Below are 124,468 nucleotides of genomic sequence, written 5' to 3'. Positions count from 1 at the left end.
GTGTGTCTCTCTCTCTCTTTGCGTGTGTCTCTCTCTCTCTTTGCGTGTGTCTCTCTCTCTCTTTGCGTGTGTCTCTCTCTCTCTTTGCGTGTGTCTCTCTCTCTCTTTGCGTGTGTCTCTCTCTCTCTTTGCGTGTGTCTCTCTCTCTCTTTGCGTGTGTCTCTCTCTCTCTTTGCGTGTGTCTCTCTCTCTCTTTGCGTGTGTCTCTCTCTCTCTTTGCGTGTGTCTCTCTCTCTCCTTGCCTGTGTGTCTCTCTCCTTGCCTGTGTGTCTCTCTCCTTGCCTGTGTGTCTCTCTCCTTGCCTGTGTGTCTCTCTCCTTGCCTGTGTGTCTCTCTCCTTGCCTGTGTGTCTCTCTCCTTGCCTGTGTGTCTCTCTCCTTGCCTGTGTGTCTCTCTCCTTGCCTGTGTGTCTCTCTCCTTGCCTGTGTGTCTCTCTCCTTGCCTGTGTGTCTCTCTCCTTGCCTGTGTGTCTCTCTCCTTGCCTGTGTGTCTCTCTCCTTGCCTGTGTGTCTCTCTCCTTGCGTGTGTGTCTCTCTCTTTGCGTGTGTCTCTCTCTCTCTTTGCGTGTGTCTCTCTCTCTTGCGTGTGTCTCTCTCTCTTTGCGTGTGTCTCTCTCTCTCTTTGCGTGTGTCTCTCTCTCTCTTTGCGTGTGTCTCTCTCTCTCTTTGCGTGTGTCTCTCTCTCTCTTTGCGTGTGTCTCTCTCTCTCTTTGCGTGTGTCTCTCTCTCTCTTGCGTGTGTCTCTCTCTCTTGCGTGTGTCTCTCTCTCTCTTTGCGTGTGTCTCTCTCTCTCTTTGCGTGTGTCTCTCTCTCTTTGCGTGTGTCTCTCTCTCTCTTGCGTGTGTCTCTCTCTCTTGCGTGTGTCTCTCTCTCTTGCGTGTGTCTCTCTCTCTCTTTGCGTGTGTCTCTCTCTCTCTTTGCGTGTGTCTCTCTCTCTCTTTGCGTGTGTCTCTCTCTTTGCGTGTGTCTCTCTCTCTCTTTGCGTGTGTCTCTCTCTCTCTTTGCGTGTGTCTCTCTCTCTCTTTGCGTGTGTCTCTCTCTCTCTTTGCGTGTGTCTCTCTCTCTCTTTGCGTGTGTCTCTCTCTCTCTTTGCGTGTGTCTCTCTTTGCGTGTCTCTCTTTGCGTGTGTCTCTCTCTCTCTTTGCGTGTCTCTCTTTGCGTGTCTCTCTCTTTGCGTGTGTCTCTCTCTCTCTTTGCCGTGTCTCTCTTTGCCCGTGTCTCTCTTTGCCCGTGTCTCTCTTTGCCCGTGTCTCTCTTTGCCCGTGTCTCTCTTTGCCCGTGTCTCTCTTTGCCCGTGTCTCTCTTTGCCCGTGTCTCTCTTTGCCCGTGTCTCTCTTTGCCCGTGTCTCTCTTTGCCCGTGTCTCTCTTTGCCCGTGTCTCTCTTTGCCCGTGTCTCTCTTTGCCCGTGTCTCTCTTTGCCCGTGTCTCTCTTTGCCCGTGTCTCTCTTTGCCCGTGTCTCTCTTTGCCCGTGTCTCTCTTTGCCCGTGTCTCTCTTTGCCCGTGTCTCTCTTTGCCCGTGTCTCTCTTTGCCCGTGTCTCTCTTTGCCCGTGTCTCTCTTTGCCCGTGTCTCTCTTTGCCCGTGTCTCTCTTTGCCCGTGTCTCTCTTTGCCCGTGTCTCTCTTTGCCCGTGTCTCTCTTTGCCCGTGTCTCTCTTTGCCCGTGTCTCTCTTTGCCCGTGTCTCTCTTTGCCCGTGTCTCTCTTTGCCCGTGTCTCTCTTTGCCCGTGTCTCTCTTTGCCCGTGTCTCTCTTTGCCCGTGTCTCTCTTTGCCCGTGTCTCTCTTTGCCCGTGTCTCTCTTTGCCCGTGTCTCTCTTTGCCCGTGTCTCTCTTTGCCCGTGTCTCTCTTTGCCCGTGTCTCTCTTTGCCCGTGTCTCTCTTTGCCCGTGTCTCTCTTTGCCCGTGTCTCTCTTTGCCCGTGTCTCTCTTTGCCCGTGTCTCTCTTTGCCCGTGTCTCTCTTTGCCCGTGTCTCTCTTTGCCCGTGTCTCTCTTTGCCCGTGTCTCTCTTTGCCCGTGTCTCTCTTTGCCCGTGTCTCTCTTTGCCCGTGTCTCTCTTTGCCCGTGTCTCTCTTTGCCCGTGTCTCTCTTTGCCCGTGTCTCTCTTTGCCCGTGTCTCTCTTTGCCCGTGTCTCTCTTTGCCCGTGTCTCTCTTTGCCCGTGTCTCTCTTTGCCCGTGTCTCTCTTTGCCCGTGTCTCGCTTTGCCCGTGTCTCGCTTTGCCCGTGTCTCGCTTTGCCCGTGTCTCGCTTTGCCCGTGTCTCGCTTTGCCCGTGTCTCTCTTTGCCCGTGTCTCTCTTTGCCCGTGTCTCTCTTTGCCCGTGTCTCTCTTTGCCCGTGTCTCTCTTTGCCCGTGTCTCTCTTTGCCCGTGTCTCTCTTTGCCCGTGTCTCTCTTTGCCCGTGTCTCTCTTTGCCCGTGTCTCTCTTTGCCCGTGTCTCTCTTTGCCCGTGTCTCTCTTTGCCCGTGTCTCTCTTTGCCCGTGTCTCTCTTTGCCCGTGTCTCTCTTTGCCCGTGTCTCTCTTTGCCCGTGTCTCTCTTTGCCCGTGTCTCTCTTTGCCCGTGTCTCTCTTTGCCCGTGTCTCTCTTTGCCCGTGTCTCTCTTTGCCCGTGTCTCTCTTTGCCCGTGTCTCTCTTTGCCCGTGTCTCTCTTTGCCCGTGTCTCTCTTTGCCCGTGTCTCTCTTTGCCCGTGTCTCTCTTTGCCCGTGTCTCTCTTTGCCCGTGTCTCTCTTTGCCCGTGTCTCTCTTTGCCCGTGTCTCTCTTTGCCCGTGTCTCTCTTTGCCCGTGTCTCTCTTTGCCCGTGTCTCTCTTTGCCCGTGTCTCTCTTTGCCCGTGTCTCTCTTTGCCCGTGTCTCTCTTTGCCCGTGTCTCTCTTTGCCCGTGTCTCTCTTTGCCCGTGTCTCTCTTTGCCCGTGTCTCTCTTTGCCCGTGTCTCTCTTTGCCCGTGTCTCTCTTTGCCCGTGTCTCTCTTTGCCCGTGTCTCTCTTTGCCCGTGTCTCTCTTTGCCCGTGTCTCTCTTTGCCCGTGTCTCTCTTTGCCCGTGTCTCTCTTTGCCCGTGTCTCTCTTTGCCCGTGTCTCTCTTTGCCCGTGTCTCTCTTTGCCCGTGTCTCTCTTTGCCCGTGTCTCTCTTTGCCCGTGTCTCTCTTTGCCCGTGTCTCTCTTTGCCCGTGTCTCTCTTTGCCCGTGTCTCTCTTTGCCCGTGTCTCTCTTTGCCCGTGTCTCTCTTTGCCCGTGTCTCTCTTTGCCCGTGTCTCTCTTTGCCCGTGTCTCTCTTTGCCCGTGTCTCTCTTTGCCCGTGTCTCTCTTTGCCCGTGTCTCTCTTTGCCCGTGTCTCTCTTTGCCCGTGTCTCTCTTTGCCCGTGTCTCTCTTTGCCCGTGTCTCTCTTTGCCCGTGTCTCTCTTTGCCCGTGTCTCTCTTTGCCCGTGTCTCTCTTTGCCCGTGTCTCTCTTTGCCCGTGTCTCTCTTTGCCCGTGTCTCTCTTCGCCCGTGTCTCTCTTCGCCCGTGTCTCTCTTCGCCCGTGTCTCTCTTCGCCCGTGTCTCTCTTCGCCCGTGTCTCTCTTCGCCCGTGTCTCTCTTCGCCCGTGTCTCTCTTCGCCCGTGTCTCTCTTCGCCCGTGTCTCTCTTCGCCCGTGTCTCTCTTCGCCCGTGTCTCTCTTCGCCCGTGTCTCTCTTCGCCCGTGTCTCTCTTCGCCCGTGTCTCTCTCGCGGCTAGGGTGCCAGCTTAGGATCCAAGGATCCTGGGTTCGAATCCCGGTCGATCGCTGAATTAACGCCAGGGGGGTTGACTCAGCCTGTCATCCTTCCGAGGTCGGCTAATTGAGTACCAGTTCACTGGTAATTCCCTGTGTGTCGTAAAAAGGCGACAAACAGGGTTGGCGGCAGGAAGGGCATCCGGCCGTAAAACATTGCTTCAAAAAGGGGACCAAAAAACAACAACAACCACGGTCCCCGAAAAAGGCCAACCCCCGCTTTGCGGGGAAAAATGGCCTCTAAACGGTGGTTTTTTCTCTTTGCCTGTGTCTCTCTTTGCCTGTGTCTCTCTTTGCCTGTGTCTCTCTTTGCCTGTGTCTCTCTTTGCCTGTGTCTCTCTTTGCCTGTGTCTCTCTTTGCCTGTGTGCCTCTCTTTGCCTGTGTGCCTGTCACCAACTCTATAAGGTGGTGATTGGGCAGAGTATGATTCAAGATGAAAGAATGTGGACCAAGTCTATGGATGAGCATGTCAAATGAGAATATACCTCATTGCACCATCTCACTAATAAAAGTATTATCTAAACATACCTCCACTTTGGCTCTACCTCAGATCACCAATTACCTTTGAGAGGTTTGTGACATCAGCAAAGTATCATGGTGATGCTATGCAATAATGAGGGGTCTTTTTGTCTTGGCTCAGAGAGTTGGGCCAGATCACGAATGGAGGTGGACAGATAAGATTGCACAACAATTATATCCTCAATTGATACGTTTGTCCATTTTGACTCCGTCCGCAAGGTTTCATGTCAAATCGAGCTCTTGCCCCCTTCTTGACCTCATAGGATTGGTTCCTTCTTCCTTATGTCGTCCACTTAACGTGGTGACGTGTTTTCATGTTTTCAACTGGCTGTAACTGCGGAGCATCACCACTGATAACGAGGATGAATTTGATTTGTAGTCGTCGGTTACTCAGAGAATTAGCATCCAGAGCCTGATGAGCTTCTCCAGCCCATTGGTGTTACATCAGAGTTTTCCTTCTTCTAGTCCTGTTCCCACCATGGATAACCCACAAGACGGTGGCACCCGGGACTCGCTGGGTAATGATTGCATTATCGGGTATTTTAAAGCACTTTGTAAGGATAACGATTGCACCGGTTAACCCACTTCACCCTCAACCAACAATCATCACCATATTGCCCCCAACTGTTTACAAAGCTAACCTTCATATCTGAGGGTCGTTTCACCATCTGCGATCTGCGATCTGTGGACAGGGGTCATTGGGGATGGTTGCCCCAGGTTTTTTCACATGCAAACACTACTTCCACCACCAGGATTGGTTGGTATCCGATAAAAACGTATCTATGCATCATTTTTACATTTGCCAACTGTTCAGTGAGAAAATGTCAGTGCGTCGTCAGTACCGGTCAATGGAAGGAAACCAAATATGGTGGGCATAAAGTTCCATCGTAGAATTCCATGCGGTAAATACCATGTGATATATAATTTTCCTTGGAGTCCATGTTTCCCTGTTGGATATTTAATATTGCTTGTTTATCTCTATCTTGTATTTTACCTCTCGTTCAATCGATGACACTTTTCCCGTTTTTCCTTCCGTACATCTCTCGCCCATTCCTTTTATCCACGTGTTCCTTTCCACCGACTTGTACCAGCGAATGGGACCAACTGACTGGCTATCTACAGAAATACACAAACCTCGTCACAGGATGGCAGTTCCGGTACGTTTGATCTGGTAAAGCTTGTTATTTGGAAATGTCCTTGCTTCGTTTGTTTTACACATGTTGTGTTTGTTAAACATTATTTATTTTCTTAAACTTTGACCTCTGCTATGCAGAATTCAATGACAAATTGGCCTTTGGTACCAGTTTTGCCATTTTTATTTAATCACATCTTACTGGGGAGCAATGAAGGATGTGTACAGTGTCTTCAGAAAGTATCCACACCCCTTGACGTTTTTCACATTTTGTTGTGTTACAGCCTAAATTTAAAATGGATTAAATTGGGATTTTCTTTTTGTCACAGATTTACACACAATACCCCGTAATGTCAAAGTAGAATTATTTTTTCAGAAATTAAAAAATGAAATACCGAAATATATAATTTACATACGTATTCAACCCCGAGTCAATATTTCATAGAAGCGCCTTTGGCAGCGATTACAGCTTCAAGTCTTCTTGGGTACGTCTGTATCGGCTTTGCACATCTGGAGTTGGGGAGCTTCTCCCATTCTTCCTTGCATACTTGCTCAAGCTCTGCCAATTTGGATGGGGAGCGTCGGTGAAAAACAATCTTCAAGTCTTTCCACAGATTCTCAATGGGAATCAAGTCTGGGCTTTGGCTGGGCCACTCAAGTACTTTCACGTTCTTGTTCTGAAGACATTCCAGTGTTACTTTGGCTGTACGCTTGGGGTCGTTGTCCTGTTGGAACGTAAAAATATTCACCGCAGTCTGAGGTATTTTGCATTCTGAAGCAGGTTCTCCTCAAGGATTTGCCTGTATTTGGCTCCATTCATTGTTCCTCCATTCTTACAAGTCTTCCAGTCTCCGCCACTGAAAAGCATCCCCATAGCATGATGCTGCCACCACCATGCTTCATGGTAGGAATGATGTTAGATGGGTGATGTGCACATTTTCTATAGATGTAGTGCTTGGATGATCAAAGGAAATTGGATGCACCTGAGCTCAAGTTGAGGTGTCATATCAAAGGTGTTATTGACTCGTCATTTCAGGTTTTCATTTTTAATGAATTTGCGAAAATGTATAAAAACAAAATTCCATTTTGACATTATGACATCCATTTTAAATTCAGGCTGTAACACAACAAATGGTGAAAAAAAATAATCGAGGGGTGTGAATACTTTCTGAAGGCCTTGTACATGAGATATTTGGAAGAGGAGGTGTTGGAAGGGTGGGGAATGGGATGTTGGGTCTGCAGGACATCTTGGGAGTATAAAATGTATTTGCCTACTCCACACAAAATTAGCAGTCTGAGTTTGTGGTACAATGAAGGAGCTGGGGCTCCCACGTCGATCGGAAGAATGGACGCGACAAAAAGCTGGAATTCATCCGAGTTGCTTTAATCAAACCAAACACTCAGGCACTCTGAAAAGCCCGTTTATCGGGCAGCAATATATATATAAATTATCCCGGAGCGTTTGCCCAGGAAAGGCGAGAGGGGGCGTGGCCCAGCGTCCTGGCTGCGGCCTGGCAAGTTGAGGGCGAGCCTGCCCGGGCATGCCTGGGCGTCCCGACCGAGGCCTGGCAAGTTGAGCGCGGGCCTGCCCGGGCGTCCTGGACGAGCCCGGCATGGTGATCGCTCCGCGTCCTTGATAGGTGCAAGGCGATTGTGAAAACCCAGCGGTAGCCGCTACACACGTCCCCCCAGAATCGACTTGCACCGGCAGGGTCAATTTGAGGGGGGTCCTGATGACCCGGCCGAAGAGACCCCTGGCGGGTCGTGGGAGGGGGTCCGGTGTGGTGGTGGGCGGTCGAGTGGGGGGCACCGTGGACGGGGGGCGGCCTCGCCGCGGCGGAAGGGCCACCCGTGGTGGGTGGTCGACGTCCACGTGCGCCGGCTTGAGGCGGTCCACCGCAATCCGGTCCGACCTGCCGCCGATGTCGATGACGAACGACTTGTCGTCCCGTCGCAGCACCCGGAAGGGCCCGTCGTACGGCGGCCGGAGTGGTCCCCGATGTGCGTCGTGACGCACAAAAACATACTCCGCTGTGCGAAGTGCTGGGGGGACGTAGGACTGGGGGTCACCGTGGTGGGATGTTGGCACGGGGGCAAACCGTCGGGCGGCCTCCTGGAGGTCCGAGCGCTGGTGAGCTGCGGACCAGGGACTGGTAGCGTCGGGCACGAATTCGCCCGGGACGCGTAGCGCCTGGCCATAGACCAGCTCAGCGGTGGATGCCTGGAGGTCCTCCTTGGGGGCCGTGCGGAGGCCCAAAAGGACCCACGGCAGCCGGTCGGCCCAACCGCCGTCTTGAAGGCCGGCCATGAGCGCGGCCTTCATGGAGCGGTGGAATCGCTCGCACAACCCGTTTGCTTGGGGGTGGTAGGCCGTAGTACGGTGGAGCTTGACCCCCAGGTTGCGGGCGACCGCGCCCCACAGCTCGGAGGTGAACTGTGGTCCACGGTCTGACGAGATGTCCGCCGGTGCGCCGAAGCGGGCGACCCAGGTGGCGATGAAAGCCTGCGCCACGTCGGCGGTGGTGGTGGAGACGAGGGGAACGGCCTCCGGCCACCTGGTGGTCCTGTCCACCATGGTGAGCAGGTGTGTGAACCCCCGTGACGGGGGGAGGGGGCCCACCAGATCCACGTTGACGTGGTCGAAACGTCGTTCGGGCACGGTGAAAGGTGCCATCGGGGCCTGGGTGTGTCGGTGGACCTTGGCCCGTTGGCAGGCCGTGCAGGTGCTGGTCCAATCGCGGACGTCCCGACGAAGGCCGTGCCAGACGAATCGCGCCGACACCAGCTTCTGGGAAGCTTTCCGGCCCGGGTGGGAAAGGCCGTGGAGGGAGGCGAAGATGCGGCGTTGCCAGGTGACGGGCACGATGGGGCGAGGCTGGCCTTGGGAGACGTCGCAGAGCAGGACAGTGTCCGCGAAGGGGATGTCGGCTAGGCGGAGGCCCGTGTCCGCCGCCCGGAGGGCTTGCACCGTGGTGTCGGTGGTTTGGTCCGCCGCCATAAGCGCAAAGTCCACGCCCAGGTGGACCGCGTTCGCGCTGGCCCGGGAAAGACAGTCGGCCACGGCGTTGTTTTTGCCGGCGACGTGCCGGATGTCCGTGGTAAACTCCGACACGGCGGAGAGGTGGCGCTGTTGGCGGGCCGACCACGGCTCCGTGACCTTGGCCATGGCGTAAACCAACGGCTTGTGGTCGACGAACGCCGTGAAAGGTCGGCCCTCCAGGAGGTGGCGGAAATGGCGGACGGCCAGGTGTAGACCGAGGAGCTCCCGGTCAAACGTGCTGTATTTGAGCTCGTTCGGCCGGAGCTGCCGGCTGAAAAAAGCGAGTGGCTGCCAAACCCCGTTCACCCATTGCTCATGTACGGCGCCCACCGCGTAGTCGGAGGCATCCGTGGTGAGGGCGATGGGAGCGTTGAGCACCGGGTGAGCGAGCAGTGTTGCGTCGGCGAGGGCCCGCTTTGAGCTTTGGAAGGCCGCATCCATTGCTGCGGACCAGGCGATGTCGTGCTTGGCCGGCTTGCCCCGGAGGGCTTCGTAGAGGGGCCGCATGAGTTGAGCAGCGCGGGGCACGAAGCGGTGATAAAAATTCACCATTCCCAGGAATTCCTGCAGGGCCTTTATGGTGCGGGGACGCGGGAACGTGGTGATGGCCTCGACCTTGGTTGGCAGTGGCACGGCCCCGTTCTTGGTGATGTGGTGGCCCAAAAAATCAACGGCCGTCGTGCCGAAGTGGCATTTGGCCGGGTTGACGATGAGGCCGTGCTCGCTGAGGCGCCCGAACAGTGTTCGGAGGTGGAGGAGGTGCTCGGCCCGGGACGTGCTGGCGACGAGGATGTCGTCCAGGTAAACGAAAAGGAACGGCAGGTCACGCAGCACGCCGTCCATCAAGCGCTGGAACGCCTGAGCCGCGTTCTTGAGACCAAACGGCATCCGCAAGAATTCGAATAAGCCGAACGGCGTGATGACTGCCGTTTTAGGGACGTCGGCCGCCCTGACAGGTACCTGGTGATATCCCCGTATGAGATCAATTTTCGAAAAAATGACCCGTCCCGCCAGACGGGCGGAGAAGTCTTGGATATGCGGGATCGGGTACCTGTCGGGGGTGGTAGCGTCATTGAGACGGCGGTAGTCGCCACACGGGCGCCATCCACCCTCCGGCTTTGGCACGATGTGCAGTGGCGAGGCCCACGCGCTATCGGAGCGCCGCACGATGCCGAGGTGCTCCAACACGTCGAATTCGGCCTTCGCCATGGCGAGCTTGGCTGGGTCGAGGCGGCGGGCCCTGGCGTAGACCGGCGGGCCCGTGGTTGGTATGTGGTGCTCGATCCCATGCCATACTGCGACGGCCGAAAACGTCGGCTGCGTGAGGGCCGGGAACTCCGTGAGCAGGCGAGCAAACTAGTTCGCCGCCGGGACGGCGCATGCCAGCTCGGTCGGCGCGGAGCTGCTCAATGTGCATACCAGGGAGCTGAAGGTTTCGGCGTTGATTAAACGACGCCGTTGGATGTCCACCAGCAGTCCGTGTGCGCAGAGGAAGTCGGCGCCTAGCAGAGCCATGGGCACGTTTGCGGTTACAAACGTCCAAGCAAAGCGTTGGCCGCCGAAGCAGAGGGTGACGTTGCGCGGGCCGAAGGTGCGGATGGTCGATCCGTTGGCCGCAACCAAGGAGGGGCCGCAAACCGCGGACTGCCTGTCCTGGTCAGAGGCGGGTATGACGCTCAGTTGGGCGCCGGTGTCGCACAGGAAGCGCCGTCCGGACGCTTTATCCGTGATGAACAGTAAGTTGCCCGTGTGGCCGGCGCTCATGGCTGGTAATGAACGCCGGCCCGGCTGTTTCCCGGCCTGCCGAAGGTGCACGGGGGTCGGCATGTCCGGGCCTTCTGTCCGAACCTGGCATGATAGTAACACCACGCTTGGTCAGGTGGAGGCCCCGGTCGTCGTGCTGGAGGTGGTCGGCTCGGTGTAGCGGCCGCCAATTGCGTCGGCAGTTCGGTCGTCGACCGTGCCGGGTGCTCGGGCGCCATGGGTGTTGCGTCGGACGGCGGTGGGTCCCATGTCGCTGCTGCGATGCGCTGACCTGCGGCGGAGATCTTGTCGGCTTCTCTGGCAAGGGCCCGGGGATCTGTGATCGTCGTGCTTGCCAGGGCGAGGCGTACCGGGTTAGGCAGCTGACGGAGGAACAGCTCCCGGAACAGGAATGCCGGAGAGTGCTCGCCGAGCAGTGAAAGCATGTAGTCCATTCGCTCGGAAGGGCGCGTGTCGCCGAGCTCGGGCAGGTCGAGCAGGCGCCGTGCGCGTTCCGCCGATGGGAGGGCGAAAGCGTCAAGGAGAAGCTTCTTAATCGCGCCGTATTTGTCAGCGGCTGGCGGGCTCTCGAGGAGGCTCAGGGCGCGGGCCGCGGTGGCCGAACCGAGCGCTGCTACCACATGGTGGAAGCGGGTGTCGTCGGCCGTGATGCCTCGCAGGGCGAACAGGGAATCCGCCTGTGTGAACCAAACCGCCGCGTGAGCCTCCCAGAAGGTAGGCAGTTTAAGGGCGACTGCCGTGTCCATGTCGGTAGGTCACCAATGAAGGAGCTGGGGCTCCCACGTCGATCGGAAGAATGGACGCGACAAAGAGCTGGAATTCATCCGAGTTGCTTTAATCAAACCAAACACTCAGGCACTCTGAAAAGCCCGTTTATCGGGCAGCAATATATATATAAATTATCCCGGAGCGTTTGCCCAGGAAAGGCGAGAGGGGGCGTGGCCCAGCGTCCTGGCTGCGGCCTGGCAAGTTGAGGGCGAGCCTGCCCGGGCGTCCTGGACGAGCCCGGCATGGTGATCGCTCCGCGTCCTTGATAGGTGCAAGGCGATTGTGAAAACCCAGCGGTAGCCGCTACAACAACATAATAAAAACATAATGATACTAGAACGCCACTTGGTAGAGCACGTACCCCCGCCAGGCTGAACAGTTTACATCGTTTTGTATCCCACTGACAGGCCGTATCTGCAGCCATACCTGAACCAAAGTCTATTCGGCTTGTTATTGTCACACACCCAACCTGTTCACCAAGTTTAGTCTGAATTCGTCCATAACTTTTTGAGATATTCTGCTCAAAGACAGACAGGCAAATAGACATCTTCAGTGACAGAGGTAAAAACCTTTGTTGTTGTCCACCGACGTGAAGGATCACAAGGTGCTGACGTTTTGGGCTTTACCCTTTGCAGGAGCAAAAAAAAAAGAAGAAGCCTTTTTAAAAAAGTTTACATTTCTTTTTGTGGTACTTTATTTTTTGGACCTAAAAATATGTCATGCCCATGTACTAAAGTGTAAATCTGGGCTCTTAAACTATTTTGTCTTTGAGGATCGACGAGCAACTCCATGGCCTAATATATAATGGTACAATAAGGGTAAGTGTTCGCTTTTAGTTATTTATAGGACTTTGTAGAAATTGTTGTGTTAATACTGTTTTACTGTTTTTGTATACAATGCCTAGGCTCATGGAGGAACCAGAACATCATAGACTGGATCAGGACATAAGAGAGTGAAAGGAACAGTTGAAAGAGGGGGGGGAAATGTTCCAACAGCAGGGCTGAGGGACAAAGTAGAGGGAGACTTGGAGAAATAGGAGACATGGGGGAGAATGAGGGCTAGGAGAAGACTCAGTGGGTGGATAAAATGGATACAAAAGGAAAAGCTGGAAACTTGGAAGGAGGTGGGCATTGGGGATGTGGGGGTGGGTCACACCCATGAAAACCCACTCGCCCTTGGGGGTCACACGCATCGTTTGAGAAACACTGCCCTCGGGCTTCAAGATACCTGTATCACCACAATCTCAAATCGTCCCCAATGCAAAACCATGATATTTTCTACCCTCATTAACCTCCCCTCAGCTCCCCCCCCCTCAGCTCCCTCTCGCTCAAGGGCGAGATCGGAGGGATGAAGAATGGAGCGACAGAGAGTAGAGTCATCAGCAAAGAGATAGAGAGGATTTTCAAGAGAGTCAGAGAGATCATTGATGAAGACCAGAAAAAGCACAGGGCCCAGAACACTGCCTTGGGGAACTCCAGCCTGAACAGGAAGAGGAGATGAGAGAAACCCATTCAGGGCCACACGTTGACTACGTCTAGAGAGCAAGTCCGCCAACCATGCGTGGAGATTTCCATGGATACCAAAAGAGGAGAGTTTGGTGAGCAGAGCGGGGTGCCAGACCGTATCGAAGGCATGTGATATGTCAAGGGAGACAGCTCTAATTTCCTCTTTGGCATTGAGGACCTCCATCCATTGTTGAGAAAGCAGAAGCAGCATGTCCAGAGTAGAGTGACCAGGTCTGAAACCAAATTGATGATCAGAGATCAAGCCATTGGAGAAGAGGAAAGATTTCATATCTGAAGCAATGATGGATTCCATGACTTTGCTGATAATTGGGAGAAGGCTGATTGGTCTGTAGTTGCTGGGATCTGTTTTTGCACCTTTTTTGTGCAAAGCGGTGATGTTGGCTGATTTCCAAGCAGATGGCAGATGACCTTGAGCAAAAGAGAGGGTGAAGAGAACAGAGAGAGGGAGTGAAAGAGCAGAAGAACAGGATTTTAGGACCCGTGGGCTGATGCCATCAGGTCCAGTTGCAGAATCAGAGTCGAGGGTTGACAAAGTGCAAATGTGTGCAAAACATGTGTGCAAAACATGTTCTACATGTGTGCAAAAAGGAAACGGCACAGATTCCAGCCTTTTCGTCACTCTTGTAGTCCAGTTTGGCACTAATTGGCCCAGCCCAGTTTTCCCCACCTGGGTTAAAAAGAACCTCACTTGAACAAACCCAGTATTTTCCGAGTAAAGTGATTTTTAACTCGACTGTACTATGTCCAGCTGAGTTTTTGGCGACACCCAGTGTCCGTCATCTGTCGTCTGTCTGTCTGTTTGTCGTCTGTAAACAATTCGACATCTATGCTCTAAAAGTCACAAATATTGATTAAATTTGATGAAAATTGTTATGCAGCATCTTTAAGACATAAACTAGTTTGGGATTGCATTTGTCAGCATTTTGGGATCCAGCAACCCTCAGGACAAGACATAAACTAGTTTGGTTTTGGGATTGCACAGAGACAGATCTATTGTATATGACAGCCATACTACAAGGAGGTGTAGGAGGTGGCCAAAATGTGGCATTCAGTAGAGATTGAAATGCTTTAATTTAAGGATTTCAGTAAGGTGTGGCTCAACGATGTAGTGCATATACTTAGGGGGCCAAAAGGGGTCCACCTTGCATGGTGTGCTATTTTTGGTTTGATCGTGTAAGTATGTTCTATGGGACCATAGTTAAAGAATACCAGTTCAATCCCTCGGAGTTCCCTTAGTATACATGCAAAGTTTGGGGCTGCTAGTTTTCATGGTTTTGGAGTTGTGCAGGAGACTAATGCACACACTCACACTCACACCCTTTTAATATTATAGATAATAATACATTATATTATGAACAAGCTTGGATAAATAGTTCGGAATGTAGTTCCCTATGAGATTTGTTACGAATAAGGAGCTCCCTCGTTTTAAGTGCAAGAGTAGATTTACTTTGCACATGTTAGGATAAGAAGACGGATTACCATTGATGATGAGAGCATAGGAAAATTACATTAGACATACATTACATTCGGTGTCCAGAGAGAATGAGGACAGGCTGTGAGGAGCAGACAGAGGAGAAGTAATATCAGAGCAGGATTTGAGAATATCAGCGTTGATATCATACCACCATGACTTTGAGGAAGGAGACAGTTTTGAGAGTTTGGTCTTGAGATTTCAAGATGGTGTTTTGTGGCCTCCCTCGGGATGGACACACATTTGTTGCGAGCCTCAATCGGGTTTTCTTTCCATGTTAAAAATGAAAGCTGCTTGTCTGCAACTGTCTGCACAGAATTTGGTGTACCAGGGACCAGAGGATGGATGGGTTATCCACAGGTGGTATGGGATAAATCACGGCATCAGAAAAAGTAGGCTTTTATGAAAGTAATTTCACATGGGGATAACTACCAGATGCTGCAGAGAATGTAACCCAATTGTTTTGTGAGAGGGCAAATTGCAGTTCCTACCAGTTGTTTTATGTGAACAGCCATATTCCATGGTGTTGATGTGACTTCCTCATATTAGTCAGAGATATAGGCTATAGTGCAGCAGATAAACACAAAAATTGTGCATTTTATGAGAAAAGCATGACATTTTTAACATAGTTAGTGCATATCATAAGGTTTATTTTCAGATGTGGAGGGAAGTCAGATTTGACCTCTGAGAACCGTGAGAGGTCAAATCCAAAATGGCCACCAGTCCACCGAGTCTAATGTTCAAACGCGCTTAATTTTGGAACCAAATAGTGTAGAAAAACATTATAGGTGTCATTTCCAACTAAATTGGGGATGCCCAAAGGTGAATGATGCTTTTAATGAACTCCTAGGCATGCCAAGTGAGGTCAGTGAAGGCTCAATGTTACTGCTAGAGCGATTTGTGGTGCTGATGTACGACCGAACCAGTGAGAGCACGGAAGTGAATGATGCCAGGAAACAGCTCTTCACACAGAAGTGTAGAACTTTAGAGAACATTCCTCCAACACAGGCAACACTCAAGCAGCACATCAAGCGCACTTGCTACCAGGCCAACTGTTGGAACCAGGCATTGGTCATGGATCCAGAGATGCCAGACCCACCTGACTGGGGCTGGACAAAGGAGACAACTGGGTGGCAGCCTCTTTGGACCACTCTTCCTGAAGCATTAAAATCGTGCCATGAATTGATCGACTGTGGCTGCAAGAAAGGGTGCACTGGACGCTGCAAGTGTGCCAAAGCTGCACTCAAGTGCACTGCACTGTGCTTCTGTTCTGGAGACTGTTAGATTTAGATCATTACCAATTTTCGTCATTGCACTTGATTTAATGTAAGCTTTGGTGGACATACTTGGTTAACTACAGTTATTTTTTCAGAGGTTATTGCATCATTCCTTGCAGTGTAAACACTTTTTTTTTCATCGTTTCTGGTCTTTGGGTGTTCTGTACCTATCCCTGTACCTGAAAAAATAAAGTTTTAAAAGTTCAAATGAACTTTTTCCAATAGCAGTTCCAACTGCAGTATCATAAAAATAGATATTTAACGTAATTTGACCTTGACCGTGACCTAAATGCATGTCCTTGAGTTCTGGCGATCTCAAAAGTATCACCAAATGAATGGGCATCCCCAATTTAGTTGGAAATGACACCTATAAGCGCGTTTGAACATTAGACCCGGTGGACTGGCGGCCATTTTGGATTTGACCTCTCTCGGTCCTCAGAGGTCAAATCTGACTTCCCTCCACATCTGAAAATAAATCTTATGGTATATACTAACTATGCTAGAAATTTCATGCTTTTCTCAAAAAAGCACAATTTGTTAAAATATGAGAGCTTATCCGCTGTACTACTACGACATTGTCAGGTGCAGAGTAGGAACAGGAGCATTTGACAAAGATCGTTTTTCCCAGGTCCTGTGGAGGGTATACACCAGTTGCAGAAATCTGAGTTGGTAGTTTACATATTGGGTTAGAGTCGCAGAAGACCTTGGCTGCAATAGAATGGCTGGTTGTTGCAGAACTGGCATCCAGCCAGACAGCGTGGTGGCAGTTGAAATCTCTTGCAAACGAGGAACAGGAAGTTGGGATGGCTACTGCAGTTATGAGTTGATCTATGTTTGAGAAAATGGATTATTATTCTTCCGGTGGATGATACACCACAGAGCCAAATGTTAGGTGGTTGTGGAAAGTATCCACAGCCAGGGAAAGTAAAGAGGTGGATGCACCCTTCGTCCATTTGGCTTTTAATCCCTCTGCTACTAAGAGAGACCTCCTGCAGCACAAACACGAGACTATGAGTGACAGTTCGATCCTTCACAAATTCCACAACCCTCCCCACACCACATCCACTTGGAGCCCCTGAGTAAGCCTGCCGAGGTTGATCGATGTCAGCCAAAAGCCGGAGGAGACGTCCTTTTCTTAACTCACATTCCATTAATTGTACCATGAAAGTATCTGAATGCCCCCTCGTGGGACAATGAATCTCCATGGTGTGGTATAGCACTAACTCGGAGAACAGTTCCCAGAGTGAAATGAAATGCCGCTTGTGTCGTTATTTTTTCAGTTGCTGAATTGATTGCCTTGCATCAAAAAGGTTTATAGGTTTATAGGCTGCATATCTGTCTGGCTGTTAATGAAATTTTGCAATAACATTTAACCTTGAGATATGAGAAATTTTGATGACCTCGGTTTTGTATATTTTTCAATAAAGATCGAGCAATCAACCTGATTGTCAGACAAAAACGTATTTTCCAATTCCAGCACAAAACCAGCAGTCTGCGTTGGCGGCACGTGGAAATGAAAACCTAATAATAAAATGGTTAAATTTATCCACCGTGAAGGATCACAAGGTGCTGACGTTTTGGGCTTTGTCCTTTGCCAGAGGGTCGGAGCTCTTTTGCTCATTTTTCTCTGACCTTCGTATTCCGAGGTTTTGTTGCTGTGAGACGAAATTTTATACTTTGAGTGAGATATTGTTTTTGATTCAACAATCACATGGAATTGTTGAGCATTGATTGTTCAAGCTGATGTTTGTATACACTGTTTGCTTGTTACTCCACACGTGCGAAGCAAAAAGCACGAGTTAAGCAATTGGTTCACTCTCTGTCCATCTGTCTGTGTCTACAAATGTCAGGTTTATGATCCAGGAAGAACTTGATTTCAACTTGATGTTATATTTTGAACATGAAATGGAAAATGAACCTGCAGACAGAAGTGATAATTTGTATGTCTTCGCCGACGATGTCGCATTATGTTTTCGGGCTCTCCATCCGTACAGCCGTCCATCCGTCCATATGTGATTGATATTCATTACCGCGATTACCTGAGACTGGCTGAAAGGATCGAAGTCAAACTTGGTATAGGTATGTATAATGATGTAAAGATGAACTGATTCGATTTTGGGGTCAAGGTCAAATGCCAGACGTGCTGTTGGGTAACAATTCTGTTACCGAGCTAACTTGTGAACCAGTCATGGGATTTTCATCAAACTTGGTATAATTATATATTACTAGCAGAGTTACCCGGCGTTGCCCAGAAAATAAAGTCAGTCACGTGTGTGTAGTGGGCTTTTTATAGTCAGAGGAAGCCACGCACCTTCGGCTTGCCCCCTAGTCTAAATCTGATGTGCCCATGTTTCTTGTCGTGAAAAGTTGCTCCCCATTGACCACCTCTTCCCTCTAAGTCCACACCTCTTAAGTCCACTCTAAGTCCTCTTTCCTCACACCCAGCTCGGCTTCACGCTGTTGAAACCAAAGCTTTCAGAATCATTGGAATCTCCGCGATGAAGCTAACTCCGAGGGCCTTTCACTCACTCACCGCAGGCAGGTTGGTGGTCTTTCTGTCTTCTACCGACTCCTCTCTGGCCTAGCTCCCCCAGCCCTGTCTGTGCTCTGCCCCCCAAATATTCTTGCAGGATGCACAAGAACTGCCAGCAAACCTCTCCAGCAACCCTCAAGACCAACTACTGCACACTTCTTATGCTCTGCCCCCCAAATATTCCCTTCCTCGATAAGTGTCCATAAATCCACCTTTTTCTAACTCCGTTTTTCTTTCCTCGAACTCCAAGTAGTGTCCATTTGTTATACCGTCCCACCTTCCCCTCCCCCCCAGCCCTTTCCCTTCCACAGATCTACTGATGTCCATTCTCTACTGTTGATGTGCTTCCCTCTCTCTCTCCCTTCTGTCTCCTGCTCCCTTTATTATATGTTTTATGTGTTTGCTGTTTGTGTCTTTGTATTTTATATGTTGCTCTTACACGAGCCTCGACTTTGTATTAAAAAAAAAAAAAACTTATAAAAATGGCTGAAGGGATTTCAATCAAACTTGGTACAAGTATGTATAATGATGTAATAATGTGGGCAGAGGCATCTGGGTTGACGCCGCGATGTCGAAGAGTGCCGTTCTAGTTTTATTTACTCTGCCTATCTGGCAGTGAAATCAAATTGAAAATCATTCCAAACAGGAAAGTTAGTTTTTAAGGACATTTTAAAGGACATGCACATCAGGGAGGAATAAGTAATGTAACATGTAACATGATATGTAACATGTAACATGTAATGTAACATGATAAATGTAGGGGTGTACTTACTTTTTCCACATGCGAAATTTGCATTTATTTTTATTTAAATTATACAATGGACTACAAAATGTAAATGTTTCATGATATTTGTTATATTATATCACCTTTATCTATCAATATTGTTGAAATGAAGATCAAATAGCAAAATGTTGAAAAAGTCAAAACTTTACATGGGGTGTGTTGTGGAAATCAACCAGATTTACAACGTGTTCCATATGTATGGTTTAATCTCAATCAGATCTGTACATCATTCTGTAAAGTACATCAAGCAACATACATGTCAGGATCTAGGCATCATATGAGAAAGATTGAATATCTATCTATAATTCCAGTAATCTCTGTGTGTATGTTTGTATGTTTGTATGTTTGTATGTATGTATGTATGTATGTTTGTCTGTGACCGCTGTTTCGCGACAACTACCGGTCCGATATACTTGCAACTTGCCAGGTATATTGCTGGGGACCCGAGGATGTGCCTTTTCAAGGTTTCATATTAATCGGACAAGTAGTTAGCGAGCTATGGCGATTTCTTTACCAAACTCCGCAAGCCGTTCGCTTTGGACCAAACCATTGCATGTAAATAGAGGGGGGGGATTGTCACCGTACTCGCAAGCCGTTCGCTTTGGACCAAACCATTTCATGTAAATAGAGGGGGGGGATTGTCACCGTACTCGCAAGCCGTTCGCTTTGGACCAAACCATTTCATGTAAATAGAGGGGGGGGGGGGGGGGGGATTGTCACCGTACTCGCAAGCCGTTCGCTTTGGACCAAACCATTTCATGTAAATAGAGGGGGGGGATATAATTTTAGATATAGATATAGTACGGGCATGCCCTAGTATCAATCAATGCAAGCAAACCTAGAATATAGGCGGGTACGTACCATTCAATTCTACATGGCATTGTATAATGATGTCGCAGGAGTGGCCTCGAGTCGCGGACGTCCGAGGTCTTATAGACACCGCCCAGCGGTTTAAGGGAGCACCAAACCTGGGTTCAACTTTGGTACAATTTCATCACATTCTCCCCACCGTTAGAACTATACTGCCGCTAGGCAGGAAGCGAGTGCGCGTCAGCATTAATGGATTGAGGAAGTCATCATTTTATTATTGGGGTGTTAAAGACATATTTCCCTATAAAGTCAGTCGGTCCTTCCATAGCGGTCAGGGTGGCGAAATTACCCTGCCAACACAGGGTCGGAAACTACCGGGTACGACATCCCCAAGCCCGGAGTCCCCCCTGCTTCGGAGTAGCCGCTGGAGGCAGGTGTCGGAGGGGCACCTCAGTGCCTTCACTGCTTCAGGCGGGGGTGTATCAGGCGAAGGGAGGGACGGTCACGTGGGTCACAATAGTCTAGTCTTACAGCGGGGTCGTCGGCACAGTAGCTAGATAGGATACGTTGTACCTTGGCGAAGAGCGAATGTCCATTCGTCGCAATGCAACACATGTGTAAATCAGTAAGCCTCTTTACAGTAAGCTGTAACCGTAAGTAAGGTTACATGACAGGAGGCCATTACAGTAAGTCCATTGCAGTCGGTACCTGCCTAGGCTCCCAAGGGTACATGATCGATCCATGTTAGGTCCATGTCATGGAATTACAGTAAGCAAGTACAGTAAAAAATTACAGTAAGCTGTAACAGTAAGTAAGATGACATGACAGGAGGCCATTACAGTAAGTCCATTGCAGTCGGTACCTGCCTAGGCTCCCAAGGGTACATGATCGATCCATGTTAGGTCCATGTCATGGAATTGCCGAGGGAGAGAATCGATGAGAGCCATAACGAGAGTTACTCGACACCGGCAGCGGCCCTGTTGAATCACGAGACTCGAGCGTCCTCTGACGGCAGCTCATACGCATTACAAACTCTTGTTTCGGCACGTGAATCTACCGTTGGCAGCGATCCTTCGCACGAGACACGAGCGGCCCCTGAAGGCTGCCTGGACGACCGGCATGGCTGATTACGACGACGCACAAAACGACTGGAACGCGCCTCCCCAGCGGAGCGTGCAGAACCTCTGCGATGCATACGGCAATCCCGTCCTGCAGTACAGCGCTCGGAGGATCGGAGAAGACCGGCTTTACCGGCTGCCGAGAGAACGTCCCGGATGGACGACAAAAACGACCGAAACGCGCCTCTCCAGCGAAGCGCGCAGAACCTCCGGGATGCATATGGCAATCCTGTCCTGCTGTACAGCGCGCGGAGGATCGGAGAAGATCGGCTATACCGGCTACCGAGAGGATGCCCCGGATGGAAGGATTGTCCCATTCAAAGCGAATTGAATTGTCCCATTCACAAACCGAGAGAGAGTCCCGGCTGGACAAACCTTGTTTGTCCCAGCGTTGTCCCGGATGGATTGTCTAGATGTCGAGATGATTGTCATGCTAGATGTCCCGGATGGATTGGCCATCCACGGATGTCCGACCGATCCATCCATTCAACGCCTTCATTGCATGGCACGGATCCAGCCGGACCGCGGATGGATCGACCATCCACGGACGCAAAGACTCAGAGACCCAAAGACAGCCATCGCCCCGGATGGACTGTCCATCCATGCTAGATGTCCCGGATGGATTGACCATCCACGAATGTCCGACCAATCCATCCATTCAACGCCTTCATTGAATTGACCATCCACGGATGTCCGACCAATCCATCCATTCAACGCCTTCATTGAATGGCTTGGATCGACCATCCATGGACTCAAAGACTCACTCAAAGACACAAAGACTCACTCAAAGACACAAAGACATCCATGGACGTCATCCTGGGTCCCCACAAGGGGTGAGGTTGGAGTCGTTATACCGGACGGCATCCGGGCGAGCAACAATAACCTCCTGGGATCCCACCCCCCCCACCGAGGTTGCAGCAGCGCGCTGCATACCGAAGTCAGACGACCTTCACAGTCTGGGTCAGTCTGAGTCACAGTCAGTCTGGGGCAGAGGGAAAATGGAATCAGACGAGGCGTCTCGCAGTCTCGAAATGTGCGTGGATACGAGCCAAGAGCTCTGTCCGATAAACAACAAGCCCAGAGTCAAGGGCGAGCAGGCAGTACGGTGCCCCCGTTACTTGCGCAGGTGACAAGGGAGTCGGGCACGACGCTCAATGTCACCATTTCACGAGGTCACCGTGTACTCCCTAAACGGCGCGGGCGCGCGACCTTGAGGTAGCGCCGCGTTACGTAGTTTACGTCGTTTACGTAAAGGACATTTGGTACGTAGTTTACCAAGGTACATGGAAATGTAAACGAATCCCCGATGAGATCGCGTGAAGCACGCAATTACGTTAATGACGCCGTAGAGCAAACGCGTGATTAGTCGGTGACGTCATCAATTGGTTCGGGCACGTGCGGTTCGTTGGCGAAACCGAAAGTCGTCCTCGGCCTGTCGAGCCAGCGTGGCACGCTGAGACGAGACGCACGCACGAGACGCACGAGAGGCCTGAAGTAGCGTCTTGTTCGATGGCTTTCGGGCAGGGTTTGTCCGGGGTTGAAGCGGGGGAATAGCGGCAGCAGTGCGGTAGTTATCAACGGTATCTAGCATGATACGATACATCACGCCAACACAAATCACATTTCACAAATCACATTTCACAAATCCCCGAGTGCCGTGAACCCCTTAGAACCCTTTAAGATTGTTTATTAAGGTTATGACAGCGGAAGAAGATGAAAGTTTAGGAAGACCATGCTCGGCGAGTCCCCGAGTGGAGCCAAACGAGCCTCACGCGTTGAGGCGAGTCCAGGCAGCGGTGTTCGCCGGCCTCGCTGAGAAGCCATGCGTAGGTGGGATTCCGACCAGCAGCAACGGGGCCACAGAGTAGTGCCAGCAAGGGGAATCGCATGCGCTTCGTGTGAAGAAGGGGTCCATCCAGCGAAGATGCGGCGCGCGCGACTGGCGCGTCGTGCCTAGTGTGGATGCCATCCAGCGATGGTGCAGCGCGTGATTTGTGCGTGAGGAGGTGATTCCGGCGAGCAGCGATAGGAATCGCCGGCCTCGCCGAGTAGGGCCCGCGAAGGGAGCAACGTGCGGCTTCGCGGCGAGGAGGTGATTCCGAGCAGCGATCGGAATCGTGGGCCTCCCAGAGTATTAGCACGCGATGGGTGCAGTGCACGATGATTCGCGCGGAGGAGGTGATTCCACCAAGCAGCCGGAGTGAGCCGGCCGTGTGAGGCACAGCGTGATTCCGACGAGCAGTGCGTGATTCGCGCGGAGGAGGTGGTTCCACCGAGCAGCGAGGGGATTCGCGTGGAGGAGGTGATTCCACCGAGCAGCCGGAGTGAGCCGGCCGTGTGAGGCACGGCGTGATTCCGACGAGCAGTGCGCGATTCGCGCGGAGGAGGTGGTTCCACCGAGAAGCGAGTGGTCAGGGTGAGCCGGCCGTGTGAGGCACGGCGTGATTCCGACGAGCAGTGCGCGATTCGCGCGGAGGAGATGGTTCCACCGAGAAGCGAGTGGTCAGGGTGAGCCGGCCGTGTGAGGCACGGCGTGATTCCGACGAGCAGTGCGCGATTCGCGTGGAGGAGGTGGTTCCACCGAGAAGCGAGTGGTCAGGGTGAGCCGGCCGTGTGAGGCACGGCGTGATCCCGACGAGCAGTGCGCGATCCGCGCGGAGGAGGCGATTCCACCGAGCAGCGAGTGGTCGGAGTGTGCCGGCCCGCGCGGAGGAGGCGATTCCACCGAGCAGCGAGTGGTCGGAGTGTCCGGCCCGTGCGGAGGAGGCGATTCCACCGAGTAGCGAGTGGTCGGAGTGTGCCGGCCGTGTGGAGGCATGGCCGACATGGGAGTCGTGATCACTCGCGTGGGAATCTCAGCTCGGGCCGAGGCACGCAAATCTAGGATGATTCTCTCGGACGGAGCCGTTAGCGTTTCGAGCAACCGAGGCTAGACTCGTACCTTCGGCGCCAAGCGGGTCCGTCGTTCCGACGGGGTTGCGGCCCAGGACATTTCCCAGTGGCCTCCTTCAGCAGGCGCCTTGCCGGAGTCCGTCATGCCTGCTCCGGCGTCCGGGCCCCAGGAGAGCAGTTCGCGCTTTGACGGCGCGGTTCCGCAAAATGCTTGCGCTTCCGGTCCCGTCGAGGTAGACCGGCAGCGAGAGTCGTCGGAGCTCCGTGGCTGGAGCTGGCTCGATGGGCTCTCAGCTGGTCATTCTTTTCCGAGGTGGGCCGCGCAGGAGCACGGAGAATGTCGGGAAATGCTCGTCTGAGATCAGCGTTCATCCGGCCATCGCCAGACTCGTGTCCCACCATTCCCGAAGATCATGATTGAGATTAAGTGTTGTGGAAATCAACCAGATTTACAGCGTGTTCCATATGTATGGTTTAATCTCAATCAGATCTGTACATCATTCTGTAAAGTACATCAAGCAACATACATGTCAGGATCTAGGCATCATATGAGAAAGATTGAATATATCAGTCAATGCAAGCAAACCTAGAATATAGGCGGGTACGTACCATTCAATTCTACATGGCATTGTATAATGATGTCGCAGGAGTGGCCTCGAGTCGCGGACGTCCGAGGTCTTATAGACACCGCCCAGCGGTTTAAGGGAGCACCAAACCTGGGTTCAACTTTGGTACAATTTCATCACAGGGTGTACTTACTTTTTCACGTGACTGTATATATATATATATACAGTGAAACCTTGACTTACGAGTTTAATTCGTTCTGTGACCGAGCTCGTAACTCAATTTGCTCGTTTCTCAAATTAAATTTCCCCATTAAAATGAATTGAAATGCTATTAATCCGTTCCAGCCCCCCAAAAACCACACCAATTTTTTTTGAAATATATATATAAAAATATCTCGCGCTTTATATTTCACCTGTATGCAGCATACAAGTTGGCAGGATGTCCTGGACTGGAGGTACGCACACTTGACTCTAAACTGTCCAGCCTGGGTTTGAATCCCGACCCAGCTATAACCTGTCATGTCGGTGTTTCACAGGCAGGGTGATTCATCAATGTGTGTACCGCTAAACTGGGCGCCCCGTTTGCGTCCCATTAGTTGTTGGATGTTAAGGATCTCACCGTGTCTTCCACAAAGAGAAGGCGAGCTATCGCCGGCACTCTGAACAAGTTGTGGCCTGGCATGCTCTTCTCCTCTGCCGTTATATACGTCCTCCTCGGCATCTTTTTCCAGAAGAGCCCTGTCTCGTCACAGTTGAAGATTTGCTGGGGGATGTATCCTTCGGCTTCTATCAGTTCGGCAAAAGTTATAATAAAATCTTCAGCTGCCTTCACATCCGAGCTTGCTGCCTCACCATGCCTGACGACGGAGTGAATGCCGGTCCTCTTCTGAAAATTATCAAACCATCCCCGACTGGCTTTGAATGACTCTTCCGATGCCTCGTCCGTTGATGTTCCCGCCGTCTGCTGAACCAAATCCCCGTAAATGTCTCGTGCCTTCTCACAGATGATGCTCTCGGTCACGGTATCTCCTGCGAGCTGCTTCTCCATCAACCACACAAACAACTTCTCCATCTCTTCATGGACAGAGGTCCGGAGCTTTGAAATAATCTTAACGCCCTTGGCTGGCGTTATAGCCTTTATCGACTCCTTCTGCTTCAAAATCGTACATATCGTAGAAGTACTACGATCGTACTGCCTCGCCAAGTCGACAACACGCACACCTCGCTCATGTTTTTCGAAGATTACGTGTTTTATATCCAAGCTCGCTCGCTCGTAACTCAGATCTCGACTCGCATCACAAAGCAAAAAATCGACTGAGCGACGGCTCGTATCTCGGAAAACTCGTAAGGTGGTGCACTCGTAAGTCAAGGTTTCACTGTATATATATATATATATATATATATATATATATATATATATATATATATATATATATATATATATATATATATATATATATATTGTTGCGGATATGAGGACTGTATATTTTTTTGATTGTGTGAATTATTATTATTGGTTATTCTGCGCCTCCTGCCTCCGGAGCTGTGTAAAGGTCAAAGGGCATCCCATAATTAGTCCATAAAGCATCCACACCACAGCCAATCATAGAATACCCCTGTTCAATAGTTATATCTTATTCTGTGTTTTAGGGTAAGGCTGTGTCTCCCATTAATAGAAGTACTCCATTGCACCAAGTGAAAGAGATAGATTCCCTTCATTCCCATTCCCGAAACCTCCATTCCCCCTTTTCGTCGATTAGAAACTACCTCCGCTCCAATTACCGCCATTGACCACGAGGCAGGGTCGGAGAAGAAAGGCGTGTCTCCACCTCGTCATAGAGGGGAGGAGTGAGCCAGCCCCACTCGACCAACCATGAGCCAGGGGTTTGGCTAGAGAGGGCGGAGGAAGAGCGATCGGGGAGGTTCGCAAAGGTTGAGGGGCGGGGCCTATATAACCCAAGGCAGGGCGTGTCCAAAGAGAGAGGAGCTTTTACCGGCAGACGAAAGGGAGCCCAAGCCGTTGAGACGAGAGGAGGTCCAAGGCAGATGAGCTTTTACAGAGGAGAGACGAGTACAAAGGAAAGAGCTGGGTCGTCAGAGCAAGAGCGCGTGTAGAGGTCCATGACAAGAGCTGAGTTGGTCGTCAGGGGTGGTCAGTGGTTGCGTTCAGTGGTTGCGTTCAGTGGTTGCGTTCAGTGGTTGCGTTGAGTGGTTGCGTTGGAGAAAGAGTGGTTGGACAAACAAAAGAGAGAGGAGAGAACCCGTCACGCCAGACCCCCCACCAGCGCGTCGGCTCTGACCGTGATCCGACCCGTGATCCGACCCGTGATCCCGCGCACACGACAGGATCGGTGGCATCAGCGGCCGTCGAGGTCCAGCCCGACGTCCCGTGCGGGATCAAGCTCCAGCCAGCTCCGTGCCGTCCTCCCCCTCCAGCCACACACCTCCTTCCAGCCAATCCACTCTGCAATTCCCCGTGTGAGTCGTCTTTGTTTGTTCTGTCCTGGGTAGGTAATTAAGCTTGTATAAGGAATTCACTGTGTCACCTGCGTCGCTTGTCCCTGTACATAATCGTGACTGCTCCTTCTTGATTATATGTGTAAATAATAAATCCCATTACTCTTCTGTCCGTCTTCTCGTCTTATTCCTTTTCCTCTTTGCATTCGGTCGTTTTAGAGTTTTCCAGATTGGGCAGCTGCGGTGCGATACGGCCAAAGTTTGGAGTGAATCGGGTGAGTTGGGGAAGAATCGGGGGAACTGTTAGGTCGCGGTCATACCAACCGCTCGGTCAAAAATAACATCTTAACCACGACAGTAACAATTGGTGTCGAGGAGTGAGATTCGAGGCCCGAACCAAAAAAAAAAAAAAAAAACATCTAGGAAAAAATTTGGTCAAAATTATAAAGTACCGAAATTTGATTTTGTTTTAAAGAAAAACCCGAATTTTGAAATCGCGCCATGGCTGGTCAAGGCGATCGAATGCCGGTGGGTGAGCTAGAGGAGGGGTTAGGAGTAACCCAGGATCAGAGGGACGAAGTAGAGGAGAACATTGGCAATATGGTTGAGGGAGTATCAGACGCACAAAATGGCGCTCTCGCGCACGTGGTATCAGACGCACAAAGTGGCAGCTCGCACGAGCGCGGGGTAGCCGCGCCCGCTGCGCAAATAGCGGGAATTGATGTGCGGGACCTCATGGCGCAGATTAATGCAACCATACTAATGGCAAATATGGGGCTAGAAGCAAAAATGGATGCTCAGGGTGAGCGAATGGGACAAATGGGGAACCGGATGGATGCTCAGGGTGAGCGATTGGAGGGCCAAATGGGGGTAATGAGGGACGAAGCGAGGGCTCAGAGTGAGCAATTGGGGGTAATGGGGGGCAAAATGGGGGGCAAAATTGGAGAAATGGGGGGCAAAATGGGAGAAATGGGGGAACGGCTAGAAGCTAAATTTGAGGGATTAGACAAGAAATTTGAGGGATTAGACAATGGGTTAGAGGGGGTGAAAAATGGGTTAATGGGGTTAGAAAATAGGATGGAAGACAAATTGCGGGAAATAGGGGAACAATCTGCCAGGGAAATCAAACGAATGGGGAACCAGATAGAGGAGGTGCAAATCGGGTTAGAAAGTAAACTGGATGCTCAGAGGGATGAATTGGGACAGATGAGGGTGGCATCTACAAAAGAGATGGAGGAGATGAAAGAGGGGATACGACGAGGTGTAAGTGAGGAGGTTTCAGGGCTACGCGAGGAGGTAAAGCGAGGTGAGAAGCGTATGGAGAAAGAGGTGAGAAATGGTACGGCAAAGTTACAAGGGGGAATAGAAGATCTGACGGAGGGAGTAGAACAGCTGACAGTAGGACAAAGGGAATTAGCGGACCAAGTGGAAAAGAACACGGCAATAATCGGGGGGTTAAAAGCGACACAAAAAGCCATTAAGAACGAATTAATAGCGACACAGAGGCAATGTCAGATGGTACGTGAGGGACTGACAATGAGGGTGGACGAGGTGACAGAGGTAATGGAAACGAACGACCGGCAGGTAAGGACGCACATAGAAACGGTCACGGTAGCCTTAGAGGACGAACTTGAGGAGACGCACCGGGAAATAAAAGAGGTGAAGCAAAAATTAGAGGAAGTGGAAGAAGAGGTGAGTGAAATTAAGAAGGGACAGACAGAAACTAAGAGGGAGATAAAGGAGGAAGTAATGGAATTGGTACAAGGTCTGTGCTCGAATCGTGATGTGCTGCTCACTAACCAAATAAAGAGTTTGCAGGTGGCAAAGGAGGTGCGGAGACGAGGTGCCAAGGTGAGTGGCGATATAATCGGAAATGTACATGATGTGAGGAAAGCTTCAGTCGGCTTGGGGATTGGTTTGGATCCGGGTGTTCATGAAAGGCCGTTGGTGAAGTGTGTGACAGGTCAGGTGTGTGAAAAAAGAGGTGTGCGAGAATGTCCGACCATGGGGTGTGTGAGGAAAAAGTGCGCGCCGACCAGCGAGTGTGCTGTCGAGAGTGAGTCGGTCGTAGCGCGTGTGCGAGGGGGTACATGGAAGCGCGGTGTGGTAAGTGTTACGGAGGAAGTAACGAAAGAGTGTGCGCAAGAGGATGCGTGAGAAAGGTGTGTAACGGACAGGTGCATGGGGAAAGAGTGCGCTGTCAAGACTAAGGGGGAATGCACGCCTGTGGTGAGTGTTACAGAGGATGTAACGAGAAAGTGTACGCCTGTGGTGAGTGTTACAGAGGATGTAACGGGAGAGTGTGCGCAAGAGTGTGCGCGAGAAAGGTGTGTAACGGACGGGTGCATGAGGAAAGAGTGTGCTGTCGAGAGTAAGGGTGAGTGCGCTGTCAAGAATGGAGGTGAGAGTAGTGAGAGTGACATGGAGCGTGAGTTGGTTGTGACAGGTGAGCGAGGATGTACACCTGGAATGGAAGGATGCACACCTGGAATGGTAGAGCGTGTGTGGGAATGCACACTTGAGTTGGTCGTGAGGCACGTGGTTGGGTGTGCGAGTGAAAGCACACCTGTGATTGTCACAGAGGAGGTGACCGAGGAAGGGGCGCGAAGAGGTGTGTTGGTGAGGTGTGCGAACAACGAATGTGTGCCAAGGTGTTCGGTGGTCAGGTGTGTGACCAGGTCTGTGAGCGGAATGAGTGTACCGAGGTGTGTAAGGAAAGGTACGAGGAGCATGGGAACAGCTGGAGGTATGAGCAAGAAAGGGGTAGCGTATGCGTGTAAGCATGCAGGTGAGGCATCGACGGTAACCGGGTTAGCGGTTAGAGCGACTTTTAGCCGAATCGGGCCCTCGGTGCGTGCCAGGCTTCGCGTGCCGCGAGAACCAGCGGGGATCCGAGCCACGGCGGGTTCGAAAGGACCGCCGTACGCGATCCACGCTGGGCCTCGCTTGGAACGGCTGCGTCCGTGCTCCACTAGGCGGAGCGGGCAGCTCGATAGGAAGGGTCGTCATGGCGACCACTTTTTGTTGAGACGAGCCGGCAGGTCGAGATCGGGACATTGGATGGCTCCACGCCGAGGTGGTGCGTGGGATCTCGGCCCGGGTAAGCCCCCGTCCCTGCCCCGAATGCGGGACGTATCCAGCCGCTGGCACAAAACAACCCGCATTCATTGCTCGGCTGTACGAAGCCGAGCTTTAGAAGGGAATTGGCACACCGAGAGGATCTAATAAGTAGACGAGTGATGAGGTTAGTGTTTTGGACCCAAAATTAGAAAAAGGCAAAATTTGATGATGGTAGAGTGATTGGCAAATTTTTGATTTATTGAATTTGGACGAACAAAATTTATAGTGAGAGACCCCCGATGTGGTGGGATGGCAAATCCACCATCCCTCATGGAAAGGGGGGCAAAGGAGCACTATATTATGGGGTGTATGGCAGTGAAAACTAGCCCGGGTGGGTTAGGATATTGTGTGTAGGGATCTAGCGGAGATGACATTAGGTAACGTTAAGGTTAGTTAGTGACAAGGATACCTGTAGAGGGGACGCAGGTAGATTAGAGTGGATGATAATGACGAGGGAGCGCAATAGTTTAAAGGGACGACTGGGAAGCGCAAGTTTCAGAGGGGAGTAGTTAGATGAGATGATGCCATGTGTTTGAGGATTGAACAGGTGTGATTGCACAGGTGTGCAACTGAACAGGTGGATGGAGCAGTGTATGAGTGAGTGAAGGTGATTGTGTATTGTGCTGACCAAATGGTCTAGGAAGAGGAGGAGGGTGCAGGTGGCACCAGGTATGATTGCACAGGTGTGCAACAACAGGTATGGAGAATGGTAGTGTGGAATAAATGGAGTATTGGAATGGATGGTCGTGGAGTGAGTATGGTGGAAATTGTGGAGTGGAGTGGATGGTGCGAAGGTGTGAATGGGGGAAGAGTGGACCCCCATCACGGATACCCGGGGCGGGTAGTGTAAGTGTTAGGTAGAGGGTATAGGTAAATTGTGGTTGGATATTGGCAGCTGTGGTGCGGGTGGAAGAATGGTGATTGGATGGGTGCATTAGTGTTGTGGAAATGGCTGGGCGTGTAGCCTGTTAGTGTGTGTAGTTGGTTTGGGCACTCCACCACTGTGAGGATGTCGGCCAGGTGAGGCCGCAGGTGGGCTCTGGGAGCCGGTAGTAGTTGTTGTGGATGGGGCCCGAGGATCCGGAGGACGGACCCGGGTAGCCCAGTGCCAGAGGGCACCGAGTGGGGTGACAGAGCCAGGAGGGGCCTTCCCCAGTTAGTTAGGTTAGGGTGAGGAGCAAGGTAAGCTCGGGTGGCAACTGCAGTGGTGGAGGTGTGCAGGTGGGTAGACCTGCTGGGAGAGCTACACGTCGCAGCCCAGAAATTGTGCGAGGGCACCGGGAGATGAATCGGGGGAGTGAGACCCCAAATTGAGAAGCACCACAGTTTGGTCAATGGGAATTGGTTTTTAGAACCCATAGTGTAAGTTGGCCAATGGATTGGCAGGGAGAGACCCCGGGTAGTGTAAAGTGTGTTAAGGTCATTTAGAGGATAGTTAGGATTGGAGTCTCCTCGCACCATCTGCATCCACTCACCTGAGGTGACAGGTACTCCACACCATGCCATGTTTTGATTATTTTTTACTGTGCAAATGTTTGGATTGTGAGACGCATCATGACGTGGGTGTGACATTGTGCTTTGTTGTTCCATCTCTTCCTCCTTATGAGGATTGATGATGAATTGGGTGATGGCAAATTTTGGTTAGAGGGATTGTGGTGACGAATTTGGTATTGGAGAAATATGGGGAGACGAGACATTAGCGACGAATTTGTAAATGTGTAGATTTTGTACATATGGGGTAAGGGCAAGGGTAGTGTAGGTGACAGGGGGGTGACATACGGTAGGGACGAGCTTTCTCACTTCGCTCTCCGTACGCATTTCGCCTTGCATTGCCTTATTGACGTGTACCCTTGTGACCTTACCCCTCGCTCATTTCTCTTGTCCCCCTTTTGTCTCCCACATGACCTGTGCGCCATTGGGCGCCGAGGGGAGCGTGCGTGAGTCGGCCATTGTGCGCCCGGAACTCTCAGAACCAGCTGTCTGCATCGATGCACCACATTATGGACCACATGTCTGTGGCCGAGCACCACTTATGGACCCCATGGGTTGGGGCATGGCCCCTCTGCTGGAACCGGCCATGAGGGCCCGAAATCTTGCTGGCGGACCTTGGCCACAGGGCACCGATGCCCCACAGGTGAACCACACGTAGTCGGCCCTGTGGGCCATAAATAAAATGGACACGTTTGGGCAAGCTTTATTGCAAATAGGCCGCCAGTAAGAAAATGAAAGAACGACAACAACTGGAAGACAATAATAATAACCAGCAGAGGCAGCCGAAGAGCAAGAGATCACCTGCAGGGTTAGGGGTTGTTGATTTATTTTTTATTCTTGAACAGTGATGACTGCACCGATTGGTGCTTGGGTGTGTATTGGTGCGTTTTTGGGTGCTTTCATGGTGCATTGATGCAGAGCAGACTGTCTCCCCCCCAGAAAGAACAATTACAGGTCCTGGGTTAGTTTTGTAAATAAAAATAGCGTCATTGTAAATAATGCTCCCCACCGTCAGTGTGTAGTTTGAAGACCATTCCGCAATTCGGTTAACTGTGGGCGTAAGTCTGTTAGGCAGGGTGCAATGGAGCAGCGGGACACATTTAGTTATGTTTTAAAACTGTCGCACTCAGGGTCAGGTTAAAAGTAGAGGGAACTACACCTACGTGTCACACTAAATAAAAGTTGTAGGCCCGGGCCGTGCCTAAGAGGAGGAGGGTGCAGTGTTGTGGATATGAGGACTGTATATTTTTTTGATTGTGTGAATTATTATTATTGGTTATTCTGCGCCTCCTGCCTCCGGAGCTGTGTAAAGGTCAAAGGGCATCCCATAATTAGTCCATAAAGCATCCACACCACAGCCAATCATAGAATACCCCTGTTCAATAGTTATATCTTATTCTGTGTTTTAGGGTAAGGCTGTGTCTCCCATTAATAGAAGTACTCCATTGCACCAAGTGAAAGAGATAGATTCCCTTCATTCCCATTCCCGAAACCTCCATTCCCCCTTTTCGTCGATTAGAAACTACCTCCGCTCCAATTACCGCCATTGACCACGAGGCAGGGTCGGAGAAGAAAGGCGTGTCTCCACCTCGTCATAGAGGGGAGGAGTGAGCCAGCCCCACTCGACCAACCATGAGCCAGGGGTTTGGCTAGAGAGGGCGGAGGAAGAGCGATCGGGGAGGTTCGCAAAGGTTGAGGGGCGGGGCCTATATAACCCAAGGCAGGGCGTGTCCAAAGAGAGAGGAGCTTTTACCAGCAGACGAAAGGGAGCCCAAGCCGTTGAGACGAGAGGAGGTCCAAGGCAGATGAGCTTTTACAGAGGAGAGACGAGTACAAAGGAAAGAGCTGGGTCGTCAGAGCAAGAGCGCGTGTAGAGGTCCATGACAAGAGCTGAGTTGGTCGTCGGGGTGGTCAGTGGTTGCATTCAGTGGTTGCGCTCAGTGGTTGCGTTCAGTGGTTGCGTTGAGTGGTTGCATTGGAGAAAGAGTGGTTGGACAAACAAAAGAGAGAGGAGAGAACCCGTCATGCCAGACCCCCCACCAGCGCGTCGGCTCTGACCGTGATCCGACCCGTGATCCGACCCGTGATCCGACCCGTGATCCCGCGCACACGACAGGATCGGTGGCATCAGCGGCTGTCGAGGTCCAGCCCGACGTCCCGTGCGGGATCAAGCTCCAGCCAGCTCCGTGCCGTCCTCCCCCTCCAGCCACACACCTCCTTCCAGCCAATCCACTCTGCAATTCCCCGTGTGAGTCGTCTTTGTTTGTTCTGTCCTGGGTAGGTAATTACCTTCGCAAAAGCGGAAGGTTATGTTTTGATCGCTGTGTATTTATTTGTATGTCTGTGTGTGTGTATGTTAATCGCATAACTCAAAAAGTATTCAACCGAATTGCATGAAATTTGGTGGGATGATTGGTTATTATACGGGACACATTTGATTAGATTTTGGGAAACAGATTTGCTCAAATTCTGACTATTTTTAACTCGATCGTATTTCACTCAAAGTTATGAGCGACTGAAGAAGAAGATGTCCATCCAGGACGTCATCACTATAACGCGATCTCCCGCGATCATTTCAACCTCAAAAAAAATTATAATTGCAGATTTGTCAAGAGATGAGGCATATTAACAAACGAATGAAACAGATTTGCTCAAATTCTGACTATTTTTAACTCGATCGTATTTCACTCAAAGTTATGAGCGACTGAAGAAGAGGATGTCCATCCAAGACGTCATCACTATAACGCGATCTCCCGCAATCATTTCAACCTCAAATGAAATTCAAATTGCAGATTTGTCAATCGGGGAGGCATATTAACAGACGAATGAAACAGATTTGCTCAAATTCTGATTTTTAAAAATCGATCGCATTTCACATAAAGTTTCACATCGCATACACTCCCATGCCAAGTACAGAACAGTAGCTGCGGCGAAGGTATGCGCTCTACCGAGTGCCCGGATTCTAGTTAAGCTTGTATAAGGAATTCACTGTCACCTGCGTCTCGTGTCCCTGTACATAATCGTGACTGCTCCTTCTTGATTATATGTGTAAATAATAAATCCCATTACTCTTCTGTCCGTCTTCTCGTTTTATTCCTTTTCCTCTTTGCATTCGGTCGTTTTAGAGTTTTCCAGATTGGGCAGCTGCGGTGCGATACGGCCAAAGTTTGGGGTGAATCGGGTGAGTTGGGGAAGAATCGGGGGAACTGTTAGGTCGCGGTCATACCAACCGCTCGGTCAAAAATAACATCTTAACCGCGACAGTAACAATATATATATATATATATATATATATATATATATATATATATATATATATATATATATATATATATATATATATATATATATATATATATATATATATATATATATATATATATATATATATATATATATACAGTGGTACCTCGGCTTACGAGTTTAATCCGTTCCGTGACGGAGCTCGTAAGCCAAATCGCTCGTAAGTCAAAGCAAATTTTCCCATTCAAATGCATTGAAATGCTATTAATCCGTTCCAGCCTCAAAAAAAAAACACCAATTTTTTTTGTTAGGTGCTTTTAAATAACAAAAATGTACTTTATAAATAACAAATAATGTATAAACAAGCACGACCTCGTATATACTGTACATAATACAAGAGAATGTAAAGAAATAAACTGGTTTTATTAAGCAGAGGAGAAGAGCATGCCAGGTGAGGTGTGCGTGTTGTCGACTTGGCGAGGCAGTACGATCGTACTCCTTCTACGATATGTACGATTTTGAAGCAGAAGGAGTCCATAAAGGCTATAACGCCAGCCAAGGGCGTTACGATTATTTCAAAGCTCCGGACCTCTATCCATGAAGATATGGAGAAGTTGTTGTTTGTGTGGTTGAAGGAGAAGCAGCTCGCAGGAGATACCGTGACCGAGAACATCATGTGTTTGAAAAGATTGAAACTCGGATATCGAGCACGGACCACGAGGTGTTTTTTCTTTTTTCTTAATCTCGGTTTCAGTGAACTTTTGCTCTGTGCTCACGTGTACTGTACCTGTACCTGTAATGGTACGTCAGAGGATGGCACCTGTTGTCATATTAAGTGCAAGATGTTCTGCATCGTAAGTTGGTACACCGTGGTCTTTCGGCGGTGTTTAAGCCGGCCGTCTTGGCTTCTGTCACCATTGGCATTGAGTCTTTCGATGTAGGTAGGTCGTTGTGTGCCGGTGCCTTGGCCGAATTCCTTCATTGCTGCATTGTTAGCTCACCTGGTTTTTTATACCACATCTTTGGTTATCGGACCAGCGAATGACGTCATCTCCTCCAAAGTATGGCTTATTCTCACTTGTCTTGGACGATCTTCTACTTCTAGCCTTCCACCGTGCATTTGGTGTCCACTGTACTTACTGTACAGTGCCTGGTAAAATTGATGTAATGGGTTTTTGACCGTCAACGCCATGAACCGTCATGAACCGTCATGAACCGTCAACCGCCATGAACCGCCATGAACCGTCAACGCCATGAACCGCTAACACTCAAAAGCCCTTTTATCGCGCCTTATAAAGCAAAACGCAAACCGAAAGCCATGCCTCTCAAGCGAGGCGTGCTTCCGTGGTCACGTGATCCACAGGTGTAGCTCATTATACCCGCACGCGCGACACGCTTTGGCGGTCACGTGACCAGCCACTCTGGAGGCGGGGATCCCCGCCGATGACGTCACCGGCTGGAGCAAGGAGATTCCTCGCTCATGTATTTCGACGATTGCGTGTTTTATATCCAAGCAGAGATGCTTTCACGGCAAGATAACCGCGTGACCGGAACCGGAAGCCACAACCGGAAAATTCAAAAAAATAAATTTTTTGAGCTCGTACATCGGATCTCGGCTCGTATCCCAAAGCAACAAACCGCCCGAGCGACGGCTCGTATCCCGAAAAACTCGTACGTTGGGGCACTCGTAAGCCGAGGTACCACTGTATATATATATATATATATATATATATATATATATATATATATGTGTGTGTGTGTGTGTGGAAAGGTTCTGAGGAGATTGCAGCTGGCTCAATAGCGCAGTGGGCTGTTGACGCGTAATCAACGGAGGTCCGTGGTTCGAGCCCCGCATTGTCAGAATTTTTTCACACTTAGCCCCTCACAGGAATTTGATTCCTGTTTATAAAGTATATAATATATATATATATATATATATTGTATACAAGATCGAGGCTCGTGAAAGAGCTAACATTAATCACACAAAAAGTCAAACCGACACATAAAACACAAAAAATAAGGGGAGCGGTAGACAAGATGGGGAGAGAGGGGGAAGGACACAAACACAAATTTTGAGAGCAGGGACATCGGGAGAAATGTGGGAGGGGGAGGGCTTGGGGGGAGGTGGGAGAGGTATAAAACATATGAACACTGCAAGGACTTCCAGGAAAGAAGTTGGAATTTCAATTTTAAAAAAAAGAAAAAAAAGAAAGTGTATCTGTGGTGAATTAGCGGGGGTAGAAAAGATCAAGGTTTTGGATGGGGGAAGAGAAGAGATGGTGGTGGACAGCTGTTTTAAAGACCTGGTGGGAGGAGTGTGATTGAAGGGAGTGGGGGAGTTTGTTCCAGAGGTGGGAGAAAAGGGGAATGAAAGAGTGAAGGTGAGCAGAGAGCCTAGATTTTGGCAGTTTAACCATAAGAGGGTTGCAGGCAGATCTTGTGCGACCTGAAGGAATATTGGGGGGACAGAGCACAGAGAGCTGGGGGAGCAAGGCCGGAGAGGAGTCGGTAGAAGACAGAAAGACCACCAACCTGCCTGCGGTAAGTTAGTGAAAGGCCCTCGGAGTTAACTTAATCGCAGGAGATTCCAATGATTCGGAAAGCTTTGGTTTCAACAGCATGAAGCCGAGCTAGGTGTGAGGCAGGAGCACCAGCCCAGAGGGGGGAACAGGATTCCATTGAGCTGCGGATGAAAGCCTTGTATGTGGTGAGGAGCTCAGGTGTGCCAAGGAAGGACTTCACACGACGGAGGATGCCCAGTCGGCGACTGGCTTTGGAGGCCAGCTTGGAAATGTGGTTTTCCCAAGAAAGATCATGGCAGATAGTGAGACCCAAAAGCTTGAGCGACAGAACTTCTTGGAGAGGATGGTTGAGAAAGTAGATGGGAGGGTTTTCCAGTCAGTCCTTTCGGAGAGACATTGTAAGAGTGTGAGATTTGTCAGGATTGAAAGACATGTTCTACTTGTTTGACCAGTCTCTGATTTTGTCCAGGTCTGCAGAGAGTGAGGAGGCTGCAGACTGCCGATCTGAGGGATGAGGAATAGAGCGGCAGAGAGTGGAGTCATCAGCAAAGAGATAGAGAGGATTTTCCAGAGAGTCGGAGAGATCATTGATGAAGACCAGAAATAGCACAGGGCCCAGAACACTACCTTGGGGAACTCCAGCCAGAACAGGAAGGGGAAATGAGAGAAATCCATTCAGGGCCACACGTTGCCTACGACCAGAGAGGAAGTCCGCAAGCCATGAGTGGAGATTTCCATGGATGCCATAGGAGGAGAGTTGGTGAGCAGAGCTCGGTGCCAGACCGTATCGAAGGCACGTGATATGTCAAGTGAGACGGCTCTGATTTCCTGTTTGGCATTGAGGACCTCCATCCATTGTTGAGACAGCAGAAGCAACATGTCCAGAGTAGAATGACCTTGTCTGAATCCAAATTGATGATCAGAGATTAAGCCATTGGAGAAGAGGAAGGATTTGATATCCGAAGCAATGATGGATTCCATGACTTTGCTGACAATTGGAAGCAGGCTGATTGGTCTGTAGTTGCAAGGATCTGTTTTTGCACCTTTTTGTGTAAAGCGGAAATGTTTGCTGATTTACAAGATGCTGGCAGATGATCTTGAGTAAAAGAGAGGTTGAAAAGAACAGAGAGAGGGTGAGATAGAGCGGGAGAGCAGGATTTTAGGACCCTTGGGCTGATGCCGTCTGGTCCAGTTGCAGAATTAGAGTCGAGGTTTGACAAAAACTTCTCCACCTTGTCAGGAGAGAAGGACACAGAGTCCAGGAGCAGTTGGGTTCGACTGGGAAAGGTGGAAACAGAGAGAGATGGGTTTGGGACACAAGATTTTGAGGCAAACACAGAGTTGAGGCATTTGGCTTTGTCATGTGCAGTGTCAACTGTGTCGCCATTTGAGGTAAGGGAGGGGATGGAGGGGGAACAAACACCAGAAACGGATTTGACCAGATGCCACCAGGATTTGGAGGAAGGAGACAGGTTTAAGAGTTCAATCTTGAGTGTGGAGAGATGGTGCTTCCTGGCACTCCTGAGGGAAGATGCACACTTGTTCCGAGCTTGATGGAAGGAACTGAGATTGCCTTCAGTTGGATTTGCCTTCCAAGAGGCAAAGGCAAGTTGTTTCAGGGCAACTGCCTCACCACATGATTCAGTGTACCATGGACGGGAGGAAGGGTAAGACAACTGAAGACGAGATGGGATAAATCTGTTCATGAGAGAGAGCAGTTTGCTTTGGAAGAATTCCCAGGAAGAATTGAGGTCAGAGGCAGTAGAGATGGGAGACCAGGCCAGGTGATTGATGGCTGCTTGCAGCCCGTGCCAGTTGGCCTGAGTGAAATGCCAGACTTGTCGGCACTGAGGAGGCTCTCTGAGAATGGCCAGAGAGATGTGCACTTTAACAAGCACATGATCAGAAGAACCGATTGGAGCAGAAGAAGAGCAGCAGACATTTGCAGGGAAGATAGTCATATCCAAGTCCAGAAGAGAAGATACTCCATTGACTGAGATCCGGGTCGGGAAATTGACAGATTGTGTCAGTCCCAATGAGTCGCAGAAGTCCTTTGCTGAGGTGCCATCTCTCTGGTGAGAGATGAACCCACACCCAGCCAGCTGGCATGATGACAGTTGAAGTCACCACATATGAGGAAGAGAGAGTTTGGATGAGTTGATAGAAGTTGGTCCATGTTGTCCGACAGCGAAATGTAAATGGAGTCATCACTGTTTGGAGGACGGTACAGAACACATATGAACAAAAGGTGGGAGCGGAGAGGAAGCCGTAGCCAGAGGTACTCCTGGGGGTGGGGTGGAGAGAGGGCAGTGCAAGGAGAGTGAGGAAGAGAGTTTTTGATAAAGATAGCTACCCCACCACCAGGACGAGGCTCAGGTCTATCATACCGGAGGAGGGAGTAACCAGGAAGCGATATTAAGGAATCAGAGATATCTTGAAAGAGGAAAGTTTCTGTTAAGCAGATCAAATCTGGATTGTCAGAAGCAACCTGAGTGGAGAGATCAATCAGGTTTGAGCGAAGGCCCCGGATGTTTGAGGTCCATACCATTAATGAGGAGAGAGGAGGAGCATCGGGTGCAGGACAGGGGAGGGGAGGGGTAGGGTCAGATGAAGGATGAGATGGGGAGGTAGGAAGAGCAGTTGATAGTGTGTCAGAGATTACAGAAGAGTTGCAAGAAAGGGAAGGATGAGGAGGACGAAAGGTTTGGTGGTGATGGGATGAGGCACAGTGAGGGGTTGTTTTAGGGGGGGCAGAGGAAAGTAGAAGGTTTGGGGAGGTGGAGGTATGAGATAGAAGGGAGACGAAGTGGGGAGGAGGCAGCTTTGAGAAGGAGGTGGGAGGAGAGAGAATTTGGGAGGGATGGTTGGGGGGGGGAGATTTGAAGGGGAGGGCTTGGGGGGGAGATTTGAAGGGGAGGGGTTTGGGGGGAGTTTTGAATGGGAGGGGCAAGGGGGGAGTTTAGGAGGGTAGGGGCAAGGGGGGAGTTTAGGAGGGTAGGGGCAAGGGGGGAGTTTAGGAGGGGAGGGGCAAGGGGGGAGTTTAGGAGGGGAGGGGCAAGGGGGGAGGTTTGGAGGGGAGGGGCAAGGGGGGAGTTTAGGAGCAGAGGGGCAAGGGGAGAGTTTAGGAGGGGGGAGATTTGGAGGGGAGGGGCAAGGGGGGAGTTTAGAAAGTGGATGATTAATGAAAGATGAACATTTTTGAGAAATTGGGTTTGTTGTGATTTTCAAGTTAGCGATCCGTTTAAGAACGATGGAGGAGGGGTGGAATGAATGAGAATTTGGAGCATGTCGTGAGAAAGAATTATAAGAGATTGAGTATTATTTTGAAATGGAATGAGTTGAAGAGGAAATTGAATGGAGCCTTTTAAATAGGAAGAAAAACAGCGTGTTGTAATATACGACTGAATAAAACACTCCAGGGGAAAGTTTAAACATATTTAAACAGAACCATGAAGAACAATCTTATATTCACAAACATACCAATGGGGAGAGGGAGCCTCGAGGGACAACCATGAGTCACTTGAACAGGGCAAAAGGTGGAAGGCAAGGGGATAATGGGGGCGGGGCGGGACAGCGCACGTGGACAGAGGCAAAAGCACACGAGGAGAAAGGGAAATAAAACTTTTTTTTTTCTTTTTTTTCTTTTGGGGGGGGGGGGGGCGGGGGTGGGGGTGGTGGGGGTTACAACGTTAGACAAAGAGTAGATGTTCGGTGAAGTTTGGGGGAGAAGGGAAAATCAAAATACCTTGCAAAACCACTGAAGGAAGGAACAAACTTCGACGGGGGAAGCCTGAGGCTGCAAGGCCTCACGCCGCGTGGCAAACAAACGATTAATTTATGAAAGATAAACACCGATAAACTTCCAAGGGACACACTATAGGTTCACACACTGAAAGATAAATACAGTTTCGCCAAAATACAATTGTGAACGGACTTAACTTTGAAAACGTGGAGACCGTGTGGAGCTTCGAAAATCCGTGATGTCGTCTCCGAGATCTCGCGAGATATTGTTATGAATTTGGGTAGAGGAATATCTAGAGCCAGTTAGATCTGTATCGGTAGGTATCCGACTGTCGCAATAGGGAATCTACCCTGTAATTTCTATGTTAGATCGGGTTGTCGGTGTAAGCTGTATTGATATCCCCGCTATGAGGGAGCGGGGCATGCTAAATAGTACTGGGATTATGGATAAGATTCCTTTGTTCGTCGTTTCCCCCTGTCGCCAAACCTTTGTCCCTTATGGCAACGCATACTCATATAAACACTTAGATAGGCCCTTTAGTGCAACATTAAATAATTCCCCTTCCCTTACAATGACCTTGGAAGAAGACCGGCAGGAAGCCAGATCGGGGCACCGCTGGATGGCCGCCGCCAGCCGCACCACCAGCTGCCCTAGCAACATTGTGTGAGACGAGCTGTAACCACGCCCAGGAGGACTGTGATTGTTTGGCGCGGAAGGCGCGAACCTGGAGCGAATCAGCGCGGAAGGCGCGAGGAGGTTCGGCAAACGGCGGGAAGCTACGATGCTCTGGTTGGTAACGCGCCAGAACTGACGTCACATGCCAGGTTTCAAAAGGACTCGCTGGCGGGATTCAAAAAGCTTCGTTCTGGGGGATTGAGTCGTGCTGACGGTTCGCACTTGGATTGCGTCGTGCTGAGGCTTCGCTCTTGGTATTGAGTTGTGCTGGCCCTTCGCTGGTCATTGTTCGTCCTTGGCTCTTGGCTCTTCGTCTTGAGAGGTCCTGGTGGTCGTTGGTTCACCATCTTCGTGGTGCTTGGAGCAGTGCTCGGTGCTTTTGGTGCTGTGAGCGAACGGACCTCGTGGGCTGTCGACGAAGAGCCTGGAGTGGGGCGTTGGCTCGGGCCTGGCGGAGCACGTGGGCGAAGTGGACGGAGGGTTTCCTCGCGCCGGAGCTTGGAGCCGCGTTTGACGGTGGACAAGACTGCAGACAGTTAAGACGCACCACATTTTACACGTACACGACGGGCAATTATTTTTGCAATTCATTCCCCTGTCTCGTATTTGGTAGTCGGTGTGCGGGATCCCGATTTAGGACATTTTATTACCGGCGCGTATTTCCCTGTCCCGCGATTCCCTGTAAATAATCCCTTGCATTATTTTCCCTTTCCATTCAAAATCTTGTGTTCGTTGAGTTAATTCCCCTGCAGGATCTGAGCTGTGGTTGGATCGCTATCGGTAACCGCTTCCGCCTCTTCTTCTTCACTTCTTCCTCCCTCGTTTTATAACCGAATCCGAGTTGGTCGTCGCCTCAATTAAATCCGTTTGGTCATTCCCGAGCCCTGGTATTAACCGGAGGGTATTCGCACAACAATATCAACAAATAAATAGACCTTCCATCTTGCAGTACTTGAACAAAATATTATGGCATTGTACATTATCTCAACCAATCAAATTTACTGCTGGCAGACCTCACCCATGTTGTTTCTGAAGAATTTTAAATAGATCAGTTGGTGTACTTGAAGCCAGTAAGGTGTTTGAGCGTTTGAGTGATATCTACAAGCCTAACAGCCATATTCTGAATAAGTTAAAGGCTTGAGAGTAGAAACCGACAAGCCTGGTGATAGCGAGTTGCAGAAATTCAAACGTGACCTTATGAGGACTGACCCAGAGTTTCAATAGTCCTTCGATTTATGAACGAACGCATTTTGAAAACATGTCACAAATGAAAGAAAACCAGATTTATATATTTTGGCAATGTGTTGAATATTGCAAAAAGTTGTATTTTAAAGTTGTAATTAATTAAAATTATCAGTTACCCTCGGTAGCCTTAGAGGACGAACTTGAGGAGACGCACCGGGAAATAAAAGAGGTGAAGCAAAAATTAGAGGAAGTGGAAGAAGAGGTGAGTGAAATTAAGAAAAGACGGACAGAAACTAAAAGAGAAACCCAGGAGGAGGTGATGGAATTGGTACAAGGTCGGTGCTCAACTCATAATGTGATGCTCACTAAGCCTGGTAGATGGGTAATTCTAAAGGGTATTTCGAAAGGGTAATTCTGAAGGGTATTTGTCAAAGCTATTTCTAAAGGGTAACTGATACCGAGATTTAAAACTGCATAAGCAGAGATTTAAAACTAAAAGCAAGTTAAGTTGGTCATTAATCATAAACTGACGTTTACAGACATGCAGACAGACAAAGTAAGCCAATTGCTTAACCCTACATTGTGATTCACATGTTTGGGGTACTGAAAGACCAAATACTGCATTGGAGTCATCAGAAGGATCCCGAATAAGTAAAGAGCAAAGATGGAGTCATCAGGAGGAACTGGATAGGATTCGGGTTCCAGCTGCTACTCTACCCTCATGCCCATCCAGAATTAGCCAAGTGAAGCTTACAGAAACTCAAGTTGGTTCCTGCGTACATTTCTGAGATAAGCACACTCTCAAAGAATGAGTAGTGAACTATCCAATGTACAAGTTTGGTCTGGACAAACATGGCATGGGAGAACAGAACAGAACATAGCATGACTATGATGATATGAATGGTAAAACTGAGGGAAGCATATTTCCTTTTTGACTGCACTACACCTGCCCCTTCCACCTATTTCATTTCCTCGTTAGATTGTTTTTTTGTTCTTGGTTTGGAGGTCTGGAGATGTAAATAGCAATGAAAACATTTGTACTGTTCTGTGTCGATGGTGCTTTTATGTGATCAGGAAGATGTTAACTTCTTAAAAAAAAAAAAAAAGAGTGATTTAAGTATGAATTAATTTATTTAAGTTTATTTTAAATTTATTTAAGTATTAATATTTATATGAAGTGTTATTTAAGTCGAGCCTCTGAGCACTTTAGTTAGCACATCTTTTTGTTTTTGTCTGTATGTGACAGGTACTTTGTTCTGAATTGGGGAAATGGGGAGCTGGAGTACTTTGTGACTGAGCCGCAAGGACGTGGTCAGAAGCCTCGTGGAGTCATACAACTTACTGGTGCCATGATCTCCCCGAGTGAAGATGACTCATACGCCTTCTCTGTCATGGCTGTGAATGGGGAGCAGTTTCGCCTGCGAGGTGTATATTTGATATTCTAACACTGCTTCCACTTTTAAACGCATCCTCCAAATTTGGAGTTTTTCTTGCAGCAATTTTTAGCAATATATCCTTTGTTTATGCAGATTTCATGAGTTAAATCGTTATTCTTATTGAGTGTCGACCTGAATTTCATCGAGTAATGTAAGCCAGTTCATCTGCTAAACAAGATGGTGAAAGTTTGCAGTGAAAATGGCTTCATTGGTGTCCACATAACATGCAAGTTATTTTATATTGATTAGTTGTCCAACACAGATGAATCAGTTTTCAGATCAAATAAATATAGAACAAGTTCAGATACATTCAAAGTACACCTCCCCCATGCCAAAGAAAGAAACAACATATCCTCCAGCACATGGATATGGTAATCGGAGGGACAGGTGTACAATAATTGCTTGATTCATTGCGGAAAAAAAAAAAAAAAAAAATCGTAAAATAATCAATTTCTTACCTGACTAATAGCATACCTAAATCACCAGTGTTTCATCCGAATCTAACTTTTTGAGAGCAATTAATTAAAAAATAATTCATGGATTAATCAGTAAATAGTTAAAAGATTCATTCATAAATCAAAATGCCCTTTACAGCTAAATCACTTGATCACTGTTGTCCAAATATCAACTTCCTAGCTCAAAAGGTGCCTGAGATATTACCCAGATAAGAAAGAAAATAAATAATTACTGAATAAATGGATAATAATTAAGTAATTAATCAATTAATTGATGAATCAAAAAATAAACTAGATGGTATTCATAGAATACTTACCCTTTTTTTTTCTTCTTTAATCCAATATGGCTGCTAGACCACGTGAGCGATGACATCATAAATTTATATTTTCTAATACATTGTTGAGATCACGCTCCAGAAATTTCAAACTGATCAGACCAAGCGCTGTCCCTGTAGAATTATGGCGTCATAATTAAGGCACCAATGACGCCATCGTTAACAACACTTATTCCCCATGCGGAGTTCTTTAGAATGAGTTACGTTTCAATCTTTCCATGGAGTGGTTTTGGAGATATGGAGGTTCAACATTTTTCGGTTTTTCCAAGATGGAGGCTGTACGATGTGGCCCATGACGTCATAAGTATCATTAAAATATCCCACAGGAGGAAGCGCTCCTATAGTCAAAATTTTATGTCCAACTGACCAACGGTTGCAGAGAAAAAAAATTCATACTGATCGGATGAAGTGTGTATTATTATTATTTGATACTTGTTGAATAACAAGGCACTGATGACATAATGAAGGCACTGATGACATCATTAATTTATCTTATTCCCTATGGGGAGTACTTGACAATGAGCCTTGTTTCAATTATTTTCATTAAGCGGTTTCAGAGATATAGAGGTGTAACGTTTTTCCAAGATGGTGTCCATACCATGTGACATATGATGTCATAATTATGAATAAAACAATTCCACAGTTGGAGGCACACATATGGTAAAATTTCGTGTCAATTGGACCAACAGCATTCAAACCAACAACAGCCGAGAAAATGAATTTGAAAAATGCAGACGCACGCACGTACGCCACACATACACACTACATAACCGAATGCCTAACCCTGATTTTCGCTTTTCGAGCGCAGTGTAAACATATCGTTTTTGCCAAAGCGCTTGCTCACTATTGTGCCCAAATTTCAGCTTCCCAGCTCAAAGGATGGTTGAGATATCGTCCAGACAAAAACAAACAAACTAACAAACAAAGAAAACAAACGGAGTGAAGACTAATTACTCGCTTGCGGTGCGCGTCATCGCCGGGCCCCCTTCTTTGCCCGGCAATGACGTCATGCAGCATCTGGAGATTGAATAGGAAAGTAGCTGAGCAGTGTCCAATACTGTCCTCCTTAGGTCAATGTAGCTAGCGTACCGGTAGCTTACTCTATAATTCTAGGCTCGTAGGCTCCAGTTTTAACCAATATTTCAGTCTGCTGGTACGCTTCAAAAATGCGTATTCTGTTATTTCATCTTCATTTTCATCTTCATCTTCATCGTCATCTCCATCTCCATCTCCATCTATTCCCTTCGCACAATCTTCCCATCTCAACCGCGGTCTATCTCTTTTCCTCCTGCCTTGCTCCCTCAACTTATCCCCTCTCTGCCATTCTCTCTTTCGCCATCTGCACCAAGTGTCCAGCCCACTTCAGCCGGCGTTTTACCAATCTCCCCATCAAGCTCATCTGCACACTTGTTTCTTCAATAATTGGAAAGATATATTTTTCGATTATTGGCTTTGCTGCACCATTTGGAATTGAAACTTCCAGGTTTATTATATTGTGTGGAATAGCCCCAAACAATAATCTGTGTAAACTACATACAATACACCAATTACACCATTCTTGCCTGTGTTATGTATGTGGGCATCTTGCTTGCTGTATGATTATTCGTTACTAGCGAGGTACCCGTGCTATGCACGGGTGGGACCCGGAAGCAAGCAAACAATGCGGAAATGGTGAATGCTAAACCACAGAAGGAATACATTCCAAATTCCTGTGCCACCTTCAGTCGCACGTCAGACATGGACAGCAGGTTCGAGAAAGGCTTAGGTTAAAAAAACGGCAAATGAGAAACCATGAACCAATAAATTCCACATTCCTGTGCCACCTGTAGTCGAACATCAAGCATGGAGAGCAGGTTCGTGAAGGACTTGCATGAAAAACAGATCAGTTTGAATGGTTCTATACCCAGTCAATGGCGAATCTGCATATAGCAACCCGCGAATGTCACGGTTAGAAAGTAGAAACCCTCATGTCATTTCCTCATTCATTTGAACTCGATATCTCTATTTTCGTTCCAAACAGCAGAACTCCAATCACAAATTAAATAGCATTAATATAAAAAATAAACTAACGAACACTCGTGATATTAACAAATATTTAAATCCGTGCTGATGTTACATCCAGATATGGAGCAGTTCCGTACGGTTGGAAATTCAAAATCATAATTGTATTCTCAATTCCAAACGGCATCATTCAAATCGCATATTGATACTATAACAAAATACTGTGTTAAATGATGATTGTTTTGAGATATTATCAAACTAGCTCATTATTGTCATGTGTTCGTCGTCGTCATGTGTTCACCCGGATACGGGGCAGGTTCGCATCGAGTCAATTTCAAAATCATAATTTTATTGAGGAATTCATGAAACGTCCTACCTACCTTACATCATCCGCTGGGACCCCAAAATGTTCCAAAGAAGGTTTGGTGGGGCTAGCCCCAAAATTGAGGAAGTCGTTTGGTGACAGACAGACAGATAGACAGACAAACACTCCTTTATTTTTTTTTTTTTTTTTTTTTTTTTTTGTATACAATATCGAGGCTCGTGAAAGAGCGAACATTAATCACACAGAAAGACAAACCGACACATAAAACATATAACATAGGGAGCGGTAGACAAGATGGGGAGAGAGGGGGAAGGACACAAACACAACATTTGAGAGCAGGGACCGAGAGACATGGAGACATGGAGAGATCTGAGAGAGGGCGAGGGCTTTGGGGGGGGGGGGGGCGTGGGAAGGGGGCAGTGGGAGAGGTATAAAACATATGGACACTGCCAGGACTTCCAGGAAAGAAGTTGGAATATACAGATAAAGAGTCAGACTTGGTACGCAAGCCTCCGCAACCGCAACCTCCTGTTTTACACAACCTCCTGTTTTACGCAACCTCCTGTTTTATAATACAGATAAAACTTGGTACGCATTTCCTCGGTCTTTGGCATTGCCCATACTCAGCATCATTGGATCAAATTCCCTGATCATTCCATGATTGGAAGAATTTTGCCGTATGCTGATTGGCCATTCCCTCTGTCTTTCGTTTTGTGCATAATATTTTCAAACTTAATTTTCCTGTGGGTTCCAAACAATGGCCCAGCAGGTGAAAATAAGTGACTTGCAAATGCCAACTAATCAAGAACGAAGTGCTACCTAAAAAATACACTGTGATAAAACATGAAGATAGCATGAAAGGTTTCCATCAGTACGGAGTGGAATCTCCTCGGGAGACGAGCTTGGAGGCCGTTTCGTGAGGTACATGGTTCAGAGATGCTAGTTGTATATACTCCATCACTTTATGGCCTGACATCTCATCTGCTGGGGCAAATGCATTCTATGCGAATTATGGCGAGAGAGCCACTTCCATGGATTAATTCTTTTCCCCAGGGAGTAGGTGGACAGTCCTGTGCAAAATGGCTTTTAAAGCCATGTTGGCTGACTGATGCTACAGTAAGTATTGTAGTGGACGACACTGCTTTACGCAGAAAGAAGTTCTGTGTTGTCACAGACTGCAATTGTGTCGGAAAGTATATTCATACACTGTGTGTATATATATATATATATATATATATATATATATATATATATATATATATATATATATATATATATATATATATATATATATATATATATATACATTAAATAATTCCCTTCCCTGGCAATGACTTCGGAAGGAACAGGCAAAGAAACCAGGCCAGGACACCGCCGATGATGGCCGCCGCCGCTACACCTCCGGCCGAGGAACACCGAGTAGCACGAGCTATTACCAATTTGCTACGGGCCTGTGATTGGTCAGCGTGCTCGGCGCAAACCCTCCAGCCAACAAGTGCGGGAGGCACGAAGCTGGAAGGTTCGGTGGAAGTCGCTGGTTGGTAGCATGCCAAGGCTGACGTCACTGGCCAGGTTATATCAGGGCGGGCCGAACGACATTTTAGAGAGAGCACATCCGGTTCTTGTTTGCGCAGCACGTCCTCTTGCACGTCCAGCTCTTGCTCGAGTTTTTGGGTTCGTCGCTAGCCTGCGTTGGACGCGTGGTGCTTTTGGTGCGTTGGACGCGTGGTGCTTGGAACGGTGCTTGGCGCTTCTGGAGCCTGAATTGGTGCAGGGACCTCTTGGGCAGTCGACGGGGGGCCTGGAGTGGGCGTTGGCTGGGGCCTTCGCGGTGCTGTAGTGCGGGAGCGAGGGACCTCGTGGTGTGCGGCGGAGCGTGGAGCCAAGTGGGGACAGGACGATGGGACAGATAAGCTCACACCACAATTCACAATTACACGACGTGTTCTTTTCGTTAATTCATCCCTTGTCCTGTTGTTGAGTCTGGTGTGCGGGATCCCGATTAGGATATTTATTATCGGCGCGCATTTTCCTGTCTTACCTTTTTTTCATTTGAATAAATCCTTATATTATTTTTGTACATATCTGAACGCAGTTTACCGGGTGTTTGGTTTTAATAGATAAGGCTGCGGTGCTCTTGCCGTTTCCCTCCATTCAGCGCGCTTAGATTTTGGAATCCGCTATTGAGCTTCCGCCTCGGGAGTTAAAGCCTTCGCAATCGGCATCCGCAACTCTGGTGTTAATCGGAGTTGCGTGACATTTGGTGTCAGGAGTGTAGGATTCGAACCCGTCGGACAAATTTTTTTTTCCGCGGCGAGACATCGACAAGGTCGGGCATACATTGCACCCGACGTTAGAACGCAAAATTTTTATTTGGCCTGGCGGAGAAATTTAATAGTCGATTGGACATACGGAGCGTGATATCGCGTCTTCGTCAAATTTAAATTGGGTTTTTTTGGAATTGGAATAAATACGCGTGCGGGCAACGACCTTCCGAAAAGCGGATGTCGGAGGTCGACAAAATGGAGGTGCGTAGCGAGGCTTCCGTCAGTGTAGGGAGTGAGCCGGAAATGGGGGAAATGGAGGATAGCGTTGGAACTTCCCCCGCCGGAAGGACGGCCTCCAGAGACTACTAGGCCTTAATTAAATTTATGAGGGATTTAATAAATGAGAGCAGTGAGCGAACCAGTAAGGAATTGAAGGGCGAAATGCGGGAAATGAAAAGTGGGTTGGAAAATAAAATGGATGCTCAGAGTAATAAAATTGAAGGGATGGGAAATCAAATTGGGGGATTGAGTGACGAAATGGATGTCCATCGTGAAGAAATGAGGGTGATAATGAGAGGGGGTAGTAAACGAAAGAAGGCCCAGATTAAAGAAACAGAAACCCCATGTGAACAAACAAACGAATGAAATAATGAAAGAACAAAAGAATGATTCACGCAGGGCACAGGAGAAGCCAAAAGTGGTCGGGTTTGAATCTGAACGGGGGGGGGGGGGGGGGGGGTGGCAAATTGGGAATTGCACCGGGAATGGCAAATGAAGGAAATGAGGAAGGGAGGGTAGGAAATTTACAGGTAGATGGGGAGACCGAATGTGAGAATTGTAATAGGGAATGTTTCCCACCTGGCCTGGAGGTTTGTTGGGACCGGGTGGATGCCACAACACCCCAACCGGGGGATGAATTTGAAATGGTGCAGCACCAGGGCGGTGGTGCGGAGCAAGAGGGGGTAGAGTTATTGGGGGTCCGTGCAAGGGAGCCGGACCGGGTATTTATTGGGGATATTGATCAAAGCCTGGCGGGTCCAGAAATGATTTGTGGGAATGATGATGAGGATGAGGATGATGTGATTCAGCGGCTGGGGACCTGGGACAGTCCCATGGAGGTAGGGTTTGACCAGGCCCAAAGGAGATTGGGGGAAGAGGTGAGACGGTCCGAGGAGGTGGTTGTGCTGACCTTGGGGACCCTCACCGTGCACAACAATTGGGAACAGGAGGCTCCAAAATTGGATGCCCAGCTGGGGGAGTGTTTTGACTCCGGGCTGGATTTGGACCTTGGAGGATCGGGAGATAGAGCCTCCGAAGATTTGGTCCCCGTAGGGAATTTGGACCAGCTGCAGGGAGGGGCAGAACAACCGGTAGTAGAGGTTGTTACCTGCAGCTGCGGTTTGGGATGGCGAATAAAAATTTGTAAAAGGAAATTTAAAATTAAATTAAAATGGGAATGTGATTTGGAGCAGCCTTGGTTGGGGTTGGTCCCCAGGCTGCGTGATTTGGACATGGCGAGGTCATGGGTGATGGCCTCGGGGAAAAGTTGCCCCTTTCAAAATTTGGGTATTCCAGCCAGCTGGGGGGCTGTGCTGGCGACATTAGGACGTGGGGTCCAGCCTTGGGTGTCGAGGTACGACCTGGGCCCCACGGGGGGTCTGGTGGAGTGTGGCGTCCCTTGTCCGTTGGGGCACCGTCCGAGCTGGTGGCTCGGGCCGACAGGGTCACCGGACCATGGTGGGGGTTAAGACCTCCAGGAGGTTCGAGGTGGTCTCAAGCCTGGGATGGCAGATATTGAGGACCACTAGGGGGAGGTGTTGTGGGTCGCGCTTTGGTGGTGGCACCGCGGACGGCCAGCTTGGGCCTGATGTAGTGACCACCCGGGCATGCGGCCTGGCACCCTCCTCCTGAGATTCTGAGACAGCCAGCATGTGGTGACCTGACATGTTGTGCTGGGCTATGGATACAGGTCGAACCGAATGGACAGGAATGAGATAGCTTGCCGGACAACCATTGGGGCATCTGTGGAACGTGATGGTGTGAGAGTGACCTTCCACAGATGCTCCGTTATGATTTATGGACTCTCGGTTTGGGAAGAGAGCCATGGGGTTGTTGCATTTGGAATGTGTAACGAGCCGAGCATATGGGCCATGCTCGGCTGGCAGGTGTATGGCAAAGCATCTTTCTTTGGTGAGGTTAGTGAAATGTGGAAAAATGTTTGGCATGGGTAATCTGGGGTTAGATGTAAATTAAGGGGTGAATTTTGTGAAGAGAAATTGTGGACACTGTACAGTGACGCCATTATTGATCAAAGTGTTGGAGGCTGTGATAAAATTAATAGGGTAGCAGGACACAGCCTTCAACTGGTTGCGGGGGCAACTGTGCTGATATATGGGATGCGGGATCATGGGGATGCAGTTGTGTAGTTGAGGGTCAACGTGGTGCTTTGGGTGTCCGAGGGGTGTGGACCATGTCTTTTTGGTGGGTCTCCTGGTGGAGCATGGCTGTTGACTGGACCTTGGTGTGGTCAAGTGTGGGTAAACACTTTGGGGGGCTGTGGTTCTGTGGACTGGGGGACGAGAGGGCGGCGTAGGTGACGTGAGGGGAATGCCACGCACTGCGACCGTCTCCCCCAGGGCCGAGGTTGTGTGTGCGGTAGTGTGTGTTGTGGCAGCATATGCTCACCACATTGACCAGCTGGGGCTGGTGCAGCTGTGTTCCTCGCAGGGGGGCTGAAGGATGGATGGTGGGTCGCACCCTTATGGACACTCATGGGCCATGTTGGCGTTTTGACTGCTCACCTTGTCCCGATGACCCTTGCACGGTAGAGCTGCAGAGCTGTCTTGGCCACTGGTAGTTGTGTAGTGATGAGCACTGTTTAATGCGGATCCACATACCTGCCAGTGTAGTGGGGACAAAAGAGAAATTTGGTGAAATTTGGTAGGCCCAATGATAAATTTTGGGATTGTGAAGGGTGGATTCCACTTTGGACCTGACCAACCGGAAGTTACCTGTACATCAAGGTAGAGGTAAGGCCTTGATGGTTACTGTCCCAGGCTGCAGGACTTGCTTAGGGAAATTTTGGGGACATGTAATTTGGAGTTGGGAGGCGGGTGAGAGTGATGACATGGCCGGTGAGGGGATGGAATGGGGGCCACACAGTGTCTTGTGGGTGGCGTATGTTTTTGTGTAATGGTTATGTGTTTTCATGTGGTCATGAGTTTGGAAATGAAACTGGAGAGTGAGTGATGATTATTGAGTTTTGAAATGTGGTTGTGGAAATGTGCAATGGCAAATGTGAATAGGGGATTTCACATGTAGCAGGCCATGGCAAACCTTGTGAAACATCTTTTGTACCACCATCATCTTTGGAATTGTGCTGAGTTGTGTTGAGAATTGAATGGCAGTGGGGGAGGAAGTGTGTTTTGGGGTCTTGTGGGTGGGGAAGGTGTGTGTGTCCACAGGTACGGATCAAGCTCTGAGGAGCGATGCCTGCGGCCCCCCTCTGCGGCAATTACCCCTGGCAGCCGGTGGTACCTGGAAATTGGAGCTCATCGGTGGAGGGTCTGGTTGGGCGCCGCGGGGTGAGGATGTCCCCCGGTGACCCGTGTTGCTGCGCTGAAGCAGGAGGCCGCGGAGGAGCCTGGTGTGTGTGGAGACCCTCACCGGCGAGGTAACGGCGGAAAGGGGCTGTTGGGCTGTCATGGGGCCAAGAGGTAAATGGGGGGGAGGGGGGCAATGAACTTGTAAGTCGGTTGACTTGTTTTGGGACTGCGGGCACCACAGCCTGAAGCGCCCCCACCATCTTTTTGTGCGATACCTCCCCGTTGCCTAGTTGAGGAATGCACACACATGTATATGACATCGATGCCATGGTCCTGCAGGGGGGTGTATTGAGTAAGTGCTTTGTTGATTTTTGAAATGCAGTAACGAGTTATGGAATGTGTATGAGTGGTTAAGGGGTTTGTGTTGAATGAATGTGGGTGAAATCCACCGAGCCATGTCACTCACCTGTAACACCTGGACAGGGCCTTGGAAATTTTAGGGGGGTGCATTGGGGATGGCCCCGCAGGTAAGGTTGTGTATTGTGGCATCCAGCGGGGGACGCGGTCTGTAGACCGGCGTATGTAAAAATGTTTATAGAGTTTTGGAATTTTCTGAGTAAGTGGCTAAGTTTGTGGTTAAGTTAGTGTTGCATGTTGTTTGTTTCCTCCCTCCGCAGGAGCAATGAAGACCATTGTAAATATTTGATTGCATGATGGTTAAGGGGTTTAGCATGTTAAGGAAGTGTAGGTAGGTATTCCGACTCACTTCCCACAGCCCTCCTGATTTATTTCATAGGCTAAGTAAGTGTGAGACAGTAAGTGTTAAGGCTGGAATGGTAGCGCCTGCAGTGAACCTCGCAGGAGCTACGGTTCCAGGTGGGGGCTGTGTTATATCTGGGGGTAGAGCAAAATGTAGAGCGGAGTAGATCTGAGTAGGTAACATGCTTCGAGATGTCGCGATAAGGAACACTTCCTGTAATAAGTCCATGTTTAGGTGTTTTGTCAGTTAAGGTGTATAATTGTGAATCTACCAGGTGATTCGAGTGTTAAGTAGTTAGGGATTAAAGATAACGCCCCTGTGAGTCCAACCTGGTCATCAAGCCTTTGTCCATTATGGCACTGCAGACCACATAGACACTTAATTAGGTCCCTAGCGCAACAGTAAATAATTCCCTTCCCTGACAATGACTTCGAAAGGAACAGGCAAAGAAACCATGCCAGGACACCGCCGATGATGGCCGCCACCACTACACCTCCGGCGGCCTAGGAACATCGAGTAGCACGAGCTATTACCATGCTATGGGCCTGTGATTGGTCAGCGTGCTAGGCGTGAACCTCCAGCCAACGAGTGCGGGAGGCGCGAAGCTGGAAGGTTTGGTGGAAGTTGCTGGTTGGTAGCGTGCCAAGGCTGACGTCACCGGCCAGGTTATATCAGGGCGGGCCGAACGACATCTTCGAGAGAGCACATCCGGTTCGTGTTTGCGCAGCACGTCCTCTTGCACATCCAGCTCTTGCTCGAGTTTTGGGGTTCTTTGCTAGCCTGCGTTGGACGCGTGGTGCTTTTGGTGCATTGGACGCATGGTGCTTGGAGCAGTGCTCGGTGCTTCTGGAGCCTGAAGTGGTGCAGGGACCTCGTGGGTGGTCGACGAGGGGCCTGGAGTGGGCGTTGGCTTGGGCCTTCGCGGTGCTGTAGTGCGGGAGCGAGGGACCTCGTGGTGTGCGGCGGAGCTTGGAGCCAAGTGGGGACAAGACGACGGGACAGATAAGCTCACACCACAATTCACAATTACACGACGTGTTCTTTTCGTTAATTCATCCCTTGTCCTGTTGAGTCTGGTGTGCGGGATCCCGATTAGGATATTTATTATCGGCGCGCATTTTCCTGTATTGCCTTTTTTTCATTTGAATAAATCCTTATATTATTTTTGTACATATCTGAACGCAGTTTACCGGGTGTTTGGTTTTAATAAATAACGCTGCGGTGCTCTTGCCGTTTCCCTCCATTCCGCGCGCTTAGATTTTGGAATCCGCTATTGAGCTTCCGCCTCGGGAGTTAAAGCCTTCGTAATCGGCATCCGCAACTCTGGTGTTAATCGGAGTTGCGTGACAATATATATATAACTTATTAACTGTAGTGGATGTGTGGCATGTGTCCCCTTGTTGCTCAGGGCCTATTGGCAAATGTTTGTGTGATTGTAAGGGTTCATGGTCAACATTTCAGTTGTGGTGTGTGTACTAGTGTCGGCGTGCTTCTCAAAATATCGACCCTGGTCGATGGGCAGCTCTTCAGGGATCACATGCCAGGAACAAGCTTTCATACATATGATTCCTGAAAAACTGCACAACGACCAGGGTAAAAATTTTGAGTATTAACAAAATGTGTGCTCATCTGATTAATGAGGAAAACTGAAATGACCCCACTGAAGCATAACTGATGGGAAGGTAGAAAGATTCAATACAACTTTATTAGAACACCTGGCCATATTTACCACCACTGATGAGACCTTTAGAATGCTGGAACCTTTAGACTGCTGAGACCTCTTAGACCTTTGAAGACCCTTTAAGTCTCCCACGACTCTTCAGACAACCAAGACCCCAAATACCCAAAAGACCCAAAATATCCTGAAGATCAAAATATCTTTCCACTGGTAAGACCCTTTAGACCCATTAAACTCCCAGATTCTGCAGACCCCCAAGACCCTTAAGACCACTTACCTTTAAGACCCTTTCAATACTTTTAATGAACATTGATTTAATTATTCGTTACAACAAAAGGAAATACACAGTGCCTTCAGAAAGTATTCACACCCCTGGACTTTTTCACATTTTTTGTGTTACAGCCTGAATTTAAAATTGATTAAAATGAGATAGTTTGACCCTGATCTACACATAATACCCCATAATGTCAAAGTGGATTTAAAAAAATAGAAATTCTTACAAAATAATTGAAAATGAAATTCAGAAATATCTAGTTTACACAAGTATTCAACCGCTTGAGTTAATATTTCGTAGAAGCGCCTCAGGCAGTGACTACAGCTTCGAGTCTTCTTGTGTATGTCTGTGTCATCTTTGCACATCTGGATTTGGGGAGTTTCTCCCATTCTTCCTTGCAGATTTACTCAAGCTCTGTCAAGTTGGATGGGGGATGTCGGTGAACAGCAATCTTCAAGTCTTTCCATAGATTTTCAGTGGGATTAAAGTCTGGGCCACTAAAGGACTTTCATGTTCTTGTTCTGAAGCCATTCCAATGTTGCTTTGGCTGTATGCTTGGGGTCATTGTCCTGTTGGAGCGTAAATCTTCGCAACAGTCTATTGTTTTTTGCACCCTGAAGCATGATCTCTTCAAGGATTTGCCTGTGTTTGGCTCTCTGCCACTCCATATCTCAACCCTCAGATCGGCAGGCAGCAGCCTATTCACTCTGCAGATCTGGACAATATCACAGACAAGTCAAACAAATGGAACATGTCTTTCACCTCACACCTAGCAATCCTGACAAATCTCAAACTCTTACTTTGTCTCTCCGTAAAGACCGGACAACCCGGTCTTTGTCTGGACAATCCTCCCATCTACTTTTTGAACAATCCTCTTGAAGAAGTTCTGTCACTCAATCTTTTGGGTCTCACTATCTGCCATGATCTTTCCTGGGAAAACCACATTTCCAAGCTGGCCTCCAAAGCCAGTCTGGGCATCCTCCTTCGTGTGAAGTCCTTTCTGGGCACTTCTAAGCTCCCCACCACATGCAAGGCTTTCATCTGTAGCTCAATGGAATACTGGTGTACCCTCTGGGCTGGTGCTCCTGCCTCACACCTAGCTCGGCTTCACGCTGTTGAAACCAAAGCTTTCAGAATCATTGGAATCTCCTGTGATGAAGCTGATTCTAAGGGCCTTTCTTTCACTCTCTCACCACAGGTAGGTTGGTGGTCTTTCTGTCTTCTACCGACTCCTCTCCGGCCTAGCTCACCCTGCTCTGTCTGTGCTCTGTCCCCCAAATTTTCCTGCAGCACACACAAGATCTGCCAGCAACCCTCTTCTGGTGAAACCACCAAAATCGAGACTCTCTGCCCACCTTCACTCTTTCATCCCTCTTTTCTCAATTTTATAGTCTCGAACACGACCGATTATCTCATCATCAAGGCCACAGCAGATGCAATGTTTGAATAATGCCGCAGTAGACCAAAGGTTGTGTCATGCACAAGCGATAGGGATTGCAGACACCTTGGAGCCCAGGGAATCTTGACCTTTGTATGGACATTCATATATTTAGTTTCAAGACCATTTTATTTATCACAATACAATTAACTAATTTGCGAACATTTGAATTCTAATTTACAACCATGTAAAATGTTATACTATTTCGTTTAACATTTAAGATGTTAAATCCTGGTGTTGTTGGCTTGGCCTGTTAAATGTTAAAGCCTGGTGTTGGCTTAGCGGTTAGGGTGCCGGCTTGGGATCCGAGGATCCTGGGTTTGAATCCCGGTCGATCGTTAAATTAACACCAGGGGGGTTGACTCAGCCTGTCATCCTTCCTAGGTCGGCAAATTGAGTACCAGCTTGCTGAGATGAATGATCCCGGTGTGTTCCCGATTTAGAATAGGTACACCGTATCCCTGCGCATCGTAAGAGTGTGACCAAGGGTTGGTGTCAGGAAGGGCATCCGGCCATAAAACATTGCCTCAAACAGGGAACCATGATTGTCATGGGGCCCGCAAGGCTAACCCCCGCTCTAGCGGGGAAAATGGCCTTCAAACGATCATTCATTCATTCATTCATTTAAGATGTAACATATAGATTTCATATGAATAGGGCAAATGTTTCCTTTTGCGAGATTTGAGTACAAAGGTGTTTACATTCATCAATTCAAAAGACATTGGGGCCCTGGGCCAACCCCACGTGTCTGGACAGGGTGAGAGCTGGTCTTGAGGCTTCCCCCTTCGTCTTGCCGTCAGCACGGCTGTGATACCGCTGCTCAATACAGAAACACTCAGTGATTATTCTCATTAACCACATTTTACACTGTACCACTCTCGTACCCAGTAAACATATCAGTGTGTGTGTCTGCCAGTACATGTGGATTAAAAATCTTCGACACACGGTAGGGATGGTGTTCAGATGGGTGATTGGCCTGAATAAAAAGCATTACGTCTGGTGGAAATTGAGCACAGCTGGAGTTAAATTTTCGTCTCATCAGACCGCAAAATCGTTTGCCTCATGCTCTCAGTATTCCATGTGACTTTTTGCAAATTCCAGGTGTGCTGTCCTGTGCCTTTTTTATCAGGAGTGTCTTCTATCTCGCCACTCTCCCACGAAGCCTATATTTGTGAAGTTCTGCAGAAACTGTTGTCCTTCCGGCGGGTTGTCTCATTTCAGCCAAGGAACTCTGTAGGTCTGTCTGTGGTCATTGGGTTCTTGGTCACCTCCCTGACTAAGGTCCTTCTTGCCAAGTTGCTCAGTTTGGTCTGACAATCCTGAAAAGAGCCCTCGGAACAAATTTTGAGAACAAGAAAACTTCACAGCTTGGTCCATGAATCATGATCCCTTACTGAAATGGAGGTGAATACTTCGAGACCTGGGAGGACTCTGTTCCATCTTCTGAAATCTGCATGGGGAAATAACCATACACATACACACGCACGCACGCACACACACTTATTTGAGTTGGGGATTTATGTATACTTGCCTGTTTTGCAAAAGCATTTTTGCTTACTTTTCTTGAATTTGTGTGCCAAGTATATAAGGTGTTTTCAAATTGTCATTCCAAGTTCAAATCCAATTGTAAAATAATGAGCTTGTTCCCCCCGAACCGAAATGAGCAATTCGGTTTCCTGCATGTGAACCACCTTTAGAAGCCATTTTCCCCCACAGAGTAGGGGTTGGGCTTTTTCGGGCACCGTGGTCCCCTTTTTGAAGCAATGTTTTATGGCCGGATGCTCTTCATGCCGCCAACCCTGTTAGTTGCCTCTTGCGACAACCAGGGAATTACCAGTGAACTGGTGCTCAATTTGCCGACCTCGGAAGGATGACAGGCTGAGTCAACCCTACTGGTGTTAATTCAGCGATCGACCAGGATTCACACCCGTGATCCTCGGATCCCAAGCCAGCACCCTAACCGCTAAGCCCACACCAGGCCTTGGTTTCCTGCATGTGAAAGAGCATTTCTCAAAGTTTTGTCACGATCATCATTTGACATCATCAGTCCACTTAGGGCAAAATGGAGAAGATTGTCATGGGGACCGCAAGGCTAACCCCCGCTCTAGCAGGGAAAATGGCCTTAAAATGCATGTTGTTGTTGTTGTAGTCCACTTGTACTGTATGTGAGCACTCCTTGTCAAACATAAAACGTCAAGGTGATACTCTATCTCCATCCAGGTTTGGTTAGGATTTCTGCATTTACTGTATCAAGTGTAGCCTTGATACTCTTCCTCAGATCTGCAATATCGGTAACCTTCGTTTGGTGCACCATGTCCTTCACATAACCCCACATCCTTCACATAAGCCCACATAAACAAAATCCAAAGTGTTTATGTCTGGTGAACATGTTGGCTACAGAATCCGACTGTCATGCCCAATGCATCCATCATTGAAGTGTTCATTGAGAAAATTTCACGCGATCAGATTCCAGTTTTTGGGAGCTCCGTCCTATTGATAAATGAACGCTGGCCCCAGTCTGCCATTTGCAGGAGCACAACGTTCTCCAACATATCCATGTAATTGTCAGATCTGATAGTGGCTTCAGCAAAGAAGAATGGCCCAATGACTTGGTCATGTAATAGGCCACACCACATGTTAACGCTTGGGCTGTCACTTAATTTATTGGACCTCATGGTGAGGCTCAAAACCCCAAATCCTGACATTACATCTGTGTCCAATATGTCCATGCATCACGTGCAGTCTGGCTTTAGTGCCTCAACCAGGTGAACCTTGTACGTGTACAGCCGCAGTTGTATGTGCAGCACTTTATGTACCGTTGTGTGGGGTAGCTGCAGCTCCCTGGCTGCAGTCCCAATGGACTTGTGGGGCCTGCGCTCGAGCGACTCACAAACGTGTTCAGCATTCTCTCCATTTGTGCTTGGCAGAGCTGCCCACTTCCTCTGCCGGATGCTATCAGTCGTCACATAATTTTTGTGACACTCGCGGATCATATTTCTCGATGGTGGTTGCCTATCACAAGTTGTCCTGAAGCTTCTTTCAACCTGTGTCGATTATTTGTTTTCTATTAACCAGGCAACTCACTGCGTCTATCCTTGCGGGGACGTCACGTTTCACAGTATACACCTGGAAACGAGAAAAAGTCAAGAAAACTTTGAGAAACATCATTCACATGGAGCAAACCGCATTGTTGTGTCCCATTTCATTATTTTTAATTACATTTTGAATTTGGTAAATTGTGGACAATTTAACGATCATCATTATGATCATTATTCCATATACCTACAAATCCACGTATCTGGTGAGTGAAACGGAGTCAAAACCTCCACTGTTTTTTTAAGCCAAATAAGTGGATGTCCCCTTTGTTCATAGTCTTGTATTCAAATTGTCTTTCTAGAGTGGTGCTTTATGAAGCTTAGAGAAATGTTTATTTTGCACAACTCTGGTGGATACCATATGTTGTGTATTAAAGATGGGTTTAATGTTGTGTTTTCTTTTTGCATCGGTGTGTTTTTCTGATGCACTAAATTTTCCTGCATTTGCAACCCTTTCCAGCCAAGGATGCAAAGGAGCGGCAGCATTGGGTGAGCCGATTACAAGGCTGTGCTCAGCACTACACTGACGCTATTGGCTTGGTAAGCAAATGAAAACGTATGTTCTTGTGTATCACTCACTACACGGGCATTTGCATGAGCACTTGCAAAACTTTTACACTTGCATGGCATATTCCTTTAGGAAAACGAGAAGAAAAAGACGTAAAATGTCCCAGCCCCCGTGGTTTTAGTAATTTTGCTGTACGGAGTTAAAGGCCATCTTTTGTCGGATTACAAAACAAAAACTTCTGCATATGTATGATGTCATTTATTGTCTTTGTACCAAGTTTGAACAAAATCGGTCCATACATGTCGAGAAATTGTTGGAGACATGTTTAACTAACAAAATGGCCACCAGTCGGCCATATTGGATCTGATCTAAAAAAAAATAAAAAACGACGTGCATATGTAAGCCCTCATTCATTATCTGTGTGCCAAGTTTCAACAAGATCGGTAAATGCATGTCCGAGAAATTGATGAGGATGTTGTCAATATTGTGTTTTTTCACAACTAAAATGGCCGTGAGTCTACCAGTCGACCATCTTCAGTCAGATTACAAAATAAAGTGAGGTGCACGAATATGCTGTCATGTACTGTGTTTGTGCCACATTTGCACAAATTTGGACCATGCATGTTCAATAAATGGTTGGGGACATGTTTAAGTAACAAAATGGCCACGAGTCAGCCATCTTGGACCTGATCTTGAAAAAATGGCATGCATATGCAAGCCATCATTCATAATCTGTGTGCTAGGTATGAACAACATTGGTAAGTGCATGTGCGAGAAATGGTTGAGGACGTGTTCAACATCGGGTTTTTTACAACTAAAATGGCCACGAGTCGGCCATCTTGGACCTGATCTTGAAAAAAATGACATGCGTATGTAAGCCATCATTCGTTATCGGTGTGCCAAGTTCGAACAAGATCGTTAAATGCATGTTCAAGGAATGGTTGAGGACGTGTTCAACATCGGGTTTTTTTTCAACTAAAATGGCCGCCAGTTGGCTATCCTTGATCGCATCGCAAAACAAAATGTTGTGCATATGTGTATACCATCATGTATTGTCTTCGTGCCAAGTATTAACAAAATTGGTCCACACATCTCCGAGATATGGTTGCGTACGCACAGACGGACAGCAGGAAGGAAGGAAGGAAGGAAGGACGGTCGGACGGACGGATGGACAAGACCAAATCCATAAGCCCCCGTTTTGGACCAAGTCTAAAATAATACAGAGACTTGTTTATAAACAACAGATTGACAGTTATATTTGGCAAAGTGCAGTTTTTTGTGGTTAGAGAAACTACATTGGAGTGAAAATTAAAATGGCTGCATTAAGGGCCCACTGCCTCCCCTGCCCTGCCGTTTCCCCCGTCATACTCCGCACCACCTTCGCCACCATGTGACCCGCCATTATTGTAAGGGAATAGTCTCAACGACACAGAATATGGCTATTTTCACATGCCAGCTGACAAGGATTGCAATCTGCCCTCTCAAAAGTATTGGGCTACCATCTAAACCTTATCTGATATGGAATCCACCTGAGAATACTTTCACTAAAGATTATGTCGTCTTATGCACTAGTTTATTCCAACTTGCCTGCAGCTATACATTTCATGCTCAAGGACCAATACACACAATATTATGGAGAGGCTGGTGCAGTCAAGCAGTTTGCCTTCTCAACGTGGAAAAGTAACTGACTGAGGGTAACTTTAGTTCATTCCGTCGGGCTTACAACAAGTTCGAGTCCATCCTGAGAAATGCCAGAAATCACCACCTGCAAATCTCAAGGCAAAACTTTCCAGTCTCAGGATGGACTCCAGTCTCCTTCCTCAAATTGGTGTCTTTTCATGTCCATCTCTTGTGCATGCTCCCCCTGCATCCCTTCCCTCACCTCAATTGGCATTGCTGGAGACTCTGTCCAAGGAAAAGCAGAATGTTAAAACTTTTTGTTTGCCTTCAAATATTGTTTACCCAACCTATATCACTCCGTCCCCATCGTACGATTTCGTGTATCCCTCTCCCCCAAAAGGTGGAGAAAATATTTCCAGACTTGACCTTGCTTTGACAATGGGCCCTGATGGCAACAGTCTTCAAGTTTTCAAATCCTTCCTTGCCATTATTGCTTCCCTTTTGGTTGCTGTCTTTAGTCTGTCCTTTTCCTTTGCATGCCTCCTATCTGCCTGGAAGTCAGGAAACATCACTCTGGTCTACAAGAATGATGCCAAAACAGATACTATTGACTACAGACCAGTGAACTTCCTTCCATTTACAAGCAAAGACATGGAATTCATCATTGCTGCTGATATCAAGTCTTCCTGGTTTTCAAACAGTCCGATCCCTGACTATCAGTCTGGACACACTGTAGTTCCTCTCTCAACAATGGTTGGAAGTCCATAATCTCAATCAACAGCTCAGGACTGTCTCCTTGGATGTACCGCAGGCATTTAACATTCTGGCTTCCTGCTTTGCTTGCCAAACTCTCTGCATGTAGCCTTAAAAGCCACCTTCATCCCTGGATTTGTGACTTATTCCACTCATGCTGTCATTGTGCTATCATTGGAACCCTCTCCTCCTCCTCCTCTCTCTCTCTCTCTCTCTCTCTCTCTCTCTCTCTCTCGCTCTCTCTCCCTCTCTCTCCCCCCCCCCCCCTCTCCCCTCTCTCAGTGGAGGCTGGAGTTCCCTGTGGCATTGTGTTCGGCCCACTCTTGTTCCTGACATCTATAAATAAATGACCTCTCCAATGCTCTGGAAAACCCTCTTCTCTCTGTGATGTTAGAAAACACCATCGCCCTGCTATGCAGAGTACAGCAGTGCAGCTGCATCACTATTTGTTTGTCTGGAATTGATTTATATGTGCTGATCTAGTAAACAGAACATGTCCTTCAGTCCTGGAAAATATCAGTTGCATCCAGTTACTCCGGAAGGATCGTCAAATAAACTCACCTTTCTATTTCCATGGTCAACCACTGGAAGAGATTAAGTTTCTTGAACTTCTCAGCATCAGCCATGGCCTCTTGGACCAACCACATAGCAAGGCTGACCTCCAAAGCCAGTCACAGACTTTGCATCCTCTGTTGATCAAAGTCTTTCTTTGGAAAATCAGAGCTATTCACAGTCTACAAGGCCTTTGCCAATATCTCGATGGAGTGCTGTTCTTTCCTATTGGCTAAATCCCCAGCATCACCGAGGTTTCTCCTGGATTCTTTGGAATCTAAAGCTTTCAACATCATTTGAATCTCTCTTGACAAGGCCTTTTGACAAGGCCTTTGACAAGGCCTCTTGACAAGGCCTTCTCTCTTGACAAATCTAAAGCTTTCAACATCATTTGAATCTCTCTTGACAAGGCCAAAGCACAAGGTCTGTTGCTTTCACACCACATGTAGTTCAGTTGTCTCCCTGGTTTTTTTTAAAACCACCTTTTCTCCAATATTGCTCCCTGCGCTGTCTGTCTTCCGACCCCATCTCTCCCACCGCCCCCTCACCCAACATGTCCAGGATGCATGCATTCTTCGAATAACCCCCTTCTGGTTAAACTTGCAAAATCTAGGTTGACAACACACCTCAACTCCTCTGTTCCTCGCTTCCACCATATTTGAACTGCCTGCCAGAGACTGTTCTTTCCCACTATTCCCTCATGCAGGTTGTGCACCCCTTATGTCATCCCCCATTCTGATCCATGTTATGTCATGGGGATGTACTGGCAGTGAGGCAGTGTGGCAGTAGTTGGACACAAGCAGGTGAATGAATGAACAGGACATTGAGGAGAGGATTGGTGGAAACAGCAACCTGCAAGGATGGTTGAATTAGGTGCGATCAATGGGGATATAATGAATGTGGAAAAGGATTTGTTGGTAATGAGATGAAATGCAAGCCCTGGACAGAAGAGTGGGATAAAACAGCCCCATGAAGGTGGTTCCACAGATGTAGGAATTGAGGTGTGCAGTCAGCCAGGAATTTAGAAGTTTAGCCAGAAGGGGTTTAAACTGAAAAAAGTTGTGCATCCAGAAGTTGTTGGAGAAGGTTGGAGGCTGTGAGAGTAGACCTAGGCCGGAGGAGAAGCAGTAATAGGCTGATAGGTGACCAACCCGCCTGCAATGTGACAGCAACATACCTTTTGCTTTGATTTCAACATGGGGGAAGTCAATAATGTTGAGCCCTTTAGATTCCAGAAAATCCAGGAGGGACAGATGTGAAACACGGATGCGAGTCCAGAGGCAGGAGCAGTTCTCCTCTGAGCTATGGACAAAGGCCTTGTCAGATTTTGTTTTTGTTTCAAGGAAATACTTGGAATTATGCAGCTTTCAGGGAAAGATTTAGAACTGGATACCCGTTCTGCCCTTGGCTTTGGAAACTAGCTTAGCTCTAGTGGGTCAGCTCAACAGAGATGTCATGGTTGATTTGTATAACCCCACAAAGCAATCATCGCTGACTTTAAGTGGTTCTCCAACAATAAATGTCTGCATTTTAACAAGTGTTGACATTTTAGATTATTTTTTAGTTGTTTATGCATCCCCTTCTCTTGCAGTGATATGCCATAGGGCATGTTCATTGCTGCTAGTGTTGTCATAGCAAGAATTCTGTCATTTGCCATTTGCCTTCCCAGCGATTATCAGGGCAAGAATTTGGAACTTGACCATGGTGCCGATGATAACTTGCCTTAATGCCTATTCTTATTCAAAAGACCCCATGAGATCTTTAATGTCCACCAGCTCATGTTATAGCAGATGTCATGTTCTGCTGCTTATGTCATTCCCAGCCTAATTTGAAATATCTTCCCAGGGGTCATAATGTGCAGTTGACCAAACAAATCTTTTAACTTGAAAGCATCTGAAAATGAAAAGCCCGTCCGCGTCTATTTGCATTCAGATGTCTTCTTCTTCCGTATACTCAAAATAACGAAAACAGTAAAAAAAAAGAAAAAGTTGATTTTATGCAACCTTGACCTTTGAGCTTTAGATTAAAAATTTTTTTTATCAGCTTGTAGCTTTTAATTGATGAACCAATTCTGTGACCCAATATGCAATTCTTTTTAAATTTCAGGTCAATTGGATGAAAATTGATGTTTTTATGCAACCTTGACCATTGATCTTTTGATCTAAAAAAAACAATTGACTTCTACCTTTTGATTAGTGAACCAATTCAGTGACCTGATATGCAAATTCTTTAAATTTCAGGTCAAACGGGTGAAAATTGGCGATGTTACACCACCTTGACCTTTTGATCTAAAAAAACAAAACAATTGGTTTGTAGCTTTTGATTGGTGAACCAATTCAATGACCCAATATGCAATTTCCTTAAATTTAACGTCAATTGGGTGAAAATTGGCGATTTTATGCAAATTTCGCCTTTGACCTTTTGATCTAATTTTTTTTAGCTTCTATCTTTTGATTGGTGAACCAATTTAGTGATCGAATATGCAAATTCTTAAAATTTCAGGTCAATCGGATGAAAATTGACAATTTCATGTGTTGCTGACCTTTGACCTTCTGATTAAATTATTAATTTGTCTTCTCCGTATTCTCATAATAAAGCTTTGTTAAAAATTTGATGACAAATCTCAAATGGTAAATTGAAATTTCAGGTCAATTGGATGAAAATTGATGATTTTAATGATGCTGACCTTTGACCATTTGACAAAATTATTAATTTGCCTTCTCCGTATTATCATAACTAGGGCATGCCCGTACTATATATATATCTAAAATTATATCCCCCCCCTCTATTTACATGAAATGGTTTGGTCCAAAGCGAACGGCTTGCGAGTACGGTGACAATCCCCCCCCTCTATTTACATGAAATGGTTTGGTCCAAAGCGAACGGCTTGCGAGTACGGTGTTTTTTATCGGACCCGTGGAATTATAGATAGTAGTTTTAATTAGTTTAAAAACATAGTTTAACGGCAACATAGTTTTCCAACGTGAAATAAATGAATACGCTCTCAAATGTGCCGTCCGAGGCAGAGTCTGTTCGCCACGTTCGGCACACGTGATAGCTCGCTGCTCTCTGATTGGTTGAATCGTTTTTTGGACATAGCTCGGTAACTACTTGTCCGATTAATATGAAACCTTGAAAAGGCACATCCTCGGGTCCCCAGCAATATACCTGGCAAGTTTAAAGTATATCGGACCCGTGGTTGTCGAGAAACAGCGGTCACAGACATACAAACATACAAACATACAAACATACAAACATACACACAGAGATTACTGGAATTATAGATAGATAAAGCTTTGGTGAAAATTTAATGACAAAACTCAAATGGTAAATTGAAATTTCAGGTCAATTGGATGAAAATTGATGATTTTAATGATGCTGACCTTTGACCTTTTGACCAAATTATTTATTTTCCTTCTCCGTATTATCATAATAAAGCTTTGGTGAAAATTTAATGACAAAACTGAAATGGTAAATTGAAATTTCAGGAACTGAAATGGTAAATTGAAATTTCAGGTCAATTGGATGAAAATTGATTTTAATTATGCGGACCTTTGACCTTTTGACCTTTTGACAAAATTATGAATTTTCCTTCTCTGTATTATCATAATAAAGCTTTGGTGAAAAGTTGATGACAATAGCTCAAATGGTAAAAAAAATTATGGCCTCCAGAAATTGTATACATGCAGGCATCCAGAAAAGTACAAAAGTTTGTTCCCTTCTTTCACTAGTGTTGGGCCACTTGTCATTGAAACCCATTTCTCTTTATTTCCTCTCCATTTGTGTTGTTATTTTCTGGCAGTTTTGGCTTCTTCATGGAGCAGCCCCGGTTTGGCTGTGGTTTGCCAGTAACGTATTTCCACATACTGCTCCATTGTTTGTATACCCAAAGGGAAAAGGAATTTCACAAAAATTGATTATCGAAATTGCAGAAATAAGGCCGAAGAAATGGCCTATCGTTGTTCAGGAGAATGCCCACACTAATGCTGCGGTTTCCAATGCAACTGATTGTAAAGATTATGCATATGCCAAAGTCGGCCAACTTGGGTATGAAATTCAATAACCAATCAGCTTGCAATAAAGTGACTGCAAGAATGACTTTGGCTGAGCATGATATAGTTATTTGGATTAAAGTTCATGGTGACTCATCAGACCTCAAACCTGGATGACGAGTAAAATATCATGAAGCCAATAATCCAAAATTATATTCAATAAAATAACTTGAATAACAGAATACCTATATATAAAAATAACTTGAATAACAGCAAAGCCAGTGAGGGTAGTCAGTTTAGTCGCAGACTACCCGACAATGTGGCATGTAGCACTGGGTTACATGTTACCAGTTGCAGTCAAGAGACTGACATGACTGAAAACGTGACAGGGTGGACGTGTCTTTAGCTCGTACTACCTTTTCACATTTACTTTTGTGTTTACTGTTTAAAAACGATCATCTTGGATCATACACTTACTCGTACATGGTGGATTTTGAAATTTTTGGTTAGAGGCGCAACCTCCTGGTACTAATTTCCAGCCAGTATTATTGGTTTACAGATTATGCACAAATATAAAGGTTAAAAAAAAAGTTTCGAAGTAAATTGTAAAGGTATTCATTTTTATTTTATTTTATTTTATTATTCAATTAACAGTATGTCGCAGAGCAGAGCAGGAATTCCTCAATAACAGGGCCATTTGTGTGGCCTGTCTGGTCGTTATTAGTTTGGAAAAATGAAAATACAGGGAATCTGGCTGACAAAACGGTATGTATGTCAGGTATTTTTTTTTTTTTTCCAGGAACAACCTCTAATACAAGCCTTTTTCTTCTGAACACCACCATTGAAGGAGATTCTGTATTTCATAATTTTCATGTCTAGTACAAAGAAAAGATTTACACAAAGTTGACACTGTTCAGGCACAGTGAAGCACTATTCCAAAGTCTGCCACGAGGAGGAAGCGCTATCCCACTTCTGATACCAAATGTCACGCGATTGGTTGAGACCGCCCCTCCGGTGTGCTGAAGGCCAAGCTGTACTCCTAAGGGGAGAAACACAATAAATCCAAGTCCCAAGGAGGAAACTTACTTCCTGTCACAGGCAATATTTATGAGCCTGTACAGCCAAGCAATATTCATATGGCCAATTAAACTGTTACCAAGGAAATAATAATTGTCTTACAATATTGCTGACATCAATAATAAACCGTTTATTTTCAAAATTGTACAATAAATATCACCAATCTTAAATTTGATCCTCGTCACTCAACCCTTATCCTTAACACATGCAATTTCTCAATGGTCCTGTCATTCTGACAATGTTCAAAATCCAATGAGGGACAGTATAGCCAAATGTCCATTGCTAATTTAAGGATTTGCAGCTTATGCGCAACAGTTGAAAAACATGGATTGCAGGACATGCAGGACATGGATGATTAAACAAGGACTGACAATGAGATGCACAGAATGAGGACTAGTTAGATTGATTGACCAAGAGATGCAATGAAGGAATGTTACGAATGATGTAGCAGCAGGAGTGCTGGGTTTAGGTCACTCAATGGTGCTGTTCGCAAACCATGTGTGTCCCTGCTGAGAGTTAGACGATTATTGGGGGAAATGCTAAGGGCATAGAAAAGGCCCTTTCATAGGGTATATGGTGAACCAATGTGGCAAGTTCTAGAAAGGAAGGGACATTCCATAGCTTGTAGAAAATGGCAAACAATAGAAAATAAGGGACATTCAAAAAATCTCATGTGCATGCTGGACTACCGTTGTGTTCTTAGGAGGAACCAAGTAATGCTCCAGAAATGTTCATGTAAGGGGTGCCCTACATACAGTCACGTGAAAAAGTAAGTACACCCCATGTAAAGTTTTGACTTTTTCAACATATTTCAACATACAGCTATTTGATCTTCATTTCAACAATATTGATAGATAAAGGTGATATAATATAACAAATATCATGAAACATTTACATTTTGTAGTCCATTGTATAATTTAAAGAAACATAAATGCAAATTTTGCATGTGGAAAAAGTAAGTACACCCCTACATTTATCACTACTTCAAATACCTAAAATTAGAATCAGGTGCACCAGCTCAGGTGCAAATGATTAGAACATCGTGAGAGAGGATCTTGGAGGAACCTGTCTTGTTTAAACCTCAGACATTTAGTTTAGTTTGCTCTTTGTTGTTGAAGTGTGTGGCGTCACCATGCCGAGATCAAAAGAGCTCTCTGAGGCCTTCCGGAAGAAGGTTATAGATGCCTACGAGTCTGGGAAGGGATTTAAAAAGATCTCCAAACAATTTGAAATCAATCATTCCACTGTCCGGAAGATCATCTACAAGTGGAGAAGATTCCAAACAACTGCCAACTTGTTCAGGCCAGGCCGCCCCAGCAAGTTCAGCCCGAGAGCAGACCGCAAGATGCTGAAAGAAGTCTCTAAGAACCCCAGAATGTCATCACGGGACTGACAGGTAGCTCTTGCCACTGTTGATGTCAAAGTGCACGAGTCTACCATTAGAAAGAGGCTGCACAAATTTGATCTACATGGGAGGTGTGCCAGGAGGAAACCTTTGCTGTCCAGAAAGAACATCAGGACAAGACTAAAGTTTGCCAATGAACACTGAGGCAAAGACCAGCACTTCTGGAACAATGTGCTCTGGACAGATGAGTCAAAGGTAGAGCTATTTGTCCACAGTACCAGAAGATATGTTTGGTGAAAACCAAAGACAGCATTTGACCACAAGAACCTGATACCAACTGTAAAGCATGGTGGTGGGAATATTATGGTTTGGGGCAGCTTTGCTGCATCAGGGCCTGGGCATCTCACCATCATAGAATCCACTATGAATTCTTCATTGTACCAGAGGGTGCTTGAGGATAATGTGAGGCCATCTGTCAGAAAGTTTGAGCTCAACCGAAGGTCGACTTTGCAACATGACAATGACCCTAAACATACCAGTAAATCCACCAAGGAATGGCTGAAAAGAAAGAAATGGAGGGTTCTGGAATGGCCAAGTCAAAGCCCGGATCTAAATCCCATCGAGATGTTGTGGGGGGATTTGAAACGAGCTGTGCATGCAAGAAACCCCTCAAACATCGCACAGCTGAAAGAATTCTGCATGTAGTGGGAAAAATTTCTCAATGAAGAATGAAGAGTTTAAATGAAGATGAAATATTGATATGGGTGTCCTAAGGTGGGTGGGAGGTTTCAGAAATTCCTCAATACAATTATGATTTTGAGTTTCAATCCAGATGAAGTGTTTCTTATCTGCCCATTCTCGCTGGCAGATTAATCTATCGGTTATCATGTGAGAATGGCATCTATATTCATTTACCTTATGAGTGTTTGTTTTATTGTATTTTGTTATATTAATGGTATGGTATTAATTTGTGATTGGAATGATGCTGTTTGGAATGAAAATATCAAGAGATCAAGTTTAAAGGAGAATGAGGAAATGATGTGCGGGTTTCCACTCGTGACATTCGCGTATTCAGCATTTGCAGTTTCACCATTGAGCCAGCCCCACCAACTTTTCTGTGCAGTTTTTGGAGTTTCTGCACCTGTTCTAAAGTGGGTAGGAGTTTTCATAAAATTTCCCAACTTTTGTTTTTCTGAGTTTCTGGCCTTCCTCCCATGCATGGCATGGGTACCTTGGCAGTAATTCTATATTCCTTTCATGTATGTAACATTCATGGTTTGACCTATCAAACTTAGCATTTGAATAATCCATTTCATATCTGACAGGTTTTATTTTTTATTTTAAGCATATTTTTAAACTTAACTTCTCTTTTAAACTTATTTTAAACAAACAACAACAACAAAATATTGTTACTTTGAATTGCCTTGTTGGGTGCTGCTCCTCTCCTCCTGACTGTGAAATATATTTGTGTGATTAAAGATTGTTCAAGCTGAAAAGACACAGGGCTGATAAGAATGTTCGATGGTGAAATCGTTTGATGTGGAACTTTTCTGTTTTAAAGTTGGCACTGCACATTTTTCTTTCCTCATTTCCTAAAGTTGAATCCTCCACCGGTCACCCACGACACTTCCCTGGTGCCTTCACCTATGCGAAGACGCAGAAGACTCCCTGTTGAGGGCCATGGTAGTATACCCGACACCAAGCCACAAACTCTGCCATGTTCTATCCCTGGATTAGTTAGTAACAGTCATTTTGAGCAACTGGAAACGTTACGACAGGTGGGATGTGGTTTCTGCAAATATGATGTAATATGCTGAAATTTTGAAACTTCGTTATTGCTAAGTTTGTTTTTAATGCCCATGTTTGGTTAAAATACACTTGTTGTACTATATAATCCACATGCAAGGTCAATACATTATTTTGCAGTTGCATTTGTTGTGGACAGGTTACACGTATGTTAATCCACGTTGGCAAACGTCAGCGTGATCTTGCCAGAGCCTTGAGTGAGTTACCATCTTCTCGGAGCCCTGTGATATGTCTAGATTCTGATCTGCTGATTCTGAAAGCCTCGGCGGCCGCCACTCTCGCCTGCTTGCATGACTGCCTCGGAGCCCTGAGGACTGGCTCAGCTTGGAACTCCAGCCCGTTAACCACGCGTTTTCCCGGTAGGTGATGCAATGGCGGGCAGACGCAATTATTTGTTCATGATTACAAATCTATTTTGGAAAGTAAATCAAGTGCTACACTTGAAAGTACGAGTAATTTGCACACCGGTTAGCCCTGCAGTTTCATTGTGGGAGCGGCTAGGGTGCCAGCTTAGGATCCTAGGATCCTGGGTTCGAATCCCGGTCGATCGCTGCATTAACGCCAGGGGGGTTGACTCAGCCTGTCATCCTTCCGAGGTCGGCTAATTGAGTACCAGTTCACTGGTAATTCCCTGCTTGTCGTAAAAGGCGACAAAAAGGGTTGGCGGCAGGAAGGGCATCCGACCGTAAAACATTGCTTCAAAAAGGGGACCAAAAAAACAACAACAACCACGGTCCCCGAAAAAGGCCAACCCCCGCTTGCGGGGGAAAATGGCCTCTAAAGGTGTTTTTTTTTTTTTACTCGACTATGTTTAAATTTGCGAAATGTTGCACAAACATTGCCTTTATTTCTGAATATTCCTGTGTCGAGAGATCTCTTGTTTTGGGCACAGCTGAGCAGGTGCACCGTGAGGTTCGAGAAAGGGATCACAGGGCAGTGCAAGTTGGCCACCGGGTTTGGTGGATCAATTTGATCGGATTGGTGTCTGGCTGTCTGGCTGTCTGGTTGTCTGTGGGAGAGGAGGGAAATCGAAATCTTTCACTTTAAATCTGTCACTGATCTACTTTTATTTTTATCATTTTTGTATCTTTGGTTAGACATCTATTCTGGGTTGTTTGTAGTCCCCTACAGTTTCCACCGGAGGGGACTATAGGTTTGCTCTCCGTCTGTCCGTTTCACCTGTGGATTTTCAGACTTTTTTCCACATACCCTTTAACATACAACAACAACAACAGCCTTTAACATATTCAACTGAAACGTGCTACATGTGTTTATTATGATAAGTTACAGAACATGTTTGAGTTGCGGGGCGATTCACCAAATTTTCACCGACTTATGCCCTTTTTGGACTTAGAAAATATCACATTATGCATGGATCAGTTTTCCAGACATTTTCCCCTTACCCTTTAATGTATTGAAATGAAACTTGGTACATGGCTTTATTATGTTAAGTTACAGACACTGCAAAAGCTTTATTCTGTAGCTTTGCATACCTAAAACAATTTGTCCTTCTGTATGTGGCTCACAATTGCTGAGTGCTTGGAAGAAGAACATTCATTGGGACCAGCACGGACATGTCTTGCAAAGCAATTCTTTCCCTCTTTTCTTTTTTTTGTGTATATACGTAGTATACATGCATAATATATTTATATTTATATTTCATGAGCCAAAAGTGAAAGTGAGTGACAACCACACTTTTATAATTAACAGATAGCATCTTGGGACAAAGCGGAACTAAGTGGTTGTGTAATTAATGTTTCGTGTCTTTACTTCACTAGTGTGGGTGCCATTTCCATGGCATTTAGTGTGGAGTTTTTCTCGTGCTGGGGGATGTTAAACATATTGTGGCGATATATAAAAAGAGTTGCCTTTTCAAATATGCTGTTACGTTCATGGGTAATGAGGCGCAGGAGGAGGCGCAGGAGGCATGTAGGAAAATGTTCGGAGAACGCTTGGATTCGGAAGAGGGTCAGAAAGCAGTATTCAGGATTGCAAAGCAGATAGCGAAAGAGAGGTGTGATGTGATGGGGGTGAGTTGCTTGAAGGATGAAGTGGGACAAATCGTTGTCGACCCAGATGGAATTAAAGGAAGATGGAAAAGATATATGGAAATGCTGTTGAATACAGAGAATGAATGGGATGGCAACATAGAGAGTAACCCAGTTTTAGGACCGGCAGAGAAGATAACTGAGAAGGAAGTTGAGGAAGCGATAAAGGCAATGAAGGGTATAAAAGCGGGAGGGCCGACGGGAGTTGTGGGAGATATGTTGAAGGCAGCAGGAAGTTGGGGTGTGAAGACAATGACAGAGATCTGTAATCTGGTGGTGAAAGAAGGCCGCATTCCAGTGGATTGGGAACTGAGTACCCTCGTCCCTCTATACAAGGGGAAAGATGACCCTCTGGAGTGTGGCTCGTACCGAGCGATAAAGTTATTGGAGCATGGAATGAAGGTATTGGAAAGGGTGTTGGAGAGGAGGATAAGGAAGAAAGTGAAGATCGACGAAATGCAGTTTGGATTCATGCCCTCTCCCTCTCCTCAGTGAAAGACACATGAAAGCCCGCTTGGAGTTTGCAAAAAAGCACGGAAAGGACTCACAGACTGTGAGAAACAAGATTCTGTGGTCTAATGAAACCAAGATTGAACTGTTTGGCTTCTGTCTGGCCACTCTACCATAAAGCCCAGATCGGTGGAGTGTTGCAATGATGGTTGTCCTTCTGGAAGTTTCTCCCATCTCCACACAGGATCTCTGGAGCTCAGCCAGTGACCATCGGGTTCTTGGTCACCTCTCTTACCAAGGCCCTTCTCCCCCGATTGCTCAGTTTGGCCGGGCGGCCAGCTCTAGGAAGAGTCCTGGTTGTTCCAAACTTCTTCCGTTTAAGAATTATGGAGGCCACTGTGCTCGTGGGAACCTTCAATGCAGCAGAGATTTTTTTTGTCGGCTTCGCCAGATCTGAGCCTCGACACAATCCTGTCTCTGAGCTCTGCAGGCAGTTCCTTCGACCTCATGGCTTGGTTTTTGCTCTGATATGCATTGTCAGCTGTGCGACCTTATATAGACAGGTGTGTGCCTTTCCAAATCATGTCCAATCAATTGAATTTACCACAGGTGGACTCCAATCAAGGTGTAGAAACATCTCAAAGATGATCAAGAGAAATGGGAGGCACCTGAGCTAAATTTCAAGTGTCATAGCAAAGGGTCTGAATACTTATGTAAATGTAATATTTCAGTTTTTTCTTTTTCATAAATTTGCAAAACTTTCTAAAATCCTGTTTTCTCCTTGTCATTTTGGGGTATTTAGTGTAGATTGATGAGGGAAAAAATGAATTTAAACGATTTCAGCAAAAGGCTGCAACATAACAAAATGTGAAACAGGTGAAGGGGTCTGAATACTTTCTGAATGAACTGTATATTCCAGTTTCACTGAAGTACAACTGAATCCATAGCATTTATTGTCTAATTTAATTGGGTCGTCCTTAGTGTGTATCACAAGGCTGTGAGGTAGCATCATTTGCTGAGGGCGTGGCTGTGCCACCAATGCAATGCCCTCTGGAGTGAGGACAGAAATTTGTAATTTGTAGTTGTTGAATGAGATAGCTCGACTACTTTTCACGAAGGACACCATGGGGTCTTTATCCTTCACCAACTAATCCTGGCTGACAGGACGCCCCTTTAAACGCAAGCTGGACAGCTTAAAAGTGAGTGTGCATACCTCTCGGCCATCCTTCCTGTCAATTTCATTGGGTGGACAAAAACATCTTTGCATTATGACAAAATTTGATTTGCGCAGATCTCACTTTGTTAAATTGCAACCAACTTGTTACCAAAGAGGTTGAATTTTTGTTGTCTGACATTTTGTGGAGGGCAAGATAGCATGAGTGTCGTGGGCCAAATTGTCCTTTTTGTGACTTGTTTTCTTCGACGTCCTAATACCAACCAAAACGTGTTGACAGGTTTTAACAGTCGGGTGTGATTGACTGGTGTCGTTAAATCTGCTGTATTGAGCCTCTGGGTTGTATTTTTTTCTTTCGCATTATTATGTGCAACGGTTTGGAACGACCTTTAACGAACTGTTGCACAGTGACAAACATGCTTTTAAAATGTATAGGCGCTCAGATGTGAGCCATTTTTTGGGGAAAACTTGGAATAAGAGGCATTTTATTTGGTTCAATGTGTTGTTTAATTGTTATCTCATGGCAGTCACGTGCTGTAGAGCTGATCAGACCTTCATGAGATTGAATTTTGGACTAAACCAAGACGATGTGTTTGATGACAATTCTGAGCCTTTGGTTATTTTATACTTTGTTATATCCAAATTGGAAACTAATAGTCAGTACATACTTGCTCTGATTCCCATATTTCCTGCCAGTGATGCCTGCGAGGGAGCATCCATTACCAACCGGTGAGCATGGGAATGAGCAGGCCCTGGCGGAAACACCCCCGTTGCGGCCGACCCATCTCAATACGTCACCATATCCCATGGAAATATTGGAGCCACCTCCGACTCCTCTTCAAGATGTAGGTTCACAATCACCAACATGACCTCTTGTTGTGAGAGCTCTGTTTTATTTTGTTTATATCATTGGCATCACGTGATCGTTTGTATTCCCCATGTGCTTGCATTTTGATAGGGTCAAGAACTGTGTGCGTGTATGACTGCTATATGGAATGAGTTGAGATTTGGTGGTCGTACCTCGGTTGTGCCCTGGAAGGTTTTAAGCATTAAACAGATGACGTAAATTCTCTATGTAAATTGATGTGTACAGTGTAGTGCTGCTCCAAGAGTATATCACAAGTCCCAGTGGTTTACAGGATTATAATAGTATCTCTGTATGAAAAACCTATAGAATCAAAAACTAGATGGCCTATTTACATTCGTGCTCTGTATTTTATGCACTCCTAAACCGCTGGACATTACAAGTTTGAAAGTTGCGGTTGTATGCTGCACATGCATGGGAACATTCTACTTTGTTGGGATGACAACCTCCAATTTGGGTTTTTTCTTTCATATTAAAATGGAGAATTGTCAGAAGAAGTTGGTGAGTTATTATCATACCTGATGATGTGCTCCTGCACTGCCGGACAAAACAACTTGAAAACTGGATCACTATGAAATCGAACTCCTGAAAGTTGTACAACACAAAATAAATTCCCACCCTCCTCAACCACTTGACGCTCCCATAGGGAGTGGGGGTTTCACGTCTATATAATTGTATTTCTAATTCATTGACATACGTGGGGAAATTACATGCCCAGACCAGGAATCAAACCCAGGTGTTCTGGCAAACCGTACCTGTGCTCTGCCATCTGGGCGACCCTGACCAAGCATGCAATTTTCTCGCACATATGATTGCCACTCTCTTTCCATCACTGCGTCCGGGCACTTGCTGCCAACCATAGGAGCAAGGTCCTAATTAGGGTAAGACTTTCGATATAATCACTTGGTCAGGATTGCGATAGTGACCTGGGTTTGAGTCTTACACCAGGGATTCAAACCCACACCTATGACATGTCTTTGCATTGATGTTCAGGAGTGAAGATCTTCCCCAGATAAATTGATAATTTGATTTGGTTGTCATTAAAATTTCAATCTGGGTTTATGGCAGCGTCTTGGGACCAATCCTACTCATCTTCATCAATGACCTTTTTGACTCCTTGGAAAATCCTGTTTATCTCTTTGCTGATGACTCCACCCTCTGCTGTATCATTCCTTATCAGGCAGGCAGTACATCAGATAGGCAGACAGCAGCCTTTTCCCTCTTTGCAGCCCTTGATAGAATCAGGAGCTGGTCCAACACTTGGAATATGTCTTTCAACCCCAACAAATCCCACACACTCACCCTGTCTCTTTGAAAGGACTGTTTGGGACCCCCACCCCCTCCCATCTGCTTCCTGAACAATCCTCTTCAATAAGTTCATTCACTCAGACATTTGAACCTCACCGTCATCTTTCTTGGACAAACCATGTACAGTACCTAAGTTGACCTCCAAAGCTAGCTGCTGACTGGGCTTTCCTGCATCGTGCAAAGTCTTTTGGAAAATCTAAAATTTTCTTTACTCGCTGGACCTTCATGGACTACTGTTCTCCCCCTTGGGCAAGTGCCCTGCCTCACAACCTTGTTCAGCTTAATGCTCTGGAGACGAAGGCCCTCAAAATCATTGGAATCTCCCTTGAGGAAGCTGAAGCTTTGGCTCTGTCCTACCTGTACTACAGACTGGTCGGTTGCCTCCCAATCTTCTACCGCCTCCTTTTTGGTTTTGTACAGTGCCTTCAGAAAGTATTCACACTCCTTGACTTTTTTTCACATTTTGTTGTGTTACAGCCTGAATTTAAGATTGTTTAAATTGAGATTTTTTGTCATTGATCCACACATAATACCCCATATGTCAGTGGAATTTTGTTTTTCGAAATTTTTACAAAACAATAAAAAATAAAAAGCTGAAATGTCGAGTCAATAAGGATTGAACCCCTTTGCTACAACCATCCAAATTGAGCTCAGGTGTATCCATTTTCCTTTGATCATCCTTGAGATGTCTCTCCAACTTGATTGGAGTCCACCTGTGGCCAATTCAATTGATTGGGCATGATTTAGAAAGAAACACACCTTTCTATATAAGGTTCCACAGTTGCAGTTCATGTCAGAGCAGAAGAAGTCCAAGGAACTGTCCGTAGAACTCCGAGATAGAATTGTGAGGAGGCATATATCTGGGGAAGGGTATAAAACAATTTCTAGAGTGGTGAAAGTTCCCAAGAGCACAATGAGCTCCATCATTAGGAAATGGAAATAATATGGAACTACCCAGACGACTCCTAGAGCTGGCCGTCTGACCAAACTGAGCAACCGGGCAAGAAGGACCTTGATCAGGGAGGTGACCAAGAACCCAATGACTACTCAGACAGAACTACAGAGTTCCTTAGCTGAGATTGGAGAACCTGCTGGAAGGACAACAGTCTCTACAGAGCACTTTACAAATCTAAGCTTTATGGGAGAGTGGCCAGACGGAAGCCACCCAGGGAAAAATGCACAGCATAACTGGAGTTTGCAAAAAGGTACGTCAAAGACTTTGAGATCATGAGGCAAAATATTATGTGGTCTGATTAGACGAAAATTGATCTCTTTGGCCTGAAAGCAACGCAATCCGTCTGGCGAAAACCGAGTACAACTCATCACCAATGTAACACCATCACTGTGAAGCATGGTGGTGGCAACATCATGCTATGGGGATGCTTTTCAGTGGCAGGGACTGGGAGATTTGTAAGGATAAAGGGAACAATGAATGGAGATAAATACAGGCAAATCCTTGAGGAGAACCTGCTTTAGAGTGTAAAAGACTTCAGACTGCGGTGAAGATTTACGTTCCAACAGGACAATGACACAAAGCATACAGCCAAAGCAACACTGGAATGGCTTTAGAACAAGAACGTGAAAGCCCTCGAGTGTCCCAGCCAAAGCTCAGACTTGAATCCCATTGAGAATCTGTGCAAAGATTTGATGATCGCTGTTCACCGACGCTCCCCATCCTACTTGACAGAGGCTGAGCAAATCTGCAAGGACGAATGGGAGAAAGTCCCCAAATTCAAATGTGCCAAGCTGATAGACATACCCAAGAAGTCTCGAAGCTGTAATTGCTGCCAAAGGTGAGTCCGTCCTTCTACGAGGTATTGACTCGGGGTTGAATATTTATGTAAATTAGATATTTTAGTATTTCATTTTTTATTGCTTTATTAAAATTTCTGAAATAAAAAATAATAATTTCAGTTTGACGTTATGCGGTATTATGTGTACATCAATGACAAAATATCTAAATTTATTCCATTTTATATTCTGGCTGTAACACAACAAAATGTGAAAAATTCAAGGGCTGTGAATACTTGCTGATGGCACTATACCCTCCACCCTTTCCATGCTCTGTACCCGACCCCTCCCCCATGCCTAGTTTTCTTCAGGGTGCCGCCATCTGTTAGTGCACACGGATTCTGTTGAAACTCCCAAATCCCAGGCTCACGGCTCACCTCCACTCAATGTTCCTCTTTCCCCTTACTTGTGGAGCAAACCTCTTCAATTTATACAATCTCATTCTTACCTCCAAGGCTTCATGACTCTTTACACCATCGCTCATCCATATTCATAAATCTATACCCCCTCTTGCTCTCATTCTTCCCCTTGCCTATTCTTACTCCGTGCCTCTATGTTCTGGCACTGGACACTGCTGCTGTTGTTCTCCTCCCCTCCCCCACCCTTTCCCACTGTATTCTTTATTTTCTCTTCTTCTCTGTTCTGTATCATTGCTCTTCCACAAGCCGTAACTTTGTTTACAAATATTTTTTTTCTATGAGCGAACTTTGTCTGAGCTCCTGTGTATGTCTCTTTTTTATTGTTTGAATTTTTAAGTTTCTGCCAGCGAAGTTGCCGGAGGCGTTATGTTTTTGGGTTGTCCGTCCGTGCTTCCGTCCGTCCCTGATAGGTTTTTGTTTCTGTGATAACTTTAGAACGGCTGAAGGGATCCAAGTCAAAGTTGGTAAAAGTATGTATAATGCATAGATGAACTGGTTAGATTTCTGCACCAAAGGGCAAAGGTCATTTCAGGTAAATATGTGATATTTGAAAAGAGCTGTAGAGGTTTAAATCGAACTTTGTTGCAAGTATGTATGATGTAATAATGTGGAAGGATGCATGTCGGTCGATTTTGCGACGTTGAAGAGTGCCGTACTAATTTTTCATCCCTCAGCCCAAATTGGGCTATGGGGTATTGTCGTCCGGGTGTCTGGGCGTCCATCAACTTTTGGTTTCCGTCAATTTCAAGGAGAACGGCTTGTCCGATTAAATCCATTTTTGCTGTGTGTTTTGGGGTTCACTAGAGGAAGGTTCCTTTCGAAAATGGGTGCGCTGCGATTTTCTATATGGCTGCCACGGCAGCCATCTTGAAATTGGTTTCCATCAATTTCGAGCAGAACGGCTTGTCCGATTAAATCCATTTTTGCAGTGTGTTGGGGTTGAGTGGAGGAAGGTTCATGGGCTCGCTGCGATTTTCAATATGGCCGCCACGGCAGCCATCTTGAAATTGGTTTCCGTCAATTTCAAGCAGAACGGCTTGTCCGATTAAATCCATTTTTCCAGTGTGTGTTGGGGTTGAGTAGAGGAAGGTTCCTTTCGAAAATGGGTGTGCTGCGATTTTCAATATGGCCGCCACGGCAGCCATCTTGAAATTGGTTTCCACCATGCATGGGCTGAGGGGTTACGCCTGCTTTGCGGTGCTATTTTTAAAAATTATCATCTAACTTCTCCATACATATCAATGGCATTGAAACCACCAAGACATCTGACTGATCTTGTAGGAGGAAAAGGGTGATGTTGGGATGGGGTTTGGGTGATGGGACAGTGAAGGTGGATCCAGCACTAGTGGAAGTTTTTAATTGAGCACCTGTGTTGCTCAACAAACGCCCATAAAATGCAATTTTATCTCGCCATAAATCAGCTTGGTCAGTTTTGGTCACGTTTGCTGGAAACCGTAATGATGACTCTGTGCAGTGGCATTGATTTTGAATGTAGAGGATAAAATTTGAGGCAATCCTTTCAACCTGTGTGATTATGAGGCATAGTGCCGTGGATTATTAACTCTAGCACCCGAGGCTGGAATGGCATTGCAGGAAATGCACCAGTGGGTTTTTGTTTGACAGTTTGTTCTGGTTACATGCATTGAAAGGACTCCATTTCTGGCAAAAGTGAAAGCAATTTGTCATTTTCCACTGGAAAACAGGAAAATCTTAACCAGGAGTATAGGAAAGCCAAATATTTTGGTGGATTCAGAGATCCAATACCTACTTTGCATGAAATACTTTTTTAATTTTGCCACCAAAGATGGATGGAGGTTGTGTTTCCACCTCTGTTTGTTTGTTTGTTTGTTTGTCTGTTTGGCTATGAGTAGGATATTTCAAAAAGTTATAGGTGGATGCGTATGAGACTTGTTGGGCAAGTTTGGTGTGTGACAAGGACGAATTGATTAGATTTTGGTGTGAAGATTCGGGAGTATACGATAACTTTTTAATTTTTACAAGTGATTATCTTCACCATAGAGAGATGTGGCCAACACAATATATATATATTGCCGTGTCATGGGGTTAACACTTCAAGAGGATGAATGACCGAAACGAGCTTTAACTCCGAGGCGTATTTCGACCTTGGCGGGATTATCTTTTTGCGCATGCGGGAAGGTTCAAAGTCTTACCTGATCGGGTGGCCGACACTGGGTTAATCCGAACCCACAAACCAAGAAACGAAACAAGACAATAAATTGAAATTCAACAACTATTGATTTAATGAAAATAATGTAAACATTAAAAATGGTGAGGTAAAAGCTAATAGTAATAGGTTAAGGTGAGGGACCCTTCATGCGGACTCAATTACAGACACAGGGAAGACAAATCAAAAAAATGTGATTGTGTGGTGCGTTGGCCGGCACTCAGCCTGGCGTCGCCAATCGGCCCTCGAAAGCCTGGTGGTCGTCCAACGGGTCCCATAGGTCGGCAAATGTCACGAGCGTCGATGGGATCAAGATGGTGCCGAGTTGCTCCTTCGCTGCGCCACGAACGTGGGGCAATCCGTGCAGATGGTCTCCTTTCGCTCTCCACTCCGCCGGAGATGCCACAAGCTCCCTGAACCGCCGCTTTATTACTCCTCTTCGACGGCCGCGCCATTCTCCTCCAGAATAGTGCCAACAGTTTACCAAGGCTCCAAAATCACCCCACTAGCGCACACGGGCACGAAACCCCAGCCGTTCCCTCACGCGAATCCAGGACCAGGACAGAGTGCGACCGCCTTCAACGAACGCCAGGACAAAGAGAGAGCAAAAGGCAAATGCAGCCATCCTCATTGAAAGCCAGCACGAAAGAGAGAGAGAGATGGCGAGATGGTGTCTTTTTTTTCCCTCCAGCTCTCGAATGTTAGTCCGCTGACGTCACCCACTGTCCAATCACTGAGCGCTACTCAATCATCCCATCGCACCTCCACCAATCACGAAGGCCTGGGCGTGGCGTCCTCGTTATGAGTCGTTGAGGGGCGGAGTCTAGTCGTCCGAGAATGTTCGGATGACGTTGGGGTTTACTTGCGATTGGTAAATGCTGTTTGTGTCGGCTCTGGCGCCATTGTAAGCGCATGAGTCCCATTACAGCGCTATCGTTGCTTTACTGAGATCTCAATTTCCTGGCTAGCCGAATGTAATAAAACCGAAGGGAAGATTACAGGAGGCAAATTACATACTGGGGAATTAATCTTTAAGGGCTAGAATTAATTAGGACAATGCCACGTCCCTTATGGCGACATGCAAACGCTGTTACCCGGACAGACGGCCTACTTACTACATCGAGATTCTCCGCGGCATACGGAGCATTGTAATCTACACATTTCTAACTTTCCAAATGTATTTCCTTGTTTACCCCCACAAACGTGACAATATAATGACGTCTCAAAGAGTTGTGGATGGATTGTGCCAAAATCTGGTGGATGAGTTGGTTATATGATGAGAACAAGCCCATTCGGTTTTGGTTCAGGTCAGCAGATCCTGACTATTAGTGGGATACAAAGCGAAAACTGTTCAGGCTGGCGGAGGTATGCGTTCTACCGAGTGCTGTTCTTGTTTACCATTGATTTCCACAAAGTACAACCAAATGCAAATTGATCATGGGAACATAAGGTTTGACTACAATATTTAAGGAACAGCATTGCCTTCATCATAGGACTGTTGACAACTTAGTGTCAAAAAACCATAAACTAGTGAAACTATAATAATAAAATTAATGCCTCATCCTGTTTTTTTTCCTTGCACAAGGATCTGGAAAACGATGATCTGGAGGTTGTTGCTGGAGAGGAGGAGGTATCTGATACCGAGGAAGATGTGCAACAGGAGCTGGGTGGACTTGATGAGCAGCGAAGTGTTATCCTCCACGTGCTGTCCCACCTCAAATTAGGGATGGACCTTACCAGGGTATTTGCTATTAAATATGTGAGAGGTTAGCAAAAGGGAAGCCGACAGGAATGTTTAGATTCTTTGGGAGCAAAAAAAAGGAATAATGGATGAATCTTAACTTGAAACTTGAGTGTAACTTGTATTTGAACATTAACTTGATAAAATTTTTTAAATGGAGAACACATCCTTTTTAGCAGTATTTCCAAAATCGGTGACTTCCAGTATTTTCTTTCAAAGCCGTGATGTCTTGTCCATGATCATCGATGAAACATGCATGTGACACTTTACATAAGGATTTAATGGGATCTAAAATAAGAACTTCGATTATGATATGATGTAGTCATTTTCAGTTTTTGAGATTTGATTTTTGTAGAGAGGCCTACTGCTATTGATTGTCCGTAACAGCTTCAGAATTCCAACTTGTGCTTTTAAAGCTTCTGATCCAAATCCATACTGCAGATTAATATTTGAGCGCTATCGAGTTTATCGAGGGTTTTCCACTCCCAAAGGCTCGGGGTCCCTTTCTCTGACCTGGAAGAAAAAAAGAAAGAAAGCTGACAGTCTTGATGGCAATATTGCATTTCTCTCTGCTTGGCGACACGCAGATTTATGTTTAACACCCGCAATTATGACTTATTAGCACATCCGCTGAGCAGTGTGCTCACCAATTTAGATTGTCAGCTTCTCTTAAAACGAGCACCAAGTGACGCAAAGGAAGATGACGTGGTGTAATTAAATAATTTATTGATACCTTTTACATGTAACGCAAAAACACACGATGACTTATTAAAACACTTCATTACATCTATCACTAAACCTTACCTACACTATGGAGCAGTAAAGGGGGGAAAAAATGGAAGGGGGAGCGGTACCGTATCCAAAATAATGGATTAACCAAAGATACATGGAAAAAAACACAATTTTTGTAACACTCATGTATCATTGTCTCTACATGGTTTAATCTATTCAGCTTCTTGGTTTGATCTTTTTATTTTATTTCTGAGGCATTACAAGTCAAGCCAGTGCTTTTAAGCGTAATCCACCATTTTGTTTCAAACAATACCTCTGCAAGTGCAAACTTGAGCGAAGTTGACGGCACACCATCACAAATCCATACTCTTCCCACCTAAAGCAAAGATGAAAGATGGCAAAAGGTTCCACCAGGATTGACCCAATATCAAATTTTGAGTTAAAAATGTTTTTTCCGTTGTGACCCTCTAAGTCCCCACTCCCTGGGCGCATGACCCCCGCGGGTTAAATCCAAAAAAGAATTTACACATGTCATGTGACCTCCCCATTGTTGATTGCTCTTACAAAGTTTCACCAAAAAATGTTTAAAATGTGCCCGCAATTGCATTGTTTGGTATTTGACCCTTTGACCCCACCCCAGGGGCAGGGCCAAAATGATACTGAGCTATTTGCCATCACACTTTCTTGCCATGTGTCGATCATAACTAAGTTTGGTGAATTTCTGCACAACTGTTTACTTTAGGAGGATATAGGGTTACAATAAAAGACAACAGTAAAGACAGACTATTACAATAATGAAATTAAATTAATTAAACAATTAAAAAGTAAAAAGAAATTAAATTAATTAAAAAACGATTGCAATGAAAAGTTGGGTTTTCAAAAAGTGTTTTCAAAAGAAAAAAGCGTTTTTCACTAGTTATGCTTTGCGGCTTGAGTTTTAACTTAGGATATTGTTGGAGAGTACCACGCCGACCTATTGAGCTGTGTTAGGTTCTGGATAATCAAGTCTTTGGCTTTCTCTCCATCACCTGTTAGATCAGGTGTACAAAATGCTGGGAGACTTGGCCCAGATATTCTTGACACCGATGTTGACTGGGTCATGAGCTCTCTCTCCGAACTTGATCCTTAAACCAAGCTGAATCTTCCTTTTCTAAATTTTTATTTTCTCTATTTAGCACACACACCTCTCCCATAGCCCTCCCACTCCCAGTTTAGCACACCCACCTCTCCCTTAGCTCTCTCACTCCCAGTTTAGCACATCCACCTCTCCCATAGCCCTCCCACTCCCAGTTTAGCACACCCACCTCTCCCATAGCCCTCGCACTACCAGTTTAGCACACCCACCTCTCCCATAGCCCTCCCACTCCCAGTTTAGCACATCCACCTCTCCCATAGCCCTCCCACTCCCAGTTTAGCACACCCACCTCTCCCATAGCCCTCCCACTCCCAGTTTAGCACACCCCCCCTCTCCCACAGCCCTCCCATTCCCAAATTAACACAGCCACCTCTCATAGCACCCTGCTCCCAGTTTAGCGTGTGTGTGTGTGTGTGTGTGTGTGTGTGTGTGTGTGTGTGTGTGTGTGTGTGTGTGTGTGTGTGTGTGTGTGTGTGTGCGTGTGCGCGTGTGCGCAAACTGAATACTTGTTTCTCATTTATAAAGATCACTCGACTGGAAATCTTATATTGGTACAACAACAACATGCATTTTAAAGGCCATTTTCCCTGCTAGAGCGGGGGTTAGCCTTGCGGTCCTCATGACAATCTTCTCCATTTTGCCCTATTTTCTGCATCTCTCCTTGTTAACCCCCTTGCCCGCATTTCTTCTTCCACCATCTTTAGCCAAGTCTTTCTCGGTCTTCCCCGTCTTCTACTTCCTTCTACATTCATTTCCATCACTCTTCTCAACCAGTCACTTTCATCCTTCCTCAACACATGACCAAACCATCTCAACCTGTTCCTCTTCACAGCATCAATCACAGGCTCTATTCCCATCATCTTTCGCAATTTATCATTTGTCTTCCTCTCTCTCAACGATACTCCGCACATCCGTCGAACCATTCGCATTTCCACCCTTTCCAACCTTCGTTGCTGCTCTACGTTCATTACCCATGTCTCGCTCCCATAAATCATAACACTTCTCACACATGCAGCATACACCTTTCCCTTCAGCTTCAACGACAATCCCCTCATCATCAGCACGCCACTCAATTCCCGAAACTTCTTCCATGCACATCTCACTCGAGCAACCGTTGCCGAGTCTGATCCACCTTCTCCATTCAGCATGTCTCCGAGGTAGCAAAATGTTTTCACACCTTCCAGCTTCACTCCGTCTCCAAGATCCAACTCAACATTTCCTCCATCTGCAGCTCCCTCTGTGCACACCTTACATTTGAATGTAGCTGCCACACTGGTTAATGACCCTCTCAGACCACTACATTTTTGATGAACCCACTCAGCGCACATTGTACACTGAATGGAGTTCACTCCGACACCCTTCCTACACACAGCACAGGGCCACTTCCCAGTTCTTTCCACCTCACCACATGCTTTACCACTTGCCATCACCTTCGTCTTTCCGATATTCACCTTCAGACCTTTTGTCTCCATACATTCCTTCCACGTGTTCATCTTTTCCTTCAGTCCATCCATACTTTCCGCAATCAACACCAGATCATCTGCATACAACAACTCCCACGGTAAACCCTCCTTTACGTTCTGAGCCAGCACCTCCATCACAGCTACAAATAGTAGTGGACTTAGTACCGACCCCTGATGCACTCCCACCTTCACCTCAAACTCACCACTGTTCCCGTCCTTCGTCCTTACAGCTGTGCGTGCTCTTTTGTACATTGCCATCACTACTCTGATCAACCATTCCTCCACTCCTAACTTCCTCAATGCCCATGTCAATACTTTGCGTGGAACCCGATCGAATGCTTTCTCCAGATCAACAAACCCAAGAAACAACTTCTTCCTCTTCTCCATGTACTTCTCCTGCAACTGCCTCACAATGAAAAGCGCGTCTGTCGTTCCTCTTCCTGGCATAAATCCAAACTGCATTTCGTCGATCTTCACTTTCTTCCTTATCCTCCTCTCCAACCCTTTCCAATACCTTCATTCCATGCTCCAATAACTTTATCGCTCGGTACGAGCCACACTCCAGAGGGTCACCTTTCCCCTTGTATAGAGGGACGAGGGTACTCAGTTCCCAAACCACTGGAATGCGGCCTTCTTTCACCACCAGATTACAGATCTCTGTCATTCTCTTCGCACCCCAACTTCCTGCTGCCTTCAACATATCTCCCACAACTCCCGTCGGCCCTCCCGCTTTTCTACCCTTCATTGCTTTTATCGCTTCCTCAACTTCCTTCTCAGTTATCTTCTCTGCCGGTCCTAAAACTGGGTTACTCTCTATGTTGCCATCCCATTCATTCTCTGTATTCAACAGCATTTCCATATATCTTTTCCATCTTCCTTTAATTCCATCTGGGTCGACAACGATTTGTCCCACTTCATCCTTCAAGCAGCTCACCCCCATCACATCACACCTCTCTTTCGCTATCTGCTTTGCAATCCTGAATACCGCTCTCTGACCCTCTTCCGAATCCAAGAGTTCTCCGAACATTTTCCTACATGCCTCCTGCGCTTTTGCTACCTCTTTCTTTGCAGCCTTCCTGGCTGCCTTACAACTTTCATGCTCTGCTGTTTCTGCTCCCGTACCCTTCGCCTTCTGCCACTCCTTGAACTTCTTCCTCTTCTCGTCAATCGTCTTTCCAACTTCATCATCCCACCACCATGTTTCCGAGTGCCTCGGTGGTCCTTTTGTCCATCCACATACCTCACCAACGGCTCCCAACAGACTAGCTTTCATTGACATCCAACCACTTTCAAGCTCAACCACATCATCCTCGACCCTACTCAGCCTCTCTTTTAATGCCTCCCTTACTGTCACCTCTTTCAACCTCCACACCTTCATTCTCGGTTGGTACTTCACCCGCCGAGCTCTCCTCGCACCTTTCACCCTTACGTCGCAGACAACCAAGTGGTGCTGTGAAACAGCCTCCTCCCCCAGGATCACCTTTGTGTCTCGGAGGTGCCCCCTATCTCGCCTACGCACCATCAGGTAGTCAACGGTTGTCGTTGACCCACCTGACGTGTATGTAACAAGCTTATTATCCTCTTTCTGGAACTGAGTATTACAAATCAACAAATCAGCTCCATCAGCAAACTCCAAAATCCTTTCACCTTCTCCATTTCTCACACCATATCCGTAACCCCCATGAACTCCTTCAAAACCATCCATACTCCTTCCCACATGTCCATTTAGGTCTCCTCCTACCACAACAACTTCCTCATCTTTCACGTTTTCCATCAGCTTCTCTATCGCACACCAGAACTTGTCCTTCTCTTCATCGCTCCGACCAACCTGCGGAGCATATCCCGAGATGACGTTCACCAAGAGCTTTCCAATCATCATTTTCACCATCATCAACCTATCACTCACTCTAGTCACACTCACCACACTGTCTACAAACTCCTCAGAAAACAGGACACCAACACCATTCACGCCCTCCAGGCACCCTTGCCACACAAACTTGTATTTCTGTCCCTGCCTACCCTTCACCATTCTCACACCACTTCCCTTCCATCTCGTCTCTTGCACACAACATATGTCCACTCTTCTTCTGACCAATACTTCCACCACTTCTCCTGATCTCCCTGTCATTGTCCCTACATTCCATGTCCCAAACCTCAGAAACCGATCTCCACTTCGGGCTGTACCCTGCCCATATGTAGTTGTAATTGTCATGGTTCTCTTTTTGAGGCAATGTTTTTTATGGCCGGATGCCCTTCCTGACGCCAACCCTCTTAGTCGCCTCCTACGACACGCAGGGATACGACGTACCTATTCTTATCCAGGGTACACACTGGGAAACGTTTAAAACATGGAAATCCTGGGGGGGGATCACCGCTGCGGTTTAAACATATTTAAAGAAATATTTCAACAAAACCATGAAAACAATCTGGGAAAAGTCTCTAAGTGAGAACGTGGATTTGAGAAAGCAGGAGCAGAGGTGAAAGAACAAACAAGAATATAGGGGGCGTGGCACAAGTCGAGACGAGGAGGCCGCACGAGACACCAGGCCGCACGAGGCGTGGACAAAGAAACGACTAATTACGCACAAATTTGCAACAACTACAAAACCAAAACCAAATAGAAACACACAATAACACACAATAACACATACACAACAAAATACGCAGCGGAAATTTGACAAAGAAACGAACGGGAAAACACTCAAACTTTGATGCCGTGGAGAGATCAAAGCAAGCCCCGTCGCTCGAGGGACCGGAAGCGGAACTCGAAAGTAATACTCCAGCGGAAGCGGAAGCGGAAATCTTATATTGGTAAAAATCAGCAAAATCGTAGGGTTGCTTTGAGCAGAGATAAGAGGTATGGATATCTACTTTCCTTTTTAGGTCATGTCAAGATAACGTGATGGCCAATGATTTCTGTGAGTTATTGATGTATACATTTGAAATTGCCTCCAAAAAACGATTACATTTCCACACAACTTTACTTCCCACAATGCCTGTGCAGGTCGTTCTCCCAACGTTTATCCTGGAGTGCCGGTCACTGCTGGAGATGTTTGCAGACTTCCTCTCGCACCCGGATCTCTTCCTGGCCATTGCGGATGCTCCCACAGCGGAAGCACGTATGATCCGCTTTGTGGAGTATTACCTGACCTCATTCCGTGAAGGTCGCAAGGGTGCTGTTGCCAAGAAACCATACAACCCCATCATTGGGGAAGCTTTCCGCTGCTCATGGTTCACTCCAAGCAAGAGTGCAGGAAATGCAACACCGACAGAGAGCACACAAACTGCAAGAGACTTGAACTTAGGGGCTGATGAAAAGATACCAGATCAACCGGTGAATATAGGAAGTGCGGAGAGTGGTTCAGAAGATGCTGGAAAGGCCACTTCACAATGCTGCATGTGGTACATTGCTGAGCAAGTGTCACATCATCCTCCCATATCTGCATTCTACGTAGAATGCCCCGACAAGGGCATGTGCCTCAACATGCATGTCTGGACCAAGAGCAAGTTCCTGGGCATGTCTATTGGGGTGGCCATGGTTGGCGAAGGTGAGTTTTGCTCGGTGATATGTTAGAGCCGTTGTTTGCTCTGAAAAGTTGTACGTTATTTGTTGTATTTGACTTTCTTTCACTTTTGGTGAGCAGATTCTTTATTGACAAAAAGGAAATTCTGCAATAGAATGCATTATTAGTCAGCTCAGGAGACAGGGTTTTGCACAATTGTGTGTGTGTGTGTGTGTGTGTGTGTGTGTGTGTGTGTGTGTGTGTGTGTGTGTGTGTGTGTGTGTGTGTGTGTGTGCGTGCACGTATGTGCACGTATGTGCGTGCTTGCACACGTACGATCCACTTTGAGGAATACTACCTGACCTTATTCAGTAAAGGTCGAGCGGGTGCTGCTGCCACTAAACTATAAAAACCACCGTTTAGAGGCCATTTTTCACTTTTTCACTTTTCACCATTTTTCACTTTTCACTTTTCACTTTTCACTTTCATTTTTTCACTTTTAGAGGCCATTTTCACTGCCACTAAACTATACAACCCCATAATTGGTGAAGCTTTCCGCTGCTCTTCATTCATGGCAGGCAAGAGTGTAGGTTTGCGTTCACGGCTGTCCGTCCAGGTCATAACCTTTTTTTTTACCGTTTGACGTTTTGTCATCAATTTTTCAACAAACCTTTACACACAAGGATAGACAAGGTAACAAGACGCAGGAACTCTACACGCAAACTAGCTGGAGGTGTCATACATCACGTATTGCAGCGTTTTTACCAAAAAGCTGGAGGTGCTCCGTTTCCGGTCTTGCTGGCGACGGTTCGTTTTTTCGCAGGTCTCCACGCTCTCCATCGAAATCGAAGTTAAGTCATTGTTCCAATTTGTATTTTCGTTATAACTGTATTTCTTTTATGGTGTATGTACGTATATTGTCCCGTCAAAGATTTTCGGTGCAAATCTTTCATACCTGTATTGAAAATCGCGTTAATTCGTGTCGTCTCGAGGCCCTGTACAGTGTACACTGTACAACCTTGAGGCTTTGTTTTTCTCTCAGCGCCTGTCGTTTGTGATCAAATAACTTTCGTTCTCTGTTTTCGCAGTCTTTCCACCCCAAAGCCTACTTCCTTATGTAAATCTCAACTCAAAAAAACAAAAAAAAAAGACATTACCTTCTCTGTGCTCATTCGTTTATTCTTTCTTATTAGTTCGTTCGTTCTTCGACCACGTGTTTCTCCCCCATTTCCCCAGATAGATTGTCAAATTTCAATTCGTTATTTTATCGTCCATGTGATATTGTTTGATTATAGTTAGTTTTGGTTTGAATTTCCTGTAACTCGTATTTAATTAATCGTGTTCTGCTCCTCGTGTGTGGCCTTGTACTGTAGTTGTACCCCCGTCGGTGTTTTGTTAACTTAAGTGTGTTTTGCTTGGCTCTTGGTTTTTTCCCTTCTACCCCGAACATAATACTGTCTAACGTTCTAAATCCCCACCCCCCCCCCCCCCCCCCCAAAAAAAAAAAAAAAAAAACCAAAAACATTTATTTTCTTTTCTCCACGTGTACTGTTGTCTCATCCTGTATTTTCTGTCCAGGTGTGCTGTTCGCCCCACCCCCATTATCTCCTTGCCATCCACCGTTTGCCCTGTTCACGTGACTCGTGGTGGTCCCTCTCGGCTCTCCCCCCGTTGGTATTTTTGTGCATATAAGATTGTTCATAGTTCTGTTTAAATATTTTTAAATATGTTTAACCTTTCCCCTTCTGTTTTTTATTCAGTGGTATATTACAACACGCTGTTTTTCTTCCTATTTAAAAGGCTTTTCTCAATTTCCTCTCCAACTCATTCCACTTCAAAAAAAAGAAATTCAATATCTTATACGTCTCCCTCACTACATGGTCTAAATTCACATTCATTCCATCCCTCCTCCATCATCCTGAACCGGATTGCTAACTTGAAAATCACAACAAACCCAATTTGTTATCAATGTTCGTCTTTCATTAATCATCCACTTTCTAAACTCCCCTCTTGCCCCTCCCATCCAAATCCCCCCCCTTGCACCTACACTCCGAAACTTCCCCCTTGCCCCTCCACTCTTAAACTCCCCCCTTGCCCTTCCACTCCTGAACTCCCCCCTTGCCCTTCCCCTCCTAAACTTCCCCTTTGCCCCTCCCCTCCTAATCCCCCCCCTTGCCCCTCCACTCCTGATCTCCCCCCTTTCCCCTTCCCTCCAAAACTCCCCCCTTGCCCCTCCCCTCCTAAACTCCCCCCTCACTCCTGCCCTTCAAAACTCCCCCCCAATCCCTCCCATTCAATTCTCCCCACATACCATTCCTCTCCAATTCTCTCTCCTCCCCCCTCCTCCTCCAAGCTGCCTCCTCCCCACTTGGTCTCCCTTCTATCTCATACCTCCACCCCCCCAAACCTTCTACTTTCCTCTGCCCCCCCTCAAACAACCCCTCACTGTGCCGCATCCCTTCACCAGCAAACCTTTCATCCTCCTCATCCTTCCCTTTCTTGGAACTCTTCTGCAACATCTGAAACACTATCAACTGCTCTCCCTACCTCCCCCTCTCATCCTTCATCTTACCCTACTCCTCCCCTCCCCTGTCCTGTACCCGATGCTCCCCCTCTCTCTTCATTAACGGTATGGACCTCAAACATCCGGGGCCTTCGCTCAAACCTGACTGATCTCTCCATACAGGTTGCTTCTGACAATCCAGACTTGATCTGCTTAACAGAGACTTTCCTCCTTCAAGATGTCTCTGATTCCTTAATATCTCTTCCTGGTTACTCCCTCCTCCGGTATGATAGACCTGAGCCTCGGCCTGGTGGTGGGGTGGCTATCTTTGTCAAAAACTCTCTTCCTCACTCTCCTTGCACTGCTCTCTTTCCTCCTCACCCGCAGGAGTACCTCTGGTTACGGCTTCCTCTCCGCTCCCACCTTTTGTTCATATGTGTTCTGTACCGTCCCCCAAACAGTGATGACTCCATCTACATTTCAATGTCTGACAACATGGACCAACTTCTATCCACTCATCCCAACTCTCTCTTCCTCATATGTGGTGACTTCAACTGTCATCATGCCACCTGGTTGGGTGTGGGTTCCTCTCTCACTAGTCATGGCACCTCAGCAAAGGACTTCTGTGACTCACTGGGATTGACACAATCTGTCAATTTCCCGACCCGGATCTCAGCCAATGGAGTATCTTCTCTTCTAGACTTGGTTATGACAAACTTCCCTGCTAATGTCTGCTGCTCTTCTTCTGCTCCAATCGGTTCTTCTGATCATGTGCTTGTCAAAGTGGACATCTCTCTGGCCATTCTCAGAGAGCCTCCTCAGCGTCGACGAGTCTGGCATTTCACTCAGGCCGACTGGGACGGTCTTCAAGCAGCCATCAATCGTCTGGATTGGTCTCCCATCTCCACTGCCTCTGACATCAATTCTTCCTGGGAATTCTTCCAAAGCAAACTGATCTCTCTCATGCACAGATTTATCCCATCTCGCCTTCAATTGTCTTACCCTTCCTCCCGTCCATGGTACACTGAATCTTGTGGTGAGGCAGTTGCCCTGAAACAACTTGCCTTTGCCTCTTGGAAGGCTAATCCAACTGAAGGAAATCTCAGTTCCTTCCACCAAGCTCGGAACAAGTGTGTGTCTACCCTCAGGAGTGCCAGGAAGCACTATCTCTCCTCACTCAAGAATGAACTCTCAAACCTGTCTCCTTCCTCCAAATCCTGGTGGCGTCTGGTCAAATCCGTTTCTGGTGTTTGTTCCCCCTCCATCCCCTCCCTTACCTCAAATGGCCACACAGTTGACATCGCACGTGACAAAGCCGAATGCCTCAACTCTGTGTTCGCCTCGAAATCCTTAGTCCCAAACCCATCTCTCTCTGTTCCCACCTTTCCCAGTCGAACCCAACTGCTCCTGGACTCTGTGTCCTTCTCTCCTGACAAGGTGGAGGAGTTTTTGTCAAACCTCGACTCTGATTCTGCAACTGGACCAGACGGCATCAGCCCACGGGTCTTAAAATCCTGCTCTGCCGCTCTATCTCACCCTCTTCTCTGTTCTTTTCACCCTATCTTTTGCTCAAGGTCATCTGCCAGCATCCTGGAAATCAGCTAACATTACCGCTTTACACAAAAAAGGTGCAAAAACAGATCCTTGCAACTACAGACCAATCAGCCTGCTCCCAATTATCAGCAAAGTCATGGAATCCATCATTGCTTCGGATATGAAATCTTTCCTCTTCTCCAATGGCTTGATCTCTGATCATCAATTTGGTTTCAGACCAGGTCACTCTACTCTGGACATGCTGCTTCTGCTGTCTCAACAATGGATGGAGGTCCTCAATGCCAAACAGGAAATCAGAGCTGTCTCCCTTGACATATCAAGGGCCTTTGATACGGTCTGGCACCCAGCTCTGCTCACCAAACTCTCCTCCTATGGTATCCATGGAAATCTCCATGCATGGCTTGCGGACTTCCTCTCTGGTCGTAGTCAACGTGTGGCCCTGAATGGATTTCTCTCATCTCCCCTTCCTGTTCAGGCTGGAGTTCCCCAAGGAAGTGTGCTGGGCCCTGTGCTTTTTCTGGTCTTTATCAATGATCTCTCTGACTCTCTGGAAAATCCTCTCTATCTCTTTGCTGATGACTCCACTCTCTGCCGCTCCATTCCTCTTCCCTCAGATCGGCAGTCTGCAGCCTCCTCACTCTCTGAAGACCTGGACAAAATCACAGACTGGTCAAACAAGTGGAACATGTCTTTCAATCCTGCCAAATCTCACTCTCTTACTATGTCTCTCCGAAAAGATCGACTGGACAACCCTCCCATCTACTTTCTCAACAATCCTCTCCAAGAAGTTCTGTCACTCAAGCTTTTGGGTCTCACTATCTGCCATGATCTTTCTTGGGAAAACCACATTTCCAAGCTGGCCTCCAAAGCCAGTCGCCGACTGGGCATCCTCCGTCGTGCGAAGTCCTTCCTCGGCACACCTGAGCTCCTCACCACTTACAAGGCTTTCATCCGCAGCTCAATGGAATACTGTTCTCCCCTATGGGCTGGTGCTCCTGCCTCACACCTGGCTCGGCTTCACGCTGTTGAATCCAAAGCTTTCAAAATCATTGGAATCTCCCGCGATGAAGCTATCTCTGAGGGCCTTTCACTCACTCACCGCAGGCAGGTAGGTGGTCTTTCTGTCTTCTACCGACTCCTCTCCGGCCTTGCTCCCCCAGCTCTCTCTGTGCTCTGTCCCCCAAATATTCCTACAGGTCGCACAAGATCTGCCAGCAACCCTCTGATGGTTAAACTGCCGAAATCTCGGCTCTCTGCTCACCTTCACTCTTTCATTCCTCTTTTCTCCCGCCTGTGGAACAAACTCCCACACTCCCTTCAATCCCTCTCCTCCCTCCAGGTCTTTAAAACAGCTGTTCACCACCATCTCTTATCTTCCCCCATCCATAACCTTGATCTTTTCTACCCCCACTAATTCACCCCAGATCCACCTTGTTTGAAATTCCAACTTATTTCCTGGAAATCCTGGCAGTGTCCATATGTTTATACCTCTCCCACCCCCCCCCCCCTTCACATGCCTCCCCCCCTTCACATGCCTCCCCCCCTTCACATGCCTCCCCCCCAAAGCCCTGTCCCTCCCACAGATCTCTCGATGTCTCCATGTCTCTCGGTCCCTGCTCTCAAATGTTGTGTTTGTGTCCTTCCCCCTCTCTCCCCATCTTGTCTACCGCTCCCGATGTTATTTGTTTTATGTGTCTGTTTGTCTTTCTGTGTGATTAATGTTCGCTCTTTCACGAGCCTCGATCTTGAATACAAAAAAAAAAAAAAAAAAAAAAAAAAAAAAAACCCTCGCTTGTGGTGCAAAACAGAGCATTCACTGTCACTACCCTCTTTTCACTCACGTGTCACATACTGGAGGGGTTTCCTGGAATCATTGAGTCGAGAGCCTGATGGATTCATTTTATGTGGTCGTGGTGCATCACAGGCATGACGGGCAAAATGGCCTCCTCCAGCATCAAAGTTCCTTGTTAAGATTTATTGGTCTCATCGAATTGGTCACAAACTTCACCGGGACCAACAGACATTATCAGGTTTTGTATTTGTGCGCAGCAGAATTGCGTCTTTACTTCATGCAATGTAAAGACAACATGGAAGGGTACAGCAATGGGAAAAATCCACAAGATATGCTATTTCATTATTTTTTATTATTATTATTATTTTTTTTTTTGTATACAAGATCGAGGCTCGTGAAAGAGCGAACATTAATCACACAGAAAGACAAACCGACACATAAAACATACAACATCGGGAGCGGTAGACAAGATGGGGAGGGAGGGGGAAGGACACAAACACAATATTTGAGAGCAGGGACCGAGGAATATTTGAGAGAGACATGGAGACCGAGAGATCTGTGAGGGGGAGAGGGCTTTGGGGGGCGGGGCATGGGAAGGGGGGGGGGGTGTGGGAGAGGTATAAAACATATGGACACTGCCAGGACTTCCAGGAAAGAAGTTGGAATTTCAAACAAGGTGGATCTGGGGTGAATTAGCGGGGGTAGAAAAGATCAAGGTTTTGGATGGGGGAAGATAAGAGATGGTGGTGAACAGCTGTTTTAAAGACCTGGAGGGAGGAGTGGGATTGAAGGGAGTGAGGGAGTTTGTTCCAGAGGCGGGAGAAAAGAGGAATGAAAGAGTGAAGGTGAGCAGAGAGCCGAGATTTCGGCAGTTTAACCATCAGAGGGTTGCTGGCAGATCTTGTGCGACCTGTAGGAATATTTGGGGGACAGAGCACAGAGAGAGCTGGGGGAGCAAGGCCGGAGAGGAGTCGGTAGAAGACAGAAAGACCACCAACCTGCCTGCGGTGAGTGAGTGAAAGGCCCTCAGAGATAGCTTCATCGCGGGAGATTCCAATAATTCTGAAAGCTTTGGTTTCAACAGCGTGAAGCCGACCTAGGTGTGAGGCAGGAGCACCGGCCCATAGGGGAGAACAGTATTCCATTGAGCTGCGGATGAAAGCCTTGTATGCGGTGAGGAGCTCAGGTGTGCCGAGGAAGGACTTCGCACGACGGAGGATGCCCAGTCGGCGACTGGCTTTGGAGGCCAGCTTGGAAATGTGGTTTTCCCAAGAAAGATCATGGCAGATAGTGAGACACAAGCTTGAGCGACAGAACTTCTTGGAGAGGATTGCTGAGAAAGTAGATGGGAGGGTTGTCCAGTCGATCTTTTCGGAGAGACACAGTAAGAGTGTGAGATTTGTCAGCATTGAAAGACATGTTCCACTTGTTTGACCAGTCTGTGATTTTGTCCAAGTCTTCAGAGAGTGAGGAGGCTGCAAACTGTCGATCTGAGGGAAGAGGAATGGAGCGGCAGAGAGTGGAGTCATCAGCAAAGAGATAGAGAGGATTTTTCAGAGAGTCGGAGAGATCATTGATAAAGACCAGAAAAAGCACAGGGCCCAGAACACTGCCTTGGGGAATTCCAGCCTGAACAGGAAGGGGAGATGAGAGAAATCCATTCAGGGCCACACATTGACTACGACCAGAGAGGAAGTCCACAAGCCATGCATGGAGATTTCCATGGATACCATAGGAGGAGAGTTTGGTGAGCAGAGCTGGGTGCCAGACCGTATCGAAGGCACGTGATATGTCAAGGGAGACAGCTCTGATTTCCTGTTTGGCATTGAGGACCTCCATCCATTATTGAGACAGCAGAAGCAGCATGTCCAGAGTAGAGTGACCTGGTCTGAAACCAAATTGATGATCAGAGATCAAGCCATTGGAGAAGAGGAAAGATTTCATATCCGATGCAATGATGGATTCCATGACTTTGCTGATAATTGAGAGCAGATTGATTGGTCTGTAGTTGCAAGGATCTGTTTTTGCACCTTTTTTGTGTAAAGTGGTAATGTTTGCTGATTTCCAGGATGCTGGCAGATGACCTTGAGCAAAAGAGAGGGTGAAAAGAACAGAGAGAGGGTGAGATAGAGCGGCAGAGCAGGATTTTAGGACCCGTGGACTGATGCCATCTGGTCCAGTTGCAGAATCAGAGTCGAGGTTAGACAAAGACTCCACCTTGTCAGGAGAGAAGGACACAGAGTCCAGGAGCAGTTGGGTTCGACTGGGAAAGGTGGGAACAGAGAGAGATGGGTTTGGGACTAAAGATTTTGAGGCGAACACAGAGTTGAGGCATTCGGCTTTGTCACGTGCGATGTCAACTGTGTGGCCATTTGAGGTAAGGGAGGGGATGGAGGGGGAACAAACACCAGAAACGGATTTGACCAGACGCCACCAGGATTTGGAGGAAGGAGACAGGTTTGAGAGTTCATTCTTGAGTGTGGAGAGATAGTGCTTCCTGGCACTCCTGAGAGTAGACACACACTTGTTCCGAGCTTGGTGGAAGGAACTGAGATTGCCTTCAGTTGGATTAGCCTTCCAAGAGGCAAAGGCAAGTTGTTTCAGGGCAACTGCCTCACCACAAGATTCAGTGTACCATGGACGGGAGGAAGGGTAAGACAACTGAAGACGAGATGGGATAAATCTGTGCATGAGAGAGAGCAGTTTGCTTTGGAAGAATTCCCAGGAAGAATTGATGTCAGAGGCAGTGGAGATGGGAGACCAATCCAGACGATTGATCGCTGCTTGAAGACCGTCCCAGTCGGCCTGAGTGAAATGCCAGACTCGCGACGCTGAGGAGGCTCTCTGAGAATGGCCAGAGAGATGTCCACTTTGACAAGCACATGATCAGAAGAACCGATTGGAGCAGAAGAAGAGCAGCAGACATTAGCAGGGAAGTTTGTCATATCCAAGTCTAGAAGAGAAGATACTCCATTGGCTGAGTTCCGGGTCGGGAAATTGACAGTTTGTGTCAATCCCAGTGAGTCACAGAAGTCCTTTGCTGAGGTGCCATGACTGGTGAGAGAGGAACCCACACCCAACCAGCTGGCATGATGACAGTTGAAGTCACCACATATGAGGAAGAGAGAGTTGGGATGAGTGGATAGAAGTTGGTCCATGTTGTCAGACAGTGAAATGTAAATGGAGTCATCACTGTTTGGAGGACGGTACAGAACACATATGAACAAAAGGTGGGAGCGGAGAGGAAGCTGTAGCCAGAGGTACTCCTGGGGGTGAGGAGGAGAGAGGGCAGTGCAAGGAGAGTGAGGAAGAGAGTTTTTGATAAAGATAGCCACCCCACCACCAGGACGAGGTTCAGGTCTATCATACCGGAGGAGGGAGTAACCAGGAAGATATATTAAGGAATCAGAGACATCTTGAAGGAGGAAAGTCTCTGTTAAGCAGATCAAGTCTGGATTGCCAGAAGCAACCTGTATGGAGGGATCAGTCAGGTTTGAGCGAAGGCCCCGGATGTTTGAGGTCCATACCGTTAATGAAGAGAGAGGGGGAGCATCGGGTACAGGACAGGAGAGGGGAGGAGCAGGGTAAGATGAAGGATGAGAGGGGGAGGTAGGAAGAGCAGTTGATAGTGTGTCAGAGATTACAGAAGAGTTCCAAGAAAGGGAAGGATGAGGAGGATGAAAGGTTTTATGGTGAAGGGTTGAGGGACAGTGATGGGTTGTTTGAGGGGGGGCAGAGGAAAGTAGAAGGTTGGGGGGGGGGGGGGTGGAGGTATGAGATAGAAGGGAGATGAAGTGGGGAGGAGGCAGCTTTGAGGAGGAGGGGGGAGGAGGAAGAATTGGAGAGGAATGGTATGGGGGGAGATTTGAAAGGGAGGGGTTGGGGGGGGAGTTTTGAAGGGGAGGAGTGAGGGGGGAGTTTAGGAGGGGAGGGGCAAGGGGGGAGTTTAGGAGTGGAGGGGCAAGGGGGGAGTTTAGGAGTTTAGGGGCAAGGGGGGAGTTTAGGAAGGGAAGGGCAAGGGGGGAGTTTAGGAGGGGAAGGGCAAGGAGGGAGTTCAGGAGTGGAGGGGCAAGGGGGGAGTTTAGGAGTGCAGGGGCAAGGGGGGAGTTTAGGAGTGGAGGGGCAAGGGGGGAGTTTAGGAGTGTAGGTGCCAGGGGGGGGATTTGGAGGGGAGGGGCAAGAGGGGAGTTTCGAAAGTGGATGATTAATGAAAGACGAACATTGATAACAAATTGGGTTTGTTGTGATTTTCAAGTTAGCAATCCGATTCAGAACGATGGAGGAGGGATGGAATGAATGTGAATTTAGACCATGTAGTGAGGGAGACGTATAAGAGATTGAATTTCTTTTTTTTGACGTGGAATGAGATGGAGAGGAATTTGAAAAAAGCCTTTTACGTAAATAGGAAGAAAAACAGCGTGTTGTAATATACCACTGAATAAAGCACTGAAGGGGAAAGGGTAAACATATTTAAATAATATAAAAACAGAACCGTAAACAATCTTATATGCGCAAAGTACCAACGGGGGGAGAGCCGAGAGGGACCACCACGAGTCACGTGGACATGGCAAAAGGTGGATGGCAAGGAGATAATGGGGGCGGGGCGAACAGCACACTTGGACAGAAAGTACAACAGGATGAGAGAAAGCACACGTGGAGAAAGGAAAAATAAATGTTATTGGTTATTTTTTTTGTTTGTTTTTTTGGGGGGTGGGGGTATTTTAAATAAACGTATTTAAAACGTTAGACAAAGAGTATTATGTTCGGGGTAGAAGGGAAAAAACTAAGAGCCAAGCAAAACACGATGTCGGGGACTTAAGTAAACAAACACCGATGGGGGTACAAGGCAGCACACGCGGAGCAGAACACGATTAATTAATTACGAGTTACAGGAAATTCAAACCAAAAGTAACTATAAACAAACAATAACGCATGGACGATAATAATAACGAGTTGAAATTTGACAAACACACGAATGAAAAAATAACCGCTTTGGATGCCCGGAGAGAACCAAGCCTCAAGGTCGGAAGATTCAACAACTAGGCCGCGTGGCGCGAAATACTCGACTATTTTTTACAGGTATGAAAGATTAACACCGATAAATCTCCGAGGGACACGCAAAAGGTACACACACGTAAGATAAATACAGTTTCGACAAAAATACAAATGTGACAATTACTTAACTTTGAGCGTGCGTGAGGATCGTGGAACAGCTTCGGGAAAAAAAAAAAAAAAAAAAACCCGAAATTTGCCGAAAAATTTACCGACATAGACGGATATTCCCCTGCCTGGCGGACTTTTGATTATGGTAACACGCTTGCAAGCTTTTGTACCCAGCTATCTTCTACAAAATACCTCATAAAACGACCATGGGTGTAATTCACACAATCATGGTCATGATCCATTAACATTGCACCCTATCCATATGAAATGGGTAAAACAAAAATGAATCCACATATCGGAATCGCACCTCAATTCCCTATAAACGCAGCATGCTTTTCTGATGAAACAAAAATACCTCTGTATGGGACATTACAAAAAAGGATTTCTGTGCTATATAGAGCCTGGTGTTGGCTTGACGGTTAGGGTGCCGGCTTGGGATCCGAGGATCCTGGGTTCGAATCCCGGTCGATCGCTGAATTAACGCCAGGGGGGTTGACTCAGCCTGTCATCCTTCCGAGGTCGGCAAATTGAGTACCAGCTTGCTGGGATGAATGATCACGGTGTGTTCCCCGATTTAGAATAGGTACACCGTATCCCTGCACATCCTAAGAGCGTGACCAAGGGTTGGCGTCAGGAAGGGCATCCGGCCATAAAAACATTTCCTCAAACAGGGAACCATGATTGTCATGGGGCCTGCAAGGCTAACCCCTGCTGTAGCGGGGAAAATGGCCTTAAAACGATCATTCATGGAAGGAGAGAGATTCGCCCATGCGAATGCAAAGTGCTTATGCTCATCTTCAGTGAAGTTGTTTTTCCATTTGAATTTTCCTGAAAAAAAATATTTTGAAAGTGGCAATTTTTAGCGGCCACACTGGCTCCTGGGGACGAGGTTTTTGTTGGCTATTGGCACCTCTCCACCGCTTATTTCGATCCCTGGAGATATATATTTATATATATGTATATGTGTGTAAATACATATTTGCTGTATTTAAATATAAATCACTCGCGCGTGATTATCGTTGCTTTGTTTGTCCAATTTCCGTGATTGGACGGAAATCGTCCAATCACAATTTCCGTCCAATCACGGAAATGATCCATGTCATGGAAATGATATATATTGTTGCGAATATGGAATTTGGCCTCCATATCCGCTTGTAAATATTCCCCTATTTTCTCCAATACTCCCCAACTTTCCCCAATCCCCCATTCCCTAGTCCCATTGCATGTAAATAACAATCAGTAGAGCCGACCTTCCCCTTATTCCCCCATTAAATGTCGTGCCCAGGTCCACCGCACCACACGTAGACAACTTTCGGACATCTTCCTAGTTATTCTTAGTCTATGTCAGTTAAGGCCTCGTTTCCATTAATTATGACTCTTCGTTGCACCAGAATGTGATTATATGGCATCAGTAGTGAGTTTAGGACCTTTCCCATACCTCCTTCCATCTTCTTCCCCAACAATTACAACAACAACAGAGGAGATGGCGGCGGAGCGGGGGAGGATGCGTCCTCACACCGGCTCGATTAGCGCCATTGACCACGCGCTCCACGGGGTTACCACGGAGGGGCTGGCTGTCAGCTCCTCCTCAAGGGCGGAGCCTGGTAACCCCCCGCACCCAATCAGAAGGGCGGACCGATTCCATCTGGGGCGGCGCTAGCGAGCCGAGGGCGTGTCACTCCCCGCCGGATATACGCGGCCACGCGCCGGATGTGACGTGAGATGCGCCCCGAGCTGGAGAAAGAAGGACCTGCGAGCGCTGAGAGAGAAAGGCCCGCCTGTGAAAGAACGTCCCCTCCGAGCGCTGTGAAACCTCCCGCATCTCTGGACCGGACCGGGTCGATTCTAACCTTTGAGCACAGGTGCACCTGGAGCCATCGCTACCCGCCTGTCCTTTCCATCAACCCCCGTGTGAGTCAGCCGTTGTCCCGTTTGCCTGTCGTCTGTTGGGGAATAATATAAGATTGTGTCTAAGTGCTTGTCTTTCTATGTTGTACCTCTAGCCCCTGTAATCTAACCTTTTCCGTAACGAATATAATCTCCTCCGGAGGTCTTGAGAACCGTATCCCTGGTGTCGTCATTTTATAACCCAGCCGGGTGTCTTCTTTTTCTTATTGAGCCAGCGTGGCGCGGCTTCGTCAACGTCGAGTATAATCGGTAACTTGTGCAGACGTGGTCATACCAAAACCGCTCGGTAAACTAACATCTAAGCCACGTCTGTAACAATATATACACGAGGTGTGTTCAAAAAGTATGCGACCTTAATTTGTCGTGCGTAAACAAATGAAGCTAGGGAGGCGTTGATTGGTGCACGTATGTAGGCGATCCTAATGCGCTCGCGTGAATTTTTTCCCACCTGCAGAAGCTGTCATTCGACGGCAGACCGCCGATGAGTGAGGAAGTGTAAGTGAGCGCCGTCGGATTTTCGTTTTTGACAAAATGACGGAAAAACTTGAACAACGCTACTGCATCAAATTTTGTGTAAAGCTTGGCGATTCCCAAATGGAAACGATCCACAAGATTCAACAGGCCTTCGGGGACGAAGCAGTGAGCACCACACAGATAAAGGAGTGGTACAACCGCTTCAAAGATGGCCGCACATCAGTGGAGAGTGAAGCACGTTCGGGTAGGCCCTCAACATCCCGAAATGAGATCGTCATTGACCAATTGAGGACCCTGGTGATGCAGGATCGTCGAATCATGATCAGAGAACTTGCAGACGAGGTGGGCGTCAGCATTGGATCCGTTCATTCCATTATGAAGGAGGATTTGGGCTTCAGGAGAATCTCAGCGAAGTTCGTACCAAAGCTGCTAACGATTGAGCAGAAGCAACTCCGTTTGGAGATCGCACAGGACATGCTGGAGACTGTGAACAGCGATCCCAGCTTCCTCAACACAGTGATCACCAGCGATGAGTCCTGGGTTTATGGGTACGACCCAGAAACCAAGTTGCAGTCATCACAATGGAAACATCCCCGAGGCCAAAAAAAGCAAGGCAGGTCCGCAGCAATGTCAAAGTCATGCTGACCGTCTTCTTCGACTCCAGTGGCGTGGTTCATCACGAGTACGCACCACACGGCACAACCATCACCAAGGAGTATTACCAAGAGGTTCTGCGTCGCCTTCGTGACGCTGTGTGACGCAAACGGCCAGACCTGTGGGCAGCGGGCAATTGGCAGCTCCATCACGATAACGCACCTGCCCATTCTTCACATTTGATAGAGTTTCTTGGCCAAACACAACACACCTGTGCTTCGTCAGGCTCCCTACTCTCCCAACATGGCTCCGTGTGACTTCTGGCTTTTCTCCAAGCTGAAAATGCCCCTGAAAGGGACCAGATTTCAGTCCAGAGAAGACATCATGCGGAATGCGACGGACCAGCTACGCGCCATCCCAAAAGAGGCGTTCCAGCGCTGCTTCCGACAGTGGCAGAACCGTTGGGAGAAGTGTGTGGCAGCCCAAGGGGACTACTTTGAAGGAGATTAGTGTAAGTTTGTTGTATCTGGATACGAGTATTTTTTATGAACAAAGGTCGGATACTTTTTGAACACACCTCGTATATATATATATATATACATATATATATATATATACATATATATATATACAGTGAAACCTTGACTTACGAGTTTAATTCGTTCTGTGACCGAGCTCGTAACTCAATTTGCTCGTTTCTCAAAATAAATTACCCCATTAAAATGAATTGAAATGCTATTAATCCGTTCCAGCCCCCCAAAAACCACACCAATTTTTTTTGAAATATATATATAAAAATATCTCGCGCTTTATATTTCACCTGTATGCAGCATATAAGTTGGCAGGATGGCCTGGACTGGAGGTACGCACACTTGACTCTAAACTGTCCAGCCTGGGTTTGAATCCCGACCCAGCTATAACCTGTCATGTCGGTGTTTCACAGGCAGGGTGATTCATCAATGTGTGTACCGCTAAACTGGGCGCCCCATTTGCGTCCCATTAGTTGTTGGATGTTAAGGATCTCACCGTGTCTTCCACAAAGAGAAGGCGAGCTATCGCCGGCACTCTGAACAAGTTGTGGCCTGGCATGCTCTTCTCCTCTGCCGTTATATACGTCCTCCTCGGAATCTTTTTCCAGAAGAGCCGTGTCTCGTCACAGTTGAAGATTTGCTGGGGGATGTATCCTTCGGCTTCTATCAGTTCGGCAAAAAGTTATAATAAAATCTTCAGCTGCCTTCACATCCGAGCTTGCTGCCTCACCATGCCTGACGACGGAGTGAATGCCGGTCCTCTTCTTAAAATTATCAAACCATCCCCGACTGGCTTTGAATGACTCTTCCGATGCCTCGTCCGTTGATGTTCCCGCCGTCTGCTGCACCAAATCCCTGTAAATGTCTCGTGCCTTCTCACAGATGATGCTCTCGGTCACGGTATCTCCTGCGAGCTGCTTCTCCGTCAACCACACAAACTACAACTTCTCCATCTCTTTATGGACAGAGGTCCGGAGCTTTGAAATAATCTTAACGCCCTTGGCTGGCGTTATAGCCTTTATCGACTCCTTCTGCTTCAAAATCGTACATATCGTAGAAGTACTACGATCGTACTGCCTCGCCAAGTCGACAACACGCACACCTCGCTCATGTTTTTCGACGATTGCGTGTTTTATATCCAAGCACATCATCCTTTTCTTCTTCTCAGCACTGCCCTTGGCACTCAATTTCTTAGGACCCATGGTTAAAACTAAGAAATTTTCCAAAATAACCAAAATGCGAAAACAAAGCCACAGCGATACGGCAGAGATGCTTGCACGGCAAGATAACCACGTGACCTGAACGCTCGTTGGGCCACCTAGTGGCGGGTGGCGTAAGCTTGTAACTCAGATCTCGGCTCGCATCACAAAGCAAAAATTCGACCGAGCGACGGCTCGTATCTCGGAAAACTCGTAAGTTGGTGCACTCGTAAGTCAAGGTTTCACTGTATATATATATATATATATATATATATATATATATATATATATATATATATATATATATATATATACATATATATATATATATATATATATGTATATGTATGTATGTATGTATGTATATATATATATATATATATATATATATATATATATATATATATATATGTATATATATATATATATATATATATATATATATATATATATATTAGGGTGGTCTCAAAATTTGAAGATTGGATTTTCATTTCTCCACAAGCCTGCCCCTATTCCTATTGAAGAAAGTAGTTTGTGGTGAAAATCTGAGCTTGATTGGACAATATTTAGAGGTTGCTCAAAATGTTGACAAATTTTAATGAATAATAAGATACAGAATTTTTAGCATCATACATCAATTCATAGATAATTATCTATTTTCAATTACTCAAATTATTTATTATTGTTATTGTTGTTTGTTTGCAAACTAATAAATAATTATGTACAATGTACCATTGTACAATGTACATGTATGTTCATTGTTCAATGTTCATTCATATAGTCAAATTAAGATTTAAAACAAAACAGTAGACTAAACATTCATGTATTAATTTGACAATAAATCGTTTATCGGAAAAAATAAATCATCCATCAGAAAATATAAAATATCTATCAGAGACGATAAAACAAATCTATCAGAACAATTAAAACAAAGTAAACATCAGAATTTACACATAATTTGAATGATTTTACGTAACATTGTTTCAGAAACTTGTGTTTCAAAACATTGCCTACTTCTTTGACAAGATGGCTTTGGTTGACGCTGGAAAGTTTTCACGATGAAGTTTCACAACTCTCAACACAAATTGCTTCTGCTCTTCATTCTTGGTCAGAGTGTCATGGAAAGTTTGGATGAGAGCAACACCTCGCTCAGTACAGTCATTGATAACCTTCATGCTGCGTATCTTCTTCTCAAGCTCTTGGTATGAGTAGTCTGTGTTCCAGAGGTGTGGCTCCTTTTCCAGAAAACTATGGGGGATACTTCTTTGTCAGACTCTGAGATGAGAACACCAAATAATTCAAGAGATCCACTTGTGATGTAGGTGTCCACTGAGTCAGAAAGCCTGAAGGCTTTAGCATCTACCCTATGAAGATTGTTTGGCTTTGGAGCCCGCTTTAAGTTCTTCACCATCTTTGCCTTTGTCTCATCATCCACCCGGCTATCAAAAAGAGCTAATGAAGCAAGGTGTTCTGACAAATATCAGAGGTGTCTAGTGAATGCTTTGACAGCAGTTTCAAGGACGACCATATCTGGGTAAGAATCAAGGGTTGAAAGAAGAAGCAAATCATTGAGAGTTGCCTTTGTGGGTAGCGGCGCCTCATGCCAGAATCTCGCATACACAAGTGCAACAAAAAGAGCAATCTGTGTGATTCCCTTCAATTCACGTGATGTTAGCTTTATTTGGTCTTTGAAGAGAACCATCTTGAGAGCATATATGGCTTTCATCATCCAGCGGGCATTGTGCATAGCTCCTGGGGCACGGAATTTCACCTCTCTGGCCTCACATCCACCCAGAAATGTATGGCATAGTCTCAGAAGTTCTTCATAGTCATCACGTGGGTGTTGTTCTTCGAGTGCAGCTGAATAAAAATGTATCGTATTCTGACGTTCAACAAGGTTATCGGAAAATATTTTATGTTCTCCTACTTGGAACCTCTTCTTGTCAATTATAGGCCACTGTTTCTGAAACCTCTTGAACAATCTGATCTCAGGTCTGCTAGTGGGTCCTATGACTTTAGATGTAACATCAGAGAGCATTACTTCAAACACATGATGACGACATGCAATCCAGACAAGCTTAGCATCCAAAGCTGCTTCAATGAGGGTACATGCTCCGTTTCTCAGCCCTGTGTTGGATGCAGTGGTGTCAAACACTATGCCTTTCACCAACTGTTTGACATTCCACTCTTCAAGAAGTTGTATGCATGCATTTGCTTGTGCTACACCAGTGCCTTGGGGAATTTTTGGGACTCAAAGCAACTTCTCGGTATTCACACCAGTTACAAGTGTCGCTACCCGATCAACAGATTCTTTGTGATTGCCAGTATAATCAGGGAGCAGTTTCCCATCCCAGTGTAGTCTGAGTTATTCAGTGGCCATTATTTCCCTTCCAGGAATTCGAGCACGACGAATTCCACTGTGTGACAGAGAAACGTCTTCAATGGTATGACCAAGAGATTGTGCAAAAGCACTGGCCACAAACATAGCACGCCAATCTGAGAGATTTACTCTGTCCAGAGTTGCCACTATTGCTGGAGTGATCACCTTGATGGGAGCATTTTTCACCTGTTTGGCAGAAGATGGACTTTGGAGTTTGAATTCATTGTCCCCTGAATCGGAGCTTTCAATCTCAGACTCATCATCATCATCAACCACAGCCGATGTTGATGGAACAGATTGCATTGCTGTTAGAGTCTCAGCAGCATGTTTCTTCTTTCTTTTATCTTCATTCTCAAGCTTGATACACTTTCTGTTCTCCTTCACTGCCAGAGTGTTGTCCACAGATCCCATACGTGAACTTAAGGGATCCTCACGCTGCATGATAAAGAATGCTTTGTCTTCTTCCTTTGTCATTTTCTCAAGCGCATCATTTGGTGAGATATCGAAGAGGGATTGAGGATCATCTTTGAACATCTGCTCCTTCACTCTATAGTTTTCGAATGTCTTGGTTCTATTTTTCTTTGCCAGTTTGTAGGCATCATACAACTTCAAAGGTTGGCGCTCACAGGAATCTACTCTCTGCACTGGAATTCGTGCTTTCTCCTAGTATGCACACATAGCTTGTACACTAAGATTGGCACTTTCACGAACTGTATGGTGTTCTTGTACGTGATGGTACACCATTTTCTGCAATGTGTGTCCTTTGGTTGGTAGTCCCCCACATATTATTTCCTTTTCAGACTTGCCCAGCAACTAAACTGTGGAAGAGCTGTGAGTTTCTGCCATCTGAAAAAAACAGGATAAATTAAAAATGTTATTTTTTGAGCAACCTCTAAATAAGTTCCAATTGACCTCATATCTGGTTCATATGATCTTTATAAACATAGGAACAAGGGCAGCCTTGTGGAGCATGGATTTTTAATAGCATTAAATATTTCATACATCTGTGGACCACCCTAATACATATATATTGTTACGGATCCGGGGGACGGCACTCTCGTTAGCAAGTGCACTCCCGTTAGCACTCCCAACTTCCCGTTAGCAATCCCCTTGTCCTGTTAAGCTGGCCGTCTCCGCCGGTCCTGGAAGTATGACGTCACTTCCGGTCTGTGTTGAGTAGGGTTGTAAGCCCAATCCGTCCTACTACCTAATTACCACCACCAATCCGTAAGCGAGGGGATACTCCCACCCGGGCCGCAGCGTGATTGGATGCGCCGAGCGAAGCGAGCTGCGACTCGGGCCGTTAACAAGAGACTAAACCCGATTATAGCGTTGGCCGAATCTTGCCACAGGTACTCAATCGAAAGAAAGGACGCAGACAATCGAATAAGAGAAAACCCAGAAAATAAGAAGAACAAAGAGTGGGTTTATTAACTATATACAAAAAAACGGAAGAAGAGGAAACGAAAGTAATATACAGAAGAAGAAGAGCAAAAGGACACAGGGCAAGCCTTAAGACAGTCTTATATTATAACCCCGGACAAAACAAACACTCACACGAACAGGGATTGGCAGGAAGGATTGGCTGGAAGGAGGAGAAGGTCCAGGCAGACGGCAGGGCAGGAAGGTCCGGGCAAATGCACAGCGTCGAGGTTGGCTCCAGTCCATGCTCCGGGCTTTAGGCGAAACCCGGCGGCAGCTGCACGTATATTTTCACGCGCGCTGACAATGTGAATAGATCGCGTAATGTCAGCGGACCCGCTCTTCTGCCTCACGATCCTTCGCACTCATCTCCCTCTCACTCGTCTCTTGAAGCAGTCCCTCGCAGCCGCTTTTATTGTCCGTTGTTGTATCAAGCCGCCGGCTCCGATGACACGCCTACCGGTCGGCTCACCTCGGCGCTGGTTGGCCGGCAAGGGCTCGCTGGCTCCACCTCTGATGGTGAGTCGACGTGCCACACCTTGTTCTGGTGTCCCACCCCCTTTTTCCTCGGCTTGAGACCGTGCGTAATGGCGGCTTGGTGCCAGCAAACAGCCCAAGGCAAACGGCAGCGAACGCTGCCCTACCGCTACTGCACTTTGAAGAACGGGAGACGATTGGGGAAATTGAAAGGGGCCTATCTTATTTGATTAATGCAACGCAGATTCAACTATTGGGAACAGATCCTTAACTGAAACGCATAATAATGAAATAACTACAGAGAGGTCCTATGGTGTTCTACGTGTTGTACATGAACTAACTAGGGTGCGATCTTTAATAAGCCACATGATGGGGATATTTACAGGGGATCATTTATAAGGGAACATTTACTAAAATTTACAAAGTGAAGGTTCTAAAAACCGTAACACAGCACCCGTCTCTCCTCCAGGGCTGTCCCGGCCTGAAATAACTTTACTTAATGTGACACTCAGGTGTAGTAACTCTCTACTATTAACCTTACCCTTGAGTGCGACAGTTTTAAAACAACTAAGTATATCCCGCCTGCTACGTTGCATCCTACCTAACAGATTCACGCCCACAGGATAACCGAATCACGGAATTATTCTCAAACTACACATAAAGCCGGTGGGGAGCATCATTTACAAGACACTAATTGGTATTTACAATGTGAACCCAGGACCTGTCATTTTGGGAGACAAAAATATCTTTTGAAAGAGGAAGGATCATGCACTGCACTGCACCGATACACCATACTCACATGCCCGGGGATGCACAATTGATATTGCAGTGCACCCTCGAGCACAAGAGCATTACAATTCACCAAAGCACCAAAAGCACGAAAAGCACCATCCAGTGCTCATTTCACACATTTCAACAACAAACAAACTGATGGCTTTGTTTCTTGCTTCCCCTGCTCTGCTGGTCCGATGTTTCTTGATGTTGACTCTTGTTTGCTTGCGGCCTATTTGAGGATAATAAAAAGGCACACAACGCGTCCGCTGTTTTTATTTATGGCCAACAGGGGCCAACTAAGGGTGGTCCACCTGTATGGCAAAGGGGGCCACCTCACCGTGGTCCACAAGCAAACTTTTCTCTGGCCATCATGGCCGGTCCCAGCAGAGGGGCCAGGCCCCAACACGTGGGGTCCATCAGTGTGGTGCGTGGCCACAAAAATGTGTGGTCCATAAAGTGGTGTTCGGCCGCAAGTCTTGCGGTCCACAAGGTGGTGTACCGGTCCAGGCAGGCTGTGCAGCGGCGGCTCGGGCACACAACTGCGGCTACCTGCGCACTCCCCCCGGACCCAAAATAACAAGCGGTGAGTGGGGAAGGAAGGACACAGCAAGCATCGGGGCAAGGTTGCAAGGGTACACATCAATACAAGGTAATGCAAGGTGAGGTGAGTAGTGTAATAATGTTGCTTCTGGGACACCTCCGTTTAACATGGGAAATCCCTATCTAATGTCATTTACCCCCTTGTCTTTTTCAAAAATCATAAACACCTCTATTTCTCCCACCCTCATCTTTATGAACCTTTTGTCTGTAGTACCTATCCTTAATGTTGTTCATTAGACCACTCAAACACTACAAATATTTGTTTTCTCTTATAGACCTATCATCCTTCTTCTACATATCATCTGGCAGATTAATCTTTGACCCATTCACTTCCATATTAATTCTTTCCCTCCCTCATTGACCCTAAACACCTATATTTCTCTCACCCTGTTCTTTACGAACCTTCTAACCTTTTGACATGCTATCCTTATTCATTAGACCACTTAAACACCTGTGATCCTTCTGACCTTATGGACCTTTTAACCTTTTACTCTTAATATCATCTGGTGAATATAACCCACTCAAACAACGACCCTACAAATATTTGTTTATGCGTGGGAAATAATTTAATTCTCTTGCCACTCTCTTCACCATCTAATATATTAACAAAAAATATGTTTGAGTTTGGTTCTTTATTAAGATATTTTAACTGAGCTAAGATAAAATGGTAAACCTCCCTCAATGTTCTTATTTGAGCGCCTCCAGTGCCACACACTTTTTGGTAGGCTCTGCCCACCTTTTGTTAAGCTCCGTCCACTTTTTGGAAAAACCCCGCCCACTTTTTGGTAAGCCACGCCCACCTTTTACTAAGCCCCGCCCACTTTTTGTTAAGCCACGCCCACTTTTGCTATACCCCGCCCACTTTTGCTAAGCTCCGCCCACTTTTGCTAAGTCCCACCCACTTTATAAACTCTTCAGCATTGTATCATTTCCAGGTAATACATAACATCATTTTCAGGGAATTTCCATCACATCATTTCCAGTTAAGACACGCCCAGGGAATTTCCACAGGAAATGACACACACCCAGCCCTTCTTATAAAAGGCACCGACCACACAGGCTTTTTCAAACACGCTTTCTGCTTCACTTGAGAATGGACTCCTATGCCGAAATGGAATGGGATAACTTTGCTATTCCTTGGAGTCCTACTACCTGTGTAGCGCTCAACCTTCAGATTGATGAACTGGACTCGAACCTCTTGTCGATGGAGGAAATTGTATCTGAGCTACGAAATGAAAATTCTACTTTTAACACAACTTGGGATAAAGTTATTTTTTTGTTTGAAGATCTTTTGAACAACCAAGACCCACAGAACGAGTTCTACCTTGATGACCCAGCCAAAGAGTTATACCTTGGAGATCCACAAAATCCTGAAAAAGAGTTCTACCATGATGATACTTATTGTGAGTTATCAAAACAAAACCCACTGAACGAGTTCTACCTTGATGACCCAGCCAAAGAGTTATACCTTGGAGATCCACAAAATCCTGAAAAAGAGTTCTACCATGATGATACTTATTGTGAGTTATCAAAACAAAACCCACTGAACGAGTTCTACCTTGATGACCCAGCCAAAGAGTTATACCTTGGAGACTCACTAAATTTGGGAAAAACAAATTATGAGGTCTGCCTAGATGGTTCTAACTGTGGAGCCTACCTTGGAGACTCACTAAATTTGGGAAAAACAAATTATGAGGTCTGCCTAGATGGTTCTAACTGTGGAGCCTACCTTGGAGACTCACTAAATTTGGGAAAAACAAATTATGAGGTTTGCCTAGATGGTTCTAACTGTGGAGCCTACCTTGGAGACTCACTAAATTTGGGAAAAACTAATTATGAGGTCTGCCTAGATGGTTCTAACTGTGGAGCCTACCTTGGAGACTCACTAAATTTGGGAAAAACAAATTATGAGGTTTGCCTAGATGGTTCTAACTGTGGAGCCTACCTTGGAGACTCACTAAATTTGGGAAAAACAAATTATGAGGTTTGCCTAGATGGTTCTAACTGTGGAGCCTACCTTGGAGACTCACTAAATTTGGGAAAAACTAATTATGAGGTCTGCCTAGATGGTTCTAACTGTGGAGCCTACCTTGGAGACTCACTAAATTTGGGAAAAACAAATTATGAGGTTTGCCTAGATGGTTCTAACTGTGGAGCCTACCTTGGAGACTCACTAAATTTGGGAAAAACAAATTATGAGGTTTGCCTAGATGGTTCTAACTGTGGAGCCTACCTTGGAGACTCACTAAATTTCATAAAATTAGGAAAAGAGTTTTACCTTGGAGACTTTGAAAACTGGTTTCGTTTTGGAGACTCGGAATGGGGGTTTTGTTTTGATGACTCGGAATGTGATACCTATCTTGGAGGCTCAACAGGAATGTGGTTATACCTTGGGAACTTGGAAAGTTGGTTTTATTTTGGAGACTCTACCTGTGGGGTTCCTCTTGGAGACTCTTTGGATTCTAAAGCAATGAACAATGTTCTTTATTTAATGACGCTTGATTTAAGCAATATCAAGAAAGTTCGAGGAAGAAAATGCTGGAAAATTCTTTCTTCCCATTTCTACTTCTTCAAACTTAAAAGCCTTGAAAGACAGAATTGGAGGAAGAGGAAAAAAAAAAGAAATACGTATTTAAAAAAGAAGAAAAGAAAGATTATGTTAGGGTTTGGGTGGGATTTTGAATGTGAGGGTTAGGGATGGGGTTGGGTTAGGGTTGGGATTTTGAATGTGAGGGTTAGGGTTGGGGTTGGGGTTGGGTTAGGGATGGGGTTGGGTTAGGGATGGGGTTGGGTTAGGGATGGGTTGGGTTAGGGTTGGGATTTTGAATGTGAGGGTTAGGGTTGGGGTTGGGTTAGGGATGGGATTGGGTTAGGGTTGGGATTTTGAATGTGAGGGTTAGGGATGGGGTTGGGTTAGGGATGGGGTTGGGTTGGGGATGGGGTTGGGTTAGGGATGGGGTTGGGTTAGGGATGGGGTTGGGTTAGGGATGGGGTTGGGTTGGGGATGGGGTTGGGTTAGGGATGGGGTTGGGTTAGGGATGGGTTGGGTTAGGGATGGGTTTGGGTTAGGGATGGGGTTGGGTTAGGGTTTGTATATTATTATGACTCACTCGCACATACACACACACACAAAAGTTAAGCCCCAACTAAAAAGTTGTGGGATTCTGTGTTTGGGGTTCACAGATTTAAAAACGTATCCCCATTATACACACACAAAAGTTAAGCCCCAACTAAAAAGTTGTGGGATTCTGTGTTTGGGGTTCACAGATTTAAAAACGTATCCCCATTATACACACACAAAAGTTAAGCCCCAACTAAAAAGTTGTGGGATTCTGTGTTTGGGGTTCACAGATTTAAAAACGTATCCCCATTATACACACACAAAAGTTAAGCCCCAACTAAAAAGTTGTGGGATTCTGTGTTTGGGGTTCACAGATTTAAAAACGTATCCCCATTATACACACACAAAAGTTAAGCCCCAACTAAAAAGTTGTGGGATTCTGTGTTTGGGGTTCACAGATTTAAAAACGTATCCCCATTATACACACACAAAAGTTAAGCCCCAACTAAAAAGTTGTGGGATTCTGTGTTTGGGGTTCACAGATTTAAAAACGTATCCCCATTACATTTTATTTATTTATTTATTATTTTCAAGGGTATTAGCTGCTTACTTGTGTTTTTTGTAATTCTTGTGAGTAAAATGAACCCAAGATTTCTTCTCCATTTAAATCATATAATTTGTAGGTCCAAGGGACTGTATCCATTACATCAATGATTTTAAATAATTCACGAGTCCATTTTTGTGTATAACCTTTCTCAAAATGACTTTTCCATTTGTATATTCTTACAATATCACCAACTTTAAACTTGGGCTTTCTCAAATTAATCTCCTTTTCATATTCTAATTTTGTAAATGTTTCTGATGGTTTTGATTGTGTTGATGAATGAACTGTATTATTGTAATTATCTACAATATCCTGAATTAAATACACCCATTTTTGAGAACCGAGTTGTGTGAATTTTTTATATAATTTCTCTTTTAAAGTACGATTAAAACGCTCAATAACAACTGCCTTTCCTTCATTAAAGGTGCTGTATAATTTAATACCCTTCCCCTTAAGAAATTTCATGAATATTTTGTTATAGAACTCTGTTCCCTCATCAGTCCATAACTTCTTTGGTTTCCTTTTATCCCGATCAAATATTAGCTTAAAGGCTAACATTAAAGTATCACCCCTTTTATTTTTTAAAGGGACAACCCAGGCAAATCTACTCCTCAAATCAATAACGGTTAAAGCATACCTGTATCCCCTGTCATTATTCAATTCAATTAAATCAGCGGACCATATGTGGTCAGTGTATTTAGAATAAACCTTCCTTCTTTTAAACTTTGTGATTATAGGTTTGTGTAATTCTTCAGCCAAAAGCTCCTCAGTCTTGATGGCATCATTAGAGCCTAATAGTTTTTTGAGGAATAACCAAGACCAAGTTTCAATTTAGCATTTATCAAATTTCTCACAATAAACCTATCAACTTTCTCTCTCAACGTTGGATTTTGTATCAAAGACAAATTATACAACATTTCGCTGTCGGCTTTATGTTTTTCAGTCAACGTAGTGGTTTTCCCATAAGCAATATCATGCTTCATACACACTTCGTCAACCCTATTTGTAGGTTTAGACCAAGGTTTAGGATTGTCAGCCTCATCTAATCTTTTATCCAAGTTTGTTCCTGGACCACAGAAAGAATACCCTGGAAGGTGTAATTCCCCTGGAATTCCAGTTGTTGTAAATTTACTTCCTGACAGAAACTTTTGTATGTCTCCTCCTCTTTTAGGAGAGATGAATTGGCACTTTTTAGAGCCACATACTTGACATATTCCTTTTTGATAAACTCTATTATTTTTAGCTTTAACATAAGAGATATTTTTAGATTTAGTTTTCTTTTTACATTTGAGACAATAACTCATATTTATTTATCAGAAAAATTCCGACAGAGTATCAAAACCTTTTTGGTTTTCAACATATACATTTCAATCTTTATTTTTAAAACATAAAGAATCCTAAGGAATGCCTTCACTCTCTCCTCCATTTATTTACAAATAAAAACTAACTAAAGTCAATGACACCAACATCATCAATCACATAATCTTTTCCTTCTTCTTCTTCTTCTTCTTCACCACTTTCTCGTTTAAATCTCTGAAATTGAAGACATTGACGTTCTTATTTTTGAAACCATTATCTTCATAAGAGTTGTTAATTCTTTAATTTCCTCTTCGGTGCGTTGAGATTGATTTATTTGCTTTAATACACTCAATCTTTTATGAATCTCAGTGATTTCCATCTTTTTATATTTTTCCTCCCTCTCTCTTTGCTCCCTCTCCTCCTCCTCCATTTTCTCCCTCTCCTCCTTCTCCTTTTTCTCCCTTTTCTCCCTTTCCTCCTTCTCCCTTTTCTCCCTTTCCTCCTTCTCCTTTTTCTCCCTCTCCTCCTTCTCCTCCTTTTTCTCCCTCTCCTCCTTCTCCTCCCTCTCCCTTTCCTCCTTCTCCTTTTTCTCTCTTTCCTCCTTCTCTTCTTCAACTCCTTCCTCATCCCTTGCTACCCTTGAGTTTGAACCCCAAAGAATATTATACATATACTCATCTGGATTTTGAGATATTCTTGTATCTATAATTATTTTTCTCATAATAGGATACCAATAAGATTTGTTGACGATTTCTAAAAGAGTTTTATATTTCATAACTTTGAGAAGTTCATTTTTATTTAATATTTTAAACAAGTCTCTATTTGTGGGTTTAACAATATCAGTATAAGGCCAGTTTTTTATGACAAAATTCCCATGTATATGCTCCAAATCATAAGGTATGTAATACCGAGCACCCTTTTCTTGTAGGTATCCTTGAATACAAAAATTATAATTCTCTTGTAGTCTTCTTCCTGCCATTTATGTATCAGAAATATATGTGAGATTAATATTATGACAGGTAATACCACCCCATCTTCCCACTACCAAATCGGTTTGTATTCCTCGGCTTTCTATCCTTATCTCATTACCTTCCTTCTTTGTCATGCGAACCATCGCTATACTATCATATATTTTTATTTTCTTAAAATCACGTATTTGTTGTTTACTAATTGTACTTCCACATAAATCCTTATCTTCACCAAGTGGATAATATTCTTCTTTACGAGACTGATTTAAATCATGTAGGTCTTCTATGTTTATTGAAAAAGACCAATTATACCCTAAATCAGGCATATCATACCCCCATTTATTAATTCGCATATTAACTAAATGTCCTTCTTTATAAAATTTAATTGTAAGCAGGTAGTTAAATTCAATGAGGAAAGGTGTATGGTCAGTATAACCAGGTGTTGTGGTTGTAAATTTTACTTGTTTCACAAAACGTGCTGTTTTCTTTAAAGATATATATTGTGATAAATCACTGAATCTAATCAAGTCATTCGCATCTGTAGGGTTTGGATAATTGATTAATTTATAAGTATTCTTCATATTAATATTTTTACTTACACTATATTTTTGTCGTTCAGCCTGTGCCTTTGTATAATAATTTGATAAATCAATATCCTGAGAGGATTTTCCAAAGATAGAACCATCTTTTCCAACATAGGTCATTTATATTAGATAAAAAATGATATCATAAAAATTTTCATTATTGTTGAGTTGAAATAATACATATAAACATAATTGGCCACAACATTTAGAATTAATTTCTTGAACTTGGAATGTTTGATAAACACCATTCTGTAAGAATTGTATTACTTCAACAGGTGGTGGCATACCATAACTATCAAAATAATATTTATCCTGACTATTATGAATACAAACCCAATGAGAACCATTCTGTGTGTCTAAATTCATAATAATATTCTTTGTATTCTTATTTATATGTGTTAATTCATCTCTCATACAAATAACCACATTATCAATTTTTAGTGTTTTACAATACTTAGCTAGTTCTATATTTGACGTTGTATTCTTTCCAAATTGTTTAAACCATTTATCCATTTATTTATGAGAAAGATACAATCCATTACCCCGTTTAGTTAGTTTAACACCCGCTTGAGCGATAGAGGAAAGCATATCTCCAACCAACAATCTAGCTTTATCAGGTAGACTTTCAAGTTTTTGAGCAAAATCTACAATTACACCACTTCCACTAATTTGTTTCTCCAACTCCTTGTTATGTCTTTCCAATTCTTTTTGAGCTTTTAGTTGTGCCTTCCTTTCGTTAGCAGTTTTTACCGCTGCTGAAATACCACCAGTCAATGCTCCCGCCGCACTTAAACCAGCAAATAAAGGAATTAGAAATGGGAGAAATCCTCCTCTTGACTCATCTATTGAATATTTCTTTAACATAGGTTTCGTCATTTTAATTTTAAGTGATCCAACATCATTTAGTGTTTTTACTTGTGTGTGTGTGAGTAAAACATCAATTCTTACAGCTCCTTTTCTTTGAATTGTATTAACATTAATAATACAAGGCTTTTGATTTTGAATACAAGATGTTAATTTATTAAGATTGATTTGATTAACATATACCCCAACCATTTATTTATGAGAAAAAACCTATGTGATATTAATCATAACACCATTATCTGTATTAATCTGTAATTCTGTTTCCTCCAAAAGCAAACAATATGCATTAACCTCTTCACTCTCCCCTCTTTCAATGTATAGAGAAGTATCCACTCGATTAGACTTTATAGTTTCCTTTTGAGAACTCAGGTCAATTGCGTAGATTGTATAAAGTTTTTGAAACGCAACCATATCCAAAATAGGATCATTATTACCATTACTTTCACACACCTTTTGGTAGGACTTGTAGGCTTCCGCATAATCATTTTTTTCCCAATCAATTTCCAATCTATCTCGCGGATAAAATGTGCCATCAAGAGAAACCCGAAGTTGTTTCACCTTAGCATTATCACTCAGCGCATTATTCTTATTAGTACCGTCCTCTCCATCTGGTTTTTTAAAAATGAGCCAGAGGTATCGTGGCTTTCCTTGAAGAACACCCAAATTCCAAGTGTAGGTAGTGTGTTCCAGTTTAACGTGTTGACATCTTCTTTTAAGGTATGATACATTTAGCGGTTTCTTTGAGTTAAGTCTTCTATTTAACATCTCTTCCGTTTTAAGATTAGGAGTATATTCACTGATATACCAACACAAATCATTAATAACAAATTTATTGTTGTCTCCAAAAGCATTTTCATCCCCAAAAAGCAACCTATTTACATTATCATTCCTTTGTAGTTGAAATCTAATTTTAAGACTATACAAAACTTTATCATAATCGCAAAATCCAAATATACCTTTAAGAGGTACTGCTACGGTAAAACTATTCACTGCTTTTGTTTCATCATTATACATTGACTTCCTTTGACTATAACCAGGGTCTGCGTTTGTACCCGTTGACATATCAGGAATAAAACCTTCAACAGCTCCCTTACCCATTCTATCACTAAACGAATATAGTGTAAATTTCATCATTTCAGATGTAGCAGAGACATAATCAACCGCTTCAACCTCTTGTGTTCCAATATACAGGCGGACACTGTCAAACATTTTCCAGAAGAAATCATTTACGAGTGTAGCATTAGTATTATTCGCAGCCTTAGTGAATTTAAATTTACACAGCAAGAAACTATCAGCTATATTCAAGTAAGTTTGTTGATTATTTATTTCAAAACTTTTTGTTCCGTTTGAATTCCAGTCTGTTCCTGTTATAGCATTTACCTTAAAATAGTCTTCCTTTTTAGTGGAGTTTGAAATGATAATCGTATCATCCAAATCATAGATACTATCAATCGCTTCCATACTTGTATTTATATAGCATTAAAATTGTTGAAACCCTGACCCAAGTATTTTAATGATTTTTTGTCGTTCTTGTGAAGATAGTTGAGTTTTACCTTTTTTTATTTCTTTGATTGCTTGTAATTTATGAGACTCCTTTTGAGCATCTTTTATACTCTTTATAGCACCCGCAACGGAGCCCACGGCAGAAGCAGTTGAACCAATTAGGTCTTTATGTTTAAGGATGGTTGAACCAATACCCATTAGAGTATCAATTATCCCATCTCCTTTATTTCGAAATTGATGACCTACACCTCGTTGTCTCTTAGGTTTATAGTATCCTCTACCCACATACCTTGTATAGTCTGGTGAAAGGAACATGCCCTCCCCTGTAATTATTTTATATTTTCCCAACTCGTGTTTTCTCACAATAACCATTATTTATTTATTGAAAAACTTCACGTAGGTGAATTCTGATGGATATAATTTCATCATTAAAGGATATCATACGATTATCTTGGTCGGTTATCCTAAAATTTACTCTGTATATGGTTTTTCCTGACACAGGTAAATAGACAAGATTTTTTGGTTCCATATTAAATTTATAACCAATCGGGGTTGAGTATGCACTGAATGAAAATATTGTATTTGTTCTTATTCCATCGTTATAAGCACCATCAATCAAATCACAATGAATTAATACTGAATTTATACCGGAGGATATTTGGATAACATTATCACTGTAAAACGTCCCGTTATTTTCAATCTTTTTTGAAGAGAAACCCAATAGCTCTCTAAACGAATTTTCAATCGTGAAATCAACTTTATAATTATTTTTAAGTTTAATAGTTGATTTTGAAGTGTGTTTTTGAATATCTATTACAATATTTTTTGGTTCATCACCTTTTTCTTTCATAAGGCGAGAGACTTCTGAAGATATTTGAGAAATCTCGTAAGCTCCAGGTGAAACAGTTATAGTTTTATATCCACTTCCTGGATTATAACTAAACTTGCTGTTTTTCTCTGTGATATTAAACAAGGTATTATAAGTTTCCATCGACAATAAAGATGCCTCATATGAGGTAAGGGGGTCAAGTTGTAGTGGGTAAGGGAATGAAGCTGTGTAATCGCTCGTTGTGAAATTAAAACTAAGAATTGTGCTTCTCATCTTATTTAATATCTAATAAAATATCTTTGTATTGACATTTATTAATTATTTTCATATTCATCAACTGATCTAAAATGGCTGAGGATTCATTAAAACAATTGTTGTTTCCAGCCTTCTTACTACCTAACAACAATAATAGCCTATTAACTAATTGTGATGGGTCATTTGGAAGAAAACTAACACCTGAACCAAGTTTACTTAAAGCATCAATAATATGTTTCTCCTTCTCATTCTTCTTACTTTTACCAGCAACAGAAACTCCATAATCAAGTGCATTTAACAACTCAATATATACCCTATCTTCCTCTCTTTCCATATCAAGTGGTTCCTCAAAATATTTTGAACCGCTGAATCCGGGGTTTGTTAGAAGAAACATTAATCTTGGAGTTAATTTAACATTTGGTTGAGTAGAACTCAAGAACATCAATTCATCATTAAATATCAATACCTTTTCTTCCACAAGATGAAACACTGCTGGTTCTTCTGTTGGAATGAGACCTGCTCTGGTTTTTGAACCCGCCGAATATTCATTGTTTTGAAGAGCTTCCACAACATAATTAGGGGGTTGATTTACCTGCTCAAGTTTCCGAAATAATCCCTCGTCATCATATTCTAATTCACCAAGTTCTTGTTTTGTTATCTGACTAAAATCTTTGAGCATTTGAAGTTTTTTCGGAGTAAATTCTACCGTGGGAACTGTAGGTGAGTGTTGAGTTTTCAAAAGTGGTTTAAAGAATTTCTCTTGTTTTCTTTCAAAGGCTTCTTCACCAGTTAGTTTCTGTCTCCGTTTCTTCTTTATCTCTTCCTGTTGTTTAACAACTTTTGAAACTAATTGTTGATGTTCCTTAAACTTTCTTTCTCTTTCTTCGGTATTCATTTTCTGTATTTATTTATTGAAAAATATCATTTAGTATCTCATCTTGTTTCACAACAATATATTTATATTTTCCAATCGTGTGTTTCATATAATTTTCAAATTCTTTTTTACTACATAACGTAGAGCAATTATCTCTCCAAAAATTATTTACATCTATTGAATTTAACTTAAATAAAATAAAAGTATTGGCATTGTTTCTTATTGAGCGTCGAGGGAGTTGAAAATATGATTGACTAAGATATATACAATTACAAGAAGAATGTCTCCCTCTTGTATAGTAGCTATCCATTACTGTTTGGTTTCTCTCATTAACACAATCATCAAAGATGACGAGGTTCTTTTTTGATTTATCTAAATCTTGAGGTGAAGGTATATCATCCGTATTATCACTGAGAATACAAGTTATGGGTTTCGATTTTGATTTCTGTGTATCACAAAATAATTGTATTATATCTTCAATATTATAATCATTCAGTTTGTTTTGAAGTTTAAATAAACCGATAATGTCTTCCTTTTTAAGACCTGCATTAAAACCCTGTGAGAGTAGTTGATACTCGGGTTGAAAACTTGACTTTGTAAAAATTATTAAATTATCATAATCTAAAAAATTAGGACCAAGGAGCATCTTTAAAAGTAAACAGGTTTTCCCACATCCGCTTGAACCAACTATTAGACATCTCAATGAATTTGGAATGTTTTTATGGTTATTAAACTTTATCTTATTTTCCCAAACGGGTAAAAAATCATTCATTTATATATTTGGAAAACAAGTCATCTAACTTTTTTTGAGCTATTTTAGAAACTCTATATTTTATCCTGAGTTCGGGTTTAATTTCAAAATAATTCATTATTTTATTTATATAGTATCTTGTATTAACATTTCCATTAAAATTATTTTGAATAATAAATATCATTAAACCCTTATACATTTCCTCAATACAAAGAGTCTCTTTCCTTGTAAGAAATGGTGTATTATCACCATAATGCTTAACATTCATCTCTCTTATTAATCTTGTAAAGTAATTCATTTTTGGTTCTAATTTAAAAGAGTTATATGTTTTTTTATATTTCTTATTATCATTAATTAGAATATAATCACAGAATAAACATTGTTTATATGAACCCTCATTATTAAGCCCTATTCTATCACAAGCTGGACAATTCTCTAATTTATCATATGGAGAGTCTGGAAATTCTAAATATCCTTCAGAACTTATCATATTTATATAGTAAATTTTTACTTAAACTAAACGCAAGTTTATTCATTAATAAATACAATGTTTCAAAGCACAAAAGACAAATTTCAATCAATCTCTACTTCGGTGGAAGATATAGAAAAATATGTCAAAGATGTTAAATTGAACAAAGATAAATATGGAAATTTTTGGGTAAAACCAGTTATGGAAAATAACATGAGCCCCTCTATTTCATTTAAAGGAAGAGCTCTAACTATACCTGGAAAGACATCCATTAAAGTAAATCTAACAAAAGTTTCTCCTCTACTCCTGGCAATTTATTCAAAGCTTGAAAAAGTGATTGACCACGATACTTTGAAAAAGAATGATAAGACCATTAATAATTCTAGAGGAGACATTTGTATTTTCTTTAATAATCCAAAGGGTGTAGATCTAAGTAAAATGAATGATGTTAATATTTCTGGTGAAATGTCATTTCGTTCTATGATAGTTAGAGATTATTTAAAGATAACTTTTGATATTAAAAATGTAGAGATTGAATCCGTTAATGAAAGAAAGTATATTGGTATAGATGGAAAG

General features: G+C 45.5%; 1 protein-coding gene across 1 annotated transcript; it reads left to right on the top strand.

Moving 5' to 3' along the window:
• The first annotated feature begins 5,097 nt into the window (after positions 1 to 5,097).
• On the top strand, positions 5,098 to 90,592 carry LOC137431857 (oxysterol-binding protein-related protein 11). Its single transcript, XM_078769104.1, has 8 exons — positions 5,098 to 5,426; positions 43,632 to 43,810; positions 60,455 to 60,534; positions 71,440 to 71,619; positions 71,787 to 72,006; positions 76,016 to 76,164; positions 83,473 to 83,628; positions 89,963 to 90,592. Exons 1-8 carry the CDS (start codon positions 5,209 to 5,211, stop codon positions 90,530 to 90,532), a joined length of 1,752 nt encoding a protein of 583 aa, XP_078625230.1. The 5' UTR covers positions 5,098 to 5,208; the 3' UTR covers positions 90,533 to 90,592.
• The last annotated feature ends 33,876 nt before the right edge of the window (positions 90,593 to 124,468 follow it).

The sequence above is a fragment of the Myxine glutinosa genome, unplaced genomic scaffold (assembly GCF_964187855.1).
Source record: "Myxine glutinosa unplaced genomic scaffold, kmMyxGlut1.1 SCAFFOLD_1180, whole genome shotgun sequence".
Classification (NCBI taxonomy): domain Eukaryota; kingdom Metazoa; phylum Chordata; class Myxini; order Myxiniformes; family Myxinidae; genus Myxine; species Myxine glutinosa.
Note: the sequence above shows the minus strand (reverse complement) of the source record. Positions and strands in the feature narration are given on the sequence as shown.

Coding starts and splice junctions, on each gene's coding strand:
- LOC137431857 (XM_078769104.1), top strand. CDS start 5,209: ATGTTTCCCTGTTGGATATTTAATATTGCTTGTTTATCTCTATCTTGT. Junction 76,165..83,472: donor CTCCGACTCCTCTTCAAGAT/GTAGGTTCACAA, acceptor TCCTTGCACAAG/GATCTGGAAAACGATGATCT. Junction 83,629..89,962: donor TAGGGATGGACCTTACCAGG/GTATTTGCTATT, acceptor ATGCCTGTGCAG/GTCGTTCTCCCAACGTTTAT.